Genomic DNA, 144179 nt, shown 5'->3' on the forward strand with positions numbered 1-144179 from the left:
TTACTCCTGAGATCTACTTTTAGCACATGCTCACCGAGTATCAACCATTACCAGTTTTTACTTGCTGGCAAAGCAGTCACAGCTGTAGCAGAGAGTGCTTTCAAGCTTTCGGGAATCATGTTCCCATTATGAAGGATGGATTTGCATCTGGATGTGACCAGCTGTCAATCACGTTCTGTTAAACTGGATTGGCCAGCCTCTGGAAAACGCCATCCCCTATGCAGCAGATTGCCTCCAGCAAACTTGATGATCTTAAAGGTCTTTTCCAACAAAAACAATTCCATGGAGCGTTTTTGTGCATTTATACAGTATTCTCTGAAAGCACAGGGAAAGGTTTTTATTCACGTACATGCAACACAGCCCATTATACGGTCTTCTTCAGATAAACAGGGCACTATGCCTTGGGGCCAGTAATGCCCTCAGACAACTGTAAAACACAATGTCTTAAACAGCTGAAATACTCATAATGGGCTGTCTGGAAGGAAAGGCCCTGCAGGAAGAACTTAATGTTCCTTCTTTACACAAAGTATTGAGACTCACAGTTCTGGTAAATGGACTTTTTAGAATTTCCTAGAATCCAGAGTAAAATGCTTAAAAAAGACACGAAACAGAATTTGGAAAAAAGTAGTATTATTTAACATGTTTTTGAATTAAATATTCCACATAACAAAAGTGTTATTTTCATGTCACCAGCTATATTACTTATATACATATGCCAAAGAGTTAGCAAAAGAATCAAGAGGTGCTCTATCAAAACCAACAGAGATTTCTTGCTTAAGCATTCTGAAATAACTAGTTTGTATCATAGACAAAGTATAGACAATATTTACAGAAAGGGATTTTTTGGATCTGAGAGCAATTATCTTTCAGAAGGTAAATTAAAATCCAGCTCTCTGTTATAATACAACAAATCCACCACTGATCTAGAAGTACTTGCAGCAAACCGAAAAGATGAACTTCCTGCGACTGGTATTTGTATTTACAAAATATACTGTTCAGCCACACAGAGGCTCATATAACTTTAAATATATATATATATATACACACATACAAGCACACATATATATATATCTATATATATGTAACATATAAATAAAATTCAAAAGAACAAGGTAAAAATAAGAGCTTCTGTCTTTGGAATGTCTAAAAGATGACTGTTTTTACTCCAGTGTTTCTTTGTTATGAATATACTTAAGAAGTGGCACCTTTCAAAGCATTACTTAGTCAATTAGGTAGCTTTGCTGAAACAGCGACTGAAGCAACAACAAAGAAAAGTAACATTTTTCCAAAATTCACAAAGAAAACAAAGAGGAATTTACAGATTTGCAATTATTGACTGTTTACAGCATCAGGAAATATTGTGTAATATAAGTGACCTAGTGTGCATCTAACTTTCTCATTGCTAACAAAATTTTAAGTTTACTTCCCAGATTTAGTATATGGCTGTGTTTTCCACAGATACTGAGGTATGTACCTGCTGATCCAACACTGCAAACATAAAAGAAATAAGAGGCTTTCACTGGAACCTCTTCTAGTTTGGATTCTTTCTAAATAATTATTGCTGAGTTTAAAACCTCAGACTTTTAATGCAAAAACTAACAACTGTCTCTGCGGTTGGAATGGAAAGGAACATGCTCCCTCTCAAGTGCTTAACCCCCAAAAAAGCTGTAAGTTCATGGCATTTTACTTTTTTCAACAAATTCTGAAAATACTAAAAAAGCTTAAAATGGAATTACAGCATTTACCTGTGGCTAGTAAAAAACAAAACTAAACCAATCCCAAAACTATTTTATACTGCATGCATCCACTCTGTAACATTTTTTCCAACCTCAATTATTTCTTTAAACAGGTAGAAAAGGAAGTTGACAGTTTCATAGTTTTCCCACAAAGTTATTTGTCAACTGCTTTAAAAATGGGAACCCTTCTGATACAAAGTTCCCGTTTATTTTTCAAATAGATAAACTGGCTGTGAATTAGAAGATGAAACTGTATACAGTATTACCTGAGTTCATTGATTCACAGATAACTTAGCACAGATTAAATGATGTTTTCCCAATACTCTTCTACAAGCTTAAAAAAAGAATGACACTTTTAGGTAATTTCTGTAAATAATCAAAAAAACTGTAATATATTATTCTATTGTTAATATTTTCAATGCTTGAAGCTTTACATGTAAAATTCATCTTTCATTTTTCTGAATACTTGTTCTGAGAAATTTGATTCCCAGACACATTTTTAGCTTTCAAATTTTGATGTGTCATCGAAAAACATTGCCAATACTTTGCCACTCATTTGAAGATTCTTGTACCACTTCTTCTAAATTCAGAGCACGACTAATATCTTCCCCTTCTTGTTCTTGATGACTAGCAGGCTCCTGAACAGGACCTACCAAAGTACAAGAGAAAAAGATGAATGAGTATGATGTGGTGTGTGGTGTAAAAAAAATGCAAATATACCACTTTGGAATAAAGGAATCATGGTGGGAAATGTGTTACACAACTACTTCAGATTCTGTAAATTCATTACAAGCTCTTTGAAAAATTAAAAAAAACCATCTAATATTATCATTTTCCTGTAATAGTTTTTGAACTTTCTATTTCTGCACTATAGAGCTCCACATAAAAACAAGAAACCATAATCAGTAACTAAACTCTGTTTCAACCTGCTTTTTGGGTTGCATGTGTAACTAGTAGCTCATCAACTCTGGTCTTAGTGCCCAATTCCTCAATGCTTTCCTAGCAAAGGATGTGTCTTTCTGCACTCAACCATTACTATCATTATGCTACATACCAGAGTAACCATGAGCCCGTTTCATATGCAGTTTCATATTGCTCTTCTGTGTGAATCCCATTGCACAGTAATCACATTTGTAAGGCCTCTCTCCTGTGTGCTTTTTCATGTGGACTTGAAGAGCGCTCTTCTGGTTAAAAGCCTTTTCACATAGTGTACACTGAAATGGCCGTTCCCCTTAGAAAAGAGAAAAACATATTTAATAATTTCTCATTTCAACATTAAAATAGAGTGCAGAATTCTGTAAAAATCATCGAGATTTCTCTATCCGACCTCCAATCTTTTCCTGCTATCGAGTCCTCAGCAACTGAATGAAATGTGAAAAGAGAGGCCAGGGCCAGGAACTGGGACTAACACCTCAAAGCTCAAACACTCAAATGCAAAGAAGGAGCAACAGCTCTTGAATTACTGGCTCCTACTTTAACAGTATATGAATCATGTGCTGAATCAGGCATCTGAAATGAGCCAAATTCAGTTTATCAGAATAAATAAAAAAACGCCACAGCAGGCTGCACAGGGTATGGGCCCGATCTAATTCATCCACAAACATTTGGAATCACAGAATAATTATTCTCCAATTCTTTTTTTTTTCCATAGTAAAACAAGTCTCAGACTATGTTAATTTCTTTGCAAACCTCATGATATACTATAAAAGCTAGTAAGAAAGCACAGATAGGAAAACTATGGCCTTGTTTTAACTAGTTATGTCTCAGTATGTGCCTAAGTGCAATGCTAAGTATGAACTAAGTATGAGCATTCATCACCTCACAATGACTTTTCTATACGGCCACTGCTAGGCAGGAAGTTAAAGCAGCTTCCTAGACTTAGGACTAGGCAACCTTAGCATGTTTTCAGCTTCATCTACTTTTTTTTTCCTCTTCCTTGGAAACCCTTTTATCATTTATTACTCATAACATCACAGTACACAGCCTTAGATTTAAGACTGAAGCTCTACCATATTAACTGTTTCATAAAAAAAAAAGGGCAGAGACAGACTCTACCTTTAACAACTTGTTACAAACATAATGTAGGAGAAAATAGATTAACAGATAGGCAAGTATGTAAGGACACAGTAAGATAATGCAAATTATCAATACTGGCAGTGGTTCCAAGAGATCAACAGCCTATTGCCTGTCATACAGACACAGAAAAATAACTCAAAGATACTACTGAATAAACATTTGGAACAGCATAGTAGAATGTGTGTGAGAGTGTGTGTGTGTTTATGTAAGATTTTGCTTGTCAAAGCCAGAGAAAATAAAGCTTTGATGCATTAAATGACAAGACACTTGGATATATACGCAAGTTTACACTTCAGAGATACCATACTAAAAACTGCAAGACTGAATACTGAAGGTGCAAAGTTAAGGTTCGTTGAAAGATGAAACTCAAATTACATGTCACAAGAAGGGCAAGTGATGCTAACCAAGGAAAAGTGACAGGGCTAACAAGATAACTTGAAGGAAGAGATCAGGAACTTTGCTTTAAATGTGTGAAAGGGAACCAAAAGCTAACTACCAGAAGTTGATACTGGGGAAAGAAAAAGCTCTCTGGCTGACTCACTGAAAAAGAGTTATCCTTTTGTGTAAGTCTTCTTATACTACAGCACATACAGTCAAATTGCTCAGTCCCCTCCAGCTTAGTAGCAACACAACCTTCCCCTGTCCTTTTTAACTCTAGAAGCCATGACAGCTCTTTATTGGTAATAGTGGTATGAGAGATTTTTCAGAGAACTGACTCCTGTGTTTAGAACTCATGTCCTTAAGAACACTGTTAAGATACAGAAGTTGAAGGGCAGCTAGGCTATCCTATATACAGCTTTTAATATGTAGAAGGGCAGAAGCTGCACCCGAAGAGCACTTTTATCAGAGAAAGTGCTCCACAGGAGAAGTCAGTATAGTCTTTTTAGAGTTAAAGTTGAAGAAAATTATTCAGCAGAAACAACACAACAAATTAAAAGCACTGGCATTAGAAATATATTAAGTAGTTCAATGACAATGAAGCATTGCTTACAGCAGTCAGTAGCAGCAGTCAAGTCTGTCCCTTTTAACTTCACTGAGCACACCCACTCATTTGCACATTCTCCTATACATTTGAACATCACATCCAGTGTCTTCACACAACTTTCAATGATGTTTTAAAACATGCTTTTATTAACCCACTTCAAAGACTGACAGACTTTCAGATACAAGCTCATGCATTCACATTACTGTTACAATACTGCCAGTCCCAAACTATGGAGAAGCTTAGTCACACCACTAAGCATGCTGTTCTGGCTTTAAACAAAAAATCAGAGTTTGAGATTTCAAGTCTGCTGTTTCTCATTTTAATTTCTAAACTCTTTAGGTTAGAAATTTCATTGTTTTTTTAAGCTTAAGCTGATATTCAAATGCAGTTACTGGAAACCATGAGCAAGGACTCTGAATATAACACCCATATGTTCATGACAAAATGTTGTGAGATAAAAGCAATTTCTAGTGTTACCTGTGTGAATGCGACTGTGTCTCTCCAGCTGGCTTGGCTTCGCGAAAGCTTTTTCACAAGTATCACACTTAAACACTCGAGGCTTCTGGGAACTCAGTGATGGTCCAGCCTGATGGGTTTGCATGTGTTCCTAAGGCAGGATAGGAAAAAATTACATTTCACACCATTTTAAAAAAAACTTCAGTGTTTAACACAGAAATACATTCACACTTTGAAGACAAAAGCAGAGGATCTTAGTCATCAGCAGACAAGCTGGAAGAAGGCTGCAGCCTGCATTTTTTTTCCTTTTAAATAAGGAATTGTTTTTGTATTGTATGCTGATGCATCAATATCTTTACATTTCTGAAAACCTCTGTCGGTAAGTACATTCATCGCTATTTTTGCATACTGTAGTCCCTTCACTAATTGTATGAAACAAAATAAAGTAAAACAGAGCTCGTGAAATGCTTTGTTCACTTACAGACATGGATTTTGGACAACTGTATGCTTTAAGTTTATATTGGATTCAGTATCCATTTCCCTTCCTTGCTGATACACAGGCATTCCTCCTACCCAGTACTTGTATAAGCATCACTGTAAAACTGTACAGGCCTCAAAAAAGGGACTATCAACAGAACACATGAACACGCATAATGTCAACATGCAAATGGCGCCACTTCACAATCAACTCTTAACAGAAAAATAAAAATCACTAAGGTCATCACAGGTAAGGAAGTAAAATGAGGGTGTGATGTTTTATCTTCACAAACATGCATTAGTAACAGTTCTAACTTCAATGTTTATAATTCACTGACACTGAGCCCCGAAGTTTTGCAAATTTAGAGGAGTATCTTATGTTATCTATAAACTTTTAAATTTAAATATCTTTATTAACACCAAGATACAGTTCAGATTGCAAAAGAAAACAAATACAAACATATTGGATTTAAAAATCTAACCAAGAACTGCATGTGAAACAGTAGGGTGAATACTTGTCCACCTGCCAAAATGTGTGTGGATATTCTTTTCTAGTCTATTAATTACAGATTAGATTATTACTTCATCTTCACTACACCTAAACAATACGCTTTCTTGATGTCATTGAAGTCCTGTTCCCCACTCCATGAACTGAAGAAAATTGTGTCTGCAGATTTTTTTTTCACTGAAAAATCAGTGAGACAGTTCCAGAGAATATTATCATCATAGTATTTACAATAATATAATATTACAGGGAAATAAAAAATGGTCTTCTCAAAAAGAAAATCTGGAAAAGCTCTCCTAAGAGCTACTTAGTATAAAGACATTGCCTTTGGCTCCAGAAATTTCCTTCTATAAACTCTGGGAAGCTGGAAAAAAAAAAAATCTGTGTAAGTCATATTATGTTTGCTTTTTTAGTAAAAAAAAAAACTTCTTCAAAACACTGCCTTTAAGTATCTTTCAGAGATAGGATACTGGCCTGGACTTGCCACTTGACTAGTAGTACAGCCCAGTATTCCTAACAGGAACATTCTATACCCTAATTAAAAACTTGAACACACCACCGATTTTTTTTTAAAGACTTGGAAATATCAGGTTGTTCATAATCTCGAGAAAACTACCTAGAAAATATCACCAGACAACAGGAATAATACAAGGGTATTTTAAAACAAGTGCTCCCTCAGCAGATGTCATTTTACTTACAAGACTGATCACCTGAAAATCAAATTCTGCAAAGCAGACAGCTCCCTATGATCCCAAAAGCTTAGCTGGAAATTGGGATTAGCAGTGACGACAAACATTAAGCGAATTAAGTAAAATCTTTTTCTGGTACTATTATTTTCATGACAGGCATCCATGTTTTTCATTCTGTAGCCAATATATGCATTAAAATCCTCTCCACGGTTCAGGAAAGACTGCTCTGTGTATACGTTATCACTTCGACTCCCTCTCTCAGATGCACACCCCTCACACCATAAAAGGAAAGATAAAGGCATAACAGGTACCTTTCATTATTATCACAAGGAGTCCAAAAGAATGAGTTAACAGAAGAAGAATTAACTGTTATTACCAAATACCTTGAGATGTGTTGCCCGCTTAAATGCTTTATTGCAGACATGGCAAACATGTATTCTCTCCTTGCCATGGACTTCTTTACTATGGTGCATCAACATGGTGGCTGAAGGAAAGGTCTGACTACACTCAAAACACTGGTGCACACGACTTTCTTTTTCTGCTTGACTGCTTTTAGTCACACTAGGAGAAACCTCTGTCACCTATAACAATTAACAAAAACACTGTCAAATAATTTTATAGGCACATTCACAACAGTGGTTTATTTTTCAAAATCCACTTTTGGAGAGTACTTGAAAATACATTTTATGTAAATATGAACTTATATCTCATTGCTCTTAAGAATGACAGATATATGTATTTTAAGAAAACAAGTATTATAAATAGAATGTGTTTGTATCAGTATTTTTCTATATTCAGTTATATATTCCTGAGCATTTCAGATGATTCTCACATTTCTCACTGAACGAAATCAAAGCCAAAAGTATTTCAGACAAAAAAGAAGTGTCTCTGATTTTACAGAGATTTTCTATTGTTTAATCTCTTCACTGGGGACTCTGTTTTCATATGGAAATAAAGCTGCGCTACCTAGAGCTACTTGTTTGAGCTACTTGTTCAGAAGTACTGAAATACGGTGACAAGCTAATAGAATTTGGATAGGGTCGTGCTGCATTTTTGGTTTGTTTTAATCAAATAATGAGTGTTTGGAAAAAAATAACTTTCTTAATAAAATAACACAATTTCTTCAACTTGTAGACACAAAATAATGAATGTTGAAAATAAATACACTCACCATGATTAAATAAAATACATGACATAACAAAGTATGAGGTAAAACTAGCATACCATTAGTGTTACATTTTCACTGTTATTAGAATAGTACTGCTCAAAGTCACACTTTACAAGTGACATTATGACCTTATGAAATGCAATCTAATTTATGAAGCACATATATTAAAAGACAAAAAATCTACTTCTAAATTCAGAAGAAAATATGTTCATGTTAAATTTTAAAACATCCATAAGCAGAGTATTTGAACATTAACATTGCTAGAAACAGACACATATAAGCATATGCAAATATAAAAATGACACTGACAAGATGTTATTAGAAACACAGAATAGTTCAAGTTGGAGGGGGTGCCTTGAGATCGTCTAGTCCAGTATCCCCAGAGCACACTCAGGGCCATGACTGGACATGTTCAGAGTGTCACCAAGGATGGAGACTCTGCAACCTCTCTGGACAACCTCTTCTAGGGTTCAACCACCTTCACAGTTAAACAGGGTTTCTTTGTGCTCAGATGGAATTATTTTGATCTGTGCCCATTGCCTCTTGACCTTTCACTGGGTATTGCTGAAAAGACTTTGGCTCCATCCGATTAACTCCCTCCCAATAATGGATTTATGCACATTGTTAAGAATCCCCCAGACAGAGCCTGGTCCCTCTTAAGCTGAATAGTCCCAGCTCCCTCAGCCTCTCCTTCAATGCCAAAAGTTTCAATCGCTTAATCATCTTTGTAGCCCTTCATGGGGCTCACACCTATATATCCATCTCTCTCTTGTACTGGGAAGCCCAGGACTGGATGCAGCACTCTAGATAATGTGTTTTCACTGGTACTGAGAAGAGGGGAGGATCAACCCCCTTGACCAGCTGGTAACACTCTTCTTAATGCATCCCAGGATGCTGCTGGCCTTCTTTGTTGCATTGCTCGCTCACAGACAACCACTTATGCACCAGTACTCCTGGTCCTTCTTTAAAAAGCTGCTTTCCTACTGCCCTCAGTGTGTACTAGTGCATGGGGTTACTCTTCTCCAGGGACAGGACACTGCACTTCCCTTTGATGATATTTGTGAGGCTCCTGTTGGCCCAGTTCTTCAGCCTGTTGAGAGCCCTCCACATGGTAGCACATCCATTCAGTTTGTCAGCCACTCCTTCCAGAGGTCTATCACCCATAAACTTGCTGATCGTGCACTCTATTCTATCATGCAGATCACTCACCAAGAGCATTAATGAACAGTACTAGCCCCAGTATTTGAACCGGGGGGGGGGTGTCACCAATAATGACAGGCCTTGAGATAGACTTTGTTCCACAGAGCATAACCCTTTCATGCCCAGCAGTTCTGTCAGTTTTCAGTCCACCTCACTGTTCCATTTATCTAGCTCATACTTCGTCAGCTTGCCTACAAAGGAGGTTATGGGAGACGGCATCAAAAGCCTTACTAAAGTCAAGATAAACCACATCCACTGCTCCCCTCATCCACCAAGCCAGTCATCTCACCACAGAAGGCTCTCAGGTCAGCTAGGCATGTTTTCCTTTCTGTAAATCTCTGCTGACAACTCCTTCTTGTCCTTCCTGTGTTTGTAAATGCTTTCTGGGATTATTTGCTCTTTCACCTTCCCAAGGACTGAGGTGAGAGTGACTGACCTTACTTCCCCAGATTCTCCAACCTGCCCTTCTTGAGGGCCAGAGTGACCTGTGCTTTGTCCCAGTCCTCAGGAACCTCTCCTGATTGCCACGATCTTTCAAAGGTAACAGACAGTGGTCTCATGACATCAGCCAGCTCCCTTAGCAGTCAGTACATCCCATCACCAATGGATTTGTATATAATTATCCACTACTCAGTGTAGAGGCTCTGCCTTTTCTCCCTGATCTTGATGATCTGGGATTGCACAAGACAAACCTTACCAGTAAAAATGAAGTGACAGTACACTGGTCTGTTTCAAATCTTCTGTCAACAGGTACTCTGCCCCAGTCAGCAGCAGGATATCTCATCTCCCTTTTCCTGTTGGTACACCTGTAAAAGTCCATCTTGTTACATTTTATGTCCCTTTCAGAGTCAACTCCAGGTGGATTTTGAGTTTCCTAAACTCATCCCTGCCTCCTTGAATGGCGTCTCTGTACTCCTTCAAGGTCACCCGATCCTGCTTCCACTTCTGCTTCTTTTTTAAATCTGAGTTCTGTCAGCAGCTCCTTGTTCCTCCATGCCGGCCTCCTGTTGCCTTTAGCTTCCTACACATTGGGACTGATGATTCTTGAGCTTGGAGGAGGACAATATTTAAAATCAACCAGTTGTTCTGGTCCTCATTCTCTCCAGGTTTCCTTACCATACAATTATTCCAAGCAGATCCCTGAAAAGATCAAAGCCTGCTCTCCTGATGCTCCAGGCTGCAATCATAGAACAACAGAATGGTTTGGGTTGGAAGAGACCTTAAAGTTCCATCTCCCTGCATGGGCATGGAACACCTCCCACCGGACCAGGTTGTTCCAAGTGCCACTCAATCTGACCTTGAGTACTTCGAGGGATGGGGCAGCCACAGCGTCACTGTGCACCTGTTCCCAGTGCCTTAGCACCCTTGCAGAAAATAATTTTATCCTAATATCTAATCTAAATTTACCCTCTTTCAGCTTGAAACCATTCCCCTTTGTCCTGTTCACTACTCATCCCTGCAATAAGTTCCTCCCCAGCTTTCCTGCAGCCCCCTCAGGTACTGGAAGGTGCTCTAAGGTCTCTGCAGAACCTTCTCTTCTCCAGGCTGAAGAACTCCAACTCTCTTAGCCTGCTACTTGCCTTATTTTCTTCCCTCAGGAAACTGAGCTCCACCATCCCATGGTCACTGCGACAAAGGATGCCCCTGACATTTATGTTCTTGATCAGTTCTTCCTTGTTAGCAATTATCAGGCCCAGAAGAACACCACTGCTGCTGCCTTCTCAGTCCTCTATATCAGGAAGTTATCATCAATGTACTCCAGAGATTTCGTAGATTCCTTGTTGCCCTTCCAGCAGATCTTACTAGACAGGCTGAAGTAAGCCATATAGACCAGGGAACGGAAATCACAGAATTGATTAGGTTGGAAAGCACCTCTTGAGTTCATCTAGTCCAACTCCTCTAACTCAAGAAGGGTCAGATAGGGCAGGTTGCCCAAGACGATGAAAGCCTCATCTGCTATTTCTTCTTGATCAGATGCAGCAGATGGCTAGTATTCACCCATGTTGGTCTGCCTGCCAGTCCTTACCCAGAAGATCTCAGCTCACTATCCAGGCAGAGCTCCATGCATTCCTGCTGCTGTCTTGCTGGTATGTCCTTCCTAAAGATCCTGAATCCAGCCATGGCAGTGCTTCAGTTGTGAGAGCTGTAGCACCTCCTCTCTGATTCCAATGAGACGGCAGCCCTGCAACTGCATGCAGACCTCTAATTCCTCCTGTTTGTTTCCCACGCTGCATGCATTGTGTACAGGCACTTCAGAGAGACATTCAGCTGTGACAATTTTTTCAAGAAGAGTGTGGAATTTTCCTCCATTATGTTGCAATCTCAGCACCTTTATTTATACACACACTCTTGAGGCAGCCCCCTCCCTTCAGCCCTTATTCTTTTTGAGGTTTCTCTTGCCTGTATCAGCCACAATTTGCCCACATCTTGTCTTCTGCTTGCCAATCTAGTCCACCACTTCTTCACTTGATTGTGGGTCACCATCTGCCTCTCCCATTTTTCCTGTTCTACCAGGTTGGTTAAAAACATTCATTTTGTCTTCAACAAGAGAAGTCTGAACTACTTTTCTGAATATTAACACTATAGTACATATGTAAAAGTTTCTATTGACATTCAAATACACAAAAACTCAAAAAGACTTTACATGAAGCAATTTTGTTACAAAAAGAGAATGCAAAGTCTATTTTCTAATTGCAAATGTACTTAAGATTTTTTTTGAGCAGTGTTGAGAGTATGGTTCTGCAATTTGTTGAAAGAAATATATTATTAACTGCAATTTGTTTTAATATGAAAAAGTGTTTTTAACTCAAAACTTAAAAAAGAAGCTGTGTGACTAAGAAGTCACAATGAACCTCTTCCCAATTCGGGAATAACACCATCCTTCCCACTTCAGGATATAAAGGAATCATGCCAGTATTTTGATTAAATAATGTACTTTACTGACAAAAGATAAAGAAATACATTGTGTCTACCTGATACGTTATCTCATCAGAGTTTGCAGATGCTGAGTGGGGTGTATGGCTCACCAGTATGACTTGCTGTGAGCCTGACCCACTTTGGCTGGTGAGACCAGAATCTGTGAGTATGGCAGGGAACTGCTGACCCTGTCAAAGAGGGGATAAAAGAAAAAAAAAAAAAAAAGGTACAATGGCCGTATTTAAACAGCTAATTGCAGTCATGTAAATTATTTTTATACTTCAAAACTACTTTTTTTCCCTTGAAAAAGTCCATTCCAGAATCCTATCTGAACAAATACTACTATTTTCTCCCCTTTTCTCTCTCCATTTTAAGTCTACCAATATAAGAGCAACAACAGCTGCAAGTCTGTAATAGTAGATATTCAGCTCTGATTAATTTTTCCTAGCCTTTCATCAATCGCTCAATGTCTCAGCCTTCCCTTGTCTTTGTCTCTTCAGCTGATACTTTAACATCCCTATTCTGCTTCCCTGCATAGTTTTCCCACATTTTCCTTTTAATCTCTTAATTAAACCTACCTCCAAAATACATTAAATCAAGGTAAACATTACTAATTAAGATATACACCTACTAATATCACAGTAGTATTTCTACATTACTGTTAAAGACTTTTCAACTTCCCCAGGAAATGCAGTACCTTTATGTATTACCTGTTTATCAAGATTCCTGCAACACAGACTGTGTTTGCATAATATTCAAAGTAATGTTTCATTTTTATTCATGCCTGCCTTAACATCCAGCATAGTGTCTTATGAATAAACATCAACACTGCCTAATGTAATTGCTTAAATTATTATGAAGTCTGAAGAGAAACCACGAGTTGTTTTGCTACTCTGCGGTGCCAGAAATAACAAATGTGTCATAAGAACTACTTAAGAAATCTTTTCTTCCCCTCCCTGGAGTATAGTTGCAGAGAGATTGCAGCACACAATCATCCTCACAGACTCTGCTTCATAAGGTTTAATCACACCATAGGTTAGACAAACGGTCTTTCCCTTATACTCATTTACACATTTCAATTTGAGTCAAAAAGTAAGTAAAAATCAGCTTAAATCTAGTTAAGTCCATAAAGTGGAAGCAAAAGCCCAAATCTTCAGATGTCACATCTCCACTGAAATGTCAATCACACAATGACCCTACATTTTCACTTTCTAGTATTTTAATATTATTTATTGATTGTTTTATTTTATTCTCTTCTCACTCTAGGCATTCTATTTGTCAACATGTCTTTGGATCCTGATGACACCACCAAAAAAATATTATGATAAAAACAAAAGTAATGCTAAAGCTGCTAGGGAGATGAGAGTCAATACAGCACTATTCTTAAAGAATGTCTTACAACCCCTACCAGTTCTTAAATACAGCCAATTTAATTTAGATTCTGTCCTGTTATTTGCTGCGAAATAATCTGTTGCAACTGCTCATCAACTCTCAAGTTTACAAAGAGGAAAATAAAAATTTACCATTTTAAACAACAAAAGGTTTAGGAATATGGAGTTGCATTACTCAATAGTGATGATGAAGCGTACAGTTTAGTTTATCACTAAAAGCTGATCTCAAACAATGTGTGAAACAGTAGAACCTATCCATTCATAAAAAAAAAAAAGCAGCAAAATGTATCTGTATTTCTGTTTAAATAGTTAATCAATTCTTGCCCGGTAAGACAGTAACATCTGTGAGTTTAGAAAAGCATTTCTTACCTGTGAAGTGATATTAAGGGTAACAGCATCAAGACCACCTGACAACATTCCCTGAGTGTCAGCAAGAGTCAAGGTGACACTACCATCTCCTCCAACTCCTGATGAAGACATTACCAAATTCTGGGCAGAAACTGTAGACTGAGATATGGGTGTTGTGGAAGGAAGGGTTGTTCCACCTGTTGTATTAAGTTCTGTAATATATGCCAAGTAGAAAAAAAAAAAAATAACCTGTTATATTCATAAACTCTTTATTGCAAACTCATTTTAACTGAACTTAATTTCTATTTCTTATTTGCTAGGACTTTCCTTTTTGGAAGGAAATAAATGAGTTAAACAGTTAATCACATATCAAAAACTGTCAGTATGATGATAATTAGAAAAATTACATCTAAATGTAGCTTGAGGAGCATCGTATTACAAACCAATAACCAGAAACTTTGTAACATGGGATCTCATTACTGAAAAAGCACCTGAAGAAGTTGCAGGTGACACACTCTTATAGTCTGACCACTTTCAGATATCTCAATGGAATGTACGGTGGCTCAGGCAGTAAAACCCAAATTCACTAACTCCCACCTTACCCTTGCAATGTGGTTGATAACCCATAATAGCAAAAAAGGCCAGTTTCTTATAACAGCTGTGTAATATTTTATTGCAGATTCTTCAAAATGTGACTACAGACCTCAGAACTCTCAGCTTATGTAAGTCTCAAAAATCTATGATACAGAAAGTGCAATACAGCTCTTTTTACTATTTCATTTACTAATTCATTAGACAAGAGCATGACTTAACCTTCACATCTTACAGGATACCCTGGGGCAGGCTTCCCCCAGTATGACTTTAAAGCAAATCTGCTGTACAGACATCTATGAGCCCTACTGGAAGCTATGAAAGGAGATGGGAAAAGGAAGACAGAAAATTTAAGTATGCATAGGAGTGAAGAAAATTATTCACATATCATTAATAAGTCTGTATCAGCGCAACCTGCTGAAGCCAATCGATGCACTGGTCTAAAGTATGAACAACTAAATACATTTGTATGTGTTTGTGCATACAAACAAACATAGGTAGAAATTCATATATATTTTTAAAATCTCAAAATTTGAACAGTACAGCAAATTTGATATAAAAGCTATTTTATCATCTGCAGCAAACATATCAGATTTTTTAATCCTCCAATTTATAGACATAGTCCTTCAGTATTCCTGGAACTGCCTCAAAGTACTAATTTTAGGTATTTCGTCTTGTTTTCATTTTCTTCTTACTATGCAGAGTAAAGTTCATTTACATTGGCATAACAAAACTACTGAGAAAAAAAACACAAACCCATGTAGCTCCTGAACTGTAAGAACACACAAAATTATACTATTTAAAATACAGTTACTTGGTGTAGTATTTATTTAAACAAAATCTTATTATTTTTAATTAGAAAAATGACTGTGTCCATACCTGGAGCATTTAGGGAAGTGCCCTGAGAAAGAAGCTGATCATTGCTTATAGTTAATGTAGCACCTGTAGTCTGACTGTTGATGGTTGGTGCTGTCAGCCTTAAGCCACTATTCAGATCATTGCTTCCAGAATTATGCTGAATAAGATCTTGGCCTGAATAGAAATCAGTCCTATTATAACTGGAAATGTCTCAATGTTATTCTGCTACTGTACTTAGAACTATAAAAAAGTGATCATAAAATGATAAAAGTAGAAAATACAACCAACACAAATTTCTACACGTGCAAATTCTTATGCAGAGGTTCAGTAAGTTTTTAACATAGATGTGATTATGCATATCTAGATATTAACACGAAGAGAAATACCTGAGATTATTAACATTTAGGCAAATATTGATTTTGCTTATCTAGATTCAAGGCATCAACTTCATTAAACTAAAGGCAAACTAAAGGTTAATGGTTAAAATGTCATTTTAAAAAAATATTAAAGAAATGTTATGATATAAAATGCAAATTTGCTTTGGCGGAAGTAAAAGGTATGTATAGTGTATATAGGATCAGTCTCAGAGGCAGTAAGACAGTGGTTGTATATTTATTCAGAAAGACCTGAAGTATTAACTACATATTATAAAGACTGAATAGTACACCTCAAAGAATGAACGTAACATCTACTCAAACATGGTTCCACAGATATTTAAAGAAAACTAGATTAAGTAAATTCATCCCCAATGCCTGCCGTGTTTGTTCCCATGCCACTACCCAGGAGTTGCACCATCCCTAGTGAGGCACAGCCAGGACATAAGAACTGGTTAACATGGGATTTGCCACTGAGATAAACACCTGCTGACTCAGGGCTATGGAAAAAACAGGGAACTAATCTAACATACATGCTCATAGCAAATGGATTTGGTTTTTGAAAGCAGATTTGAGGAATATCTTTTTAAAGCTGATGAACATAAAAAAAACAGACCATGAGAAAGCTCTGGACTGTGAAAATATCATCAAACACTACTGTATCACTACCTTATAAAATGGATATCTGGTACCATTACAATTCTTTAAAAATACCAACCAGATATTGTAAGAGTGATTTCTTGAGGACTTCCTGATGAGCTTGTAGTAGTAGAACCTGAAGCATGAGCCAGAACTTGACTCAAACTGGAATTATTTATGGTCAACGTTATCTCATGTTGTCCATTTGAGGATGATACCATACCCTGTGAAGTCATGACTTGAGAGATGTCCTGTGCACCTAAATATGAGTAGAAAAAAAAAAAAATCCATGAAGATTCTTTCTTTATAATAGACACAACTTTTTAAAGCAATTAATATTATCTTCTGCACTACTATAAAAGACATAGCCACGGTAAGATGCTAAAATCTGTACTACAATGAAAAAATTGTTGTAATACCCAATCTAGTCCTCTCCAGGTTAAGAGCTTTGGAACAAGGGTTTTGTGTTCTTCTAAAGACTTCCTCATACAGTTCACCTTCTGAAAAAATTATACTAAAAAAATAGTAACAAGTTGTAAAATTTGCTGAAGATGCTCATACAAGACCTGTATGTTTATTTTATTAAATAAGGTATTTGGAAGGGGATTGGGGTGGTGGGGATTTTCTCACTGTAGACAATACTGTAAGTAATACCAAGAAATTCAAAGCACAATAAAGCTACTGACACTGCTTACCACTAGTGTTGGTTGTCAGCACTGACTCTTGCTCAGATAAGGATCCTATTGTCATGTTAGCAGACGATGCTACTGTGGGCTGCAAGGACAGGCCTGATATGGGCTGAATCACCACATTAGCTGGCACTGCATTTTCTGTTGCCTGGAGGGAGGGATTCTGTGGAGCCATGCTGGGATCTCCAGTGAGCTGCTGCGCAAGTAAATTACTCTGCTGTAACGCCTGCTGTAGAATACTTGGATCGATCTGAAAAGCAAGTTTTCAATCTGATGTTAACAAATACGGGTGAAGTGAATATTCTTAATATAAATCCAGAATTAAACTTTATAAATAACCATTTTAAACTTAAAAGAATATTTTAAGTCTCTGTACATAGCCAGTCTCCAAAGTCTCTATGTAAACAGACCACTCATCTTCACCTCACTCACTTTCCTCAGCAAAATGTTTGGAAAATCATGATCATAATTCGATATGAGCATGCTGAGCACGAGGTACCTACACTGCTGGCATTCTGTACTGTCTCACTGATCAATGTAATGCTTATCACTGTCTTCAGGTCTTTGAAAGTGAAAAGACATGGAGCAGAGATAAGATTGCTATCAGGAATTACCTATTGTCTCAGCTCCTAGAGCTCATTAAGGTCCCAGCTCACAGTCAAGCAGCCATTCTTTTGAGTTAAAGATATATTTTACACTTCAGGTATGTATGGAGACTGCGGGGCAACCTCATCAATGTTTACAAATATGTTAAGGGCGAGTGTCAGGAGGATGGAGCCAGGCTTTTTACAGTGATGTCTAGTGATAAGACAAAGGGCACTGGGTACAAACTGGAACGTGGGAGGTTCCACGTAAACATCAGAAAAAAATTATTTCCTGTGAGTGACAGAGCACTGGAACAGGCTGCCCAGAGAGGTTGTGGAGTCTCCTTCACTGGAGACATTCAAAACCCACCTGGACAGGTTCCTGTGTGATGTGCTCTAGGTGACCCTGCTCTGGCAGGGGGGTTGGACTAGATGATCTTTCGAGGTCCCTTCTAACCCCTAAGATTCTGTGATTCTGTGATATGGGGATTGGGAAAAGCAAAAAATTATTTTCTTCATTTTATGCTAAAAACTTCTTGTTTAGAGAGACTCTAAGCAATGCAATGGAACTCTGAAGATGTTCCTTTCTTGACCTGGGGCTGGACCTGGTGACCTCCAGAGGTTTCCTCCAACCTCAATGATTCTGTGAAACCAACCAACCAAATTCATGAAAGTAATTCTTGTACATAATTTAAAATACAAATTTTTAGATGTAATCATCTCACCTTTTTCAGTCATTCATTTCACAAACTCAATGGGAATTTAAATTGTGAATCCAAATATTGGAAGCTTGCCAAATAACACAGGTGTCTTATATTAAGGAAAAGAACATTCTGTGCAATTATTTGGGTTTGTTCGTTTTTTGGGGGGGACACTTCTTTCTGGGTGTTGGCTGAGGAGCCTAGAATGATTTTGTAGTAAAAATACAAAATGCAATTAAAAGAAAAAAAATTGCAGATTTTAAAGCAATCTGCCAAAATCCCAGGTAAAAAAATCAAACCAGGAAAAAACCCCACTTGTACATCTATTTTGTAAGTCTTCTAACATGGTACAACTGATATAGCATGGTATTGCTGCATGCCCTCTCAACTCAAGGGAACTCCTCCAGAATTATGTACGCTCCTTAAACTTTCTTCAGCCCTCCATGCAACTAAAATCAAAAGCAAGAAACTATAAGGAACCTACCTGCAATGTTATGTTGTTAATACTGGTGGTATCTATTCCAGAAATTTGAACATTTTGTCCAACCAGATTAGCAGCAAGTTGTAGCTGTATTCCTTCAAGAGTGGCCAAGCTACCATCTGTCAAGGACACAGTTAAGTCACCTCCAGCTACCAAAGAAAACAGTTATATTATAATGTTTTTCTTTATTATTACTGACTGCCTCTTTTAGCTTGTTAATTTTTATAAATTAATTCAATACAAAAGATATACAAACAGACATTTGTTTATGCCAAGAAAAATAATTTGAAGTAGAAGATTGCCTATTTTAAAGCTTCATAAATTCCATGTGACTTAAGGACTGCTATTATTTAAGCAGTAGGTACCATCTTACAAAGCAAGAACCACTCTCCAGAGTAGCTTTGGAAACCTGGAGAAATTTGCTATAAATTTCCTGGGGAAGTGTGCTATGCCTAAACATGAGCAGCACTCACACATGATATGTACAATCTGACTCTGAACATACACATGGAAGTTGCTGCCAAAATTTTGCACAGCAGAAAAAATTGTTCAAGAAGGTATCAAAGTTGTACTCACATCGATGGAAATAAAGGTACATTAGCATTTGAAATTCATAATCTTTAGCACTTAGAAATTTCCGAATTTCAAAAGTTGAACAGACCATTTCTGCAAAAGGTCTTGAGAGAATATAAGGAAAAGCCTCCTTGTGGTTTGACACACCTGCTTCTCCAAATACCTTCAGTATGATCAACCAGTTTCCTTTGGTTGATGCTTCAGAAATATTTATCTACCTTTCCCTCTTCAAAATCATGTAGTATGATACACGTGCTTCACAATGCAGCCAAGAAATACCTGCTTTGGGCAAAACCCACATCACCAATCTCAACTTTAGAAGGTTCCTGCCTCTTTCTAGGACATCTGAACATGCTAAAGACTCCTTCTTATTGTGTTCACTCAAAAAAACAAACAAATATCAGACAGTTTTTAATCACAAATTTATGACTAATTGTGGCTGTCAAGTAACACTGATTTCTTCCAAACAACCACCATTTTATTGGTTTTGGACAACAGTTTAGGTCAAATCATATAAGCTGGAATGGCTACAATTAAATATGAGACTGACACATTTCTGTGAATTTGTGAGCATCCCTTCAAAATCATAAACATTTACTGAAAAAAGTGCCAAAGAAGCACAGAAAATCGGTCTCACTTTCAGAAGTGACAGATGGACAGTTCAAGACCCACGACTGCAGGAGTAAATTATCAGTACCAGGGAACAGTTCCAAACACCTGAACAGTATTCTGCTCTCAAAACCATCCCTGTCCAGACTTTCCTGAACCCAGTGAGCACTTACACAAAAAATTCCTGAAAGCAATTTAGAAGTTTGCAAGGATTATTCTCAAACAATTATTTTCTTGCAACATCAACCACATTGAGTGTCCTGTGCCAGAGTCAAAGAATAGTCTGCAGCACATTTAATAAGCTAATGTAGCTGTAGTTACTGTCAATTTAACATACACATCCACACAAGTATTTTTTTTGTAGCACTAAAGTGTTTTCTACTTTTGTTTTTCAGTTGGAATTTATTTGGGGTATGTGCTTTTTTTATTATTTTATTTTGGGCTATTAACCACACGTGCAGCAGAGCATGTGCACTTAAAACACTCTTCATTATTCATGTAAATAACTACTGTAGACACTCTTCTTTGCTCTATGATCTAATCTGTGAAAGGCAGCTGAGTATTACGAAAAAGAACACTAGCACTCCAGCTACTTGTTCTCTGTATTTTCTTCCTTTCTGCAGCGTACCCACAGCAGAACTGAAGAGACTTCTTTAGGTGAACTGCATTAATATTTTCCCTTTCATTTTCAAATAAATAAATTTCTATTTAGGTCACCAATGTGCATCAAACTCAGTACAACTCTTACCTGTTTGGAAACGGTGTTTGGCATAATTTTCTGAACCCTAACAGAAAGCGAAGTTCAGTACTTGATCTTAACACCACCACTAAAAAGTCACCCATTTTTACCTGACACTGAAGCAGGCAGGATAGCCTGGCCCACAAGTCCTTGTTGAAGTAAATTTTGATCAAATTGACAGTTATTCATGATGAAAACATTAGGGTCTGTTGAAGATGAATTAAGAAGACTGACAGGCTGTAGTCCCTCAGCTGAAGTACGGGCGACAGGCTTCCTAACCTTCTTTGTCTCTGGTTTATAATGACACTGAATGTGGGTTTTTCTGCGCCCTGAAGTACGAAACCGTAAATCACAGTGTGGACATTTGAAGGGCTTTGCTCCTGTATGGAGACGCATGTGGACTTTTAGACTCCCTTTTGTAGAAAAAGAATTACTGCATACATGACAACTGAAGAGCTTCTGGCCTGGAAAAGTTTCAAAACCAGAAAGATAAGTGATAAAACCTTTAAAACTCAATAGCACTGTACCAACAAATAAATAAATAAATAAATACAGATTCTAAACTAATTCAATCAGAATAATTTTGAATTAATCTGCTTTTTTCTTTGGAATTTTGGCTGCTTTTCAAATGAATTAAGGATTTCAATGATGGGTATCTTAATTCCTTGCCTATTTCAAAACTCAAAATGCTGTTAAAACTTTTGTGCAGAACTTTCTTTGGTCACCTTGATGTCTCTGTCCTCATCACCTCACCTTCCTGACTAATTGAGTTGTTTCAAATACGCAGCTCATAAAAAAGAATTAGAAGTTTCATCTCAACCTCTTCAGCATTTGGCTTCTTCCTTTCTTAGCCTCTCACTTCCTCTTCAATTGCTGCAGCTTTATTCTGCTGTTTCAGCCTTTACTTCAATACCAACTAGCATTAATAAACTGCAAGTAGGAAACTAATAAAACTTGTAACTGAGATGGTATTCTAAACAAAATACCAACCACCTCACAGTAATCTAGAAGTAGAGAAATCTGGTCTATACACATACAGCCCTCTTTGCATAACACCTGAAAAAAAAAATCCTGTCTCAAATGGGATTTTTAATATACTACAAATAACAATAGTTGACTACAGAGTGCCCTTCATCAACTGCACATTTGTAGAATTCATGAAAAGTATAATGAAAAATACCTGGCAGAAAACATGCCACAGAGGCAAAAAACCACTGTAAGTCCTGAAATTTCCAGACCTTCCAGCAAAATATTGATACCTAACTAAACAAGGGAAAGAAACAAACATATTTGGTATAGCTGCCTTACCAAAGGGTAAAGCTCAAGACTTCTATACAGCTGTGATGGGAATTAAAAAAAAGTAGTACGAAGTGTGACTAAGTAATCTTTTTTTACTTGGCAAACCATTAGAGATGAACCCTGAAACAAAGGCAACTCAGCTTTCAGATCAGAAGACACTATTGAGCCATTTACAGTTGGTAAGGAAGTCACAAAACTGATGTATGCCCATGATTCCTGCTATTGAGTTCTGGTTTCCATTTATGTAAAATAATCCCTCGTCAAATTCCTGAATTACAATTCAACCTACTTCAAATTACAGATTTAGATTGCAAAACCCTGATGTAATTTTTTCTTCAACAAAACTAAGTAAACCTCTGAAAACAATACAAATAATGGAGAAGAAAAGAGCCCAAGAATAACGTGAACCAGCAAGGTAATGGGGATATAGGCTGCAGCAAACCTGCCTACCACATTCAGAGCACTACAAAGAAAACCATCTAGGAGTCTTCCACACTAAAGAAAAAATATCCATCAGAAGGGGGGGAGGGAGAGAGAAGAAAATGAGACCTGAGAGTCAAAAGTTATCAAAACAAACCAAGAAAGCAGCAAGGAACAACCTGAACATCTGAAGTTCTGTTTAAACAGAACATTAAAATATTCAGTCAGATTATGACCTGACTCTTGGGCTTTCTGTAGAAAAACTAGGGCTCTGAAAAGAAAAAGATGCATAAATTAGAACACAAAACTACCTATGAACATAGAGTAAGTGGCCATAAGGGAAACTTGAAGATGATCACAAATTGGCATGAAAAGTCATGCAGGAATGGCAAACACCAAATTGCTTCCAAATATAGTAAAATTAAGTGCGTTTTATTGCCTCTCCAATTATCCTTACTACCGGGCAACCAAGTAAAATGTTAACAAGAGCCGTTACATACACAGGAAATCAGAAAAGCAATGAAGGCAGAAAAACAATAATGTGTGACTTCAGTTCCCCCACCATATGCTACATCAGGATAGAGGAATTCAGTGTTCAGTGATAGAACTGTATGTCTCTCAGAAAACCTTCCAGCCAGCCTGCTGATCAGAAAGGCAGTGATACAAGAGAAGCTACAGTAGATCCCCAAACTAATTACTTGCATTAAAGTTTATTACAGATGAAGTTAACTAGGTTCCTATCCAGGCACCTTTCTTTTAAAGGTCAGAAGCAGAGTAGCTTTTCAAAACTGAACTGTTGTTAGGGGAGATTCAGGCTATAACACTGTAAACTTTTGTTGTTCATTTAAGCAAGTCAGTATGGCTCAACATACAACCAATGAACTATTAGCTGTAGGTGTTGTCCACAGATGAAAATCGCCCTCTGAATTTCATGTTCATCCAAAACAAGCTGGCTCAATTACAAAAGAAAATAGAAAAGAAACCAATACAAAATGCAAGATCAAATTAATCATAATAGAGAAGAGCTGATATGGCTTTTGTAGTGAAAATTACACTTCACAAATTTAAAAGAGCTCTTTCAGGGAGACCAGAATTTTACTGACAAGACTACCTCTAGATTTTGAGTTTTACACTGGTTTTATATGAAAAAAATGCTGTCACAGGATGAAAGGACCAAATTCTTTAATGAATAAAAGAAAAAGTTAAAAGACTGAATACAAAAGGTAGGATTACATGGACAATTTTCCTATGGCTGGAAGTCAGCAAGGGAGTTCTCTCAGTAGCTCAGTGATCCAAGCTAGTAAAAATTGTTATATGCATAATGTAGAAAAGAGAATGAATGATAACTTATCTGCTAAGGATATTAAAATAATAACTTACAAAGCTCTGTTTTATATTATTCGAAACTGTGTAAAATAATGGAAAAATTAAAAAAAGAAAAACAGGAAACAACTTCTCATTATTTCTCAAACAAAAGAACTAGACATCAACTTAGACTATCAGGAAGAAGGGTAGTAAGTATGAGGACAGTAAGGTCCTGGAACAGGCTGCCTAGGGAGGTAGTGGAAGCCCCCTCCCTTAAGGTGTTCAAGGCCAGGTTCGATAAAGCTTTGTGCAGCTTGGTCTAGTGTGAGGCATCCCTGCTCACAGCAGAGAGGTTGGATCCTGGTGATCTTTAAGGTCTCTTCCAACCTTAACCATTCAATTCCTAGTGGGCTTAGGAACAAAACCATCAGAAGGCACACTGAAACCCAAATTTCAATCAAGGAACTTACTACTACTGGATATACTGGAGGCCACTAATTTTTAACCAGTTTTTCTAGGTTCAGAAAACAATTGAATAAAACTAATTTACAATATTCCAGTAAAGGTAGTGAGTAAAAAGATACACTAGAAATAGAATAATTATATATCACAGCATTAAAAGCTTTCTATCTTTTTTTTTTTTTTTGCATTTTTGAAAAATGCTTATAATGTACATTAGGAAAACTAGCCAGTTTTAGAAATTAATTAGTTTAGGATTGGGTTTTTTACAGAAGTTCAATGGTAAGAAGAAAACAAATATGAACGAATTAAAGAGGTTTTTATTTTTTTAAATTCATGCAAAATTTGGGTTGAAAAATATTATTAAAATCAGACCTCACAGGAATGCAATGGAACTACTGGAAAAAAATAAATATTACAGAAATTAGGTTTATATTCAAATTGCACAATCCAAATAGCTGAATGCTCAAGTTGTCTAGACTCTTATTTTCAATCTATTTCACATTAAAAACTGTAATGTTTATAATATTTTTTCTTCAACTTAATTTTATAAAATCCTCCTACTCTACCCCCTTAACCAGAAAAATTGTTCAGCATTAAAATGCTAAAGCAGATTTTAAATTAAGGTATTATAAATACATACACACATTTTTCCATAACCTAAGACTATGACTTCTTTACAAGCCTAGTAATAAGAAAGGCTGCAATACTATGGTTTATTCAAAGTATCATCATATAATCCATTTGATGATGCCCTAAGTACCAAACTTAGCGCTGCCATTCATCGTGCTCTTTCCCAGACAACAGTGAAACAAACTGTTCCTTGCAAAATCTTTAGTTAAAACAGCCTTTCAAGGAAGTGACTTGGTTTCTAAGCAAAGACATTTAAAATTTTACTGACCTGTGTGTGTTTTAACATGACAATCCAGAGTGGATTTTACAGTGAAACTCTTTCCACATTCTTCACACTTATATGGCTTCTCTCCAGTATGGATACGAACGTGCCTGAATAATTGCAGAACATGTGTATGAATTTCTACTTTTATGACAGTTCATAGAAAAAGTTACTTTTGTAATACTTACATTAACATTACATTAACCAAATCTTGTAAATAAGAAGATTATTTAAGCATTTACTTTTTTCAAAGTGATTTTTACATGCAAATCCTGTAGCAAGAAAAAATCAGTTTGTTCAAAAACTTCATGATAGTAATTTTAATACTGCAGGAAAAAAAAATATGGGAAGGCCAGCTTAGTCACATTCAGAATATATAACATTTTGATACTTTTTTAAACTGTTCTGAAAAATTACATAAATACAAGTCAAACTTCAGCTTAGGCATAAAAACTTACCGCTAAGATTCTGGTGAACAATTTAGAAAATGGAATACATGCAAAACTTTTCTGTTCCTTACCTGACTAAATCACTGGGTTTTTTAAAGCTTTTAGGGCAATAACTGCAGCAGTTGGCATATTTGGGCTCTGCTTCCAGTTCTGCTTGCTTATCTTTGATCTCACTAATTCTGTCTTTCTCTGCAGCAGACTGGACAAGAACTTTTTCTGAGACAGTGGCACTTTCTCTAGGCCTAATCTTTGCCAGTTCCGCTGTTTCTTCTTCTGTAAAAGTTATGACACCAGGCCTAGATTTCCTGGAAGTTCTTTCAAGGTTTTCATCATCATCTTCAGCACATGCAACTATTTAAAAAAAAAAAAATAAAAATAAGGCATGTCTGTTTATTTTAATCTGGTAGGTGAAATCACAAAAATAGAAGGGTTTATTATTAAACACGTAGCTAGTACATTGCATGCGTGGACTTTAGTCTCTTCCAGAGGTCAGCTACTCATGTCTATACTTTTATATAAAGCTGCATTTAAAATTCTTATGTTTTCGGTAATTAAATACACATGTAAGTAATTTGAAACAAAAAATGTTCTACTTCAGTGATACACTAAAATAACTTTGTAACATACAATACCTTGAATACACTGAACAGATTCCTGGAAAACTGATTTCTTTAAACAATGTAGATAAAAGAGCAATTTCAGTGGCTCTGGAAAGCTAATCTATAGCACTACTGTTACAGCACTCACCTAATCCCCTGAAACATCTGTATTTGTTACACAGTAAGGACTGTAAGAGTAAAAATGAAATAATTTACCTCCTCCTCCTGTTTCTGTAGCTGCTGCTACAGCTGAGGAGACTGCCTGATGTTTTTTCATATGTTTTTTGCAGTGAACAGTTGTTCGAAAGCTTTCATCACAGAATGGGCACTTGTAAGGCTTCATGCTCATGTGAGTTGCCATGTGCCTGGTAAGGCTGCCATTAGTTGTGAAGGAGGTATTGCAAATGCTACAGCTGAATGCTTTAACTCCTTAAAGTAACAGAAACAAATAAGTAGCATGCCATTTGTTTAAGTTCACTTATACAGGACATTTACAAAACCTAAAGGTGAGTCAAGCTAATACAGAGCTAATACTCTTACCTGTATGTGTCTTCTCATGTGACTTAAGAACTCCTGAGGAAACAAAGCCACGGCCACAGAGTTGGCATTTATAAGGTTTCTCACCGGTGTGTGACCGTACGTGTTGTTTCAAATGGCTGGATTTCTTAAAACCCTTGTTGCAATATTCACATCTATTAAAAAAAAATGGCTTACATTAGTTGCACATGATGACTAGCCCTAAAAGATTCAGGAAATTCTGTGACAGAACTTCAAAGTATAACAAACCTATATGAACGCCTGCTTTGATCTTCATTATCCTCAAGAAAATGAGGCCTTTGGGGGTGTAATTCTAGCTCTTCTTGTGATGACTGATCTTGTATCAAACGAGTAGTCTAGAAATCAAAGCCTCAAGTAAATTTCAGTAACAATACTGAAATAAAGTCACAAAAATAGGCAAGAAAATAATACAGGATTTACAGTCAACACAAGTAATTAAATTTATGCTTTTGTAAAATTTTCACAGAAATTAAGAGTGCAACGAATGATACCTCAATCTTTCACAGTGAGAAGGAAAGCAGGAAAATCTGCACCTGCTGAATTAAAAAGACAATGCTGTGCACTTACACCTCCCTGTTAGACCAGACCAAAACATGTCTTGAGTCTTGTAGGTTTTCTAGTATTTATAGGGTTAAATTTAACACTAAAGCAGACATTTTAAACAGTATGAGCCCCAAACTGAGTAGCAAAATGCACAGTGGTTGTCAAAGACTTCACTACAGGCTTTTTACTGCACAGGTTTTTCCTCTAAGCAAAATCTACCATGCAATAATACTTGAGAATGACAGCATATCTGAATAGGTGGAAATCACTCAAACTCTTCCAGATCCTAAAACCCACCTCAGTTCTGTGACTGACATTTGCCCTTTGCAAAAAAGCACGAAGGGACAATATTTCATTAAGGTTATGATGGTAAACACATTATCACAGATGACCTTAATGCTAGACACTGCTACCATCATAAAAAGTATATTTAAACAGTATTTTTAGCAATTCAGCTTGTTTACAGATTTAACCAGATGAGAACCAGGAAAGAACATCATACACTGCAATATGTAAGCTCCATGATTACTACACATTTGTAGAGCTACTTTTATCGCTTGACCATTGCTATATTAATATAAATTAAAGAATTAGGACAGAATATAGTGCAATAACATAACATTATTTTACAACCTTAGATCCTTTCCTGAAACTTACAATTCAACTTTATAGCAATCTATCTATGATACCCTTTTTAAGCCTAGAGAGTTAAAATGTACATCTCTTTCCTCCCCCTGTCAATGTTCCAGTTGTTAAACCTAAGCAACCTGGAAATGAAATTATTAACCTTTTCTGACTTCTCAGTTCACCTAATCACCAAGAAAATAGTTGAAAGAAACTCATCAGTGAACACAGAACTTCTGAACACAGAATTCTGCCTTCTAGCAGTACTTACGACATTAATAGTGTCTGTATTTGGAACCTGAAGAAGGGCTGGTGGATGGTAACTCGTTGAAAGAGCCTGAGATTCAAGTGTGCTCGAATCCTGCAACTGCTGTACAGCTGGGAATTGAGGCTGTTGATTGTAGCTATCATTCACTGGAAAACCTGCCAGAAATTGGACAGTCAGAAACCTGGAAATTACACTGTATTGGTGAATAACACCACACGTTCCTGAAGACTACCTTCAAAGAAATGAAGCAGTATTACCATATAGTAATACATGTTTTATACTCTTCACTGTTCAGTGTTGAAATACACAAACGTTTCTGGCATCTACGTAATATGCATAATAGGGTTACTTACCATTAGCTGGAATTCTATTGGAAAATCTCCTCCACAGAAAAACACTTTTTGAAGTTTCTTCAGGGTGTCACAATTACCTTAGAGCCACTGAAATTTTGAATTTCTTGTATGTAAGCATGCATGTGTCAAACAGGTTGACCCATCTCCCTTTATCCATGTTGATACCACGCTCCCTTAACTACACTGGAAGCCGATCACAAGGATGCAAAGCTCAGTGGGGAGGATGGCGGGTGAGTGGAGGAGATGACCAATAGGAGAACTCCAGTTTCTGATAAAGTAACCCCATTTTCTCCTACTTTGGATCTCCTCCACATATTCCCACTCTTTAGATAATAGTATAGTAGAGCCTCTCAAAGGCAAACTGCAAAGTAAAAATAGACATATTTTTATCCATATTTCCAGTATCAAGACCTGAATTTTTTTTCCTTCGGTTTTGTTCCTCTGAAATACCAGATCTTAGTAACCTCCTTTTCTAAATGAATGAATGAAATGATAGTATCAATGATTCAGAGCCAGGGTAGTACAGCTCAGCTTGCAGGGTTTTATTTTATCAGAGATGCTCTTTTATAAACTTCTCTAAGCCCTAATACTTCAAGTATTTAAAAAACAGTATTACGTGGAAAAAAATGAAACCAAAATTATCAGCAATTAAGGTAAGGGCAACAATTTTACTATTTCTGTGCAGTTTGCCTTCAGTAGACAAAAAGGATGAAGATTATGAAATCAGGGTAGAAACAAATCCACATCAGATGATCACAGCATCAAAGGCCAAAAAGCAAGGCTTAAAGACTATTTTGATTTACAGTACATAAAAAAACTGAGGTGTGTTAAGTTTAAGCACAAATTTTCCAAAAAGACACTCTTCACGGCAGAAAAATACTGTTATCAACACAGGAAAAAAAACCCTATTTGTATGCTATTGCTAATACCATAGAATGAAAACTAGCAAATGTAAATAAATCTTGAAAGCATTACTAGTCAGGCCATAACATCACCAAACCTAATGCTGCAACCTGTATATTATTTTCTCCTCTAGACCTACCAAGACTACAAGAAAAAAAGATTCAACAAGCTGAAACTTGCACCTCGGTTACTCTTAGTGAAATGACAAAATGAAAAAGTAGCCTGAAGAACAGAGATGCAAAGCTTTATGATGATAAGAGGGCCGTTAATTTCTATTTTCAAATACATTTTAAAAGGACCTTTATGGAAAAATGGCATTCCCACTACACTTGATGAAAACACCAAAAAAACAAGCCTTAAGAAACTGAAGCAAGTAATACTACTTCCATGCTCGCCATAAAAAAAAAAAAGGACATAATTATTAAATCTACACAGAAATTACTAGCTATAAAAATGACAACTTTTTTTTAAGTCAGCAAGTAATTTTACTAGCTTAGAAGTAAAAAAGATATTACTGCACCATGACCTGTTTCACTTCAGTGTTTTAATGAAAGCAATTATTGACATCCTGAAAAATTTCCTAAGATCATGCAACAAAATGCTCAGGAACAAAAGTTCTGAATTTCCAGGTCTTTTGGGACAAACTGAAGAAAGAAATACTACATCTGAAAGTAATTCTGGAATAAATATAAACCAACGCTGTAACAAGAATTTACATGAGGTGTCCTCATTTTGCTCAATATCTAGTATGAAGGTCAATTTCCCCTCCAAATTTTAAAAAGATCTGACAACTTTGAGCATGCTAAAGGCATTTGCTACCACCATACCATTTCTACAGAACAGCATTGAAAAAAAACCCAACACAATCAAAAAAACACCAGAAAACACACATTCAAACTGAGAACAAGACAAATAAATTTCAGATCCTTTCTTTTCTACTTGTTCTCATCATTATATACTGTTTTCCAGAAGTTTTTCCTTAATCTTTAAAGAACAGAGAGCATCTAAGCTCTTTATAATAAGGGGAGCCTCTCACTCCAAAGTTCTCTAAACTTGGAATTGGATTTTGTGTTATTTCAGTACATCTAATAATTTGTATTGCTTGTTCCTTCTTGGCCTTAAGGCATCACCCAACCTGTTCTCTTCTAGAATACTGTGGAAATAATTTTACTAGTGTAAAAATATGTCTTGCACATTAGAATGATGAAACAACAGTATGATAGTTCCCAGCAAATACAGTATTTCAAAGTAAACAAAACTTGAAGTCTTTACCAACAGATCGTTTGAATTCTAACATTAACAAGCTTATCTGCATGCACGTGTGCAGCTCAGTGGGGGTCATTGACTAGCAATTACATGTTCTGCAGGTTTGTTTCCTAGGCAACTTTTGGAACCAGTTGAACAGTACTAAGTGGAAAAAATGTTTAAACAGTTACTGAAAGAATCAAAATTCCAACTCCTGAGATTGCAGATCAGCTTCCTCAGAAAGCAAAACAGTCTGCTGCCAAGCATATATTTGTACAGGCTACAGAGTAACATTTTTTGGACTTCTTGTAGGTTTTAAAGACCCCTCTCCTGTCACCACTAACTGAATTATTAACATTCAAACATGCTTACAGGGAGACTTCTAAAGGAAGAAAAGGTGACATAATCTATATGAAACACATTTAATGATAGATGATATCCAATAACCTAAAGACATCTTCTGATAAAAAAATCCATTTAGTTGTTCTGACCTCACTAAAGTAAGTCTTCAAATGAAGATGCCTGAATACGCAAATTACAAGGAACACTGAAGTCTATTTTCCTAGTCTTTGAATCTAGCTCAAATGAATAATAGATTATATTTCAGCAGCACCCTCATACGATCTGCATTTATTTACAACTCTGAACATATCAAGAAAAATAAATAAATAAATAAATAGAATCTATCTGAACAAACCAAGAAGTCTGTAAAACTATTCCAAAAAAACTCTACAATAATAAACACATTTCTGCCAGGTCTATGCAGACATAGAGATCAGCCTCATCTGTCTGAAATACAAAGATTAATTTTTTTCCTTTAAAAAAAAAAAAAAAGGAAAAAGAAGAATCAAAAAACCTACTGAAGATTTTTAAAAACTCCTTATGTTGTTTTATTAATAAACACTGAATCAAAATATTTTAACAACAACATAGCCTAAAAATGTCAAGGATAAAAAAGACAGTGTTTTCAGCTTCAACACTTTGCCTAGCCAATAGGAAAAAGAAATCAGGAGCATGAAGCACAGATGCAGACATAGGGAGAGGGTCGACCAATTTAACGCATGCATCCGCGCAAATGCTTACCTACCTGAAATTCAAAAATTTTGAAGGGCTCCAGGATCTTCAAGGAAACTTCAAAGAGTTGGGAATCTGTGGATGAGATTCCAAGTAGAATAGGAGACATCTTATACAAATGAGACTTAAACAATACCACACCACCAATGTCTTGATTCTCTGCACCACTTTTGTAACGCACCGGTGATCAGCTTAGATTTCTCATGAAAAAAATGTGTGAGATCTAGAATTGTCTCCCCACTCCCCAAGAAATCACTCAGTATTCAGAATTTATTTAAATAAGATAAACATACACAGGAACTGAAGTCAAAATAAGATAACAAGACAAAGTTTATGTATTGGATTTTCAAATTCAAAGGGGCTGGAAAAATCCAAACAAAACCCACCACTACTCTTGAGAGAGAAAAATAACACTATTTTTCTGCAGTTTCTTTTTATTCATTTGGAAAAACTTAAGAGATAACTGAAGAAAATAATCCATATGGTTTTAACATGACCTGGTTCAGTCTTGTTTAATAAAGGCAGAGACTTTAAATTGTTTTTCTTGTTTACACACAAAGCAGCAGAACCTAGAGAATTAAAATTGGCAACAAATTATACTACTTCTTCAGTGTCATGCAAGTTAGCATAGTCAATTACAGGCACTATACAATTAAACAGGGAATGCAATTAAGAACAAAAAAACTTAAGCAGATGGAATACCAAGTACTGGTTACCAGTTACATAAATATGAAATTATTTCCTGGAGTCAGAAACAAGCAGGAAGAGTATCAGCTGGTCAGCCAATGAGGCATGCTTCCCAACCAAACCAAATTAAACCCCCTATCCTACCTCCCTCCCACAAAAATCCCAAAACAGAACTAAAAGCTTTGTATAAAGCAACAACTCAAGAAATCCAGCAGCGAAAAGCACAGGAACAGTGTCACCACTTCATCCTCCGCAGGCTACATAAACTTTAGACACATTCCTCAGTATTTTCTATGTTAAAAAACAGTTTCCAAATGTTTTCAATCTCTTACAAAATACAAAATGAAACTGCTGTAGTTACATTAAAGCATGACTTTTATGTAATTATATTTTGAACTGTCTTTTTCCATAATGAATCCCTACAACTATTCAGTCAAATCTCAGACCATGCTTCTGACCATCTCAGATTATGAGCACATGTATTTAGAAGGCAAGCTGTGTACACTGCCTACTGCCACAGCAATTTCAAACACAATCAAGGGAAGAATATTACATTGCCCGAATATAAACCCCATTCTGTAATGACTAAACATTAGCTCACAAAAGCAAAATCTGTTTAAGTATTCAAAATATTCTACCAAATATACTTTCGAAATAATAATTTAAGAAAAAGTTTTTGCAATGTCTCTGCATTGCAGTTCCTTGGACTGTAGATGTCCACTTTTAGACTACTTTATGATAGACATGTTGTAAAGCCAGACTTATAAAAAAATCACTTCAAAAACTTCTATTTATTACTAACCTTGTGATAAGCCCTGTTGATCAAATGGCTGCTGTGTTATAGCTTGTTGTTCAAATTGGGTGATGTTTTCCTGTAAAGCATGCTGGGATGTCACAAATCTATCTGAAATGGGGAAAGGAAGGAAAAGACGAAGGAATAAATATCAAGAAAAAAAGATGTAATTGGGTAATTCAGTTGTTGCCAAAACCTACATTTGATAGTAATCTGAATTTTTACTGCATTAAAAATAATTAAAATATATTAGCTGAATAGGCATTTATATCTTTGCTTACTGTAGGCTTTATTCATTTTCCTCTATAAAACTTCCTAACTCATTACACCATGAAAAAGAGCAAATAAGCAAAACCAAAATACTTTCTTCCACTATTAGTAACAGAATAATCACACAAAATATTTTGTATTCTCCCACCACAAAACACAGGTGTTACTTCCAAAGCAAACTACATAATGATGCTTTCTATGAATAATAAACGTGATGTTGTAAAGTTTTGTGCACACAGTATTGTTTTTCTGTATATTTGTTTAGCAGTTTTGTTTGATACAACCAAACGGGGCAAATCTTAACCAACCTTTTTATATATTTAACAGTAAACCTAAACACCAATGAAAGAAAAACTGTACTATATACTTCAAGTAGTTAGCTTTTACTCCATGTATTTTTCTGTTTGTTTACTTGCATGGTCTTGAAACCCAAATTTGTGAAGGAGACCTTGCAAACTTACCTCAATATAAACCTTATCATATTTCAAATACTCACCCTCATCTTGCTCTAAAGGCTGATCAGTCAATTGTTGTTCAAGTGCTGTTTCTTCTGTGCCTACTACAGGCTGCTGGTCTAACTCTAAAATAGCTTGCTGATCTGTTGCAACAGCTTCTGACTGCTGCAGCTCATCACTTTCAATCTCCACTTGCATCTGTGTAGAAACATGAATGCTCTGCTGATCTACTGTAGAATCATCTATTGAAGCAGACTGCTGATGCTGCTGAAGTTGCTGTGCAAGTTCATATCTGCAAAGAAAGGTAAGAAGTTCTTTTTAGGATTTCATCTAGATAGTCATCCTAACGACTTACACGAACAATTTTTAATTTTTTATTATATACCATAATTTACTATTCCTTCAGAACTACCCATAAGTAAACATCCTTATTCCATTATTAGCATTGGTCACAGAGCAGAGCTGCCTTTCCAACTATCTTTAAGGAAGGGCTACTGAAATACACTGAAGGATTCATTTAAAAATGGTAAACATACCTATGAGTCTTCATGTGTTTCTTACAGTTTAGCGATGTTTTGAACGTTTTTTGACAATATGGACACATATACGGCCGCAGGTCATTATGGATCCCCATATGTCGCCTGAGGCTACCACCAGTAGTGAAGGCCCCGTTGCATATAAGACACTTAAAAGCTTTCAATCCAGTGTGTGTTCTAATGTGTGCTTTCAGAACTCCAGCTGACACAAAACCTCTTCCACACTGAGAGCACTTAAATGGCTTTTCACCAGTATGTGACCTTTTTATGAGAAAGAAAAGGTTAAAGTAGATTAAACAGTTTGATTTACAAAGCTATTAAAAGACTAAATTCTAAAATGAGCAAACCAAACTAAGATGACTGCTGTATGGATGGTAGAGGCTTCAGTTAAGAAAATCCATAAATTAAAGCTTTAGCAAATTATAAACAACCTGCATGTCATCGCTGGCAGGGCTAGAAACAATACTAACAGTTTTCATTACAATCTCCAGTCCTTTTCTGATCATACTTTGCCTCATGTAAAACAGAGGGGTTGAATTTTTCCATGCCAGGTAATATACTAGTCTTTCAGACCACTATGTGAAAATAACACTGAAGTGGGCAAACTCTCTCACCTATGCCATCAGCATATGCCACCCACTATATCCTTCTTTCCAGAGTGCTAGAGGAGTTTTAAGACTGTATCAGGATATAAAACAGACTGAAGGACAGGTTAGGAAATGGAGCAGAGTGCAAGGAGAATTTTAAGGGTTATGACTGCATCCCAGGAGCAAGAGGTAGGAGGAAGGCCATTGTGAATGCTAGGAAATGAAAGGTAAAGAAAGCAGTATTTAATAAAATCAGGAAATTTCAGGGATGCCTTATGATTTCAGGAGCCTTAGAAGTCTATGACCACCCCATCAGATGCCAGATGTAGTGAAGTCACAGAATTGTGAAAATGTGTGACCGACTTCAAGTTTACTGTTTTGCTACGAATACAGAAATAAGCAGCAGGGTATCCTGATCTTTCCATGGTGTACCTTTGGGTGAATCTGGCACACTACTCAGTCATTGCTCCATTGAAATTATCCATACTACAAATTTCCCTTGGTTTCAGAGAAGGAAACAAGCTTTCTAAGCAATGATCAGCACCATTCCATGAAAACAGACTGACCACTCAAGTGTCAAATCTAGTAGCTTAGGTATAGCAATGCCAATTTGCAAAGAACAAACACGGAAAAAAAGAGAAAAGCTTCTAATGCCTCTACAAAACCCCTAACAAAGCCAAGCTAAGCTAAGGCTCACTCAGTACTCTGTTGCAAAGATCAATCAGAAAGAAGCACAGTGACAAGTGACTGGTATCCCCATTACATCTTTTTATTTTCAGTCTGGGAGCCGAAAAGCAAAGACAAACATAGTAAGTAACGAGGCTTTTAAACTTATTTTATCCTGAGCTAGAGTATGTGTATACCAAAAAACCAGAATCAATTCAAGCACAGGCATCTGAAGAACAGAATTTTCCAACATAAAATGTATTTGGACAAGAAAAATATAATTGTGAGTACTCAGTGCATGTAAACCAATTTTTAAGTAATAAGCTGTTCATGTTCTGTGTCATTAAAACACTTCCAGCTTTCAATTGAAAGAATCCTGAAAAACCTGTGTCAAAGTAAAATGAACTAATAAGTCAACCACATTTCTCTAATACAAATGAAAGATGAAAAATTATTAATTGAAACAAAACTGTAAACTACACATATGCTTCAGTAAAATATGCATAAATTCAGCTCCTATTTTAGCTACATAGGCCATCTGTAGGCAGATAAGGCCCTCTTTAGTGGCAGCTAACATTTTACTGGTAAGTAACCATTGATAGTTATACTCCCTTTAAGAAAACAAAAAGACAAGTGTTAGACAATTAAAATCAACTGTTTCAAAGAAGGGCAATGAAGGCGGCAATAATGCAAACCAGCAACACTTACTACTTTAAAATTATTTTGATTTAAATCAATCCAGCTTGATTGTGTCTACAAAAGACAGTGAGAAATCTTGGTTGGGTATTACAAAAGAGAAAGATGTGATACTGCAAGGCTTCCTCACTTCCTGTTAAGTCAGCATATAGAAACCAAGGAATGTTTCAAGCCAGTTTGAGAATCTACATATACAGAACTTGATCTGCAAGGAGAATATGAAGAACTCACCACAACTTAAAGTGGTAAAGAGCTTATAAAGCAGAAACAAGCAGATTACCACCTGCTTTTATGGAATCTTTCTCTATATCCTAGTAATTATCTTTGGTGGGGTTTTTTCGTATTTTCTCCTCCAGCTATTCATAGTTTATAAACCAGGGAATAATGTCTGGTAACTCAATTAAATGTCAAAGCTTACTGCCTGTACAATTGTAACTCGATCTCACTTTGAAGCTACCCTTTCTTTTGAAAACAGTTTTGGTTTAGTTACCTCCACTGGCTCTCCTGCAACCTAAATTTTTCTTTTTCCATACACAGCTTAGGAAAAAAGCAGTTTGAGTGCTAATAAGCTAAACTGCACACTAAACACAACTACTTGTACTGCTAGCACTGGAAATAGCTATAAATTAGTCCAAAGCCTCTTCCAGCTTTACCAGAAATATCAATTATGACTGATTTACTACTTGAGAGACAGTAACGCAAGAAGTCTTTTCAGTGAACACTACATACATTTAATGCTTTTCCAAAAAGTACACACATTTCCTTTCATCTTTGAATTTATTTTACCTGATGTGCTGTTTAAGATGACAAGATTTTTTATAGGCTCGATGGCAATAAAAACATTTGTATGGTCTGTCTGCATCATTCACAAAATTATTGTTAAAATAATTTTGGAAGAACTGGCTATTCCTTGGGATTGGCTGGATAAGACCTGCACGTGAACACACACACACACAAAAAAGGAAAAATTAATTAGTAAAGTTATTCCAAAGTTGCAGTCATCTGAAGAGCTAGGATTTCAAAAGAAGTGACTGAATTTCTAGCATGCAAGAATATAAAGAAAATGAGAATGTTTGAATTTATACATGCATCTATTTAGCATTATACCTATTCTATTGCACATAATATTTATATAGCTCTTCTTTTATCCATAGGTCTACCTCATTGCATTAAGCCTCACCTGTTCCAAAATAAACATTAACTTTAAAAAAAGTTGACACTTAAGAATTCAATGCTAATCAAAACATACTTCACTCTTTCAACCTCCACCTTAACTAAATTACATTTAATCAGTGTACCCCAGATATACTTTAGAACTTGACAAATATTTAACAAGCATTTTGTGAAAAGTACAAAGCACCTTGATACATATGTATGCCTTTACTTAAATGATTTAAAAAATCCACCAAAAATTGTTCTATTTGTACATCATCTACTTTGGCTTGCCAGTCTTCCTGGTTCTCTGGGTACCTCCAAAAATGTATTGGAGAAAAAACCACAACAACCCCAAAACCTAAAAAAACCCTTATTTGAACAAACACTCTTTATACAGTGGTCCCTGAAGTCAGTCAAGTGTTGTACTGGAAAACCAGTTAAAAGTTCCTATCATGAAATGTCCAACTGCTATTGCAAAAGTATGCTGTCTCAGAAGCAGACAACAGAAGGTCAAAATCACAAACATCTTGATAGAATGGGAACAGTAGCTGACTTCTCAAGTAAACAAATATCATCACTGGTTGGAGAATGGATTGGGAACAGCCCTGAGGAGAAGGACTTGGGGGTGCTCGTTGATGAGAACCTCAACATGGGCTGGCAATGTGCGCCTGCACTCCAGAAAGCCAACTGTATCCCAGGCTTCATCAAAAGAAGCGTGGCTAGCAGGTTGAGGGAGGTGATTCTCCCCCTCTACTCTGCTCTTGTGAAACCCCACCTGGAGTACTGTGTCCAGTTCTGGAGCCCTCAACATGATAAGGACACGGAGCTGTTGGATCAAGTCTAGAGGAGGGCCATGAAGACGATCAGAGGGCTGGAGCACCTCTCCTATGAAGACAGGCTGGGAGAGATAGGGCTGTTCAGCCTGAAGAAGGGAAGGCTCTAGGGAGACCTTAAAGTGACCTTCCAGTATCTGAAGGGGGCCTACAGGAAAGCCAGGGAGGGATTTTCGATAAGGGCATGTAGTGAGAGGACAAAAGGTAATGGATCAAAACTGGAAGACGGAAGATTCAAGGTTAGACATTAGAAAGAAATTCTTTCCTGTGAGGGTGGTGAGACACTGGAACAGGTTGCCCAGAGAAGCTGTGGAGGCCCCATCCCTAGAAGTGTTCAAGGCCAGGTTGGATGGGGCTTGGAGCAATCTGGTCTAGTGGGAGGTGTCCCTGACCATGCAGGAGGGTTGGATCCAGATGATCCTTAAGGTCCTTTCCAATACAAACCATTCTGTGATTCTATGACCTGTGAACTCAAACGTCCTCATAGCAATACTAATAAACAAGGCAAAGTTTTAACAAATATGCAAGAAATCCTTTTATGATCCTAAATATTCACCACAAAAGCATTCTATGCTGTCTTTTTCTTCTTCACTCCACTCCATCCAACATGATGTGTTTCATATTGAGAAAGGAAAGCCCTAAGGGCTTCTGCCAATTCCCAAGTGTAATAAAAAAGCGATGGCAGCAATGAAAAAAAAAAAAAAAAAAGAGTTCATCCATCTCAGACTTGAAATGTATATCATACATATATATATATAAAAAATAAATATATATATAAATATATATAAAAAAATCTATAAATATGTAGATGCCAGAACTTCCTTTACCTTTCCCAACTAACTCAGCTGCTCTAGTAAACCATTTTCTCTTAAAAAAAACAACCAAAACACAAACTGAAAATCTAAACCAAACAAATCCAAAAAAACAACCAAACCAAAACCACAGCCCTACTTTCCAAATTCCTTCTGGCATTCCATTGTGATAATCAGTAGTCATGTACAGGAGATAATACAAGTCAGAAGGAACTGCGTATGACAAATATCTACTTTCAGTGACTTTTGATGATATAAAAGCAAAACAATTCAGTTAACCTGTTAGAGTAAACGATAGCTGACTAACTTGTAAGCATCTATCAGGTTACAGTGGTTCATGTCTGCAGACAAACTGCAGAAATTCCTAGTGAGATACATATCAGAACAGAAATAACAGACTGATAATCAAACACCTCCAAACTATATACTCAACCTGTGCAACTGGGAAAAATGAAACTTTTCTCCAATGTTAGAATAGTGAAACATGGTTCTACACTTGACACAGCAAGTCAGCAAAATACTTCTGATTGGAAACGCTGTTATTTTTCCTCCCATCAGTTCCATGTTCCAATCCACAGTCCATACTGTTTCAATAATTTTTTTGTATTTCCTAGTAAATAAATGGCTTCAACTAATGCAATAAAATCAAACATTGTAACAGAGAACAATTTGCAGACTATTTAATAAGACTTCTAGAACAATTTAAACTTTTCAAAAGCAAAATATATAGAAATATTTTTCTTTTACCAAAGGTGCCACTCAAAGATTAACACTAGCACAGACCAACAATACTGGTTTCTTAACACTTGTAAAAGAAATAAGACTTTTTTTTTTCTGGGATCAGTGGAAATTTTGTCAGTGGGTTGAAAAAATTTGACACCCTCTAGACTAATGGTGGAACTTATTTTTACACTGAACATTGTAATATCAGCATAGTTCACGTTATCACTAGCTATAAGAAACAAGTTTTCTATTATTTCTTTTTTATTAATATTTATTTAATTTTACTGCACCAATCTTAATTGTTAAAGAAAAAAAGTGTTTTTTCTTTAGAAACAAGAGATAGGACTGCAACCCGTTTCCAGGGTTCACTAAAGAGAGAAATACTGTGTGATATGAATATCTGAAGCTGTTGGCCAAGTTCGGTTGCTACTCTGAAAATTTAAGTTTCTTATACCTCATACCAAAATAAGCACTTCTCTTGCACACTGCTCTTGGAAGCAGTGAATGCAAAATTATTTTTAAAGATTGATCAAAATTTTAGGCTAAATATGTTATCAGTATTATATTCTACTATATAAAGTTGACTACACAACAGACAAGGCAGAGCTTTGCAGGTTGATGAGTCAAACAACACTGAAGTTTAAATGCCTTGCTCACTACATTGACCTTTACTTAACGATATATAGCCTTGAAGGAGCTGTAGAACAACTTCCATTTTCCAAAAGTGGTTTTACATAATGCTGTAGCAATTATTTTACAACAGAGTAACTGTATGAATTCTCTATAGCATGTCCAAGAATTAACCTGCCTTTTTTTGAAATATTACCACTAATGATTACCACTAATTGAGGTCACAATTATACCAAATACACCAAAATCAGATAATACACCGTCTCACTAGTATTTGTAATTTTAATCAACATTATCATCTCAAGAAGAATCTAAATCATGAACTGTCTGCTATCTTTTCTACACCAATAGTCTAACCACAGATAAATTAAAATGCTCTCCTAATGTAATGTAAAAATGCACACACTTTTTTGTGGTAAGGCTTGATCTCTAAATAAAAAAAGACTTATTAATTTTATTGAAAGTGAACTATAAAACATGGCACTTTCCTGAAGCCTGATTATGTCTGATGACCTACTTCAAAAGCGTATCTTTCTGAGTAAGCACTGAATGTATTTGATTAAACTGTGACCTCTATTTTTTCAGTGAAAATCACATTTGAAGAGAGCACGGATTTACTCCCTCTTTACCTAAATCAGTTATGAGTATGGGCTCTTGCAAAGGAATGTCTGGTACTGGAACACTCGTCTTTCCTACTCGAACTTTTGCAGGTTTACGTTGATGTCTCAGCTTTCGTAGTTCAGTGTGTTTAAAATGTGACGCAATATGAGTTTTCCGGTGGCCTGATGTTCTAAACTTTTTGTCACAGTGAGGACAAGCAAAAGGTCTAACACCTGCAAAAGATTAAAAAAAACATTAGTTTGTGATTTTACTTCCGCTGCCCCAGAAATTTATCTTCGGAATGTAGTTTCTCTTTTCTGTATTTTCTTTTTTGTTTTCCATCACCTATTTGTCAAAAAGGTTCTCAAAACAGAACCATAAAATCCAATCAAATGTAAATATGAAGTTGCTGAACTACTAACTTGTTGTAACACATCACTTTAAGCAAGCTTGTTATCAGGAAATGCAATGATGCAGAAGTTACAGCAATTTTCAAAAGGTTCCAGAAGCTATCCCAGGAATTGCAGATAGCAGGTCAAATGTCACAAACTGTTAAAGAACCGTGAGAAAAAAATTATCAGCAAACACACAAATAAATTATTAGGATAAGACAGAGGAAAAGTGATTTGACAAAGTTTAAAGAAATTACAGGTCTCTAAAAATGTCAGTATTGTTTGATGGCAGTCAAAAAAAAGGACACCAACATGACTTATGAAACACTTCTGCAATGCAAAATTTGGCAGAAATCTCCCTTAGAAAGGATATTGGAGAACTTGGTAAGTTACAGACAGGCAAAGCTGCCAAACTTTCAGCTTTTGTTCAAGGGGAAATCTTGGTCTTTGAAGGCTAGTAAACATGACTGGGTATTATCAAGAAAGCTCTATAAAATCACAGGTAGAAAAAATGCACAAGAAATAAGAATGAGCCATTCTTCATGATATAGTAAACTGAAACATCATATGAAACTACTGAGCAAAGTATTTAAAGCAAAAAAGTACTTGCACTCATTGGAATTCATTATGTTAGATTGTTCTAATAGTAAGTTCACATGGGTTCAAAATCAATTAGCTAAGTTCCTTGGAAGAAAAATCAACAAAGGGCTGCTTAGTGCAGAGGTACAGCCTGCTTCCTAAAGCCCTAACCCAAAGATTAGTGGAAGTTGGTCGTATGCTGCTAAGAAGCACTACTGTAGGCTTTCCCTTTTCGACACATTGCTATCAGACAGCATAAGGGGCTAGGTGAACCTCTAACATGACCCAGCAAGCCTAACCTGCTACCTAGAAGAAGTAAACATCTCTGACAGGAAAACCAAGTGGGCTGAATGAAGGCTAACTACATGCTGGAGTTCCATGAACACTGGAACACATTTTCCAAGATACCTAGTGCTTCTGCCGCTTTGAATGAGCCTGACCTTTGTAAATAAAGTAAGGTTCACTATAAAGTAACAGACAAAATCCTGGTTTGTAAGTTTAAAAAAGAAGAGTTAAAAACTGCAGATTAATTCAACATCAATATTCCATGGATTAGAAGCATCTGACTATAAAAGATATTGAAAACCAAATGCATGTAGCCAATTATTCATATATATATATAAATACATATACATATATGTGAATAGGACTGAAAGGAAACAGCAGGACATTTATGAGCTCATGTTGCTGAAAGATTATTTACTGGGAATCATAAAAAAAGGTGGAAAACAACTAAGTAGTCCATGAAGTCTGGAAAATCCATTTTTCCCTATGCAGAGGACAGAAGCTAAGCCACAGAAAAACAGGTATTGAGGACATCATATATGATGTAAACAGGACCATATGAACAGAAGTTTTAACAGTGTATGCAGTGTACGACTCTGAAAACAGGTAAGCTGGTGAAAACACCAAGCAACACCTTATTGTTGAAGATACAAGAGGAAGTAACCTAATAGTCCTGAGTGATATAGTGAAATGATCAAAAAGTGTGGGGAAACAAAATGAAGAAAAGATGCAGAGTAGTATGAAAGATGACTGGGGATAAGTAAAAACAGAACTCAAATTCAAAGAGTACAACTCTTAGAAAGCACAATTAAATACACTGAGAATATCACTATTAAAAGGGAGCAACTACTGATTCATCATTAGAAAACTAAATGCCCACAGCTTCTCTAAGAGTCCAAAGGTGCAAAGTCATTAAAAACTAAAAAGTTATGACAAAATTTTAAGTTCATCGTGTAAGACACTGAAACCAGTTTCTTCTCTGATAGGTATCAATTACATGATTTATAATTTAAATACTTCACATTGTCTTTTCCATTCAAGGTCTCAACCACACCACAGAAAATACAAAAGCAACTTCAAGGCCTTACCTGTATGTAGACGAATATGAACTTTTAAACTCCCTGAGGTGGAAAAGCACTTCATACAAAATTGGCACTTGAAAGCTTTAATGCCTGTATGTGTTTTTATGTGTGCTGTGAGAGTACTCTTGACAGCAAAGGCGCGGAAACACTGGGGACACTTGAACGGCTTCTCATGGGTATGAATGCGAATGTGGCGCACCAGATCACTGGGCTTCTTAAATTCTTTAGAGCAATATGGACAAACATGCCACCTTATTCCATTTTCTTCACGTATAGAACCTAAAATAAGGAACATCATCAAAATGAACATGCTTGAAACATTTTAACAGTTCTTCAAAAACTCCCCTACGCTGACACTATGATACAAAGCAGTCAAAAACAAAAAGCATTTTGCCAAACAGATGCCATTACAGTACACTTTGCAGACCATTTACTTCTTTATCAGACCAATCCTACTTCAGAAAAACAGAGGAATGGAATCACAAAAATGAAATCTAAGAGAATCTTGTTGGAATTTAAACATTTTTATGCTACTGAAAGGGAGGGAGGTTAAAAAAAAAAGCTACAAAACTTAAGACTTCACAAAACAGAAATAATGCAGTTTACATGCCACTTAGAAATAGAGAATGTAGGTGTAATGCAATATAATAAACTAGTTAACTGTAAATACCACACCTGACATAAAATTATCCAACAGTGAATGTAATTCCTCAACCACAACCACACCAGATTATTTTAAGCTCTGAACACTTACCTAACTCACTGGATGAGATACTTTATATGGGTCTCTCTTACCCAAAATCAGACTTAAATTATAATTTATTAATTTTTTAAGCAAAAATTAAGTAAAAAGTCCTTCTGAAATATTTACAATTTAAATCTACTTTTTCACAAAAGTTGTTTTATGATGCAAGAACCCTAAACTCTGTCCTAAAGTGACAGCATACCTTTTCTCAACAAAAAAATGTCAAAATAAGCTTTTTTAGAGGTTTTATTTTCTTACATATTACTTAGTATCAGATATTCACTCATTTAAATCAGATAACATGGTGGTTTTTTCTATCAATACAACTGATGCTATGTTATTTCAACAAGGTATAAAGGCAGCTGTGCTTGCCTGTACAGCAGTGACCTTTTAATTTTATTTCCAATCAGCATTAAAGGGTTGTTACTGTTACACAGGAGGAACAAAACAGTCATTCATTGAGTGATCTGGTTGGGAAGGGACCTTAAAGATCATCTAGTTCCAACACCCCTGGCCATGGGCAGGGACACCTCCCACTAGATCAGATTGCTCAAAGCTCCCTCCAATCTGTCTCTGAACACTTCCAGGGATGGGCAATGACAGCTTCCCTGGGCAACCTGTTCCAGTGTCTCACTACCCTCACAGGAAAGAATTTTGTCCTAATATCTGACCTAAATCTATCCTCTTCCAGCTTATAACCATTACCCCTATTATTGCCAGAGAAAAAAAGCTAGTATTGATTTTAGCACTGTTATGTTGGACAAGATGAGTTTTCCACTTAGGAATTACTGCATCCCTTGCAAAGAAAAAAAGCAGCATCAACGTATCTATGAAAATACTACAGACTGAGCTCAGTAACTGCTTATTATAGAGTTGCCTCCACCAGACCAACCACTGAAGTATGATGGCTATACTTGTGATTTCAAACACAGATGACATGAAGTCTTACCCACAATGCCAACCTTCATCCTACCCTACATAGCCTAGATCAGTGAAGATCTGCATGGGGCAGCATCAATGCTCTTCTGCATGTATGAGGCCTCACTTACAAAGAGTAGTGGTTGCAAGAACTCTGTTCTGGGGCAGACCATGAAAACCCAGTCCTTCTCAGAGGAAGTCAATGGGAAAGAGGGAAAAAGATTAATGTTCTTTCTTTTTGTCCTCCTCCAAAAACTCTACTGATCTAAATCCAGAAGACTTAGAGTATAATTTAACTTCATGCCATTTCAACATCTTTTGCCATCAGTATAATGACAGTTAAAAATGCTACTGATCGTAACTTATATACATGCTGTGTTTTAGATAAGAGTAAATGAACTTGGTAACTGATGCAGAATATGTTTTGGGATCATCCCTTTATAAAGCCACCAACAAACCCACAAATACTATACTCCTTATAGCATAAAAATATCAAGCAGTGGCAACATTACCAGGTAAAAACGGTGATTTTTTCTTAATAACCTTTTTTTCTTTTTTATCCAGTTTATCCGTACTCTCTTGCTCCTTATCTTGTTCTGCATTATTAGAGTCAGTCTGATGATTTGAGAGAGTTGGGACATCTGGGTTCTGATCCTGGGCCCCAGGAGTCTTGGCCTGGTTGCAGTCAGTAGAATGTGCAGAAACAGGAATCGAAGACAAGCCACTGTTTTCTAAAGCTTGCTAAAAGAGAACAAAAAAACCTTCTAGATTAAGAAAGAAACATTCCACAGTTGGATCAACTTTTCTTAGAAGATACAATAAAAATATAATCAAGGAATTAAATGTCTCATCCACCCAGAATTTCAGCTGGATTTCAAATTTGTGAAAACATTCTTACACAATGCTGACTTCTGATTGTGAGATTTTAAGTTGGATTTTCTGTACTAATACAAGTGCCAGCGACTGCACTCAGAAGCTAATTGCTTCTACAGAACCAAGCATCTGACAGAAATACGTAGCTGTCTCTTATGCCTACTACATAAGAGAATAGATCCCCACAGAAGGTCAAATTTGAAGCCCATCAGCTAGCAGAGAAATCACAGATGACAAAAAGAAAAAGTAAAAATGCTAAACCACAGAAAGGCTCAGAAAAGGTCAAAAGCTGCTCTTAAACCACTGATAACCATCAAACCGAGGCAAGAGTAACACACATATTTTTATGTACACCTAGAAGGGACTAGAGTGTAGGCATCGTTATGGATACTACTGTGTCTGAAGAGGGTCTGGATGAAAGACTTCAAAGATACATTTGCGTAGAGTGTGCAGATACTTTATCACTTGAAAGACAGCTAAGTTTTATTTTTCTTTTGTACAACAATACGGCTAGTGATACTTACGCAGTAAGTTAAAGAACCAACCTTGAAGACCCTTTAAATTTATTTTTTTATAATAGCTATCACAACAATAGCTATATTTTGTGTTATAATTTGGTGCAACTACACATCATTGCTGACATTAGAAAACTCGTAACAGGTAATATGGTGAACCAGCACAAACCTATATGTAACATTTGGGTCTTCCAAAAAGAAATGTAAATGGTACTTAAAAGACTACCGATGAAAAAATAGCTTAAAAGTTAGCAGTCTGCCATCAATACTGAAGAAACATATTCTCTGTCCTGTTCCACTATGCAGTGGAGGCTGCAGAACAAGCACAGACAGCTGAATTACTGCCTGCATTTCTTCTGTTATGCAGCCTCTCCTACTGCCGGTATGAAGGACAGTATAATGGGTTAGACAAAACATTGGTCTGACCCAAGAAAGAATTTTCTTTGCACCAACAGGAAATACTCAAATAGCCCTGAAACTGGAACAGAATAAAGACCCTATATACATTCGCATTTTTTAACCAGATAAAAATATTTTCCCCCTCTTAAATGTCATCATGTTTTAAGTGTGGCATAACTTAAGGACATGCCACAAGCTGCTTCTAGGCAACAGGAAAAAAAAGGGGATCAGTAAAATGTCTATGTATGGGTGTGTATGTGTCAAGCTTTCTTCTAGGTCATATAATATTTAACCTTGTTTTTGTAGAACTATACAAAAGGCATCTTGGTGCATTCCATACTCATCCAGTACAACTTCACAATTCTTTCTTAACTGATAAATCATTTAGAAACACAGAAGGAATGCTATCTTTGAAAATACTGAGAACAAATTTCCCGAAAATAAAAACAAGAAAGTAAAACCACAGAAATGTAAAGCTGTTCTCACACACAGGTCTTACCTGCAAAATATCTCTGTTGATTCCCACTGCAATGTTGAGTTGCTGACCCGGTTGTTGAGGCTGGTTATTTTCTACAGGAACTGGTTCGGATAATTCAAGGAGCTGCTGGATGACATCAGTTACAGCCTGCTGACCCTGATGAGCAGTAGCTGAAGACATCTGGTTTTCTGTCTGTTGAAGAAGTGGAGACCGAAAATGTGTGGCCTGAAATAGACAGCAGTATGTATGTACAGGAAGATGAAAAACATGTATGAACTGATCTGTTCAGCTCCCTTATCTGAAATGTCTGTTATCTGTCCATTGCAATTATGTCTACTTGTCTATCTAGCACAAAACATAAGGATTATACAGGGCTTTCATTAAAGGTCTGCTCGCTCCACTAAAGAATTGATTCTGTGCATCCCTCTCACACAGTTCTTCCTAGGGTGCACAACTGTAAGCTTACTGCCTGAACTAACTGTATTGCAACTACTGAACCTTCAACCAATTTACAAAACATGGGGATCAATTACTGAATTCCACATGTAGAGGCCACATGAAAAGTAATTCCAAAACAAATAAATGCCACTAACATGGCTGTCTTTTTAAAGTTCACATTCAACTAAGGTAAGTCCTTTGGAAAAATAAACTTCTATTAGTTGAGATTTTTTTTGTATGAAATTATGTGTATTGTTGCATCACAATCTTTGAAGAGCCAACAAACTAACTTTTTTCCTTTCAGCTTTCAACCTTCTAGATCTCTTGAGATTAATCTCTTTATACTCTAAAAATTTGAAATACACAGAGCTGTGTCAAAATACTACCAAAAATTAGACTAAAACTCAAATTTCTTGGTCTTTGATTTGATAATTGTGTCTTAGGCTATCTTAGTAACAAATATGAAAAGGAAATTATAAAAAAGCCTTGGTGTTTCTTTTTAAAACCAGAAATAAAGATTCCTGCTTTTCTCCTTCACTCAAACTTCTTTTGAACAGAGTCTGTAAGTATACCATTACTGAAATAACTGCTGTCACTGAGACACCAAGCTGAAACTTACAGCTGATAAGTAACACACTTGGTAGCTGCAAGAAAACACAGCAATGCCTGCACTGTGACTGCCACATCAAGATCCCCCTTCCCTGTACTTCAGGAAAGCCAGTTCTGCAACGTCCTTTCCTCCACCACTTCATGGGCTCTTCCTGAGCTCCACAGCTCCCATGATGCCTCAATTCTAAACAACTCAACCAGAACCACAGCTCCTTCCCTCCCCACCCAAACTATGGTATCTCTGTGAAGTAAAGTCAGAAGGGCTGGATAACCTGGTATTTATGAGTCCTTACTCTCCTCTAGTATTTTTATATAGGAGGATATTTGCCTCAATTTTGAAGACGTAATGAACAGAATTATGTGCAAAATTATGACTGCATTGTGAGTGAGGGAATATAAGCCATTCAAGACCTGTTCCACTCCTAAATAACCAGCTGTATTCACCAACAAAGTTGCCTTCAGATATTAGCTAATCATATTAACACTAAGGGCTGTTGGATATCCTTTTTCATCAGCTCCACAAAAGCTTAGAAAATTCTGTAAAGTCTCTCCCACTTTTAGTTTTGACACAAGAATATGACAAAAAGTCTACACTTACATTCTTCCATTTACTATCAACAGGTTGCAAAAGATTAGCAGGTGATGTAGTTAAAGGCTGGGTGACAGAATCCTACAAAGAAATAAATAGAAAGTATTTTAAGCCTTTGTACAAAAAGAAGAAAAACATAGCTCATATCACACATAAAAGTGGCACAGTTCATTCTCCCACAGTATGGAAGCTAGGGCCAGAAAAAAATGAGACTATGGGACAGATACAAAAGTACACAGAATCACTACTATTGCTTCAGAATTTTTTTATATATATATATATATATATATCAAAGAAACACAAGTTACAGAAATCAATGCCTTAGCTGTAAGCACTGGTGGAGCAAAAGACAAACAAACAGCCTTAGAGTAAGCATATTTTACAAAATGTCCCTGTGTATCACAAAAGAATGCACTCACAGGTAGCACAGCAATTAAGAAGACTTCAATTTTAGGAACGTATACATGAAGGATGTAATCATTTTTCATCCCCAGGGATACCAGAGACTGATTGTATACTTCAGAACAGGGGAATTATTATACTGGAGATTTGTTGTTAAAGAACCTCTGGAAGTTGTGAGCAGTATAAAGAAGTCAGTTGTAATATAAAAATGCTAGTGCTAATCTCAGAATGTAACATCTATCAGTCATTATCTCTGAAGTTTCACACTGAAAGTATAACACTCTTAATATGCGATTGATGTGTCAATTATTATCTTTGTTCTTCCTCGTTAAACTTCTTGGCATCTTTTTTAAAGAGAAAAATTTTTCTCCCAATTTGCTTATACTACTTTATGGAGGTATTCTTTGTTTTTCCTCTCCTTCATGCAAGCACATTAGTATGATGCAGCAAAGATAATGACAACACATTTTTCTAATATCAGTGTCCAACGCAAATGTAAAATACTCAAGTAAACCAAAACAAGGAAAACACTGCTGGCCAGGGAAAGGAAACACAAAACAGTATTCTGCTTTAAGATTAGGCTTGTGAACTTAGACATGTACAAAAAGACACGGAGATCATACATACTTGCAAACAAATAGGACTCATTAGTCTTTTTTTTCTTTTAATTAACCTGAAGAGGCATATAGCATCTGCCATGATTTATGAAATCTAAAAATGAAAAATGGTTCTCCAAACAACACTAGTAGACATTTGTTTTCAACAAGATACATCTGATAATGAAATGGAGACTTAAAATTTTAACCGTCCCCTTCAAAGTCTGATATTACTTGTTATCCATGGACCTTTAAAGCAAAAAATCTGGAAATGATGTGAAACAGAGTGGAATAAAGGTAGAAAAGTTTAGTTTAGTCAAAGAAAAAACAACTATGATACATTAAATGTGCACTGGCTCAAAAAAAATTAAAGTCTTATGAAACCATGAGCATTTTCTGAAATTTAATTTCTTGTATCTTGGTAAATAAAGAGAAAAAAAACCAAACTAGCACTCAGTGCTTCCAATAAACCTAAGATTTTTCTTTTATGATCTGTCAAATAAAAATCTAACATTTGAAACAAGTTAGTAGAAATACTAAGAAGAATCCACTATGTCATTATGTGGAATAGAATCATATAAACAGTTTCTGAAAGTAAGTTAAAATTTATATATAATTTGAATAGTTCTAGATTTCATTGTTTCAACAAAACTTTACAATTAATTTTATGTTCTGTGATGAGGAAACCTTTCCTCCACACACAAGCTGTAAGCACCAGAATTATATTTTACTTATGGATAAATGTTCTATTTTCATCTAAATCCTCAAATTGTAAATCCTTTTTTGCATATACTTGGCCTATTTACATTCTGCCAATATTTAGTTATGCAAATCAATTCCAGGAATGACACAAAACTTTAAAAAGACCAAAAGAAGCTACAGTCTTTTAGCTACCTATTTGAAGAATTACTGAAATTAAGATATAGATTAAATTAAACTTTTAAAGGCATTTTCAGAATATACCAAGCAAAGCTTACCGCTGTGACATGAGATACATCTGTTGAAGAGCTTGCAGAATTCTGTGGACCACCCATGTGCATCTTGCTGATATGTGTATTTAAACTGCCCAGGCTTTTGAAGACACAGCTACATTCTGTACAGTTGTATGTAGGGCCATTCTTCACCTTGAATAAAACAAACAAAAAAATTGAGTACATTTTCCCTAAATCTATCAAATTTTGTATTTTTCATTAGTTATCCAGATAACAAATACACTATGGGGTTATGAGAGCTCAAATGGTTTCTTTTTTCCAAGTTACTGATATCCAGTTGTTATCTGGTATCTCACACTTATCTGGTCAACTGGAATCTACGTGCGTGACTGTCATCTCCTATTACCACTTCTCCATGTTGGGAAGCACCAGAGAGTAAAACAAACATCATCTGGCAAATGAGGCCTCATACTTTTCCCTCCTTACAATTTCCTACCACTACACGCTTAGAAACAAAACCAAAATGCAACTTTATCAACTGAGATGTGTCTGAAGATGTAACATGATACAAAATACAAATGCAAGTTTGGAAATATGAAGAGAAAAAATGCAGATAATTTATCTTCAAATTTTGGGTATCTTCTGCTTACTTTTGCAAACATACCTTTTATAAATTTCCAAGAAAAATATAATCCATTGTATGGGTCAAACCAGAATGAAAGCAAGATGGATTGGGCCATAGGGACTGCATGAGAGAAGCAAACAAGAAACCCACCAAAAACAGGACACTGTCAAGGGCAAGGAAGTTTAGTATATAGTTTGAACTGAATTTAAACACAGAGGATGAGAAAGTGATCAGCAGCAACTTGCTTGGAACTTTCAGACCAAGGGGTTAAGGTAATTAAAGCAGGTAAATTTGCAGATTCCCACCATCCTCACTTCCCCCTTTCTCCTTCGTCTATCACACAGCAGTAAGAACCAGTGCAGTACTTTTCATTATCAAACAACAAAATCTTCCAAAGAAAACATGCTGCCCTGCTTTTAATATAGTATGGAATTTTGAATTTTCTGGTATTAGCTTAAACTGGTGACAAGACCTTCAGAAAGAAGTACCAACAGATAAAATACTCTTATAACTAAACAGCGATACACGAAGTAAAAATCAACCTATTTTATTACTGCCTGTAACATTTTCTAACTGTCTCAGGATAAAATAAAGAACAGGGCTCTGTATGCAGCTTTGAAGTAAACACAACAACAGCAAGCAAGAAAAAAGAAAAATCAACAAATTATTGAAAGGAATAACTAAACCATATACTCAAGATCACTAAACACAGGAAAAGACGTGATCAAGAGGCATCACTTAGTCCCTTATCTCAAAACTTTTTTTTCTTACAGAAAAATAGAGTATCAGAGAAAAAAGTGAAAATTATTTTTGGCTTGATACCCAACAATCTTGTAATATTGAAAAAAATCAAGGTAAATGATGAAATTAATGCTAGTGTGTTCTTTTTATGTAGCAAAAGGTATCACAGAGGGAGCTGTGAACAGTGAGGAAGACTAGTCATACAAAATCATGTGAAATGTAAATATACGATTTCATATAATTAATTGTAATACAAAACACTAAGACATATTCTACAAAGGACTATATCCTAAAAGTAAGAACCTCTAAGACATTAAAAGGATCCTTAGTAAAAACATCCAAAAAATAACGTCTATTGTAACACAAATGTGGAAAACAAGAAAGCAAATCTCAGAGTTAGGGGAAAGAGTGAGAGCAGAGATGACATTCTGCATGCAGGAAAAATAATAAGAAAAAAAAGCTGCCTCTATCAACTTTATACCTTTGAAATCAAAACTAGGTCTTGTTCTATAGGTATTTCCAAGCACAAATTACTCAAGTCAACAAGAAATTTACGAACAAAGTTGCATAGCCAATACTGCTCAGAAGATTACACTGCGCTACCACAGCAGTACCTTTTGAATCTCAAAAATAGTCTGTCACAACGGAAAAATAACACAACAAAACAACAGTATAAAAAGGTCCAAAACAACGTTTTAAATCTTATTTTGTAATTTTCTTCTACATCTAACTGAAAAACTTCTGAAAAGGCTTTAAGATACATACTTCGAAGACAAATTGCAAATATGCTCTGTGATGGCATCGGTGGGTTGCTATTTGGCCTGGAAATTTTTCACCATTTTCTGCTTTGCTGATTTTGATTTACTTTCATCTGATTCTAGCCCTAGCTCTCCCAAGACTGACATACATACATTTTCATACACCTAAACCCACTAGTAATTAATTAATCTATCAACGTGCTGAAAATGCAATGGTAAATAAAGGCTTTGCTGATTATTCTAAGTAAACGTTTATTCAGATTAAGCTATTTTAGGAAAGCTGAATTTACAGGTAAAACAAAAAACTACCATCTATACCACAGTGGTAAATTTATACTGACTGCAGAAAGCACTAGAGAGCATAGGAATAGCAAAGAGGACAAGTTACATACTGAAAATTAAATAAGCAGTATATTAGCACCAACTACTTTATGAGTAATTGTATTTACCTCTGAATGAACTCTCTGTATGTGTGACTGAAGATTGCCTTTCTGAGAAAAGGCTGCAGGACAAAAGGCACAAGCGTGGGGTTTTTCACCAGTGTGCTTGATCATATGGGTCTGCAATGCCCCCTTCTGGTTAAAGGCTTTTCCACATTCACTGCATTTAAAAGGTCTTTCACCTGAAAGCAACAGAATCATTGCATCACAGAATCATTAAGGTTGGAGAAGACCTACATGATTATCAATTTCAACAACCAGCTCAACATCCCTGTGACTACTAAACCATCTCCCGAAGTGCCATGTCTACCCATTTTTTTAACACCTCCAGGGACCCTGCCTCCACTACCTCCCTGGGCAGCCTGTTCCAATGCCTCACTGCTGTTTCTGTGAAGAAATTTTTCCTAATATCCAATATGCACCTCCCCTGTCGCAACTTGACTCCATTTCCTCTTGCCCTGCTGCTAGTCACTAGGGAGAAGAGGCCAACACCCACATCACCACAACCTCCTTTCAAGTAGTTGTGGAGAGCAATGAGGTCTCCCCTCAGCCTCTTCTCCAGACCGAACATCCCCACCTCCCTCAGCCTCTCCTCATAAGACCTGTTCTCCAGACTTCAAATCAGCCTAGTTGCCCTTCTCTGCACCCTCTCCAGCACCTTGATGGCCTTCCTATACTGCAGTGCCCCAAACTGCACACAGTGCTCAAGGTGCAGCCTCACCAAGGCCAAGTACATTGGCAGGATCATCTCCCTGGTCCTACTGGTCACACTATTCCTGATGCAGCCAGGATGCTGTTGGCCTTCTGGGCCACCTGGGCACACTGCTGGCTTATGTTCAGCCAGCTGTCAATCAGCACCCCCAGGTCCCTCTCTGCTGGGCAGCTCTCCTGCCACTTCTCCCCAAGCCTGTAGCACTGTTGGGATTTATCGTGGTCGAAGTGCAGGACCCAACACTGGGCCTTACTGAAACTCATACCATAGGTTGGCCCATCGATCAAGCCTGTCCAGATTCCTCTGCAGAGCGTCCCTGCCCTGAAGCAGATTGACGCTCCCACCCAATTTAGTGTCATCTGCAAACCTACTGAGGGTACACTCTATCCCCTCATCCAAGTCATCAATAAAGATGTTAAACTTTAAATTAACATTAGTAGTTTCCTGTATCTAACTGTAAATTGTACCAGCTAAAATAAAATACTGCATGTATGTATCTGTACATACACACATAAACACAGAAATAAACTTTATTAGGTGTTTTGACAATTAAATTGTTTACCTTGACCATTAATCTCAGCACCTACTCCAATGAAAAAGTTATATGGCCTAGCTGATGATTATCAGTTAAAATGGGTAAAATAAATGAAACCTGCATGAAAGAATTATTTAGAACAGCTTCCTTGATCTTGGGGTTTGCAAAATTCTCAGAAGCTGCTATGCTAAACCACTGGAGGAAAAGAAAAAGGGGAAAAGTAAAACCAAAACACATACACCACTCATTTACACAAAATCCTATGGAATGCATATACCTGCAAAGACACAAAGGGGGGAGCAGAGGACAGAATGCACAGTAATAAATTACCAACAATCAAAAATTTAACCTTTCTTTAGTGTAAAATGAAAAAGTCTTATTTTTCTGCAAACTTTCATAACACTACCAAGTTGGCCTATACCTCCTGCTCCCTAATACTAATATTAAAGCCATTCATTCTTTACAACAACTTATTGAAAATATTTTTTAATTATATAAGATATCGTACAGCTCTGCTCAAAAAATAATTTTAAAATCTTGAATGTTTATATTACAATATTCTTAATTTAATTCATATAGCTTGAAATAAAAGCAGCTATTTTCTGAAACAGATTACAAGTAATTCACATAAACTCTGCAGGAGTGTTTATTTTCTGTTCTGCTGCTTATGGGTTTTGAAAATTCTTCATGGTCAGTAGGTTTTAACTGTATATTTTTTAATATATTAAAATACAGAACACTGATTCAAACCTTGAAATATGGTGACAAAATTCCTATTGGGCTTTCATAAGTAAAAGGCTTAGCTTCCACTAGTAGCTGCTGATGGACATAAAGAAGTATTGCTTCAGGTTAAGTTTGCCTATTTAAGTAAATCTCTTATAAAAACTGAATCTTAATTCTAGTGTGGAAATGTGGAATTTCTGTATTCCTCGAGTATAACTTAATAAAATACAGATTTGGGAAGGGGGATGGGGAGTTCATTACTTAGTTATTAATATTGGAATTGCAATCCCTGAGACTTAATTTTTTTTCTTCCCAAAGGGTGTAAGTGCTTGAAATTAATAACTATAAAGAGAAAAAGCATTAGAATTAAGACACTAAATGTAATGCTGTACATGCTGTTTTAACAAGTGAAGACTAAAGTATTCTAAATTCTTTAAAGCAGAGTTCTTCTTTCCTATATATTTTTACAGTACCCCAAGCAACTGGATGCCAGACAGAGCATCTGAAAGTTTAGACTAATAGCCTATTTCACAAATTAAATGAGTATTCATTACCTACTTGGAACATAAAATGACCCACTGTCATGTGGAGATTGGGACTACATTTTCTGTCGCTTCCCAGTAGACAAATGGATTTTTATCCTTCAAAACCTTTTAAACTTTTTGAAGCTTTACAAAAAGTGTCCTCAATCAACTATAACCTTGTTTCTTTAATTTTTACTAAAATAAGCTGAAATAATGTCTCTAATAGAGACAAGACTCTAAGCTAAGGAAGGTAATTTTCAATTACTTTTTTTTATATTACTTTGAGGAAACTTTAAAACAGGTACAAGGGTGACCTCTTGTGACTCTATGACTAGATCTGTAAAACTTAAAAAAATCCTAAGACAGTCATGCAATGGAATTTTTATTTTTTCCCCTTGGTAAACAAAAGTAATTCTTGTAAATGGCAACTCATCACATCACTCTGAACAGACTGCTAATACAAATAACATGGCACACTTACATAATCAACTGCCTGAATTAGCTAAAAACTAGACAAACAGCAACTTATTCACAAGATGGAAAGCACACACAAAGTGCACATCACTGGAGCACCTCCACTGAATCGAAAGTAACAAAACTGGTGCTCTGTAACAAATGAAACCTATAAATTAGTTAAATTTTTCTTAAATTGTTTCTAATTATATACATCTGGAAATTTTAAAAGCATGGAAATTTCCTAAGCAAAGGAATTACTTCAAGGTTGATTTAAAGCAACAGGTAACAGCATCTAATGTGACAAATGGAAGAAAAATATTTAGCATTTCATAGGTTAACTGAATTTTGTAAAATAAATACAAACTAAAATAATTACTTTCACAGTCTCACCTGTGTGTATTCTAACATGTCGTGTTAACTGACTTGGCTTCTGGAACGTCTTTCCACAGTGAGGACAGGAATAGGTAAACCCACTTCTGTCAATGTTTCTGTTATAAGATCTGGTATTTGATACCCTGTCATTTAAAAATAAAGTTATCTTAATATGAAACATGATTTTGAAGAAGCCTATTCTACCCCACACAGTCTAAATTTGATGACAATATATAGTATCAGCTGCAACAATTAAAAAACAAACTCTTTAATGATACTTAAAGAACAATGTAAACAGCACTTTTCTAAGCACCTACATTTACCAAGAATTTTAGTTATTTCTGTAGTAAAATCAATACATCTTAGAGGCTCTCTAGAGACATTTTCATTGTAAATTCTACCAGAAGTACAGTGTGACTTCACAACTACTATTTTGGTGGGAACTTTCAAGTCCATTTCTTTTGCCTGTACGTAGGCAAGACTGCCATCCTTAACTAGAACACGAAGATCTCATGAACTAGAGTACAAATACCGTTGCTGAAGTTAACACAAACAGGTTAGGACTTTAACAACCCAAATATTCACCACTGGCCCTCAAAGACAAACCACAACCTCCACAGATACATAGTGCCAAAAGTCATTTATCTATAAATCAAACTGATTCGTTTAAATGACTGCTGAAAAAACATCAACAGTAATGTTGAAAAATAACAACTGATTTTATGCTGGAAAAAAGGATCACAACTCAGATAAAACAAGCAGACACCAGAAGGCAGGGGGCAAACCATTATCATACCTAGAGCATTCCACATCTTCTATAATGCCTATCTACACCTATGCAATAATCCACCTTGTCAGTACTGCTCAAAGCTAACTGCAATTCCACAAATGTAAATACCTGGTGTTTTTTTTGAACAACTCAAGGAATTAGCTAATGTGGAGCAGATATGCAAAACACACCACCATGCTGAAACACAAGCTGGTATAACAATGTAATAAACAGCAGGGAAATAACAGTCTGTGCATAACACAGGAAATCATTAAACTTCTGCTCAAATGCTGCATATTTCTGCTCCCAAGAGAACATAGATATTAATTGTATATTTAAAGGGAAACTTATTCTCCATTCCAATTACTTCAAAGAAATAGTAAACGCATTTTTAAACTCTTCTTACATTCTTGCAGAGAAAGCACAGTGCGGGTAATGTATTTTACTTTACATATTAATTATCTACTACAATTTACTGAAGTATCCAGAGTAAGGTCGACTGCAGATTGGAGAAGAGGAGAGGAAACAGCGAAGATGTTACAACCTCTTATTTTCATCTCAGGACAGATCTAGACCAGCCTGTTGGACTACACTCTTGATGAGCAATGTCATCTGCTTCAATTATAGCTGCAGTATTTTAATAGAAGAAGTAACATCCAATTTGGAGGCAATTGTAGCAACAACCCTTATAGATCAGATCATCTTACAGTATTTAATCATTTAGAGTTATAATGACAATTTTCTTTATAGCAGAAGGTAGATACCAAATTTAAATTTTAACTTTATAATAATTTTCCATTTAAATAGTTTAGAGACAAAACAAAATACATTTTTGGGAAGGGAAAGTGCAACCACTCTGAAAAAAATTTAAGGAAACAAGGCTCTTCATAATTTTTTTAAATCCTAAAAGATTTCTGAAGCTTATTTCACACTGAAAAGCAGGAATCAAATTGATTTATGTCTTTGAACTTGAATATACTCTAAACAGTCTAATGAGTTAGACCAAACATTAACTTTTCATAATTCATCAATTCATCTCTTCATATTCAATAATACAAGAAGATTGTGTCAAATAAAAACCCAACTTTGCACTTTTATCCTTTCAAAATAACGTCTACTGAATAACAGAAGGTCTGAGCTAGATTAGCTTTGTGATGATGTGGAGCAGGAACACTTACGCAGTTCATTAACCCGACTCACATCTATTTCACTGTTAAATCTTGTGAAAGGGCAGCAAAGCACCATTATGGACAGTAGTTCACTGAATACAAATGCAACATGTTTCTAAATCCGAACTGATAAATATGGTGAATCTCATTTAAGGAAGCTCTGAAACTAGAAATAATCCATGTTTAGGGAAAAAAAAAATAGGTGCCAACCAGCCACTGAACGAACTCAACTCCCCTCAATTGGACAGGGGAAAGAAAATACATCAAAAGGCTCATGGGTCAAGACAAGGGCCAGGAGGCATCACTCACCAATTACCATCACAAGCAGAACAGATTTAACTTGGGGAAATTGGTTTCATTTATCACCAATTAAATCAGAGAGGGGCAATGAGAAATAAAACCAACTCTTAAAACACCTTCCCTTTACCTTCCTAAAAGTAAGGTTAAACTACATAGGTGAGAGAAAAGACAAAACAAATATTCACCGAAAATAAAAATAGCATGTATTATGCCTCTTTTTTTCCCTTCATTTTGTGCTTTGTCAGATTTACAAGAAACTTGTGGCAGGTTGTGATGAGAACCACTTGCAAAATACAAATAAACTGCAAGGAACAACTTCTGTCTTTGCAGAAGGTAACAATTAGGACTTTTGCAATTACAATAAATGCTATGTGAAATTAATAAAAATTTGCTTCAATATACTGCCATTAGCCTTTAAAATAAATAAATAAACACACTTCAAAAATCCCTTTGTATCAGAAAAACTTAACCTGTCTTTACAAATAGTTAGCAGAGAGAACTGCTTAGTATGGGTGCCTAAATACGAAAACAGGTGGGGAAAAAAATGGTCTCCAAAAATAACCACCTACTTCAGAAATGTTTTTTAAATGTTTTAAAACCTTTAAAAAATGTTTTATGATTTTCATAACAGCATGCCAAAGAAAATAGATTATCTGTATAGATCATGGTACTTTGTTGACTGGAAAAGCTACTCCTGCTTTTCCCAGCTACCACCATAGAAGGAACATCTGCTCATTTTGTTACAATCCTGTGACCGTCACCTTATTTTATAGTGCGTTTTCATATGCTCCTTTAGCTGTGAGGAAGTTTCAAATTCTTTTTTGCAAGACTTGCAGCTGTGGATCCTACTGCCTGCCAATTCTTGACGATGTTCTTCCATGTGTATAGACAGCTGACTCTGTAAAGTAAATTCATCTCCACACTCTGAACAGATAAGATTCTGAAAGAGATAATAAGAGACTGATTTCTCTAAATATTCCCAAACAGCAGTACACATGCACAAGCTTTGCTCAAGTAGTTGAATGCATCCTTCTACGGACCTTGGCAACTGCAAGTTAGCAGCAATGAAAAGAATACGAGCGAGAAAGGTTTATGAGCTCCATAATCATGGAATCATGAATAATAATCACTGCAAGTTTATGGTAATATTTGTATTTCAAGAAACTCCACTGAAGCTGAATTCTGAAAAACTTCATACAGTAGCAGAAACAAGCAGTTCAGCACCATCCTCACCACTTTTCCTTACTTCCTTGATCCACACAACAGAAATTTACCTAAGTACCATTACACTATGGTCTACACAGACATTTGCAAAAAATACATATATATATTATTTTTTAATCAAAACTCTCCTAACAGTAAGTTCAGGAATTTTACACTTTTACTGGTTAAATTTATTCAGATTGTCATCTATTTTTTAACAGTAATCCCACCTCAGCTGCTACTGACTTTTCCTCAGCTAAGTTCACAGAGAAGATGACAGAAATAAATAGGGACACAATTCTTTTGACAGGTATCTCGTCAACGCCTTAATTTTAACACTGTTAAACATATCCCTTTCCAAACATATTTGTATTCCATATCATTTAAAATGGAAATGATACTTGTAATGTTCACTGCAAAAGCATTGCCATTTCTCTGAAATTCAGAGGCAGATTCAAAGACAAATATTATTCCAAGGAAAACTAAAAACTCCTCATTTATTTGACTTCCTTTTCGCTTTTCAAAACGATTAGTTTTATTTCTCAGTGTATCTTTAGTTCACAAAATAAATTTTACAAAATCTAAGCAGACACACCCTTCTAACAGCAGAGGTAAGAATAGCAAACAGAAGGGAGAATGTGCACAACTGATAACGTAGCTTCTTACGCTGCACATTATAAAAACTCCTGAATGACAGCTAGTGTCATTGTCAAGACCCTCTGTTTCAAGTTAAAATTCCAGCTCTCTTACAGGCCTCTGTGCATAACTACCAGGAAAGTAATTCCTGCAACTCTCCACGAATTATGTTCATCTGCTTAATCACATAATTGTAAGTCATTATAAAAATACATTAATCATATTAATGGTGGTCATATTTTTAAAAATTCAATTTTCAAGCTGCAAACTGAATTTTAAATTGGAAGACATCACACAACCCATTCTTCTGACATCTGCACCAAGAATCAAAATCAGAGCTGAAGTGCACAAAATAGCACTTAGAGAGAGAAATTAATACTAAAATCAGCCTTATGCATCTTTCTTGATGCTCAGCTTCCTTAGTCTCATGTTTTTAGCAATTCATAAATCAAATTTCCTCAATAAATACCCATCAGGCTATGTATCATTACAGATATATTAACATGCAACAAAATTGTACTCAAGGACTCTCATCTTAACTTGGCTGTGTACATGATAAAACATGAACTGATACCAAGATTAAAAAAGGCTGATGGCATTCCCTGCCCCATTTAGGGAAAAATGTAAACAGGCCTATCATCCCAAACCTACTGGTCAAAGCTGCTGTAAACTGTCTGCAGTTGGTATGGAGAAACATACAATTATGTTTATGATTAGAAGCCTGATTATAAAAGGGCATTCCTGACTCAACTCCAATTCTGCAATACACACTGCAGTTAAAAAAAAAACAAACATCTGCAGAAGGAAGAGGTAACTACATGATTGAAAACTTGGTATTCTGGGCAGTACACTCAACTCTAGCAAGTGCAATAATGACTACTAAGTGTGCAAAATACTACTGTGCATTAACTGTTTGCTAAGAATTTAACCAATGCATTATAAAAATGGACAATGAGGGGGAAAGGAACAAGAACTCCCCTCTAGTGAAACAACCACTCAAAAAAGTAGTGGTACTTCTAGACAAGGAGCAGTTTCATGATGCAAGAAATAGATGGTGAGTGTCTCACCATGACATGTGCCATCAAAATTGATCACCCAGACTATCACATGTGGGCTTATCATTCAATGTACATAAAGTCACAGAAATTCCTTACAAATAGAAGTATTTGTAAATAACTAACCAGTTAATGTTCACTGATACGATATCTATCAAATACGCACAAAATCTTTGTTAGCAAAGACAGGAGGGAAACGCTTATACCCAGTACATCAATTTCTGCTTCTATTACTAAAACAAACTTCTCACTACAGGTTTTATATTTCTTCTGAATGAGACCATTTATTAAATCTTCCACTCTAAAGCATATATATAAGGGATTAAGTACAACCATTATTACATGTCTTTTTAAAGTTTAAATTATGATAATTAACAAATTACCTCTTCTTTCTCATGTAGCATTATATGAGCTTTCAGACTGGCTACTCTGGAGAATTTCTTGTTGCACACAGGACACGTAGGATCTTCACCATTGTGAGTACATTTATGAAGTGTCAAGTTGAATTCAACATTAAATGACATCGGACACTGGTCACATCTGTGAGGCTGTTTGTTTAAACCACAAAAATAAAGACAAAATTCAGTCTTCGCAGAAGTTATATATACCCTAGGTGACACATACAACCATCAAAATCAAAATGTTTAAAATAAAAGAGCAATTCAGGTTATCTACATATGACAATGATCCTTATTAATAACAGTCTTAATTATTTTCTCTTTTTTCATCTCACTACTGGAAATGCAAATACAGCATTTCAAAAGCATATGGGGGAAGAAGGCTGTATGAGGACAGTGAAGTTAACAGGAGATAAGAATGAGCAAGAGACAAAAATAAATTTTCCTACTTTAACTGAGATTGTGAACTCTCCTTAAGCAAAATGAAAAATGAAAACAGCAAAGAGCTTAGTTTACACCAGGGTTGAATGCTCTTCAGCTGGCATCTGCACAGTCAGTTTTTATTCCTTAAGAGCACTTACACAAGTATGCAATAGCATGGTTTTAACAACATTAATTTAAATTTTTTAGGTACCTACTTTACAACATTGAAACTTCTGTAAATAGTTCTTTGTATACATATGAATTATCATCTCAAAGTCCTACATTTTGTAAAAATTTATCTGTATCTACAGCTACCTCAAACAGTGATATAACTATTTATGCATCACATGTAAAGTAGTTTTAGCTTTGTGAAATATAAAGCAAGGAAGAGAAATTAAATGCTTGATTACAGATGAAACCTGCTGCAAAAACCCCCATTTAAAAAGGCATTCCAGTCTTAATCACATGCCTGTATTTTTCTCATTCTTTCCAAAATTTGATTTGTAAATGATGACAATAACCTACTGACTAATACATACATACTGTATTAGGTTGTCTGACATTGCTGCGAACAGCTACTAGAGACTAGCAGGGACCAGTTAATCAATATAAGCATTAGTTTCTTTTTATTGCTAATGTGTATAATCAGTTTGCAAATTCAATTAAAATATACCCATATATTTTCTCATCTACCTAAATATTTTATAAATCAAATAAAATTGAAAATTATGGAACTGGAAACAACACTAACTAAATTTCATCAAAGTAAGCTCCCGTCTCAAAGGAAGTATGAGGAAGTACAAAATACAATCTTCATAGAACTCTGAGGTCCTCAAGCAGTGGGGCATGTGATTAGTAATGTGATTAGAACAAACTGGAAAGTGATGCCTTGTGCTAGCTTTACTTGTCAGTATATTAAAACATCAAAATACACTGGTATCTTCTAAATTTTTATCTACTAAAATTCATACCTTGTCATTTTGCTCATGATCCCTCATGTGGCGCTGGAACTGAGTCTCTTTTGGAAAAGACAGCAAACAGATCTCACACTTATGGAAGTCGGGTACTTGGTGGGGAAAATTACTGTTCTCTGTATTCAGTGTCATAACATCATCTACAAAGCAAACATTGAAACATTTATATGAACTCACATTTCATGTACTTATAATTTATTGTAAAAAAAGAACTCTGAAGTAGAAACTATTCATACCCCTCCAAGATTTTGACTCGCACAACATTCTAATTTCACAGGATCTTGAAGATCTTGGACATAAACATTACTGTTTCCATTGACACAGATCAACAGAACACATGCATCCCTCGAACTGCCAGTCACTAAGGGAAGAAATAATCACCTTTTACTAGTAATTTGAAATAAAGTATTTCTGTGCTTAATAAACACCTATCAAGTTTGCAACAAAAACAAATGCTGCCAAATACACTAGTAGGAGCAAGATGCTGCCAGGGGTTACTTTTAAACATTAGATCATCTGTTTCTAAAAAAAAAAAAAAAATCACCATTTTAATATGGCATAGCCAGCAGTTCTCACGACAAAGGTTTTGTGCCCTCCTCCACTTTTTTTTTTTTCCTTTAAGGAAAATTTAGGCATCTTTTCTTCTAGTTCTGGCAATGTAAAACCTTTATTAGTTACTTTTACAGTTGTAAAGCCAACATCAACATTTTAAATAGCTGAGATAAATGCAATAAACTGCAAGTCAAAATGTGTACACATTAATTCAATGGAGAAAAAGATTTTTCTTTAAATAAACCCAGTTTAAGCCCTACATTTTTCTTGTTTTGAACTCCCACAGACACACAATTTCTGATACATTAAGTTGCAAGCTTCTATATACCCCTACTTAGATGGCTAAAATCAGTCCTATAAGTATTTAAGATACAAAGAAAATATTAAGCCAAGTAAGTTAAACATATTTTACACTTAAGGAATACACTTGGTATCTTCCTTACTAAGGAAGTCACCTTTATTTAAGAAACAATTTAAGACAAGCAACTGGCAGGAAGGGTTAAAATACCTAGGCTCATTCAAAGCAGTATTAAGCAAATGAAAATAAAAATTGATTGACTCATGCTGCAGATAAGGACACTAAAGAGAAAAGAAAAACACAAAGAACTGTGTTTCAAACACTTCCACAACTCAACAAAGTTTATCAACAACAGAATGCAAAAAAAGGGAATGTTGATTTTATTACCTAGATGCAAGGCCTGATGTTTCCCTTTAAGAAAGTCAGTGCTTCTCACCATGTAAGAATGAGACATAGGAAGTAACACAACTAGAAGTTTATTACGTCCTGTTTACATTTCCTTAAGAGGATAATGAGATTACAATTCATATAGTGATAGCTCAGTACTGCACCTACATCAAAGTCCTGTTTCATTTAACACACTATTTAGAAAAAAAAAGATAGCAAAAAAAAGAATTGGTACCTTATATCCAGACTTTCTTTTTTCCTGCTAAAATTCTCATCAACAAACTTAAAAAGCTTGTAGTGGAGAAAGCTCTAGGAAACACTTCACCACCAGATATTCTGGGGGAGAAATCAGAACTAAAAACAACATCCTGGGGACTCACCCTTCACTTTTCTGGACTAAATTGACCAATTAACTTTTGCTTTGCAAAGTTTACTTATACATTTTTCTGTTGAGAGAGAAATACTTTGCGTAAGTATCACAAACCTTTAATATGTATAAGCTTAAACTTTCTGCATCCTTTAAAGGACTCTCAGCTGTAAATTGATAGTATATGCAGACACTATCAGTAACATCCCTGAAATGGCCACAATTCTTCACAAGTTGAAAAGCACAGCTTTAATTACAAGACACTGTCCTTAGAGCATCCTTGTGACAAACATGCCTAAGGAAAACAAAGGGAACAAGTCAGTTTCAGTAAATACTGGCATGACAAGAAAAAGACGGTGAAAGAAAAATCTACTCCAATACTTGGAGTGTATGAAAATGTACTGCTAGAAGCTTTCCTTTTCCTTAGACAAGGGAGTAGTTCTTCAACCCCATGAAGGCCTGACCTCTCACTTTAAACTGACAACTGAAAAATGATCCACTCCATTACTTTAGAAAAGGCTTTAAGCCTTCTCCATGAACCAGAGATTATCTTTAAATATTCACTCTTGAGATCAAAGACACGAGACAACATACAAAAACAATGCCTGAGCAACTGAAATAGCAGAAGTGTAACCGAAATAATTAAAGATCCTAATTTCTCTAAAATTTGAAACACAGAAAAAGCAACATACTCACTAATGTGTGAATAATATTACCAAATAACTTACTTTTTAGGTCAATAACATATATATAAACATGTACCATATCTGTATCAACCACAATATTGATTAATCCACAGGCTATGGATTCTGGAATTAATTCTTCTGGAATTAAAAATTGACTTGAAATTAGCTATAGGTTGATGAAAAATTAAATATTCTTGTGATGTTTCAACAGAATTTCTTACTGTAAGTGTATGAAATCATATCACCTGATGCAAAAATATACAGGAAGAAGCTATTTCAGCTTTTCTTTAAAAATCAGAAAATGGTCACCATTAAAATAAACATAAAGGGGTAACAAGAGCATAATCTTAAATATTTCATTGGAAAGAACAGAAATACAGCATAAATTTTGGGAAATGAGAAGCTGAACACATCTCACTCACACCTTGTGTCAGTGTCAGGAGTTTCTCAAAACTGGCTCATGTGTGACCATAAACCCTGGGCTCCCTTGCAAGCCTTCCCACCTTCCGTAAGGCACTCAGACCACAAGGCAGAAGAATTAGAAGGCACACATTTACAAAATTCATTGCCTATGACTGTAACATCTTAAACTTTACTTGTTCAAATAAAATTTGAACTCTTTCCAAAGCCAAATCTTACAGTTTTTTGGTTTTATCTATCATACTGGTGAAGAACAAAAGAATGACTTGGGAGTTAGGACTGTACCCCAGAATCAGCAACTGGACTGTATGGTCCAGACTGACTTGGCAGAGGACACTTACTGCAGAAATTCTTAAGTAAAAGGCACAGCAAATCAATTTAAGTTATATTCCAGAAATCTTCAAAGGCTCAACTACTGGAAGATCAGGCTGAAGACTATTCTAAGTAGTTACAGCCAGTAGGAATAGAAAAAAAATCTAGTTTGGATTTAAAAAAACTCTGAAAGTTCAACTGTTTCACTTAAAGAGCAAGACTGAGATTTAAGGCAGATTAAAATACAAATTAATTTCATTAAGACTATGTCTGAAGTAGCTTAAGGAAAAGATTATACTAGAATAACCTTTTTCCACTTATATTCTCACTAAAATAGTCTGGTCCTCTATTACCAGCCAAATACTGAGAGTTGCACAGCTCTCTTTTATTAAGGATGCAGGAAGTAACTTTTTATTTTATTCTTCCAGTAACAAGGAGAGTATTCAGAATAATATTCCTGCTGAAATCAAGCAACTGGCTAACAGCGAGGACAAACTGTTGTGTTAAGAACTGCCAAGACAGAAGAAGGGGAAAAAATACTGTCAATTAAAAAGTTCTCAAGCAAGTGAGCTGTATTTTGACTTTTCAGGCAGATGTCACAGACTCGTAAAGTATGACTTTTATTGTCAAATGAAAGTTTGACAGACTTAACCAGTCAAAGACACTATTTACACTGATACCTCTATACCATAGCAGATCAAAATAATAACCTACATTACAACATTTCAAGGAAATCAGCAATAAAACCCAAATGTGAAATCATCTTTCCTTATATCAAGAGAAAAATAGTTTTAGGCACATCAGCTTGGATCATGAAACAAGCCAAACTCTTCAAAATACTGAATCTATCTTAAAGGCCAGGATTTTTGAAAACCCAAACCCACACATATGATGCCAATTCAAAAACCTGTACTTTTAAATACGCCAATATATTTGTTAATTGAAAAACCAAACCAAACAAAATCCCAAACAACTAACTCTAAACTTTCCCTGTGTACCAAATGGAAACAAAATAAAAAAACTGACATAAGTGACAGCACTTGATGGTCACAATCATTTCTCAGATTAGCAACCTATCATGAATAGCTAATATGGTGCCTATGCTCCCAGAAAAAAAATAGTAGGTACACAGACTCAGCAACATATTTATTGTTGGAAATACTTGGTCCAGATGAAAACACAAATCTGTTGTCTGTTAACGAACTAACAGAATGCCATTCAAGTCAACACAGAACTAAAAGTTTGAGGTTTTAGTTAGAGAAGACATTAACTGACTAAGCATACAATGTCAACAAAATCACATTAAAGACTTGCATGCTCCTACTAGAGAGAAGCTACTGACTGACATCCATAAACAAACACAGGTAAAAAGAAAACACAAAATTTGTATCAGATTAACAAATCCCCTGAAAGATTTGAGGTCTACACAACAAATTATAAACCACAGCGAACAGCTGCAAAGTTTAAAACACTGCATTTATTAACATTAAATCAATGGAAACAATGCAAAAGCTACTTGTATTTGTTGTTACGATCTGCATGTTTGTTTAGTTGCCACATAAATCAACCCTATTCCATCGTAGTCAAGTACCAATACAACTAAACAGGGAGCATTACGCATCATTATGCACTTGCAAACATATTTTGTCTGTATTCTTACAGTTTGTTCAAAGTGCTCAAAACCACCAGAATCAGATTTGCAAAGCACCTATCAACACCAACAAGCTTTCCGTTTAAAGACGGACTTAATGAAATACTCTCAATGTTATAACCTTCACGGTCTTTTCAAATTAATTGTCCCTCCCTGCTCAGCAGCAATCAACCTTCAGGTCAACTCAGCTACAGATTTCTGCGATACAGCCTTCATGCACACTTGACCTCGGGAGCTGAGTCAACAAGCAGGTGCTCCCTGCTATAAGCCACTGATGACAACTCAATGTGGAAGGAGGACAGAATTAGAGCACTCCCAACCATTCCTTCCTTATGTAAGCAGCACTGTGCCTCGCGGCAGCCTGCAATCCTCCCTGCAAGGCACAGATGGACTCAGTCAGCTGTAAAGGCAGCACAGCCTTATTAGACCCCGAACAGCCTACTGGCCGCTGACTGACAGGACAGTACAAATACAACACACAAGCTGGTGGAATTCATGGATGAAAACTTGTCACTTAAGTTAAAAGGCAGCTGGCAAGTTTAGGGACAAAAGGGTCTGACCCTATCAAAACCTGTTAACTAATTTATGAGTGGAAAGAAAAGTGGTAGGACAAGAGAACAAAGCAGGGATGGTGATAATTGATGTTTCCTCATATTAGAATGAAGTAATAGGACACAAATTAATCATTACAACATTTTGCAATCATAAAAGAATCGGCTTAGCTTAAACCTAGCTCAGTACTCTTAAAGAAAAGCAATAAGCACTCATTCCTCAGGACTTCTAACAGGAGGAGCAAGGGAAAGACAGCTCTCAGTTCACACATCAGACCAAAACCTGGAAGTCAATCAAGATTTGCTCATATAAGAAAAGGTATTTTACTATGGTTTGGTCAATAATCAATTTGGAATTTCAAGTAGTACAAATCCAGACACTCAGCTTCCAGGAGCACACTGCTGAGATGGATGTCCAGGTGCCAATTTGCCAACACAAAGCAGTGGCACTCCTTCCTGGACCGCAGATGACTCCAGACGTTGCACAGCCACGCAGACGCACTGCAGGCAGCAGAGAAGCCTGGCAGGACACACAATTAACAGCTCCATTGTAGCTGGTTAGATGCTGAATAGACTGTACTGGGTCTGCTGGGATAGAGTTAACTTTCTTCACAGCAGCCCATAGGATGCGGTTTTAAATCTGTGACTAAAACAATGCTGTTTTAGCTACTGGTGAACAGTGCTCGTACAGCACGAAGGCCTTCTCTGTTTCTCACTCTGCCCCCAACATGAGTAGCCTGAGGGTGGGCAAGAGACTAGAGGGCACAGCTGACACAAAGGAACCGAGGGATATTCCATGCCATGCAATAGCATGCTCAGCAATGCAAACTCAGAGCTAGTCCTTCCAAGGTAGTCTTTGCTTAGAGCCCAACTAAGCACTTGTCTGCTTGTGGGAGGTGGTGAATGTTTGCTTTTGCATCACTTGTTTGGATTTTTAAACATTTTTTTTTCTCATTTATTAAAATATCCTCATCTCAACCCACAAGCTTCTTCTTGCTTTTGCTATTCCAATTCTCTCTGCCACTCTAATGCAGGAGGAAGTAAGCTGGTGGGTGCTTGATTGCCAGCCACCATCATTGCTGGTCAACCATCCACATCATCCTAATCTACACAAATAAAGGAAAATTGACATTTCCATAACCAACTTGGATAGCTTAATTTGGCATTCAGGTAATTTATTGCTAAATATTGCAGAATGTGTTACACTTTATTGACAGCTGCACACAAATGTACCAAGCTGGCATTCTTCAGCTGTTAGTTTCTATATGATTTGGATGTCTCATGCTTGAGGCCCTGACCCTTTCCTGTGCCTTCCCTACACTGTTAATAGAAATCTGAGAATTACTCAAATGATTCGCTAGATGATCTTCCCTCCCTGAAAGCGAACAAAATCCAACCACAGCAGAAAAACTTAAAAGGCACAAGAGGTCTCAAATAGTTATTCATATATGGAAGCAACACAAAGGATTAAATGACGTATGAAGGTATGAGCACAACTGCAATAGGGAACAAAATAATGAACACCTGCAACTGGCAGAAATCTATGGAGAAGGGACAGAACACGACTGAAGTTATTACACTGCCAGAACTTAAACACAGGTTATTTAATTGTATAGGTTACTGGGGAGAAAATGCAGACATATTTCAAGGAGGAACTAATGTGGAATTAAGAACACCAGTGTAATCTATATTCTTGCTTAGAATCAACATACCCTTCCTTTCATAAACTTGTTACTATAGAATTTTGTTAATATAGATTTTGTAATTTAGAACACTGAAAAGTACTATTATAGCCTAAGGAGTCTCTTTTCTAAGGAAAAAGTTTCAGCTGTTGGCCCTCCTGTGTGTTTAAAAAAAAAAAATTACCTGTATCCATTGTATTGAAAAGACTTAGCCCACATCACAGAAGCAGTACCACAACCTCTTCATTCTTGCCTGCACAACATCACTCATCTGTTCTTTTACTTGACAGTCAGAGATGACCACGTAAGATCCTAGTATACAACCGCTAAAATAATCCACGTCAGTCTTCCCATAATTTATATTAACTGATGAGTTCAAATTGCATTTTTCTTCAATAATACACAATTTGAACGTAAAGACTCAGAACTCAGTTTCCCCTAATTCAGCATATCCACAACCCTAACATAGTAGAGAACTGAGAGGCAGCAAATAAGACAGTTAGTACAATATATGGACTTGAAGCTATATTGCTTTCTCCGTGTTTCTTATCTAGTTATAATAAATATTTACTACACATCATATGTGAATCTGTTAAAATTAATGTCCTCTGAAGGCACAAAATACTCTGTTTTAACTGCACTCCTAAAGGAATTCAATTTTAACTTGTGTAAAAGCAGCCTTTGGGTTTAAATATAGTACATACACTCTGGCCTTAAAAACTGCTTCAGTACACCCTGCAAATACTTCAGTTTGCTGATCAAGGAATTCCTTTCCTGCTAATGACCAGACAACCCTGAAACTAAAAAAATAGTATTTTCATGTTGCTGCTACTCAAACAGTGACAAGCAGTACTGTACCAAACAGGAAGGGCCTTCACTATGGGGGGAGAAAACTTAGGGCAAGAAAAAACAACTGCAAGTGCAAGAACAGTATCAGAGTCTTTAAAATCCTCCACATACATTTGAAATAACAGGAACAGCAGACCAGTGACTACCAACTCATGGTCACAACTACACATTTATTGGGACAAAATGGAAACTCTCACAAATTAGCAGAAAGACCCAGTGGCAAAGTCTCAAGTTTTCACAGGTCTTAGAGAAAACTCATGTCCACTACAGTAGCTAATAAAAGTAGCCACAAGCATCCAAAATATTCTTCTGGATCTATAACAAATACATCTTCAAACACTGTACTTCTTTGACTATGTAATTGAACAGTAAAAGCCTGATACTTGTATCAATTCCAGCTCAGCTGCAACTGTTCTTTGCTAAATTCTAATTAAGACAAAAAGTTGAGTAAGATGTTTTAAAGCAACATCTTTACAATAGATCTACCATACTTGTAAAAGCTTCTCTCAAAGCAAAATCATATTGCACCTTCCAAAGGTGTGTTTCAAAGCTCTTTCTTTTCAGTTTTCAGGCACTTTTCCCAAGCTCCCCAAATTATTTAAAATGAGCACCTTCTATTACACTATTGTCTTCAAGAGTGAATCCAGAACATATTTTATGCAGTCATATAGTAAAGCAAAAGTAAAGGTAACAGTTTGCCAGATTATTACTAAGGAAGTATTGCTAAAATAGTAGGCAAGCTTAAATCTGGAAGTATATTCATAAAAGGGTGTCAGAGAACATATATCAATACAAACTGAACACAATACATGCTTTCCTGTATGTTTTCTTTGTGCTACCTGCATTGCACAATAGCAGTAGAAGTCACTTTCTAGTGTCTTACAGAGACTCCTAAGGGAACAGAGTAAACAGAACTGCTGCTCAGCCAGTGGTTCTCCACTGTAATGCAGTTGAAATACTGTAATGCATGTTACTTAGAACCACATCAGCCACACTGGAAACTGAGGCCACACACAAGAATAATTCTTTTTTAAATTATTTCTCAGCTTAGAGAAGCTGTATAAATGTTGTTTTAGTGTATTAACAACAATTATGTGTCAAAAGTTGCTTGTCCTTTATTTAAAAACACCTGCACGGAGAAGTATTTTTTCTAATGCATTCTTCTAGCTTCCTATACGTTCAAGATCTCATCCTAAAATGTTCAGACAGGCAAGAGCCAAGGACTCACTGCACTTCTCTAAAAGGTTTTGCTATACAACCACAGGTAAGCAAAGCAAGAAGCAAGGAGCAGTAAAACCCCAAACTACGTATGATTATCTCTTTAAACTTTCTTGAGAATCAATCACCCTGTGTAGTTCATCCACCTGAAAGGAATCACCAAATGGTTAAGGTTGGATGGAACCTCTGGAGGTTATCTTATCCAAGCTCTCTGCTCAAACAGGACCACCTAAAGCCCAGGATTGCACACAGATGGTTTTTCACTATCTCTATGGAAGAAGACTCCACAACTTCCCTGTGTAACCACAGGCAGTGCTCAGTCACCCTCACAGTAAAAAAGCAACTCCTTATATTCAGATAGAACCTTCCGTGTTTCAGTTTGTGCCCACCAGAGAGGTCAATCTGAACAGTTCAATTAAGTTTACAAAAACCAAACAAACACAACTGCAAGACAGTTTTGGGAAAACACTACCAATGCAAAAAGAAAAAAAAGCTCTTAGAATAGCAGCCATTGAGGTCAAGATATTGTTTTGACTATTGCTGCTCAGAGTTCAGTTTTCTGTCTAACATACTTAATTTTCCTAGAACAAAGAACATGTTATAATACTTGACAACCATGGTGGTTAAAGTCTAAGGAATCTGCACAGCAAAACGTAGCTGCTTCACCTTCATTTTCTTCCAAACAAAGCTTTATTACCATATACATACAGACTGTGTAGCCACAGAGAGCAACACTTCTGTGAAAGACACTACTGTACCAGAGTTGTAAGAACTCTGGGGACCACGCTAAAAAGGAACAAAACCTAAAACCGTGTAATTTCCTAAGCAAAATATATTAAGATTATTTTTGTAAACAGCTATTTTCTAAATAAAATTCCTCCTGCTAAAAGTTATGCCTACGGAATTCACAACCAGTTTTAAAAGTCTGTTAGCCTGTATGTGAACGGGCCAAATGTCCTGAGAACATGAAGGCCCCAGATTCAAAGTGTCCCGATCAGCCTGAACTTAAATCATTCATTACCTTCTTTTAGCCACATGTAAGAGAAGAAAAAAAGCATGACACTTGCCAACAGACACTGTTGTTTTCCCAAACTGATGAAACCTCCAGAAACCGACAATATTTGTCTCTACTGGGCAGAGTCCTGGCAATTGCAGACTGCAGAAGTCTCTGAATCCCTATAGCAGCCCTAGACCCTGTCATTCCTAATTGCTGTCTGTAATCAAGTTACCTCTGTGAAATAATTTAATCCATAAATTAGCAAATTTCTTTATAAAAACATGAAAAATTCAAAACACCATCAAGCTGATTGTAACTCCTGTCAGCCATACCCCTTACCATAAGGAGGATCTAAGATCAAGGTCCGACTAAAAGCAAAAGGGATACAGCTACTAGGAGCTTTTTCTGGACAGCATGTCTCAGTCCGGGATCTTCTTCTCATTCATACACAGTGGCATTATTACAGGAGCTTACACATGCATGATAGATGCGTACCTTTGTGAGAACTAGTACAGAATTAAGATGACATTTTAGTTCAAATAAACTCTTAAAAATCCCTCAGCTTCCAAAACTGGTAAGACCCAGAACTCTTTGAGGCCTTCTTTGTAATACCTATTATTTAGTGTTCATAAGCTGAGATCAGCAGCTCCAACAACAACAACAAAAAAATGAGATAATAAAACTTCTGGTAGAAACCTGTGGCCCATTTGGCTTTCCATACCGGAGAAAACGTTTTGCCCAGCTTCGCAACACTCACGTAACAGTACGGTACTATTTTGTTTTGTGTGCCAGCACATTTCAAGTATTTTACAGAAGTCTCACCTGCACATTCCTCTGGAAGAGCCAGAGCTCGTCTGTAAGCATTTATAGAAAACCAGACATTTTAAATATATATATACATATATATATATAAACTGCATTACTTCTAATGACTGAAATAACCATGGCATTTGAATGTTTTATGAAATCTCTTCCTCATTCGATGTGGTAAAAAAAATTTTAAAAATCTACTGCTACATGCTTGAGCTGAAAGAGAAGCTCCTGATGAGGGGCTGAGGTCTACCAGAAACACAGTATTTTCGCAGTCTGTGAGCTTTCTTCAGATCCCACTCACAGATCCCTAGTAACATCAGCAGGAATGAACTACACAAAAGAGCCATGAAACTCACTAGCTACAAGCTGCTGTCAAAAAAACCCAAGCCCATCAAACCAGCCCTGCTCTGACATACTCTCTAGTCACCAACGACACTGAAATGCGAGCAAAAAATTCGCAGCCAGAGTGTGAGACAGACTAACACACGTTTGGGAAAGCAAGCCAGTCCTTTTGTATACGTGCACTCACAAAGAGAACGGCTTCAAGCCTGCTTTTTAAAGCCTAAAACAAACAAAAAAATGCCCTCCTTGCAATCAGAGATGGAAGAGCTGCATCTTATTTTCGCCCGTTTCTCGTCTTTTATTGGGAGATCTCGTTACTTCGGGCCGGGGGGAGGGGGACGGTGCGCGGACAAGGCGGGGAGCGGCGGAAGGAACCGGGAGCCTTCCCGTCCTGCCCGTCGCGGGCCCGTCAGGGCTCTTCCTCCGGCCCCGCCAGCTCCAGCCAGCTCGGCGCCGGGACCGGCGGCCACCGCACCCGCACCACGGCCGCAGCGGGGGCGGGGGGGGGGCGGGGGGGGGAGAGCACAGCCAGGCCGCTGGGCCTGGGCCGGGAAAGCCCCACGACGAGGCGGCAGGCGGGAGCAACAGCCGCAGCGCCGCCAGGCCCCCCGCACCCGGCGTGGGCGAGGGGCCGCGGGCGCCGTGCGGGGCGGCGGGAGCCGCCGCCTGGTATCATTCCGCAGGGCCGGGCCAGGCTCCCTCCCCTCCGCCCTCCCGCCCATACAGGCGCTCGCACAATAGACCCGGCCTTCCTCCCCCATATCCGGGGACTATATGCGGCGCCCGCGGAGGCTTTTTCCCTCCCTCCGCCGCAGCCCGCGCTCTCCAGCCCCCCCCCCGGGCGCGGGTCGCGCCGGCCCGGCCGCGCCGTTTACCTGCCTCGAAGCCGGCCCTGCCAGTCGCCCTGCCGGGTTTGGGAGGCCGCCCCCTCGGCATGGCTGCCCCCTCCCACCCCCCCGCCCCAGGCTCCCCCCGCTCCCCCCCCCCCCCAGCCCGCGCACACACACACACACACACACACACACACTTGGCAACGGCGGAGGAAGCGGTGGTTGGTGAAGGGGGGGGACGAGGGGCGGGGGCGAGCGGGCGGGCCCGGCCCCGCAGACGGGCCGGCGGGGACGGGGCGGGGCGGGGCGGGGCGCGGGGCTGGCGCAGGCGCGCACGGGCGCGCCGTGAGGGGGCGGGGCTGCCGGGGCGGGGCGGGGCTGCCCGGGAGGGGCGGGGCTGCCCGGGCGGGGCGGGGCGGCGCAGGCGCACGTGGGGGGGGGGGGGGGCGGCGGAGCCGGGCTCGGGGCGCATGCGCAGGCAGCCGCGGAGCGGCCCTTCGTCCGCCCGGGGCGGGTCTGCCGGGTGAGGGGCTGCGGCTGGAGCGTCCCTTCCAGTGCCCAGGAGCAGGCGGGGTGTCCTCGGGCCGGGCCGGGGTGATCGTTCCCCTCCTTGCCCTCCTGCTCGGGCGGGCGTCCCTGGCGGGGCTGCCGGGCCGTGCTGCGTGAGGCCTTGTGCTGCGTGAGGCCTTGTGCTGCGTGAGGCCTTGTGCTGCGTGAGGCCTTGTGCTGCGTGAGGCCTTGTGCTGCGTGAGGCCTTGTGCTGCGTGAGGCCGTCCTGGCGGGACAGGGGGTCGTGGCAGATCGCGAGGTCGTTTAGTGGCAAGGTTTGGTTTTCATAAGCCGCAGCGTCTGTCGTCTGCGACTTGCGTGTAGCGGGAGCGCACCCTCTGGACAGGCATCCCTGGAGGTGTTTTTATGGGTCGCTTGTTCCAGCGCTTCTGCATGCTGTCTTTGAATTCACAGGGCTTCGGCTTCCGAAGTGAGATGATTGTCATGTCTCTTTCTTGCTCAATAAAGCTTTTAATACAAAACACTTGATTTTGGCGAGTGCCTTGATTAGTCTCTTTTTCTGTTTCCATTATCTCCAGTAGTTTAGATTCTAAAGCTTTCTCTCTGTTACACTTCCTTTCTGCACCTCTGAATTTTTAAATACCCTTTTGAAAAGGGTGTGTTTCTGTACAAGGGCGTCTGCCGACAGTGATAAAACTTGCCCTTTTTTTTTTTTTGGCTACTCGGTTTTTCACCCAAAGAGTGATCCCAAATTGTCTTTCTGCTGAGCCAGGTTGCTGCTGCTTAGCTGCCTGTCCACTGTTAAAATGCTTAAGTTCTCACGGCTTTCCAAGATACCCCTTTTTTTTCCTCCCCCAATCCCATATGGCCAGCACCTGGCGGGTTTATTTCACATACAGTGTTTCAGTAACCGATGTTGAAACACATTTAGTATGATGTAGGCTTAGTTAAGCAAGCTGGATGATCCGGTCCTCATTTATTACTTTTAATGTCACTTTCTCTCATCTCTGCAAATAGAATTAAGCAGGTACTTCAGAACACTGATAAAAAAAATAGGTCAGGTTGTGTACTGATAACTACAACCTATAGTAACAAAGCATTGCTTAGTAGTTTTTTATAGTTTACTGCTAATTATCACTGTTAATTAATTTATCTTGTTATGTTGGAAATGTATGAAGCCATTCTTTTTCATCAGTTCTAAGTTAAATGTCTTTCAGATACCCAACCAAATGACATCTAAACACTTGCCTTTAGCTATGTCCTCGTTTGAGCCAGGACAAGCTACCAAATTTAATCCTGTCAAAGAATGAAAGCAGGTTTTTGGAATGCAGGGTTCCATATCTTCCTGAAGGCTAAGGCTGGGTAGGCACCACTTCAGTGTGTGTTTTTTTCTCTATCCGCTAGTAAAAAGTGTACTGTGTTTCATTTTCTGTGCAGAAGTGCAGTACTGATAAATACGGAAAGGTGAACTATGGCCCTCGCCTGGAGCTCCTTTTCAGCTGCCTACTTGCTACAGCCCAGCTCCAGGCAGGGAGAAGGCAAAGAACAGCAGTGGCCTCTGGTGGTTATAGGCTGGTTCTGTGCTGAAAATTAAGATTGCCGGTCGTTTCAGCGGTGAACTACAACCTACAAGTAAATGACACAAGGTGACAGCTGTTCACAAGCTTTCAATTCGACCCTAGGCACAGGACTCAAAATTAAGAGCCCTCACTGAATCAGTATTTGGAAAAACTATGCAGAAGTTCACTGTTTTAACTACTTCTCCTGATACTAACTTTGTATTCAGTATTCTCTTTTTGTTGTTGTTTTTGAGGTGTTCTGTATTAAGGTTAAGAACTTTAAATCTTGATTTTGTTTCTGCTTTGAAATGAGCTGATGTACACTTCACTGGAATTGAAGTGGGACTGTATGTGCAGGCAGCTTCTGTCTGTAGTTAAGAAAATTATACCTAATTTTCAAGTCTAATGTGAACGACCACTTTAATTTCTCTTTTCTTTTCAACATTATTGTTTCCTGCGTGTCTTTCAGTGTCCAGCAGCAGTACATACAATCATGGTTAATTTTGTACTGCAAAAGTCGGTGCATGATCTGTTCTAAGTTTATGGAGTACATTTGTCGTAGCCTGTCAGTCTTCTAGCATTTCTGCAGCACTTCCATTCAAAACGAGCTCTGCATAGAAGTAGAAAAGACATCAGCTTTTACTTCACATCCTCGAGAAGCCTTTGGTACTGGGAGACAACTGTTTCCGAAGAGTATATGGAGTAGGAGTTGAAGAGCATATGAAAATAACTTTGTTAATAAAGGAAATCCAGTGGTAAACCATATCCTGAAAGTACTGTCTTTAACTTCACAGCCATTTTCTATCTATTGGAGCTGTTTAATCTCTGTCTTTCCCTTCTTTTTCTGTGTGATTGACATATTTCACCTGCAGTTTGCAACTCCTGGAAGAAAGGCTCTGCATGCACAGCTGAAACTGTCAATCTGTTGTCTACACTTGCAGAGATGATGATACTTCAAAATATTTAAAATGTGGTGTATTTTGTAAACAACAAAATAACCTATTATAGTCTACAGCCCAGCAGACCATTACTCATGCTCTGCTGTCCATTTAAAGGAAACAGGGGTCTGTTTCCCAGATGGAATCTGTAATGTAATACAGAGAGTGCTAGATGGTTGGCCTTTAACTCTTCCTACCATTAATTTTATCTTCTATTACTATTTTCTAGGAAGAGAAGCAGCTAAAGTGTCAGCCCTTAGAATATGTAGTATTAGAAGTTATGCTTTTTTTTAATGTACAGACAAAGAATATAGCGACAGAGTAAGGTTAACACAAGGCCACAGAACACACTGAATTCTAGCTTTTGCTACCAACTAGTAGAACTAAATGTGCCACTAGATTTTAAGGCAATCTGGTGAACCATCTCAGGAAAGCTACTTACTCGGTAGGGTACTATTTACTGTTACAGTTGTCAGACTCTTACTCTTGTAAGATATTATTTTCAGTTGCTTATGGCTTTGCCACACTTGAACCGCTTGGACTAAAATGGTCGTGCCAGCTGTATAACTTCAGTTTGGGTTTGGCTGATTTAAACAGACTGCTTCTATTTGTCAGATTATGTTTCAACTTTTAATTTTTTTCCTTTTTTTTTTCTTTCCATTTAAGAGGGCACATAAAATTATTTGCTGCACTCACCATTGAAATTGGTGTTTGAAAATTTTGACTCTTACATGAATTTTAAGTCAGGATGAGTCCATTACTCTCTCTCGAATAAAACTTCAAAACTGTTGATCACAACCCTCTGGGCTCTATTGTTTAGCCAGTTCTCGATCCATCTCACTTTCTGCTCTTCTAATTCACACTTCCTGAGTTTATCCACAAGGATATTACAGGAGACAGTGTCAAAAGCCTTACTGAAGCTGAGGAAGACAGCGTCCACTGTTCTCCCTGCATCTGCCCATTCTGTCTCATCATCATAGAATGCTATCAGACTAGTCAGACATGATTTCCCCTTGGTGAATCCACGCTGCCTACTTCTAATATACTTCTTTTCTTCCATGTGCTTAGAGATGACCCCCAGAATGAGCTGCTCCATCTTCTTTCCAGGGATGGAGGTGAGGCTGACAGGTCTGTAGTTACCCAGGTCCTGTTTCTTGCCCTTCTTGAAGACTGGAGTCATATTAGCTATCCTCCAGTCCTCAGGCACCTCTCCTGTTTTCCAGGACTTTTCAAAGATGACGGAGAGTGGTCTAGCGATGACTTCTGCCAGCTCCCTCAGCACACATGGGTGCATCCCATCAGGGCCCATGGAGTTGAAGATATTCAGTTTCCTTAACAGATCTTTAACCCAATCGTCTTCAATCAAGACTTCAGTCTTCCTCACTCCTGACTTCTTCTGTGGTTTGGAAGGTTTGGGAATCCTGAGAGTCAACCTTAGCAGTAAAGAAGGCATTAAGTAACTCCACCTTCTCCATGTCCTCTGTTACCAGGGCACCCGCTTCATTCAGCTGTGGGCCCGCATTTCCTCTGGTCTTCCTTTTACCTCCAATGTACTTGAAGAAGCCTTTCTTGTTGTCCTTGACTTCCCTTGCCAGTTTTAATTCTAAGGAGACGCTTGTTGCATCCCTACACTCTCTGACCCCATTCTTGTATTCTTCCTAAGTGGTCAACCCCTTCTTCCATGATCTATATATTACTTTCTTCCACTTAAGTTTGTTCAGAAATTCCCTGCTCAAACATGCAGGTCTCCTGGCTCTTTTACTTGATTTCCTGCTCTTTGGGGCACTTCGATCTTGAGCTTGGATGAGCTCAGGATGTCCCAGTTTGGCTCTGGCTTGGCAGTCAAACCAATAACAGTAATGCTCCTGATCCCCCCTCACCAACCAAGGTAGAGAAAGAGGGCAAAAAAAAAAGAGAGAGACTTTCTGGGTTGAAAAGTGAAACAAATTAATTTTAATTATTAGTGATAAAGGAATATATATATATAAAAGGGATGTACAAAACCCGATCCCCTCCCCCAGTGACTCTCACAGCAGCTCCTCTTTCTGGTGACTCCTGGCTGAAGGGAGGAGCATCCGGATGCATGGGTGGGGTCCTCAGGTGTCAGCTATGAAGAAAAATTGAGAAAAAAATTGAGTTAAAGGGAGGGCAGTGGAAGTGACACTAAGCAGAAAAAGAGAGAGAAAGGGAACCAAGGGCTTGACTTCTGTAATGTCTTAACCTATACCAAAAGCCAAATAGAGAAAATATTATGAGAAGGGAATATTCTGATTTGTTGATCCTGCCTTCAGTCTAATCTGCTCCCCATGGGGGGTGGCAAGCTGCAGACATGAGCTTCTCTGCTCCTTCAGAAGTGTCCTTGGTTGTTATCAGTCCACTGGCACTGCTAAAAAAAAGTTCACTGAAGGAAAAAAATCAGCAAAGAGAAAATTGCTTCATCCTGGCTCAAACCAGGACAGTGGTGCTTAAACATTAAGCATAAACATCAAACAAGCTCTCTTGGGCCCCCTTTCCTACTAGTACTCTATCCCGTTGGATTTCTCCAAGCAGTTTCTTGGAAAGGCTAAAATTTGTTCCTCTGAAATCCAGGGGTTTGACGCTGCTATAGATGCTTGGTACCTGCTGCACATGATTCTTAACTATAGCATCTCACGGTCACCATGCATGGTATAATTTTAATCTTTTTTTGGTTGCAATTTTGCTCTCTGTTCTCAAGTAATAGTATAGGAGTATATTCATAGTCTACTAGGTTTACTGATGCCTCACTGTGTGCTTGGCATTTAATTTCCTGTTCATGTGCTCCCTTGACTTGATGTCTTATGATAGGCTGAGGTTTATGTTTTCTGTTGCCCTTTTTTTCCCTTCTTCCTCCACTTTCCTTTTTCATTTTACCTTGTCTTCAAGTTTTGACATGACAGTTTCTTCAGTTACAAGTCTATGACCCCAGACCGAAGGTCCATCCATCATCTTATTTTCCTTCATAGTACAACATAAGGAATTTTATGTGATCTTGTAATTTGCTTCTCTTCTCTGCTTCCTATTGCTCTTTTGATGGTTTTTAGTGTTGGGGGTAGGTTCTTGGGCTGGCCTTGTGCTGTGTTTCTGTGCTTTTCATATGTTACATGCCAAGTTATGTCTGAGACTGCTCTGTTGGAGAGTTGCTGTCCATATTGCATTTGTCTGTATCTCTTCATATAATGAGCTATTGCATATTTTCAGTTTTCTGCACCTTCACTCCTATTTCTAATTTATGAGGATTTTAATCCAACAATTATGAATTCAGCTATCTTGCATAATTCAGAAATGTACTGGTGTGTTGCTTCCCAGGTTCTTGACTGCAGTTACTCTTAAAAAAAAAAACCAACAAAATTCTTGTAAGAGTTCTTGAGAGAATGTAAAATCCTAGAACGCCCCTAAAACATGAAGTTCCCTGGTCTTCTCTTGGTATATTCAGATGCTGTTGGAATATGCAGTAGTCTTTACAAGTAATGACCAAGACATGTCTTTTCAAATGCATTCCTACATCTATTTCATTATAGAGAACACACAGTTGCTAAACATACTATCTTTGTGTCTACAATGAGTACATGATTTCACATATATGCTATAATAAACTAGTTTCTGACACGTACAAGTTTCAAATGTTGAAAGACAAGAGTACAGCCTCAGGGAGCTGGGAGAAAAGGAGGCTGAAGGCAGACCTTATTACTCTCTACAACTGCCTTAAAGGAGGTTGTAAAGAGTTGGGGATCAGTCTCTTCCATAAAGTTACAAGTGATAGAATGAGAGGAAATGTCCTCAAGTCACACCAGGGGAGGTTTAGATTGGATGTCAGGAAGAATTTATTCACCAAAAGGGTCATCATGCATTGAAACAGACTGCCTAGGGAAGTGGTGGAGTCACCATCCCTGCAAGTATTTAAGAGTCCTATAGACGTAGTGCTTAGGGATATGGTTTAGTTAAGGACTTGTCAGTGATAGGTTGGACTCAATGATCTTGAATGTCTTTTCCAACCAAGATAGTTGTGATCCTGTGATCTCATTCTGCGATCTCATTCTGCCCTCCACGAAAAAAGACCTCTCCTGCAAAACAGTTCCTGAAACAAGGCTTTTTGTTCATAGAAATAACCTTTGACATTTATTTTTTTTCTTCACTATGAAGACTGTGTTTGGAAAATTGGTCTTTTCATGTGAAGGATGTTTTTTATAGGAAAAAATCCACAACATCGTTGCATTCGGACACACTACTTGTTTTTGTCCAAATATATTGTATTTGCTTGTATTTGGACGCACTACTGAGCTCTGGTATCTGGATTCTGCAGCGACTGTAGAAGCTGATGACTCAAGTGCACAGGAATTGTTTCTCCCCAGAATCTCAATGGAAACAAACTTACAGATTTAGAGCTAGACTATGCGCAGGAGTTACCCTGAAACAGAAATTTAGGTTCAATGTTTTCACCCTGAGGAAGGAAAAAAAAAAAAAAAAAGATTTCCAGCTTTATTAATGAAGACAGGAGATCTGCTGAAACCAAATAGTGCTCATCCATACTTGATTTAGCTAGGTAGGTAAGGGATTTTTATAATTTCACAAGCATCTGTTTTTCCTACTTGTTGATAAGAGTCTGTCATGCTGTATCACACACAGAGGTATTTATTATTATAAATGAGGCCACAGTGAGAAAGCACAAAAAGAAGTGAGTCTATGCTTACAGGTAAGGTGAGACATATTAAGCAATTATATTCCCCTGAACAGCAGAAATAAGAAAAAATTAGAAAAGTCTTTTAACTATGTCCATTTTAAACTTAAGCCTGACATTTTCTAAGCAAATATATTTACCTGAATGCTCATGTTCACGGTGTAGTAGTTTCAAAAACTTGTATGATAACAATACAATGTAAATAATTGTTTTGTGGTTTTATAGTGTTAATTCATGCGAAGGAACATTACTGTATACAGAGTCCTTCTGGGTATGTAGCTGCATGTTGTGAAATATTTGGTGGCTGTTCTCACTCGAAAATTCCCTCCCTACCACGCTCTCATTGATTTATCCTCTCCCTACTGCTTGTCACCCTGGGCTATGCTGGCATGATTGTTGGTGGACATCCCCCCACCCTAGTTAAAATAGATCATGGAACTGACCCCATTTTAAAGCATGTATATTACTGTGCTTTTGGTAAGCACAATAATACTGGTGCAAAAGCCCACAAATATCATCTCCTCAGCCAGATAGGCCTGAGGAGTGGGCCTGTGCAAAACCACAGGTCCCAGGGGAGATTTAGATTGGATATTAGGACAAATTTCTTCACCAAAAGGGTTTTCAGGCACTGAAACGGGCTGCACAAGGAAGTTGTGGAGTCATCATCCTTGGAGGTATTAAAAGAAGGGTAGCTGTGGCATTTAGGGACATGGTTTAGTGGTGGCTGTGGCAGTGCTAGATTAAAAGTTGGACTTGATGATCTTAAAGGTATTTTCCAACTGAAACGATTCTATGATTCTAAAAGAAGCACCATGTTCAGCTAAGATAATTAAATCCTCTTAGTTCACCTGGATTTTATTGGGAGCATAGGGCCAACACACCCTACTTATGACGAGAAGTGTGGGGAAAGGCAAAAGAAAGCCCACATAGCTAAGGAGCAAGTGACATGCATCATGAAAGCAAGGAGACAAAAAATTCATGTCCATATTAAAAAAGCAGAAAGGATTGTAAATTTTGTCAGGTAACATGTAAAAGCACAGCAAGACTAGACAAAATAATTTTGAGGAGCATCCAGCAGAAGGATTCACAAGTAGCAATAAATCTTCAAATGTAAGAAAAGCAGGAAGCAAGCCAGAGTTGGAAGGACCAGAGTGATAATCATGGTGTAAAGAGAACACTGAGGGAAGGGCTAGGCCATTGCAGAGGAGCTAAATTCATTAAATTCTTTTGCATCAGTGCTGGCTTCACATGAAACTGGGCAGGTTCTGATCTAAAGTCTTCTCTGTGACACAGTCCTTAGAGGACCCATATGGAGAGCAAGTGACTACAGAAGACAACATACGGAGCAAATAGTGCACACAAAGACAAGCACACCACCAGGATAAGGTGATGCTCACAGGAGCGTACAAAAGAAAATTCAAGTCTAGAATACTGGAATGGCTCCTCAGATGTGACACTGGGTAACTTCCTGCACAAAGCTGCCTTGGCATCCAAGGACAGCTGAAAATCTGAAGGCAAATTTTTAAAAATTTTGAGAAGAGACCTGAGGAAATATAAAGCTTTTAAGCATTCCATCTCTACCATGCAGATTAGCTAGCAGGAAGAGAGTTATTGAGTATTTTGATAAAATTTTCTTTTTGCAAAAAACCATGTTGGCTTTTCTTAAGTCTTATCAACAGTTATGTGGATAACTGTGATGTGGTTGACATAGCATACCTGGTTTTGCGAAGTGTCTTATTAGAGCCTTTAGGAAAACTTAGCACCACATCATGAGAGGGAAGATCCATGTATGATTAAATGTCTAGAAGACAGGAATAAATGGTTACTTTTTGCAGTGGAAAGTGGTGACAGATGAGGTTCCCTAAGATCTATGCTAGGGCCTTCGCTGTTCAACATGCACATAAATAATTAAAAAGCATGTTAGCAGTGAGGTAATCAAGTCTGATGATATTAATTTATTCAGGGTAGTAAAGCTTAGTGACTGAGCAATAAACTGACAGCTGAAATTCAGTGAGGATAAATGTACAGTGAGGTACATAAGGGGAAGAAATCCCAGTTTCACTTACATGAGCTCTGAGCTGACTGGAGTGAGAGTTGGGAGCTATGATAGATGGCCATTCAGAAGCATCACTCAGTTCGCAGTAGTGATCAAAAGAGTAAATCAAATGTTAAGAGCCATTAGGAGAAGAACGAAGAACAAAAGAGAGAATGTCACTCTGCCATTATGTAAATCTCTGGTTTCACCGTATCTGTAATATGTTGTGCAGTTTTGACCTTGTCCTTCTCTACCACCTCAAAAAAATACAAGGGACTGGAGAAGATTTAGTCAAGGTCAGCAAGGATTATTAGAGATATAGAATAACTTCTATATGTGAAATTACTTAAGGTACAACTGTTTAGGCCAAAAGGAGAGATGTTTTCGATTACAAGGGGCAAGTTACAGATAAAGGAACTAGAAGAAATGAAATTATCATAAGGGACAACAAAAAATAATAATGATAATTATAATAATTATATTAATAACAATAACAGGGGTTTCGTGTTGTTGTTTTTTTAAAAGAGTCAAAGGAAAAGTCAAAGGTTATTACTAAGCAGAATACCTCTTAATAGCATCCATTGGTCCCTGAGGGCATCCAAAGTCTTGATGAATGCTGCCCAGCAGTTCTGTGCACAGAGGCATTGCAAGATATATGACCACAACTAAATGCAAAATACTGGTCTGGGTAAAATTTTTTAGTCAAATACAATTATTTTGATACTCATTTACGTTTTTTCAGTTATTGTATGCTTCTTCTGCTCTTTTAATTACTTTTTTGAAATACAAATTATAAACACATACCTTTTAACATATTTCAGAGTCCAACTCCACATGAAGCTTTTGAATGACCTTCTAGGCCTTTAAGCTAATTCAAATTTTTAATACGAATTTAAACTGAACTAATTAAACTCATAAGTTTCAATTGACACCAGTAGGACAGCTGTTTGAATGATTTTTTTGTCTATAATCTGTGTCAGTATTTGAAGAATATACCAGCCCAAAATTACTTCATTCAGCATCACAACAAATCTTTATTTTAATATTCTTCCTTATTTAAATAATCTATTTTCTATCTTAAAACCTCATAGAACTGAGACAATCAGATAATTTCCAACCAGTTTATGATGACTAGTGTAATGTAGACCATTAGTGGCTAAATTACTGTGGGGTGTGGTTAAAATCACTGCAGGTGTTCTCCTTAACAAAATGTTAGTTAGGCTGGGGTTGCTTGAGTCATTAGTACAGGAGAAGGAGAGTATAAAGGAGAGTATAAATCATAGACTGGTTTGGGTTGGAAGGGGCCTTAAAGATCACCTAGTTCCAGCCCCCATGTCAGGGCCAGGGATATCTCCCACAAATGTGAATCTGTGTTACATCAAAGACAGACTTTGAGGATTGCCCTTTGCTGATGTGAGTTTAGTCCTTGCTACATTAGCATCTGCTTACCTGGGCCAAGTTGTAGTTGCCAATGTGTATGTGGGAAGGTCTGTAAGTTGCTGGTAGATCACATACACTCGGATCTTTTTATAGACAATGTATGTGGCAAAGGCCACATTTTCAAAAGTTTCAAAAGTCATACAGAAAACTAGGGGCGAACTCAGGGTTAGAAACCCAAAATTCCTGATTCCAAATTATCTGAGAGGGGACGGGGAGGTGAAGAAAGTGTAAAAACATCCTAATTAAAAAACAAACATCAATTTCACATGTAGGTCTTGGCAGATGAGCACCTGACAATAACAATTTTAGGGATGCCAGTAATTTAAAACATCATACCTTTCACAAAGAGTGTTTCAGAATTCTTGCCTTAATTTACCCTCTGTAACATGTATTGGGTAACAACATTTTTATGAGAAGAACAAATAATATTGTAATAGCATGTATCTGGATTCAGTTTCCATGTGTGCAGTCAACTGCACAGAAACCAATGTTCACTTATCTTGGGGGAGGTTAAAACAACTGCATGCTCATCTTCCATGTGAATTATCTGCTCAGGCTCTGTACGTCATCAGCACAGAAGTTCATCATTATTTTATTACCAGAGAGGTAACAAAAAATATTTTTATTAGACACATTAATGGAAAGAGATGGAAAACCATGACAGTTTCCTGCATAATTATTTACTAAAGAGCAGAGAATTGTCAAGACTTTGGAGTCATGATTTAAATACTTCATCATTTAAACGCTTGTTGGCCCAGCAGTATTTTCTATTTTTTTTTCTTGTTAATATTTGTTCTTTTTTCAGTGCTCACTGGCATTGCATGCCTTACTGAGCTTGTCTGCTCTTCTGGTTCACTCACCCCATTGCTACATCTCTGTTTGCATCATCCTACTTTCTTTGCCTGTGTTTTCCTTCCTCAGCCATCTTTTTTCACTTCTGGCAGTATGTCAGAGGTAAAAACAAATGGAGTCTTCAAAGATGTTGTAAAAACATAAAATTGTAATACCTTTCTGCTTATGTCACTGATTTTTCTGGGGCTTGTAGCTTGACCAAATATGGAGCATTTCTAGGGAACTTCAGTAAGTGACATTCTGCTGATTTTCAAGTTTTTGTTTCAAGGGATGTAGATAATGGATTTTTAAAAATGAAGTCACAGAGAGAGTCCATCTGAAGTGAGCTCTTATCTCCCCTTTTATTCTAGAAAATCACAAAAACATTTCATCTGAAACATTGGCTCTGTCTTTTTTAGTTTGATTTGAATCAGAACATGACACTCATCCCAGAAGAGATCCGCCCACACAGTTAATTTGACAATGAAATTGAAAATGGTCTTATAATGGGAAAAGTTAGGCAATCTAAACAGCAGGTGTCAGTATGAACTCTGCCTGTATAATTTAGGGTGAAAACAATCTGATTAAGAAGTTTCAGCACCATCACGTGATAACCTGAGTTGTGGATCTTAAAAGCTTCTTTATTATTCAAAAATACTTTCCAAATAATGTCATTTGACATTTCTGATATATATAAAATAGCTACAATATCATAATCAGGCTATTTTTCCATCTTGTAAGCAGGTTTCACTAGCAGCAGCACTGTAATGAAAAAATTGAAATCACAGCTCTGAAAGCAGCAAACATATACGTAGATATTTGATGTTATATATTAAAATATATTATGTATGCCTTATAGATGAACATGCTAAATAAGACAGAAGGTTGATTGAAAAGACAGACTGCACTCTGAAAAGACAGAAAAGAAAAAGGCAATTCTAAAGAGATTTAAATAACTGTATAGACAGTGGAAAAAATCTAGTGTAGAAAGTCACTGAAGCATGTAGTAATAAAAATCAATTGTCTGCAGAGCTGGCTGAACAAGTTGTAAGAAGTTAATGAAATGAATTAAATTAGAAACACCTGGTAACTAGTAAAGTCAGAGTTTTATTATGGTGGAAGAATGAACACTTTTATCTTGAAATCCATGCAGGTATTCCCCTTCCCTTCTGCTTTTAGCCAATACCTTCACCCCTATATTTCTGTGCTAGGTGTGAAAAGACATTTTCTGTTCTTTCAAATCTTTGGAGTGCCTACTTGAATATCCTCTCCAGTACAGGCATTCCAGCCTGTACACTTTTGGGATAGTTAGTCTTCATTTTTTCAGAGAAGAAAGGCATAGAATTTTTTGTCAACATGATTGCTTAAAAATCTGGTTTATGTGAAAGCTGAGGGTAATCGCAGATGAGTCAGCTGCAGGCTTATTCTATACTAGACTACATTTGAGATAAAAATCTTCTAGTCAAACTAGAAGACATACAAAGATAATTATTCCTTTAAAAATTCTGCTATGCATAGATACATATATATGTATGTACGCAGAGGAGCAAGGCTGGAAGGCAGCCAGGTTCTCCCAGCTGAGAATTCCCCTGGCACTGAGGGACTCAGCTGGCATTCCGCCTGCTTCTCCAGCTCCTGCCCCACTCTGCTCCTGTGCTGCAGAGCTGCAAGTCCCTTGCCCTTCAGCTATACTCAGCTGGTGTACATCAAGAAGCTTTCACCATAATTTAGGACAGGGTGAGTCTGTCCTCAGAATCACTGATCCGTAACTGCCTCCATCATCCAGCCCCCCTCTGCTCCACCAAAGATATTTAATCTCTTTTGGCTGCATGTTTTATATGGCTCCCATGGTGTATTGCCTGAGTGTCTCCAAGTGTGGAATGTGTTATCTTCCCAATCCCCATAAGGTAGAAAAGTTCTGCTGCTCCCCATATTATACATGGGGAATTAAGGCAGTGCTTTGTTTCTACCTACTTTGAAATCTGTGTTTGAATTCAAAGAGCCAAATGGCTTGAGCTATGTCTATATGGCCCGGAGGAGCAGGAGCTCAGGTACAAGCCAGTCCTACTCCCCACCTCAGATTTCTCTTTTTGGAGACGCACTTGATTTTCCAGATGAGAATTAAAGTGATAGTCAACATGCAAGCTGTCCCCAGGGTACTTTGACCCTGACTGCAAGTAACAAGACAGTTGTAAATACAGCAGAGATCTGAAAGCTGAAGCTATTATAGAGATTGTGTCCATAATTTCAGCACAGCACACGTGTATTTTATGAGATTAGGACTCAAGAGGGGAATCCAAAGCCAAGAATTTGGGAACTAGGCCAAGTTAGGATAACCCCCAAAAAGTCATGTTCTGAGAAGCCACTTAAAATGATCCCATAGGTACTGTTAGTACGTAGATTTGTCTGAAAACTCACTCTGCTTAGGACTTACATATCCGTATGAAGACTGAAAGGTAAGAATCTAGATTTCCTTTGAGAATAAATACTGAAAAGTAGGGAGGGAACAAGTAGACTTTGGTTGTACTGTACCTTTTATATGATATCCTAATGACTAGAGCACTCAGCCTGCAAAATGGGAGATACTGGCCCTTCCATTTTGTATCTCTTCAGCTGGAAGAGTTTTAAACCTGCACCACTCTGGGGCTGCCTTAGCCATTATGATACTTGTTGGTCTGCTTTGGGGCATCGTCTTATTGTAGGTTTAAATAGGTTGCACTGAAGACAGAGGAGAAGTATAATCCTGTGACATTATATATTGGTCTGTAAACAATTTGCCCAAAACCAAGATAGAAACTCTGTGCTTGGTTTCTTGGATTCCAGGACAGTGCTTGAGGTGGCAGGCACTTAGAATACTGGATATTGACAAATTATGTCTTAAAATGTAACTCCAGCCTAACATGCTGAGTGGGATTAATCAAGAAAAAACAAGCTGCACCTCAAACTTTTTCTGACTGGTGCTGCATCACCTTTGTTGCAGTGGGAATAAAATAACAGGGGAAAGTGGTTTGTCAAGAAAATGAACAAACCTCCATCCTTACGGATTTGACTATCAAAAGTGATTCTAGCTGAGTGACACTTCACTGATTTGGTCTTTACTTTCCTGAAGCCTCCTACTTGTCCTCAGCACTAGTGGGAAAGAGATAGGATTATGTCTATAGTAGGAAATAAAACCATTCAAAAAAATATTCCCAGGCATGGAAGCCAACTGGCGTGGACTGACTCAGAAGTACAGCAGTAAACAAACACAGCCAACCTCCAGAACAGGGTGTCTGGATGCAAATCCTTTGGTAGTAATGAATGGTCTGAGGGATGTTCTAACTCCCAAGCCATGCCTGGGAATTTCTTGGGAGACTGCTAGTTGGTACAGGCCAAAAGCATGCCAGGAACTGCTCTAAAAATTTCAGAGCAGTCATATTCCGGTGTCTGGGAGTTTTCACAAGCATTATTTAATTCACTACCATAGACATAGCCCTAGGTTGACCAGTGTATTCCACAAAATCTTTTCAGCAGTGCAAAGATTATAAAGACTTGTGATTATTGGTGAGGTAATATTTTAAATTAAATCCTGTCTCAAATACCTGTGTTAGCAAACTTTTTCATTCTTCAAATATATATATTTATAGTTTGTCTTCTGTGCAAAGTCTTCTCTCTCCAACACCTATTATTGTCTTTGATTCCAGTTACTTACTCTGAAGATGATATAACTTTAAAACTGGATAGCATATTATCTATAGTTGTCATTTATGTCTGTAGGTAAAAAGTGTGATTTGGTTATATTATGATAATAGGCTGGCAGAGAATCCCAGAAAAATAGTTTTGAAAGACTTCCAGGTTTTGCAAAACATTGCTTAATTTTCTTGTGCAATTAACTGCACTTGTTATATAGGAATTGAATGAAAAGATAATGGTGTTCCATATCAATACAGAAACAGTGGGGCAATGATTGGGTGTGAACAGTTTGCCTATTTGAATTATCTTAATTTGTTAATTACCACAGTTTTAAATCTTGTTATTCCTACTTCCTGCTGCTTACTAAATTTGTTTGTTGTGCCCTGTGATAAATTAGCTGAAAAGGAACATTCAGTCCCCCATACATTTTAAAATCTTAAGTACCTAATGCATGAAGTATAACTGACTTGCCTTTACCTTTAATTTCACTTATTTTTCTGATTCTTACAGTCGTTTGCAAATCTTTTATAAGAGAAAAAAGGTGGGGTTTTTACTCTGTCAGATATTCTTTTCTCTTGGAAAATAAAATCACTCAGCATAAAGGACGCATAAAGAATTCAGCTTTAACCTGAATAAAATCATTCCCTTTTCCTCCAAGTTATTTATTCATTCAAGTATCTTCATCTGAATTACTCTTTACTTACAGAAGTAATTTAAATCCCCTGATCCCACAAAAGGTCAGACAAAAGCTTCTGTGACAGCCCTAACGCCCTCATTGTATTTTTATGTAAGTTTTTTTAAATCAGGATGATAAAGGCCCAAGGTCCTAAGAGGATCACTCTGAGGATCAGTATATTATAGGATATGGTTGTATCTTTTTGTGATGAAATTATGTTTGCATATTTCAGAGACTTCAGATTTACAGAAAATTAGCACATAAAACTGTGGTAAGGCAACATAAATAAGTCAGAACAGGAAGAAAATGTCAGCTTTTATTACAGCATATCCTTAACAAGCCTTTTAGTATCCAGCTAGTAGAGAAGATCTTCAGCATTAGATCAGATGGTGTCACTGCTTGTGCAGGGCTGCATTTAATGATACACAAAAAGGATGGAGTAAAAATGAATTAACACAATCATTTAAAAAATCCAAGGGAATTGATTTTAGAAAATAAATATGAAGCTAAATATGCTATATATGCTATATAAATATGTAGTTTTGATATATTCTACCAGCAACTGAAAAAATGTTTCTAAAACTCTTCCTTCCACTCTGTTCAGCATCACTAATTCATTTAAATCCTTCCTCCTTCTACAAGTAACAGTCTCCACATTGTGACATGGTGTTCTAGTGCTATTCCAAAATATTTGAGATTATTCATATAAAGGTTGTAAAAGGAGACATAAAATTGTGCAGCAAAAAAAAAAAATAGGAATGATGGTTAGAACATTCAGTTTATAGATTTTTTTTTTCATCTAGATCTGAATTATCTCCAAGCCACCTATTCAAAATATCAGAGTCCATCAATGCAGGTTGGGACAATGTGATGCATGAATGTTTTGTATTATATTTTATTTTATTGTGATGAACATTCTGTGCATAAATCAAATATTATGATTACCAGTTTAATAAATGGATCTTTAGGACTGGGATGTGTTTAAAGTACACCACAAGCAGAAGACTGCAGTAAGTGTCCTCAATGTGCAAAATCTGTGAAGCCTGGTGTTTTCTTGTAGTTTTATGACTCTAGGAACTGTCATATTAAAGAAAAACACCAAAATACCATGAGAATCATGACATGCCAACAAATTTGCAGCACTAGAAATTTGCATTACTTACTCATGTGCTGTCACACCTCAAAACAGCAATACCAGTTCTAGCTACCTGGTCACATTAAAACTCCACAATTTAGGGAACTTCAACTAATACCAGAAGTTGTGGTGTGCTCTCTCCGTTTCCCACTTAATTTCCAATCAAGGACAAGGTTTCAAGGGTTGATGGTAGTTGGCTTGGTTAGAGTCTGTGGGATCTGTGGTCTGCTGCAGTTTGTAGTTTATGGTTTTCTCCAGGGGAGCTGAGTAACACAGACAGCATGCAGCTGAGGCAGCTGAGGCAGCTGAGGCTTTCTGCTTTTAATCACAGCTGATGGACAGTTTACTGCTGAGACTGAGCAATGGAAGTAACCAGTGTTGAGGAGAGTCCAGGGACTATAAAAGTGAAGAAATAAAGAGCATTTAAAAAAATATTTTTATAGGGTGAGATGAAGGAAATACAATTTTCTCCTTAAATGTAGGAAAATTTGATCTGAATTGATCTTTTACTCACAGAACTAATTTAAACACCACATGTCTTTAAAAAGTCAGGCAAAATCATCTTTCACAAACTCGATAGACTTAATAAGTTACTATACCTTTTCATGCCTGCACAGATTGTTGTTGACTCAATATGACACATGCAGAAAAACCTCCACAGTCTATTAAAAACAGACAAGGGACAGTTTCTTTAATGCATAAAATCTGACTAAAAATGGAACAGGCATGAAAAGGACTTGATGCAGAAGCTGCAGGATAATTTCTAATCTTGAATAGGGACCTGATGGAAGTTACCTTCTGATGAAGTGTTGCCAGACAGAAGATCTGAGGATCAGTGGTGCAGCTGGAGGATTGGTGAGTGATATGAAAATAGAGGGCAAAGGAAGGGAGAGAGGAGGCAGTGCAGGCGCTTGAAATTTGTAGATACCTATTAAATGAGATGACGTAGAGAAGAGATGCTTGAATGAGTTGCATGACCCAAAAAAACATGTCAACAGGTCTAAAGGGAAGAAGAGATCTCCCATGGAGGAGAAGCAGAACTGAAAACTGTTTAAATCACTGAAACGCCCAGGAAAAGAAGAGACAGAAATAGCTGACTAGTTTTCTGGAAAGAACAGAAGTTACCACTCTATAAAACAGGGGAAATGAAGCTAGGCAGGGAGCACAGCAGGAGAGATAATAAATAGTATAATATAGAATGATAGAATGGTTTGGGTTGGAAGGAACCTTAAGATAATCTAGTTCCAACCCCCCTGCGTGGGCAGAGACACCTCACACTAGACCAGGTTGCTCAAATCCCCATCTGATCTCACCTTGAACTCTTCCAGGGAGGCACATCCACGAATTCCCTGGACAACCTGTTCCAGTGGAGGAGGCTGTGAATTACAGAAATATAAATGTTTTGGTTGGAGAGACCTCTGAAAATCTCCCAGTCGACCTGCCTAATTGAAGGAGGACTTTTCAACAGCTGATCAGGTCAGTATTCGCTTTATCTATCTGAGTCTTTAAAAGTTCCAAGGATGGAGTCAGTCTCGCTCTCTCAGTGCTGCACCACACTCTTACCAAAGGTGGTTTTTGTAATGTCCAGCTGGAATTTCTCACACTGCACATGGTTGCTATTGCCCCTTGCAAAACTATCTGCAGCTACCCCACAATGTTTCTCATCTTGGCATTTCCCTTTCAAATAGTGGTGAGCCACTATTTGCTCACACCTTATTTTCTTCTTCACCAAAACAGTTTTCTCCCCAGTGAAGCAGGACACTTAAGTTCCAGCTATGGCCTTACTAACACGAGCTAAAGGGTGATAACAACTTGCCTTTATCTTCTAGCCACTCAGCTGCTAATACAGCCCTGTATGCTGACTGTTCTATTTGTGATGAGAGCATACTCTTGTCTATTCTGCGGAAGTAACCTGGCATCCTCTGCCACCCTCAAATGGCAGCTTACAGTGTGACCTAGGATCGGAAGAAAAAGGCTGAAGGTTAATGCTAACACCACAGAGAAGGGCAGTTGAAATGAGAAAAGTTACCTTTTTAACTCACAAGACTCACAAGACTAGGCCTGGAAACAAACCAGCCATTCCACAAGAGGAAAGATGTAAGATGCTAGCAGTAACAATCTCTTCATCTTATTTTAGAACAAATAACACCAGTAGACTCTTTCATACTTTTACAAAGGATCAAAAAGGCAAGGTAAAATTGCAAACTCAGATTGTGCTAGAACCAAAGTCTATTTTGAATTGGAGGTAACTTCTGGTCTGAACTCTGCTCAAAGCAGGGCTGACTTTGAAGTTTTATCTAACTTGGAAGTTAGGCCAGATTTCTCAGGTTCTTGTCCAGACAAGTTTTGAATAGCTTCAAATATGGAGGTTCCACAACCTGTTTCAATGTTTCACCCACCAATTCTCCCAGTGAAAGTATTTTTTCTACCATGCGATCAAAGTTTCTATTGTTACCACTTGGGACCATTGCCTCTCACTCTTTCACTGTGTACCAAGAAGAAACTGTCCCTGTCATCTTATGCTAGCAGAAGAGCCTGCATTTAACTTCCCTTGTCCAGGCTGCACAAACAGGGCTCCATCACCTCTTTGTGTGCAATGTGTTCCAGCCACATGGTCATCTTGGTGTCCCTCCATGGGGTTCACTCTAGTATGTCCATGTCCTTATTTTACTGGGAAGCCCTAAACTGAACACAGTACCTCAGATGTGGTCTCCTAAGTACAACATTAATGAGAAACAACTCTTCATTTGACTTGCTGGCTACACTTTTCCCAGTACAGCACAAGCTGTGGTTAGCCTTCATCACCACAAGGACAGAAGCAAATCTCTGATCCTTTGAGAGGAAAGGCAGTGGTGTGTGAAACCAACAAATGTAAAACAGACTCTAAAGGCTGGTTTTGGAGGAAAGTTTTGGTTACAAGGGTTCAGTCACAGTCACTTAGAATTTTTTATGAGAAGAGGAATCTCTGAAAGTGGACTCCACTAAACCTCTCGAGTGCTGTTCTTCTGCCCAACTACGAGGAGTTTTAAAATAAACACTCTGAACTGTTCTCACCTTTACAGTGCTGTTTAAAATGTAGTGTACACGTACATGAATTGCTTCACATCTTGGAAGCAGCCTGGATGCAGCAGTGTGGAGCACAAGATACGCAGTTCAACCTGATGTTTTGAAATTGCTTGCACAGCAGGGGAACACTGACATGGAGATTCATGTTAATTTCCACACTTGGCAAAAGTACAGGGGAAGAAGAAAATTAGTAAAATAAAAACACTGTAGTGGTTAGAAGAACTAGGATGAAATCACAACATCTTCATCCAATATCCTTCCATTCAATTTTCAGAAGATTTAAAGTATATAATGCTTTACAGTAATACTGTAATTGCATGGGGAATTAGAAAATAAAGCACAGACTGAGGTTAAAAATGCCTTCTTCATTACCTTGTCTCCCAGTCCTTCTCTGCACTCCTTTCAGATTTGAAGCATTTGAGCACCACTCTGTGATGGCAGAGAGAGTATCTCTGCAGTGCTTTCCCCAGTGTGTTTTGGATTCCCTTTGCCTATTGCTTCATGTATGAACAAAATGTGCAAAACTCATTTCCAGCCACAAGTACAAAGAGCAAAAGTTCTCAGAGCAAAAGTTTCTGCTGTTAGTCTTTAAGTACAGCATCTTGCATTTTAAGCTGTTGCTTTTTGTTGGGTATTTTTCCACTGCTTAAAGTTGTACATCTATGTGATATTCCAGTCCTGGTTTGCATTTTTGATGCTTCCCAAATCCATGACATCAACATATTTCATGCTGCTTGTGTCATGACCATTTAAGAAAAATAATAACTAATACTGATCAGAAGTACAGACACTGATAGATTCTACCCCAATATTGTTTTTTTTCCCTACCATGGTAGCCACTGTGGACATAAATGCATAAAAGGGAGAGAAAACCAAAAGGGCGATAAAAGAGCTGTTCAGCTAAGGGACAATACTGGCAGAAAAACAAATAGCTGTGAAGTGACCATAATTAGATTTAAGCTGTGAATTTAGAATCAGGCTTCTGACTGTTGGAGGAGTGTTATTTTGGAACTGCATCTCAGAGAAAGTAATGGAGGGGGCAAAAAAGACAACTTCTTTTCAAATGACAGAATTCTGTTCAGGTAATAGCACTCTGGACTTATTGTAACACAAAAGACACTTGAAACTGAAGCTTTTTGGCATCTCTGCATCCACTTTAATTGAGATAAATGTACATACGAATATAAACATAAATATCACACTACCTCCTTGAAACTGTTTTCATCTTAAAACAGTAATAAGAGAGCAAACCAAGATTTCCTGTTTAGTTTTAGTCCTGAGAGAGGGTAGGCAAGGTGGGCTTTCAGACAACCTTTTTTACTCTGGAAAGAGGGTGAGTACTTTCCCTTGTCTGTGTCAGATACAGCATGGTTGTCACTTTCCAAAGAAAATAATTTGGGTGAAAATTTAACCAGATTATCCATCATTTATCAGACAGGGTAAACAATTTTGAGTGAAATGAGATATCCAGACTAAGGCCAAATTTTTCTGAAAGTAGTTAGCATGACACTTTTTAAAAAGGCATAGGATTAAATTGCTACTAAAGGAGGTCATCATATCACAGTGGAAACTGATAATATATGGTCATATTTTCATGATCTTTTATCACTTTACCAGGGTAGTTGTGTCATTGATTTTTAAACAGTACCCTGGATAAACTGAATCATAGTTCATTTTCTAATAAAACTCAAGCAGTGAACCTTCAGAGTTTAACATCTCCATATAAATCTCGTGTGTCACATCACTGTTTTGTACTTAATGACAAAAGAACTGGTTTATTGTGCTGTAAAATATGCAAATATTACTGTGATCATCGTTCTATAAAAGCTTGAAATTGCTCATTTTTGCATGTAAAGAAGAGATTCATTGCCGTTGGTAGGAGTGGTTAGCCAATATTTAGAGCCTCTCTGCATTAGGAAGAGAAAAGGGGAACAGCTCAATAGTGACAGGCCAGGTAATTTACAAGAATGTATGGAGCATCATGTTTTCTAGGATATACTAAAAATAATTACTGTGAGACAGCTTATTTCTTTGAAAATCAAAATCTGCCTGACTTTCCAGAAATTTTGCTCCAAATAACACTGCATGGCTTGCTCACATAGGTATGCCCTTGACAACTCTTGCTTTCTTTTGGGTTTCTACTCCTCTCATATGTATGCATCCTTCAGTCTCCCAGCACCCTAGGGACCTTCTCCATCTCTCTCATCTTCTTGAATTGCAACCTATTTAGTTAGTTACTTAGTTACCACTCCCCAAAGGGGTCCTTACTTGCTCCTTCCAGTTAGTCTGTTGAAAAGCTACTTCCTATTGCCGTTTTGATTTTGCTTGTCTATAAAATGAGAGAAAGCATCTATTCTTAGCATCCAATGCATTAAAATTCTGTACTTTAAAAAACTAATCTGTGACCTATTGGTTATTGCTTTCATATTTGCATTGGAGTAACTGTTAGCCCAGTCCTAAGTGCTGGAGCAGAATGAGAGAGGACTGTTCTGGTTTGGTTTGGTGTTTTTTTTGGTAGTGGGGGAAGGGCCCCAGGAGCGGCTCCGGTAAAAAGCTGAGAAGCTCCCCCTGCTCCAAACCCAGCCAAGGAGCCATTAGAGGAACCATAGATGCGCCTCTGCCATTAACATACGAAAGAACTGAGATAAGACCTGAGCAGGGAAGGATTTAAGGGGGAAAAAAAAGCCGTGCTGGAGAGAGAAACCAGAGCTGGTGGTTGTTGAGGAAGATTAGTGTGAAATTAAATTATTTTTCCCCAAGTTGAGTGTGTTTTGCCCGGGACCTTAATCCGTGAAGAACCCTCCTTGTCCTTTATCTCGACCCAGGAGCTTTGTCCTCCTCATCCCAGAGTGTGTGTGTGTCGGGGGGGGGGGGGGGAGTTGAGTGAGCGGCCATGGGGCTGTTCCTCTGTGGTCCTGTTGGGCCCAGACCATGACAAGCACCCATCCACTCCTCATTTCTGTGGTTTCAATCCAACTAAATTACTGGGATTGCATGGTAAACGTGCCAGCTTTACAGCTGCTGAGCTTTCTTCATCAGCTGTAACAATAAATTAATAGTTGGCAGGTAGGATGAGGGCTTTAAATAAAAGGGACTGGACAAACTGAAGAAGTATAGGGCCATTGCAATTTGAAATACAGTAGCCTCAAAGAAGACTCAGATGCAACATCCCCCTGGAAATATGTGAGGATATTTCTGTGAAAGATTGCTCTAGACTTGATCTGTTTCTGATTCAGTCTCCCTAAGCAACAATTTTGACCTGTTACAGAGCTAGACAGATTTTTGATCTGCCTGATTATGGTAATTTTGGTACTTATATAGGAGCAGGAAAAGAGGATGGATTGTACCTGGAAGATAATACCAGAAGCACTCAAAGTACAAGTTAAGTGAACTAACCTTTCAAATAGCTTACGAAGAAATGATATTATTCTTAATCCCCTGCAGTTTTGAAGTCCAATGCAGCAAAATATGTATGCTTTTAATGGACAATCAATGATATGTTAGGAAGTGTTTCCAATTAATTGTCTTTAAATGGTGTGCTTTATGGTGGGATGTGTAATCTAGATCCAGAATTTGTTGAGATCACTCTGGAAATTACCGAGTGAAACTTCCTGGCTAGTGCTCTGTAGGATATTATACTATGTAAACCTAGTAGAACCTTTGCATTTGAACTCTTAAGGATAAGTAGGAAATATGTACAGATTATTGGGAAATAGCAAAGTGCCACATTGAATTCCATGTGTGCATTCTCTTACTGCGAGTAAAAGTGAAGTAGCCTTCACAGAGAGGAAAACTGCCTATGATTATATTGCATTTTCAGGAGAGGAAGAATGTGTATGTGAACAGTTACCTCAGAGGAGGTGACACATAGCAATTCATTAACTCATGGTACCTTCTGGTATATGAAAGCCTTATAAATTCAAACTGATAATTTGTTACATTTTACTCATTATTTCTCTGCATTGAGTGGACCATATATTCATTTCTTGAAGTCACTGAGAGAGCCAAACATAAAATTAAAATCTCTTGAGATTTTGACTGCTGGAAGAATTATGAGTGTTTGTAATGATTTAGTTTATGATGAAAGTTGCAGCAAAACTGACCTCTATGTTCTGTGACAGGGCATAGTTTCTGTAAAGCTTGTATCTACCAGTGCTAGCATGCATTTACCTCTGTATTTAGCTGCATTTAATTTTTGTGCAGCATTTCTTTTTGCCTGGAACATTTTTGAATTTTTATCAGCAACCTGCAAATCTGATGCATGAAATTAGTCAGGGTCACAGTAAGTCCAGGCTTTGAAACCTTTTGAAATAAAACTTCATGCTGCTGAGTATAAATACTCGTAATAAAAGCTTCAAGGCATAAGGTGCCATAAATATGCTATCATGCCAAAGCCATGATTATTTTATAACAGATCAAAGTACCACTCACATCTAAGAAGTTCCTGATTAAACAGAAGTTCACACACCCTCGCCACTCATATCCTACTGTATTGTCAAGTTATTATTGCCATAAACAACACTCTTGGCAAACAATTTCATATTAATATTGCTTTATGCTTACATTCAGTATGAGAATGAAGGCAATCAATTATTATTAATCAGTGTCAGAAGGGATGACTGAGCACTCAGCACTGAAGTACACGATATTGAATAGTAAACTTTAGCCTTTAAGTATTGTTCAAATTTCTAAGACAATAATCAAGAAAATAATCAAGAGAGAAGAAAAAAACAATCTACAAACCAAACTGGAAGCTCAAAAGATACCTCAGCAGAAGAAAACATGCAGCAAGCACAAAATTAGTTATATAGATGGATCAGCAAGTGTTAGACCAGAAAAAGGACTGTCCAACAGGCTTGACACAAGGACTCGACTGGATGTCATTGCAAGGCCTCTCTCAATAATCTTGGAAAGGTCATGACAACTGGGAGTGGTTCCTTAAGGACTGGAAGAAAGCAAATGTCACTCTTGTATTCAAGAAGGGCAAGTTGGACGATCCAAGGAGATACAGGCAAGTCAGCTTTACGTCAGTCACTGGGAAGGTGATGGAGCAAATAATCCTGGGAAGCATCTCTGAGCACATGAAGGACAAAAAGATTATTTGGAGAAATCAGCAGGGTTTTATGAAAAGGAAATTATGCTTAACTGAGCTGAGAGACTTCCATGATGAAATGACTGGCTTAGTGGATGAGGGGAGCAGTGGATGTGGTTTGTCTTGACTTTAGTAAGCCTTTTGATGTTTTCTCCCATAACTTCCTTGTAGGCAAGCTAACGAAGTATGAGCTAGATAAATGGAACAGTGAGGTGGATTGAATATTGACTGAACTGCTGGCATGAAAGCATTGTGATCTGTGGAATAAAGTCCATTTCAAGGCCTGTCATTAGTGTGTGGTGTACCCCTGGGTTTATTACTGAGGCCAATCTGTTCATTAATGTTCTTCATTAATGACCTGCATGACTGAATAGAGTGCATGTTCAGCAAGTTGGCAGATGATACAAAAGTGAGGGGAATGGCTGATACACCAAGGGGACCTAGACAGGCTGCAGAACTGGGACAACAGGATGAAGTTCAGGAAAGGGAAATACAAAGTCCTGTCCCTGGGGAAGAATAGCCCCATGCACTAGTACATGCTGGGGGCCAACTGTCTGAAAAGCAACTTTTCAGAGAAGGACCTGGGGATGCTGGTGGACAAATTGACCATGAGTCAGCCAAAGCGCTCCTGCAGCAAAGAAGACCAGCAGTGTCCTGTGATGCATTAAGAGCATTGTCAGAAGGTCAGAAGGGCTGGTTCCCCTCTACTGAACACCAGTGAGAACACATCTGATGTGCTGTGTCCAGTCCCAGGCTCCCCAGTACAGAGCCACGGACATACAGGAGTGAGTGCAGTGGGGGGCTACAAAGATGATTAAGGGGTTGGAACATCCTATATAGAAGGAGAGGCTGAGACAGCTGGGATTCTTTAGCCTGGAGAAGACAAGCCTCAGGGGGATCATATAAATGTGCAGAAATAGCTGGTGAATGGTAGTAAAGAATATGGAGCCAGAGTCTTCTCAGTAGTGCCTAGTGAAAGGACAAGAGGCAATGGGACAAGATTAAATATGGGAAACTTCCTTTGAAGATAAGGGAATCTTTTTTACTCTTAGGGTAGTTGAACCTTGGAAGAGGTTTTCCAGAGAGACTGGGGAGTTGTCATATTTCAGGATACTAAAAGCCAACTGAATGGTCTGAAATAACCTGTTATAATTACCCTTGCTTTGACAGGGGTCAGGAGGGTTGGACAAGGCGAGATCCCTTCCTATCTCAACTGTTCTGAAATTCTGTGACTTAGCAACATCATGAAGTTTCTGAAGAAGGTCTCCATTATGGAATGAGTACAATGGGCACAGTTCTCATAACTATAAAATTGATATCCTAACTGGAGAAGTAAACCAAAACACTCAGAGCAAAGAACTTATGAATAATAGTATAGATGGAGGCATAGAAGGTGCTTGAGAGAAATAATCTGGAAGACAATATATGCTTTAAAAGGATTCTGAGGCTACATTGAAGATACCAATTAAATTGTAGCCCTAATCACAGATTTTAAAAATAGTTTTGATTAACATATATTTGCTAAAAAGACAGATTTAGGGAACACAGGGTTAATTGTATTATCCTGTTAAAAGTTTCTGACATGTTAAATAATTAGAAGGACCACCATGTATCCTGTTCTGTGAAATGCAACTCATAATATGTATGTTGGGTTTATATGCCTTCTTAGAAGGCCAATGCAAGAGAAGAAATGTAGAGAATAAGTAACTGTAAATTAAAGAATAAATCCTAAGGAAATAAATAACTGTGACATATGAAGGCCAAAATAAACATGAATGGAGAACATGCAAAATGGGGAGCATGAGCTTTTTGTGTTTAATTCAGTGTTTGTTGAGAATATAATGCAATTGTAAATGTTAAGTCAAAATATGTTAAAACATGAGAATATCTTCACATTGAGTTAATGTTCAGCATGTTGAGTAGGGAATTCTTAAATGTGCTTTACTCTAAGGATCTTGACAGAGACAGCTGAGGACTCTGATTTTGTAAAATAAATACTATAAATGCTATTGGCATGTTTGATGCAATTACAGGGGAAAACATTAATAGCAATGAAATATATGGTTTGATTAAAAATATAACACAGAGAGAGGGACCACAAATTAACCTAAATCCATTAAAATTGAAATAGGCATATGAAAGTAAAATACTGTTGCAGTTGGAGAGCCCAAACATAGTTCCTTTTAAATGTAGAGGGGTAAATATTTACTCTAAAGTTGTGGGAAAGGTGAATCTTGTTTGAAAGAGAAACCTCATTTGTTGAATGCAGAAAGAGACAGATTCCTGTTAGAAATCTGTTCGGTTTACTGCTGACTTAAGGAGTAATGATCCCAGCATACACACAAAAGCATTTCAATTAAATTGAGAGCCAAACATTGAATGTGGGCTCCAGGTGAATTTCACAAGATTTTGCACTGAGTTTCTTGTATCACCACCCAGCAGCTGGCCACTAAAGCAGTCTTTCTGGACACCTTGGTTTGATGGTGTCCCATAAGAGTAGGGTGCCATGGACTGCCCTGTGTCTTAAAGAATGGAGCTGTCATTGTCTTGTCGTACATGCAAAGGAACTTCGGAAGTTAAACTGCCACTGTCTCTAGATACCAGTGGAGGGAGAGCATGAGAATTCCACTATTTGCAAATTAGGGGCATTTGCCTACAGAAATTCTGGGAATTCTTTACATTTTTCAGGAAAGAAAGGGTATGAAGTATATATTTAGGGTGCATAATGAAGCACATAAGGGTCTTCTTCAAGCGACCTATGAACCTGAAGCACTTGAGACATAGACTTAATGATGGAGATAGTGAGTAAATGTGGGTTGAATATAGATAATGGACTAAAATAATGCCCATAGACGCTGTATGCAATCTAATATGTCACAACTGTACACACACAACTTCTGAAACTCTCCAAACTGGGTAAAATAAAGGCAAATCAAAAGTGTGGCCCGAGGCAAGCTGCTTTGTTGTGTCTGCATTAGGAATGTCCCATTAAAGGAGACTGTAGGAAGAGAGATAAAGCAACCACGCACCCTAAATCTTTGCCTTATTTACATCTGATTAAGTTATGTCTCATTGATGATTTTTTTACTACTCTTGTAATTTTTTTTCCTAGACAGTTGAGGAAAACTATTTCAAGGATAAATCTAAACACTATGTACACATAGTTGTAATGAAGGAAGCAATATAGGGCAAAGAGGAAAATACACGGAAGTTCAGAAGAGTATCTCGTGTTCAGAAGAGTATCTCGTATTGAGAGCTCATATAACAAAGGTAACAGTTTTGAAAAGACAGGGATTGTATCAGAGCTGAGTTTGGTCCTCTGAGGTTACATGAAGACAAACATCTTGGTAGATAGTTGTGGAATGGACAAAATATTATTTCCCCTGTTGAAGAAGCTTGTATTAAATACACACACAGATGGAAATCCACAGATACTTAATTTATAATCACCATTCCAGCTTGTACAAATGAATACTTAATTACTTGTTTATATATTTTGTATATCACTACTCAATAATATTTTATGCTCTTCTTCCAAACCAAATACCCAAGTAGAATGTGAATAAGGGGGGTTTATCATTTGGATGGGTAATATATGTGTCATATGGACATCTAAATCCCATCACCTTGTAATGAAATGTTGAAGGAAATCAAAATATGCTCTTTTTTTCTTCTTGTTTGTTCTTTCCAGTTTCTTTCATTGAAGCTTTGCTAATGCTTAGTCAAAACCTTCCCGTATGGCATCTTTGGTACTTCCCTACTCATACATTTCAGTAAATGTTATAGGCTTTAGTCCAAATTTTTATTCCTTTCCCTTTTGTTGTTCAAAACACTTGATATCAAACTGAAACACGAAAGAGGTTGTAGAAAAGGTTGCCTTACATGAAGAACCACTGTAGTATTTTACATTTTCTACATGAATCCAATTATTGTTCGTCTCTTACTCATACACTGTATTCTGTGTTTGGATTTTGACAGGTAGTTACACTACCTGAGCTGGCTAATGCTTTGCCCAATACCAAGCAGCACTGTAATCTTCGTTATTGTTCCACTAGACACTTCCCCTCCCCCATACGCTGCTTAAATTCTTTTTAAGACCAGTTTTCTGGAATCCATCTGGCATTCTCAGACCCCTGTTACAACCGTGTTTTTCCGCTGCAGTGCTGGGGTAGCCTGTGAGGGGCTGTGCCTTCTTAAGTACATGCAACAACAGAAGTGCTTTGCTTTGTGTTTATACTCCTCCACATGTTATCTATAATCTAATCTCAAACATGTTAATACTAAAACAAGACTTCCAACTACTACTTCTATTTATACACTTAAAGCTATCTCAATCCTAGCTTTATTGGCTAAAGACAGTTATAAATAACTTACTTCAGGCAAAATTCTCTAATGCTTCATTTAAGGCACATTAGTAACTGTGGTCTGTGGAAATTAACTGAAATAAATGGCTGCTTTTCTAATATAGCCTCTTTCTATCCAATTTAGGTATCAAAGACTGAAACACTGGTAATATGACTGAAGCATCTGAAGATGAAATAAGTAACAACCATTAAAAATGAGGTTGAGTTTACATTGTTTTAAGCCTGATTTATCCAGACTAATACCCTTAAACCCAAAGTTCTTAGTATGCAAGGATGGGGGAGCCAGTGCAATTGGTCCCTTTATCTTACTTAGTTCCCATTTGTATAAACAGCCAAACATTCCCTGGTCTGCATCTTCTGACTCTTGCTCAATTCCCCTAAGCATCACTCATCCGGCTGCCTAAAGTGTGTGTCTTGCTCCACCACCTTGTTTTTCTGGCTTCATTTTGTGCAGCTTACTCAAATGTTCACTCACATCAGAACAGGTCTCATGTGCCGTTTGAAGCACATGGAGTCAAACTCAAGCTCACGTTCTGGATGAGGGCTCTGAGCTACTGCTTAAAAGTCAACAGTTTCTGCTCTGACAGTTTAATGAACCTAGTAATTTATTTTGATGCTGAACTGAAAAATTTGTTCTCAGCAAATCGAACTAGCAGTCAAAATGTAAAATGGTACCAAAATCATTAACACTGTCTTTAATGAAGGACAGGAGTTCAAACATACAAAGGAAGGTAAAGTGTTAGATTTAGTGAATGCTATCTTGGAAACTGCTTTTGTAAATCTGGTGGTATTTTCCACATACAGTTTGAAATTAGTCATCAACATCTTCCCTAGCTCAGGGAATCTAGCATTCAGGACAGTTTGTTCATCGTCAGTTTACAAGTGTCCCATGAGACCTAGGGCAAACTAAATAGTTTAGCCAAATCCTCAGTTCCGTTTAATGAAAAAGAATAGCCTTTGTGGGCAGTTGGTTTCAGTGGTGATGAAGTACTGTGATTCTGTGGCAAGTATCTAGATAGTCTCCTTTTGCTAAATAGCAGCAAAATTCAGAGCTTTGGAGTTAAGTTTTTTGGTATGAAACAGAAATTAATGACAAGTCAGTTATATAATTAATGTAATTTGTGCATTGAAAAATTATGCAGAAGTACCTGTTCTTTAAATAGAAATAGGAACAAAGAAGCAGGAGGGTAATTTCATTAGACACTTCTGTCCTGCAACCATCACTCAAATAACGTTAATTTTTCCACAGTCTCTTTCTCTTTTCTTGAGAGAGAGATGAGTGATTCCATGCTAGAGTCAGAAATATCTATCATGATCAGAAATGTTTGTGTTTCACCACCTTGCTTTCATGATTACTTCCTCCTCAGCTGAAACAGATTAATCAAGTCTGGTAAATCACTACCTTGAACATTTCAGGATAAAGCCAGCTGGGCTGCCTTAAATACTAGCTGATGATAGTTCATGGCATCCAGGTGACTTGGCACAGAACAAAATGAGGAGAGTGCACAAATTGTTTCACTAAATCAGCCGCATGGCAAATAGTTTCCTATTGAAGAGTCATTAAAATATCTGGAGACAGAGAAAGAGGAGGAGGGGCTACAGTTATTTCTCCAATTGTTTTCTTCACAACTGGGAAACTCCAGCCAAAAGCTGCATACTGCTCATTTAGAAAAGGCAGATGAGACTGAGCACCCACCTTCCTTTCTGTGTTTCCTTTCTCTTCACTGTTGTTTCTACTGGAGCTGTGTAATATAAGGGAACTTCAAGGCTTCAAATGCCATCCAGAAAGAAAAAATAACTTTTTGGTCATAGCTAATTACTGTTAGGCATAATGATTTCCAAAGGGTTTTTTTGCTTATTTACATGTCTTTAACCTTCAGTGTACCTACAGTTCTTCTATAATAGCTTTAATTTCAAATGCATTTTACCAATTTCAGGTTTTTCAGTCCACAATATTTATTTTCATAATCTTTTTAATTACTACGCCAATATATTGCACTTCATAGTACTAAAAAGTTAATTATAGAATATGCAGCATCTATTTTGCTGTTTAAGTTCTCTTGTAGAATCAAATTACTGACCTTTTCTCATTTCATTCTGTTTTTAGTGCTCTCTTACAGTATTTGACAGAGAAACTTAGGAACTATTTAAGAGCCAGATAAATTGTTTTCCTGGTCTTTTTCACTGTAGGTTCTTACCTTTAGGAAACAAAATCCAATTAAATCAAAATGATCTGAAACCAAAATCAAGAGTGACTGGGTTTATAGGCCCATTTTCCCACATTACTTCAGATGTTATCTGTTATGTTCATACCACAAATAATTAGGAGGAAAACACTTGGAGGGTCACATAGGTCAGTAAACATCTGGCTTATGAAGTGTTGCCCTACTGCCTGTATTATGTTGATAAAATTACTTTAGTCAGGAGAAAAGAAATATAAGGTACAAAATACAACTGCTAGATATTTTCCCATCTTGACGTATGGATGTGTAGTTTATGTCAGCATAAATATCTGTTTATCAGAACAAAATTCTATCCAAAAATCTGAAAGAAACGTGGTGTGCGTGTGTTTTGGTAGCGTATCTTCGTTTGAGTGTGGGTGTAGGGTCCTCTGCGCATTGAGAAGGGACCATTCAAGAGCACTTTATACTTCTTCAAGCAAAGCATATGAAGGCACTGTATTTTCCTGCTACAGAAAGAATTTTAACCTGCTCTCAGTGCAGATCAGCAGAAAAACCCCGCAGCTATATGTATTCTCATAGTCATGCTCTTCCCCAAATTCTTTGTGTTATCTGTAGAGCTTTTGCACATATTTGAAATTCATGTAGAAAACCATCTTCACCTGCACCCACTAGCAGATCCACCAAAAGAATATTTAATGGGAAAGTACTGTTGCCTATATTATTGGGAATGCCATGCTTAGCTTCACTTAATTCATGTGGCAGATAACTGCCTTTGTGATAAGGTGAGTTCTCTTATTTTTACAGTTGTTCTTTGCAACATAATTTTACTAAGTATTTTGCTTGAGTAAAGACTGGGCTAGTCATTGGATTTTCTGAAACTTTCTCTATTAAAAAAACAAAATTGCTTTGGGCTAGGTTTCCCCCCCTTTTTTTTAATGTATTCTTTTGTTTTGTTTTGTGTTGTTTTTTTGTTGTTGTTTTTGGTTTTTTGTGGTTTTTTGTTTCCCAAGGAAATTCATATTTACTTCAAATAAGAGCTTCGGGGGTTAACTGTTCAAGGAAAATGATGGTAGGATCACAGGAAGAGATTTCTGACATTCCTTGACTAGATACACTCATCCCATAGTTGAATGGAGTGCTGCCTAAAATGGATCCAGAAAAACAGGTATTAGTTTATGAACTCCAGTTATTGTACAACCAAAGGGCAATAATATTGTCCAATATGTGTAGGTGGACTTTTGTCCATAGGAGAGAAACAAAAAATTAGTAGACATGATACAAACTGAAAGGATAGTTCTACATTACCTGAATTAATTTTGTTGCAGTCACAAAATTAATCACAAGGCAGCTGCCATAGACATCTAATTCTAGGGGTTGGCTCCAAGATGTTAGGTTGGTTGGTTGGTTTTTTTTTACATCATGACAGCTGGATCATTTTTCAAACAACTTTAATGGTCAACCTGAAATGAATATTTCTAGACACTTGCTACCCAAACCATAGGCAATGAAGTATCACCAGCACGATGTTATGGTCTGTGATCATCCCATGTATCCTCCCAAAGAGAAAAAAACTCCACTGATCTTTTAGTGTAGGTCTTGGACAAATAGACAGTAGATATTTACCATGAGAGGCAATAATATTCTCAAGAATTCCTCATCTGGTGCTTGTTAGGTAGGTTAGCTTCCAGTGTAGCCAGTTCCTGTCTGATCTGATCACCTCTCATCCTACATTCCAAATAACTCACCTCATCCGTACTTATCTGGCCACTTTCTCAGTTTTCACACAGTCAGACAAGCTCATAAAACTGTCCTAAACACCTCTTTCACATCCTTCAACTATTCCAAACAGGTGTGGTGATATATCAGAATTTCATCACGGTTGGCCATGCTGGATTTGCTCTGTAATTCCTAGAGTAGTTCAATTTTTTTGCCATTCCTTGGAATGCCACAGGTGTGTGCTATGTGCCAGCAGCCAGCAGAGACTCTGTCTGTGGAGAAGAAAGACAAAAAGAGCCTTCTGCTCTCAACTTTTTCCAGCTGTCAGGACTGCATGGACTCAGGTGGATGCCTGTCTTTGGTCCATGTGAAGGAGTGACATGCAATGGGAGCAAGTTCAGCCCTTTGAAGCTGCCCATCAGGGCATGTGCGTGGCTATGGGGTTTGGTTGAATCAGTTGAATCAATATCTCCAAATGGTTCTCAGTGCCATTATTTACACCCTGCAAGTGACTGGTCTTGGACATGACTCCCATAAGGTATGTTTGGGAAACTTAAGTTGTCCTCTTCAGCATGCTTGCTCTTACAATAATGTTCACAGCTACAAATGCTCAGGTTTGTGTTTTTTTCTTTTATTTCTTGTGTGTCAAAAGTTGTGATCAGACTTGAAAAGAAGGAAGCTTTGAGGACGAAATGGAGAGATGGCCACTTTATATTGTGTTTGGAGGTCACTTCTCTGTATGTTCAAGGCTGTTGCAGCCATGTTCACATGTCCTTGCAGATCTCTCAAGCCCTGTGAGTCCCAAAGGTGATTCTGCACACTGTGCCATGTGTCCACAATGCATATATCAACAGCACCAACATCACTGGCCCACTGATAAGCCAGCATTGCTGGAACCAGTTGGAACTAATTTAAGCCTTATTTCTGACCCCTGTGTTACTGAAGAGCTGCACCTGCCCTAGTGCTTTCAAAAAAGTGTTTTGTGATGAACGGATGGCATGGACAGAATTACTGTGGCACACCTGAAGGCACACCGGCATCCTGACTGACGTTATGACATGTGATCCACTTCAGACTAAATTTCTACAGTTCCTAACAACATCAAAAGGCTTTGGGTATATTTCTAGGCTTAGATCTTGCTCAGTGTATGAATTTTGTGCTATACAAATGTAAAATTAAAACATTACAATATATGTCACTACTCCAAGTTAAACTCTGAAATCTACCTTTAGACACTTAAATACATGGACAGGTTTTTAGATAATTAAACACTTGCAGCTCCCATTAAGTCAAATAACAGGGATTCAGCAAGGATCAGGAAGCAACTTCAAGATAGAAAACATAAAGAAAATAAAATTTTAACCAGTATTGTGTCAACCTAAGGCACATGCAAAAGAAGATGTAGAAAATGAACTCTTAACATGAATTCTGCTAATTAAGGGGCTCAGTGTTCATCTGTCCACTAGTTGGCAGGCGTAGCAACACAACCAGCTATCTTGTGAATGCAAGCTGCTGCTGCTGCTCAATCTCTGCTGAGACGTCCTAGCAACTGCGTGCCAGCCCTGCACGGTGCAAATAAATGCATGAGCATTAAGAGGATCAATCAAACCTGCAGGGGAGTTTCCCAGCGGCTGCTGTATAAAGCGTTTCACTGGAAGAAAGTGAAACAACTGGCAGACTGGGACACCAAGGTTAAGTGTGACAGTATTTGCAAGACTTATATTTTTAAAAAGCAAAAACAAACAAACAAACAAACCCCTAGAGATCACATCATCAAATACGTACCAGAGGTTTTTCCCTTCCCTTCAAGATCCTGTTCCTGAGGATTATGCAACTGTACAAGTGCCTGCAGCAGATGCTCAGAATACTCTCACTCTTCTGATGGATTAATTGGGTCACTTCAAATTTAGGCACAATAGAGCCTTACAGATCAAGTTCACAGTATATTAGTAGTCCTGTTTTGATGGTGACCAATCCAAAATGTCAAAAGGGATTGAACTAGCTTTAATGTAAAAACATACACTTCCCCCCACCACCCCCCAGATACTATGTTTTTGGAAAAAGTCATTGCCTATCAGGAATTTCAGTTGACTTAAAAGACAAGGTGGATTTTTCCAGTTTTTCCTTTTGCTTTCTCCCTTTGCCTACTCTGTCTAACAACCCCGTAACATTTATCTTGGAGCAAACTTGCTGTTCAGTCAGAAAAACAAGAAATGAGTCACCCAGCTCCCATTTTGCATAAACCGCTAATTCTATGTATATACAGATTCACAATTTCATTTTCTGTCTCGTGTGCATTACCTGATATATTAACATGCTTTCCAAGTCTTCTCCTACTCTTTCACTTTTCTGTAGCTGCTGGAGAGACTTTTGTTGGAGCTTTCTTTGTACTGAAGCAAAACCCTGTCAACAGAACGCAAAAGCATGTTTAATGGCCTCTAGCTGGCTGCAGATGCCCACATTTCTGAATAGTACTCAACATCAGAAAACTGAACCTACTATTAATTAAAGCTTTCTTTTCAAATGATGCCAAAATAGAATATTTTCTAGAAAGACTGCACTTTTCCTCCAACATGAAGTAAGATGAAAGACATTTACTCTGTGATTTCATTTGCATTCTCTGAAGTGACTCTGTGAAATGTCCTTTGGTAATGAAGAAAGTACTTGTTACTGAAAACCTAAAACAAAGTATTACTTGTCAGTCTCTATACAGTGTGTCTGCAACTGTGAGTCTCGCATGCGAAAAATTAGTGGTGGTGTGAAATAGGACATGTAAGGTCACCCTTACTGGTTAGGAGATCCTAAAAGGGAAACTTTTTCCAAACACAATAAATCATACACACCAAATCTCTGTTTTAAGATTATCATACAATAATACATTAGGATTTATATTTGGCATGTGAAAGAGTTGTAGACAGTGCTGAATAGAGCTAAAGTGACAGAATTACTTTCTTCAGGATTAAAAAAAAAACAACACACTGTTTTGAGTTTTCCAAGGTAGCACTGAGTTTTACAGTACTTCATTTTGTGCCTCCACATCCCTGTAATGCTGCATTAAGATTCTTTTTACATTTTTAGTTCCTTTTAGACATATATATATGGATTTCAATGAGAAAAGGAAAATAGTGTTTTAATAAAGTGTAAATGGTTGCTGCAATATATAGGCATTGCTTATTGTCAGAATGAGCAAGTGTTAAGTTTAGGGTGACATAAGTAATCCTAAATGGTGTGGCAGGTTTGCTTGTCCCAGTTAGCCGATGTGGGAAACAAGCTGTTAAGTGCCTTTCCCCACACTTCCAGGCCACATACCGTGCTTTCATTTCCACAAACATAAAGCTGAAAGGAGAATAGAAAATGTGTCTCAGGCTACACAAAGTTGGGATGTGACTGCAGCATAAGCTTGGCCCTGCCAGCTGGGGAGACCACGTAATCACCATGTAGCACCAAGGGCTCCAGAAGCAGCTCAGGGCAAGGAGAAAAGTACTGTTGTGCTCCACTTGGAAAACCCCTTCCCTGCAGACCAGAAAAAGGGTAAACACATATATGCAAAACCCCCAAAGATACACTGGCTGGCATTCTGGCAAAGCTTTCTCCAGTCTTAATCTCTAAGTGCCTGCTCCTGCCTGCCTGCATGAAGAGAATACGTAATGAGTCAGTGGGATCTGTGTCTCCTCTTGTACTGTGTTGTGTAGAGTGCTGAGGAACATACGGATACCTGCTACCCCTCTTTCCTCATTAAACTGCTAGGTATGAGCACTTCCAGGGTTCTAGGGGAATTATTTTCTGTCCAGTATTCTGACATGTCTTATTTTAAATTATTAAATCCTATTGCTCTTGCTCAAGGACTTCTATAAGCTGTAAGAGAATGCTGCTGCTAATCTTTAAAATCCTTAAAAAAATAGGTTTTTCTTGGAGCAATCAAATTAATGAATCTTGATTTGTGAAGGGTCATACAACTCCATCATCATAGATCTAACAGATTCTGAGCTTTTGCCATGGCAGGGTTATTCATAATGGAACTCTTCTATTCCTGCTGTAGATTTTTTAATGCTTAAGAGGTTCATATTCAACTTTTGCCATACCGGAAAAATATTTCCACAGGGATGATGGTGAAACACTGGAGCAGGTTTCCTAGAGAAGCTGTGGAGTGTCAGTCTGCAGAGATGTTGCAGTCAGGACTGGAGCAAGCATAGCTGACCCATTTTGAGAAACAGGTTCAACAAGGTGATCTCCAGGGGTCTTTTCTGGCCTCCATAATATGTTCTACGGAAACAATGGAGCCTTGTATATACACTTGCATCTATTTCTGTTGCACCTCTGTGCCATTGAATTGGGTTGAAATGGGCAAAAGGAAATAAAATTTTATAAGAAGACAACACACATAATTATCACATAACCCTTATTTTCTTGCAAAGCTAGACTGCATATGAAAAGACAGAAAAGCAGTTTTGTCTGAATAACAGGTTCAAAAATTGTTGAGGTGCAAAATGTTACTTACAGATACATTTAGAAAAAATGTATTACTTAATATCAGGCATTTAATGAATTTTGGTTTCTATACAGATTTTAATTACTAGATTAATTAATCTAGCATCCGTATGATTATATTAGTCTATACTAATTCTTAGAGTGACAAAAAATCAAATTCTCAGGCAAATTCTGACCCCTGCAACACTAAAGTAAATTTCTGAAGTAATATCAAACAATATAAGATTAGAATTTATCCCACTTTTTCAAATAAGGTATTCTGATTGTTACTGTGCTTAACTATTTCTATACAGATTTATAAGAAAATTGTATCTTAAGAAATTAACGATATGCAGTGAAGATAGCTGAGCCTAGGAAGCCAGAAGAGAAACCATAGCAGTTTTTCTTCATATAGCCAGATAATTATTTGTGTTATTTTGTAGGCACTAGAATTGTATTCTGTTACTTGCTGGTTTTTAGAATTTCATTAATGAGATACATGATACACAAAATTAGTTAAGACTTTGGGGCACATTAAGTTTTATTCATTTGATGAACATCATTGATGTAATGAACCAGAGGAATGAAGACTGAGGAAACTTGGGAGATAAAATGTGTTCAGCCTGCAAAAAAGATCCCAGGTGGAACAGTGTGTTACTTGTTTATAAATCTAAAAACCCTAAAAAATTGCATGAGTTCAGGTCTTCTAAATTAGTGAGACTTGTGATAATGCAGAGAGTGAGAACACGTCTTTAACTCCAGAAATTAATTTAGTTGTAGAGCAGCCCTTTCCTTGGAAATATCTGAATTCTTTCTAGAAAATAAACAGCAGGACACATGTCTGTACTGGCATGGTGAATGCTGCATTGTTGTCATCTGGTGGATATCTGACATGGCATCCATGCTAAATAAAGCAGGAACCAGCCCAAAACTGTATTTTGGGAAGAGAAGCATTACACCCTATTCTGTACCATGATCTTCATCCTTACAAAGGAAGCACTAGAAATAAAGTGTTTCTAAATCAAGCCCCTAAGATCCCTTTCCAGACTATTCTAAAGATCCTAGATTTGTGATTCTGTTGAGACATACTGGAATGCCTCTCTCACCAGATTAAATGAGTACAAGCATTCATTGTTTTATAACTTTATGCATCAAAGAAAAGCAAAAAATGGAAAAAGTTTTTCAATTGGTGTAAACTAGTTTGCGTCCTTTGATCACTGAGTTTATACCCAGTAATATGGTCCATGGCTTTAGCACTATTGAATGGTCCAATTGGAAACAACAGGATTACTATAGAATATAACACTGTGGTACACTCTGAAGGTGTCAGTATCTGGCCTAAGTATCCAAAGTGTAGACAATCTATAGCTATGACAAAATAAAGGTGTCTTCTGGGCCTAAAGCATGGACCTAGCTTGTCTGTGCTTACTGCAGCTCCCTATGAATAGAAGCAGATGTACTTTTGTTTGTAGAAACCCAGCTTTGGGGAAAGTTGGTGCACTTGCTGCTTGTGATTGCTCTGCTTGAATTGTTAATAGTATCCAATAAGATACTTGTCTCCCAGCCAGCAACTGCACGGTGGATTATAAGGATGCAGAGAAACCATAGTTTGGCTAGTTAACCACCTTTAATGTTGCTTTTGCTCTACTTCTGGCTCAGAGGTTCCGAATTGATGGCCAGGCTCCAAATCCTTCTAGCCCAAATGAAGAACACTGCAAACAAATAAAATATTTATATAGTGTCTTCTAGCATTGCTCAAGGTAACTCAGATTACCATAAGATACTATTGTTGTTCATTTTCACGGTGTTTCTGTGCCCGTGCTAGATGACAGCCCTCCCCCTCTTTTGGCAGTTTGCATTATTTTCATGCTCAGATGCCAGCCTGTCGCAGTTTGGGCACAACACGACCACAGAGGAGCAGCCCCATGGCTGCTCACGCAACTCCCACACACACACACTGTGGGATGAGGAGGACAAAGCTCCTGGGCTGAGACAAAGGACAAGGAGGGTTCTTCACCAATTAAGGTCCTGGGCAAAACAGACTCAACTTGGGGAAAAATAATAATTTAATTTCACACTAATCAGACACACACAGGACACAGACAACACAAGAGCAGTGCTTCCATAGGTTAACCCACTCCTTCCTTCTTCCCGGGCCCAAATCACTTTGTTCCCGGTTTCTCTCCCTCCTTCCCCCCAGTGGCACAGGGGGACAGGGGATGGGGTTTAGAGTCACTTCCCAGGCTGGTGGTTCCTGCTGCTCCTTCCTCCTGAGGAAGAAGGATTCCTTACAGTCCTTTTCCCCACGGGGTCCCTCCCATGGGAGAGAGTCCTCCACCAACCTCTCCTTCATGAGTCCTTCCCACGAGGTCCGGAGCTGCTCCAGCCTGGGCTTCCCACAGAGTCAGGGGCTCCTTCGGGAACAGCCACCTCCCCTGGCACCGGGGTCTTCCAAAGCTGCGTAATCAGAGTCCACTGGCAGCAAATCCACTGGCCACAAAATCCAAGTCCACTGGCCAAGTTCACCCCTCCTGGAACCTTCAGGGAATGTTCCACCATGTTCCTCCATGAGTGCAGGGGGACAGCTGCCATCTCGCCATGGGTTGCAGGGAAACTTCTGCTTGGGCACCTTCTTCCTCACTAACCACCAGCACCGCTCTGCCTCCCTAGCACAGCTCTTCCCCCCCTCCTTCTCTGCTCAGGTGCTATATCAGTTCTTTTGTATGTTAATCTATTGTCCCTCTAATGGCTCCTTGGCTGAGTTTGGAGCAGGGAGATCTCAGCTTCTTACCAGAGCCACTTCTGGGGCCCTTCCCCTGCTACCAAAAAACTCACCAAACCAAATAAGAACACAGCCTCATGTACATAATATAGAATAATCTGCTTCCACTAAAACAAGCAAAACTTGTCCAGCATTTATGGTGGTAAGTAGGTGTTGGGTTTTATTTCTAGCTTTGCCTCTGTGTTTGGGAAAATCAAGTCACTGCTATACAGCTATTAAGCTCTTACATAGCTCTAAATTTCTGGAGTGTCTTCTGGTTACCACAAACTAGGTAGGAAGGATGGGAAGGGAAAGTACTCAGTCACAGTTGACTAAGTTGGTTGGAAAATACAGTAATTTTTTAAATAAGACAGATGGATTAGTATGATACTATGACTGGAAGACGTGCCCTTAAAAGAGTTCCTTTCCAAATCAAAATTACCAGGACACTTGCTCCCTGTTCACTGTACAACACACTGCTGCAGTGTCATTCAGCTCCAGGTACAGCTCATTAGAGGGTCTCTGCCTGGCTGCCTATGATGTCCCAGGATGAACATGTGGGAGGCAAGAGGCTAGTGAGTGAGTCTCATACCCAAAGTGTAAGACTTCCTATCTCAAAAGGCCAAACAGTAGTACGGTGTAAAAACTTTCATGAGTAATTGCAGAGGTTCCACCCATATGGATGAGGAATGCAACTCTGTCTTCTGTCTCTAGCCAGAGAGGGAGTTTTATAGCTCTGTGAAAATCCCCATTGTTGTAGCTAAACCGACTGCCTGCAGCTGCCTTGGGTGGTTAGAAAAAAACATAGGTAACTCTACTTTGTACTGTACAGAGCAGGCTACCCTAAGTCTTCCCTTTTGTAAAGAAAAAACAGTAACATCCCCGTTTCTTCACAGCATGTCTAAAATCTGTAGGAACAAATATTAAAAGTACTTTGGAGCTTGTATAATGCCTAGCTGGTCCATGATTGAGGCACTCTGTGATGACACAAACCATGATGGTAATTGTGTTTTCTTCTTTACTTAAGGATTCATACTAATAGGTGCTATGATTGACCAAAATATCTGATGGATAATTGTCACCGTTTGACTCAGGTCCGACAACAATGCTCTCGATCCCCTCCCCCTCCCACCCAGGTAGGGAAGGAGAGAGGGAAAAAGAGAGAGACTTGGCTGGATTGAAAACTAAACTACACAGCTTTAATTAAACACTAACGATATAAGAAAATATATACAATTATATACAGATATGTTCAGGTATGGCTCAAACCAGGACAATAATAAAGGAAATGTGTTGCCTGTCAGCTTTAGAATAAATTTGCTAGCAAATAAACATGCTATAAGAAAACATGCAAATCTTCTCCACTTATCTTCCTCCATGCTTGAAAACCTTATCCTTGATCTACTGCTCTTTCCTGCATCAAAAAAACCTCAAACCACAAAACAAATCGAAAACCAGAGCCACAGAACAAAAAACCCATTAGTTAAACATGTTGAAAATGGAAGCCCAATGTAGGTCAAATTTAACCAGCTGACTCAACTTCTAAGGTCAGGGAAAGCTTCAGTCATAGTTTTTGTTCCTTTGCTAAGGAAATTATTACACAGTAATGTCTTGGGGCTGTGTGTTTGCTGGTGCTGCCAAGACAAGTCCTTTCTGTGTGTGCTGGGAGCTGCATTCCTTCTCTATCATATGACTACGAGATGGACGTAGTGTGTCGCAGTGAACAGCACTGACTCACCCGTAGTTTACGCCAACACTTAATGTAATTCATGCTTAATAAAACTGTAGGGTTCTGCCTTTCCACCCACTTTTTGTTATTTATCTGGAAACCTACCACAGCACAAGGAAAGTCATGGCAGCTTGATAAAAAATGTTTTTATATTCTTTCTTTTTTTTTTTTTTAATGCATTACCAGTATACCTGAGAAAAAGTTCTCTAAACAATGACATGTAAATGGCCAGCATATATCTGAATGATTGTGGCATGCTTTTCAGAGAACTAAGAATCTTCTGATATTCTGACTGTCTTTCGGAAATCACAGACTCCCACAAGCCAAAATCTTCCACAAAAATCCTCCAGCTCAGATCAGCAAACTGACCCACTTCTGGTCTCCTCAGCTCAGACCCACCTTTAAATTTTATACATTAGCTGCCACGCTCCCTTTTAATGACTGATGTGAAGAGAATCTGTTAAATATTGCAGGTACAAACCTTATTAAAAAAATATTAAATCAAACGTGTTTTCCTGTAATGCTGGAAGCCCAAACACGACAGCAGCAGTGTGGCGGCTAATGAGAAACTCAAAGATGATGCACCTCAATCCCAGCTCCGAGATGTGCTGGGAGAAAACAAATGCCACCTCTTAATGCCACCTCCTAATGTCACGTCTTAATGCCACGTTACACCTTGCCCTGTACACATGTCCGGAAGGATTTTACTCAATTGCCATTTTGAGGAATGAGCAGCTGTAATTCCAGCTCTCTCCCTTCTAAGTAAATGCAGTGAGGAAAATGAATGGGCCTGAGGATGGCACAGCTCACAGGACCGTGAGGCTTGGGGGCGAGCTGCAATGGCTTTCCTCATGCTGTGCTGCCAACATGCCTCAATCTCCACAGGGAGCCCAGTGTTAAAACCCTGAGAATTGTAGCAGGGGATGCAATTCTCATGAACCATGTTACTCATGTAAGAATATAATATCTAGTGAAATTAGAGCTTGGTTCTGCATTTGGGCTTTGCTACAGAAAAAGAACGGAGGGAAAAAAAAAATTGATTTTGCTCCTGTTTTCAACTCCTGAAGTCTCCTGTCCCAGCAAGGGTGTTAGAAATACCTGAAAATTGGTGCTCACTACTTCCTTCCAAATGGAGCAAAATTATCATTCAGGAATTTCTGTAGCAGTTCCAGGAATAAATAGGCTCTCTTATTGATTTAGCAATACCAAGGCAGTAGAAAATTCTCAGTTATATATAGAGGGAATTGTCCCAGTTTTTATTTTAGCAATGGAACAACTGAAATAGGCAGTTCCAGTAGAGTGTTATTTTACTAAAAACACTTTCATTTTACTTTATCTGTGTTCTATTCCTTCTCCTTTTTCCAGCCAAGTAAGTCACATATTCGGTAGTATAGTTATTCCAATAAAATTAGTAAACTGGCTTCTCTGTGTAGCATCGGTTTGATTAGGAGCTGCTGTGCTCAAATGCATGACCTTCTCCTTGCTCAGGGAGCCTTTTAGGGAAAGTACAGAGTGTGAATACAAATGTGACAGTGAGTGGGGGAGTCACACCTTTGTGGCTGGTTTTACCTCAATAATACTTTTTTTCTTTGTTCAATAAAAACCCTGAAAAACTTTAAACAACTAAGGATTTTTCATTGCTAGCTTTTAAGATGTACAGAGGATTCTGCCAGTATATGTGATTGTTACAGAATATTCCCACAAGAAACAGGACAATGTTGCTCTAAGGCCTTCTATGTTTAATTATTTGTTTTGGGCTCTTCTGTGAAGTATATCAGAAGAAAAAGAAGAGACAGTAAGCATGTAATATGTAGTTTGATAAGTCAAACACAGTGAAAAATGATAGCTGCTCTCTGTGGAAAGAAGCACATTTTCATCTAAAAGAAACCTGTCTTCAGTTTTTTGTTTGATGAAGAGAAGGAGAGCTGTTCTGATTAGGACAAAGTAGCAGAAATCAGCAAAGATACCCTTCATGTCTCTAACAGGCACTTCTCTGCCTGAATTGGTCACTAAACACTTATGTCCTTCAGTTTTAATACTTCTAAAACAAGTCTTACTTGTTTCAGTAGGATATACTGAGACTAAATAAACTAGTTTTTGAAAAAGTGCATTCAGATCCCCAGTAAAAATACTGTGAATACAGGACACATTGTCTGCTTAGACAAATAATTTCAAGAAAAGAGGGGTTTTAAAGGGAGCTTTTAGACCTTTGTAGGCTCTTTCTACTTGTTCCTGGCTTAGCTTTAACAGTGAAGTCTGGTAATAAAAACCAAAGCAAAGTATTGCAGTAGGAAGGAATGACACACACTGTTTCCTTCCCCCTTCCCCGTACAGTTGGCATTGCTGACAGGTACCTTGGGGTTTTGGGACAGAAATTACACAGAACTCCCAATATTGCACCGGGACCATACTTGGCATTTGCTGTTCTGCTGTTCCCGTGCAACAGAACCTTCTCCCAATGTCATTTGAAGACTCACAGTCAGCAACAGGGTGTGCAGTCCATGTTCAGCTTATGTCCTGTCATTGCTAACAAGGACAGAGGAGAGAGCAGAAAGGAGAAGTCCTAGAGCTTTTCTACAAGGATGCAAATGCCTCAGGCAGTGAGTGCTGTTTTATGTCTGAGACATAAACTGTCTTGGAGACATCTGAGGCCCATGGTTTCGATTCAGATGGCCTACAGTGTAGGTTGTTTGGCTTCTCTTGACTAAATGGCATCTGAGCTAAATAATTTAGTTTTTTGCCTTAGGCTTCATGTCCTGACTATTACTGTGAGTGTATTTAAAGGATGCCCATCCCCTTTCCAGTTATCACATAAGGCAGCAGACATGCATATCTGCTGTATATACCCATCCAGATTTATTTTCAAGTCTCCCATTTCAAGGCTTTGTTTTCATTCAGACTTCTTCAACTCGATTGGCACTCAATGTGAGTCATCCGTGTTGCTTTCAGCTCATTACCCTCGGGGCCAAATGAGAGATGGCACTAGGCATACAGAAGAAAAGAACTGTGTGCAAAGAAGTCACCATACTGAAAAGAAGCACTTGAAATCAAATGGTTGAATTATGTCCCCGTGGGCTGATGCTCTAGATACATTCACAGGCAAGATAAAACCTTGTCCTACCTCAACCTTGTTGGGATCAGACTAAGATTAGTCAGATGAGTAACCACTTACCCATGTGAGCAAAAGCATCATGGCTTGGTAAAATGCTAAAATAGAAGTTTCCTATTTGCCACCATAGAATTAGCAGAATATAGAGTTGCAATGTGAGCAACATCAGTGTATTCACAGATAATCTGAGCCAGTTTATGCTACTAAATATCTCCTAAGTATTTTATGTCTAAAATGATAGATACCACTACTTCCAGTATTCAGTATATCTGCATACCTAAAATTTTATAGATGCACACACACTGTTCCACTGCAATGTGGGAGGAACAGTCCGTAATTCCCCCTGGGATCTGCTCAGCAATTACTAGATTTTGGTAACATATTCAGTGTAACAGAGGCCAAACTACCTCATCCAATAATTTATGCATCAAGCACCTAATGTGTGTTTGAGTTGGTATGGGTTTTTAAGGAAGACCCAGTTCTGACTTTAGCTCTCCCTATACAAGTAATTTTAGCAATTAATTAACCTCCACAGTCATAATTTGTTTTGTATTTCTAGTGAGCATTTGTTTAATGTCTGTTTACATACACTGGAGCTCATGCCATTTGGTTTGCTGTTTATTTGGGCTTTTTTTCCTAAATTAGTAACTACCTTCAATAAAAAAACCCTTTACAGCACAGAAGCTGTTAAACTATGCAATTCACTGCACAACCTTCTTAATGGCTTGCTACCAAAGCATGAATAATTGTCGGTTCCTTTCTCTGTGCAAACCTGAAGGAAAGCAGACAGACCTGGGGTGTGAAGGACTGCCTTCAGCTGAAGCAATGGGAACCTGCTGCCAGGCAAGACCCTAGAGATGCCATTCACCAAACACCTGGGGCTCCCTCCAGCCCAGACACATGAGTTTTACACCAAAAACCAAAACAGGACAGTCTGAGGCAACCCATTGCCTCACCACAGTATGGGGTCCATACCTTGCCAAGAGGCATACCTGGGCTTAGAAGTTCAGGAACACTACAGTGGTTTTGAAGTACTCTTGACTGCTCAGATACATTTTATTTTGGGAAGAGATATTGCCCTGCATTGCACTGGATTCACTCAGCTAGTGCTCAGGGCAGTGCAAATGGCCATACTACGTCTTCCCTCTCTACTCTGCTCTCATGAGACCCCACCTGGAGTACTATGTCCAGTTCTGGAGCCCTCAACACAAGGAGGATGTGTAGCTCCCGGAGTGAGTCCAGAGGAGGACCATGAGGATGATCAGAGGGTTGGAGCACCTCTGCTGTGAAGACAGGCTGATAGAGTTGGGGTTGTTCAGCCTGGACAAGAGAAGATTCCGAGGAGGCCTTATACTGGCCTTCCAGTACCCGAAGGGGCGACAGAAAAGCTGGTGAGGGGCTTTTTACAAGGGCATGTAGACATAGGACAAGAGATAAAAGCTTTAAACTGGAAAAGGGTAGATTCAGAGGGAGATTCCTGTGAGGGTGGTGAACCGCCGGAACATGTAGCCCAGAGAAGCTGTGGATGCCCCATCCCTCAAAGTATTCAAGGCCAGGCTGGATGAGGCTTTGAGCACCCTAGTTGAGTGGGAGGTGTCCCTGGCCATGCAGGGGGCTTGGAACCAGGTAATCTTTAAGGTCCCTTCCAACCCAAACAAATCTGTGATTCTGTAATTTTATGATGATTCCTCTGCAAGTTGTGCAGTAGGACTAGGAATTACTCTTTTTCTTTGGCCACATATGAGCAAAAGTGTGGAAATTACAACTTTCTGTATATTTTTAATGTTTCTAAATAACTTCTCACCTACTATGTATGTGCTCCATTTATATATAAATAGAATAGTTGTGATAGCAGGGCACAACCCAAGGTTTATTTGAGGGCAAGGTTTAGGAAAGCATGCCTATTTTTCCCCAGGTAAGGAGGAATGCTGTAATCATCAAGTGTTACCAGAGACAAAGCACCTTATCTCATTTACCTAGAGCCTAATTTTGTCTGTTCTTTTAAAGTCTGGAAGACAAAATACACTATATTGCGGGCAAATTCCATAGCTTGTATATCATGTGTTTCCTACATTTTTTGTAGCTCAGATTTAGTTTTCAATGGAAAAAAAGCCTTTTAAAACTGCCTTTCTCTATCTCTAGGTAAGTCGTGGGGAATCCTTTAAGCTACATTGTAATCTAGATAATTTTGATAATGGGAAGGAGCGTACCTGCACTACTTGCAGAAGTTGTGATTAGAGAACTAAAAGTGCAGTGCAATTAGAGAGATATTAAGACACACTATGCAATAGATGAAGAGTTCTGACCATAACGTAGAGGCATCCTTAGCCCTCCTATTTTTTTTTTCAGTGACAGATTTTATGTAAGTGTGGAAATCAGACATACGTATCAGAAAACTATTAGCCAAATCTTGGTATCAGTTGAGTCATTGCAAATTTGTGGTCCAAAGACATTGGTTGGGTTGCTTATAAGTGTTTCTCCTCAACTTATTCTGCACAGTACTCCTCTGAACAGTATTAAAGATCTACTTTCAAGTCAAGTGGAACACTCCTCAGCTCACAAGACTTTTTCCTTCTTGAGAAAAAAATTTAATAATGAAGAAAAAGGATAATCTTCTGATGTTTGGTTTGTTTGTTATCTTTCAGAGTCTGGAAAAGCCAATTAAATTAAAAAAAAAAAAAAGAAAGAAAGAAAATAAAAAGAACTGTGGGAACTTAAGGATGTCATACAAAAATAATTTAGTATTTTATTGCATATTCAGAGTTGCAAATGACCACTGACGAGTCATCCATGTGTTGGTGTTGCAGCAAATTTGATTTAATCTTTCTGAAGCTATCCCTGATAAGAAGACATCTGCTTCTCTTCACCCCTCTGACATTTTGTCTTGAATATATCCATTCATGGTAGACATTTACAATTTCATTTCACTGTAATAGGCACTGGGAATTCAAAGGAATGCCCTTGCTTACCAAAAGGCAAGATTTAGTAAAGAGCTACAATTAACCATTCACTATAGCCCTTTGACTTCAGTGAGCTGAATTCAAAGAGTATACAGATTAATCTTCTTAGTTTCCTTCTACTTATGCCGTATTAGAACCCCCAAATTTTTAAACCATGTTGAAACAAAAGCAGAGGACGCCATATAAACGTTGAACAAAGAGATGCAGATGTAGAGGGGAAAAGTGAGCCTAAGTACAGTGAAAGAGTAATAACCCTCAGAAGGGTGCACATCCAGGGGTGTAGCTCTTCCCTCATCACACAGGTGACATCTCCTGACAAAACACACCTAGGAGACAAGAAGCCTTAAGAAAGAGAGGTAGCTGAGCATTAGCAGCTCAATAAATTGACAAAAAAATACTGAGATTTACAGGAATCTGCATTAACTTCAAATAATCAAAATGTATGAGGTAGATCTTTAATAAATAGATTGGAAGAAGAGGTCTTGTAGGATAAGAAGATAACTATCACAGCATTACATAGAATATTCAGGACATTGAGTTACTAGCCTTTTTACTGAATGGGGAATAGAAAAAGGACTCTTCTTATGCTGATGTTTTTAATCATCTTGCTCATAGAATATCTTGAAGAATAGCTCAACTTGAATGGCCTGCCCTTGAATGATAGAGTTTGGTATATAGTGAACTTAAAAAGATAACTTTTCTTCTAGTTAAAAAATAATGTGTGGTCAATTGGTGGCCATCCACTCTGTGCCTTGTACCTGATAATTGGTAGCAGTGATGTCCTGCTGCTTTTTTTTCTGATGGTAAAACCCTAGACAGGAAATCACTACCAGCATTAAAAAAATGATTGCACTGGGCTACTATCAGTATGATTCTGAGCAGCAGCACCATCTGTCACTGCTTTTTGCTTCTGCCATATCCAAATCTCGACTTGAAACCAACTGAAAGGACTATAAGAAAGAGGATATAAAAAAATAATATAAATTTAAAAAACCCACAAAAATAACAAAAAACAGCGCCTTATCCTGACCAAAAATATAATTCAATGGCATTTTGGACTTGAGGTTCAAGCTGAGGGGGAGACCACTTCCTTTGCTATAAATGAAGGTAGCTAGAATCCAATCTTGCTTCCACTGAAGTCACTGGCTTCATCATACAAAACAGGGAAGAAATTATCTTTGTTTAATAGTTGTCATTTCAGTTCTTTATGTTTCTCTTTCCTTAGAGACTTGTGTGTCTGTAGAGAGGCACACATTTTCTGATAAATACATCTCATTGTACTTTCTTTGCTTTTACAGGTTGAGGTTTAAAAAGTGTTTATGAGTTCCTTCATATTTTTTTTTCTCATATGTGCTAACAGAAACAGGAGGATTGCTCTGATACCATATGCAGGATAGAAACAACAAGACTCTGACTAGGGATGTTCCTCACTAGTTACCTTGCCTAAATAAATGTATTGACAATAATTATAAAAGATCAAAACAATGGCAGGGGTAAACAAAATGCACTGTGTACACTCAACAAATATTGATCTCGCTGTTACAAGTATTATTGCACTGTGTTCTTTTCCTCCATTTCCATATCCATGCCAATTCATATCCCTCAGATATGGCCAAAAAAACCATGGTACCTCTACTACTTCTTATGTGCTATGGTAAGATAACAAGGTTGATATCCTTGGTTTGGTAGGTCATGTTGAAAATGTGCAAGATTGTCTTTCTAGCATGTCTATATGAACCTATTATTAGGCCATCTCAAAATCTTCAATGAAACCTCACAGAACCTCTGTGAAATAGGAAATGGCTATGCTTACTATTTTGAGTTTTTGGAAAATCAGCATCACAAAGAGTAAGATTATTAAAGCTATTAAAGTATTCCTGCACTCAGGAGCACAGAATATGTCACTGGTTTAGATGCCTAAATCTTCTTGAAGTCACAGACCCCATAACTGCAGCACCCATCCGAATCAAAGCAGAGATTGAGCTGCCAGCAAAACCAGGAATGATTCATAGTTACCAAACTACTGAATCTCAAGTCCATCCTTCTATGTCTGCTTTTTACTGGAAAATATAAACCTGAAGAGTCTGTTCAGTCAAAACTTTTCCAAAGAAGAAAATGTTGCTATCCTTCTGGGAAACTTTTCGGATATAATGAATCTGTTTGAAATTAGTTTTGTCTAATAATTCCCAATGAGCTCTTGCTCTACAGCATGTCAAGTACATTATTGCAGGATAGTAGGAATTTGCACTTGCTCAGAAAGCTGAATTGTTTAGAATTGGGTATTTCTTTACAACTGTTTTTTCTTTAATGAACCCCAGAGGATCATACAGTGAAATTTCACTCTGGTGTCCTGTTTACATTCAGTAGCAGCCTCAGAATAAAGTGCTTGTTTAAAAAGGTTGCAGAATAGGAAAATAAATCATCACTGGTGTGAGTTTGTTTTATTTCAATAGTGGTCACCATGGAAACAAAGTCACTGACCTATTTCTTTTCATACATACAAGTAAACATGAGGGTTTCTGATTTTCATACATACTATTTTTTTTACTGAAAATTTACCTTATAGAATGTCCATAATGTACTACCTGACTGGAACTTACATCTTTTTTTTCTGAAAGGGCTAATTTAATTTGTGGGTTTGTTTGTTTTGCCAGTTTCCTTCACCAGAGACACGACAACTCAGTACTGTCATTACAATAACAGACCATTTCTATTTTCACTAACCTAACCATGCACATAGATGCAGTGACTGTAAACCAGCAATCTAGCAGCAGTACGATTAGATGTGCTTCAAAAGCCAGTTCTGATTAATCAGATTGATTTCAGATTATTTAATTCTGCACATTTTAAAAAATATTGGTCAGTGCTACTACGTAGGAACAACACCTTCCTAATGACAATCTAGCTGCCATTGAGTAGACACCTCCTACTTCCAGTGGAGGAAGCCTTTTTTCTTACCTCCCCAAAAACACACTCTTTAAACAATTTATTACCACTGACCTGGCTTGTCTCATACTGTTCAGAACCTATGGATAAATTATTTGCTTTTTGCATTTATATTATTCCCCTTGATTCATATGCACTTGGATAACTTGTATGTGTCATGAACCCACATATAGTGTTAACCACCTGACACCAAACCCAAGTGCACAAATATAAGCACAGTAAGGGCATACTTGCAGGAAGAAGAAGATAGTGGAGTTTGCAAGAAATACTGCAAAAATATCACGTTGGACTGCCATTTGTCCTTTTAATATCTAGCACACAGTAACACCTTCTCCCTCACCCTCTTAAGCATTGTCTGTGTATGTTGTGTGCATGCAATGTACTGTGGCCTCAAGGAAAACCACCCACATGTGTGGGAAGAGAAACAACTCATGTATGCAAATGCTGAAAAGTAAAATATAATATTTGCTATCCTATGGCCTCTGAGACCTTGTCCTGTGCTGCTCTCACCTCAGTAACAGTTAAACCATCTAGCACATTAGCTGCATGTTCTGGGCCAAATGCACTGCTAGAGTAACTCTACTGATGTAACACACATATTTTCCTCTCCTTTAAGCAATGTAATCCATATAATACCATTGAGTTTGATGGCATTACTCCAAGACTAAATAGATATAACTATGAAGAGAATCTTCTGACTGACTCAAGCTGTTCAAAAAGAAATCAAAGACACACCAGAGAGAATGGACCTTTCATTTAATTGCTCTGTGACAAGTCTGACTGCTGCATCTTTCACAGGCATTTTAGATCTAAGCTAAAGGCTTATGAAAATAGTTGTTTTAAGTCAAGTAACTCATCTACATTACTGATCATAGCAGTCAATATGTGCATTTTCACTGATCTGGGAATTGGGTATTGTCCATGTCACTTTGTACAGAGGTTTGTGGCTTGTTTTTTGGTGGGTTTTATTGTTTGTGGTTGGTTTTTGGTTTTTGCTTGTTGGTTGTGGGTTTTTTTCAGAAAGGATTATGCCTAAACTTTGGCTGCTGTTATTATTTCTGCAATCTACTAGGCAAATGTGGTTACAATTTCAGAACTCCCATTGCCCAAATTTACTTAAACTGCTTCATAAACATAATTTAAACATGCTTTAGCTAGAGCTTGTGATAGATTAAACTTTTCCTTTAATACATTTCCAAAACCTCTGTTCCAGCTGCGGGCACTGACCTTCCAAATAAATAAAACATGTTTTGTTTCCGTGCTTTGTATCTATCTCAATAGCCTGCAATCTTTCAAACTTTCCTTCCCCCTCCTTCTCTTGGGTTCTGCTGCCGTTTCCCACTGATGATACCGATACTCAAGCTTCCTTATTGGGTAATGTTGGGCAAGATTTCTGTAATGATGCCTGCCAGTTTTTACAACAGCAGCCTGGGGAGCCTGAACTCTTCAGTCAACAGCTTGTGGAATTAAACAGGAAGAGGAAAAATCATTATTAAAAATAAAAACCCCAACAAACCACCACCAACTACTTCAGCATTAATACACTCTGGTGATTGTTATGTCAAATCACTGGGATACAAAGTCAGAGGGTTTTCTCCTCATTTTCTACCTCTTAATATTTCACTGTTTAGTCCAGTCCAGTCACTTTGGTCTTATTTTTCAACTTCAAAACATTTTTTAAGGTTATTTGATATTTGTATCTTCCAATTGGTCAGGGATACAGTATGGGAGAATTTGTGTGGAGACATAAATAATGATGACTCTTCAGTGCAAAGCAGGGCTCACCTGTAGTATGTTGGCTTCATAGTTTTCCTGCATAGAGTAAAAATCCATTGAGGATACAGACTAAAAACAGAACCTTTTTACTTCATAGAATAACATTTTAATATATGTAGGGTTATCTTCATTTATTTCAATTAAAAAAATTCATATGTACTACATTAGGATCGCACAGTCCACTAATAAGCCCAGATTGATGGGACCAGTGGTAGTAGTTGTGCAATAAGTTTCTGAAGTAAAACCACCCTAAAAAGTGCTTTGTGTTCCAGGCAGCTACATGGGGAACACAGAACATTCTACATCCTGCCTCAAAACAAAGAGATTAGTCAGATTTTAGCTGTAGGAGTTTGCTTCAGAAAGAGTTTTTATTTCGTTGTCAAGTGGAGTTTGCAAATGGGAAGGTAAACTAAATTATAACAGGATAAAATAAAATAGTCTTTCTTTAATCACTCTGCTGAATTTGATACATCAACCACCCACATAAACACAGAATCTTAATTTTAAAGATTTAGAATTCTAAATATGGGCATTGTTGAGAGAAGCAACTTCAGAGAGAGTGAAAGAAAAGTCCAAGTCAGTGATGGAATATGCATAGCAATAATATCTCTTTAGAAATATACTCTCCCTCTGGTTTTGGCCACCCTCCAAAATTCTGCTCCTGAGACATCCCAAACAATGGAGACGTTATAACGAGAACTTGTGGAATAGTGTCCTCCATTGCACTGATGGTTTGTAAAAGAGTGGTTTGTCTCAGCTAACTGTTCCACGTATATAAAATTAATGGTCTCAAAAGACAAGTAACTGCTTACAGCACATAGCAAACACATTGCAGAAATCCACTTAGATGGTACTAACTTTCCATTAATCTTCACTGCATCTTGCCAGAATAAGCAGGCAGCCAGCGGGGTGCTCCCGTGTATAAGCCCAGACCTTGAAAATGTCAGTTCCTAAAGTCAGATTCCTCACACTATACTTATGGAGTGTAAATGAAAATGATCAGGTTTTCAAAATTGGGAAGCACACAGTTGCCATGGACATCCAGGAGACTGTCAGCTTCTAGGCAAGTCAGATACCTTCTCTTCGGGCACCTAACTATGGTGTAGCTCTGGCTGCTCAAACTTTAAAATCTTGGTGTAAGTTGGGATCTACAGAATTTTGACCTGCTTAAAGTTTTTTTACTTGATTAGCAATTTTTTATTAGAATTATTGAGATGACATATTCCTAAATTAAAGAGTTTCATGCCTCATGCAAATACTTCTTTCTCTCTTACTCCCTGATAATTGAAGCCATGCTCATGTGAGTACTTTAAACCTCCATCCCTGCAAGTGTTCCAAAGGGATTTCATGGAGCTGGGGGTTCAGCTGTAGAAGCTTGTGCTGGTGGGCTGAGGGGTGACACAGGGGTTGAGCTGCACCAGCTCTGCTTTGGGGGACACAGATCTCTTTCACTAGATGGTGAAATGTCTTCCCAGGGCAGTGACTTGCACGAAGGCTGTGAAATAAGTGTAACTTATTTGTGGTTTGGAGTTTCAGAATTTACTTTATTAATCAATCAGCTGGACAAAATTAAAGAGCATGGTCTATTAAAACCTCTGTGTAGGTGGACAGTGAGCCACCTAAGGAAAAGCCCACTCCTTTTAGCAAGGGATCTCCAGCATGCTGTCTGCAATGAACCTCCTCCTGCCTTCTCCCACCCTTCCCCTTGCTCTTCCCCCTCCCCAGATGGCAGCTGGAGGCAGTCAGCAGATCTCAGGAAATCAAACCAGGGAGGGAAGTTCCTATGAAGCTGGAAATTTGGTGGCAAGGGCTGGAGTAGTCTGACCCTTCAGAGAGTTAAGAGATGATCTCTCAGCTGCTAAACAACATGGCTGGCTCACACAGTCATCTCTTGTTTCTTGGTCACTACTGGTTTCTCTTCTCTGGCCTTTTAATTTCAAACTGAAGACTGTGTTTCATGAGCATTGGCTTTCCTTAACAGAGGATGTGTACACAAAGGTGCATGTGCATTACTGAATCAACCAAAAGAAGTTACACACCTGGGACACTGGCTTACAGAATGAGAGAAGACTCTTGTACCAGCAATTTTATTAAGTTTTGCCAATCTCCATCTCCCACTGAAACTTGGTGTCTCCCAGGATTCTGAAAGGATGAACAATGGCATTACTTTACAACCTACATCATGATAAATTTTGTTTGAAGACTGTTTACTTACTTGTTTATGCCATTACATTTTATGCTTTATATTAAGTTACTGGTATTGCCAGATTGCATATTTCGCATAAAAAGGACCATCTCAGTTCTTGTCCAAAGTCCCTCAGGTCTCTGGAAGAAACAGACAGTGATAAAAACAATCAAGATTTTTAAGTGATAAAAAGTAATAATAGGATTAAGATTATTTAAGTGTATACCAAATAAAAGCAAATTTAATGTGCATATTGTGTCATCCCAAATTATTTAAAAGTAGATATTATTCTACCTTCATGAAAACTAAGTTATTTTGATTATTTTTGCAAGTATATTAAGTAGACATAACTCAGAAAACCATTTTATGCATGAATCCACGCTTACCTACATTATTTCAAGAACCTGTCCACTTGAAATAACTAGCTTGTTTTAAGGACCAGTTCAAAGAAAAAGGATTCATGCACCTTTACATCTGTTAATTAAAAATGAAAAAAATACATTTATTTCTATCTATGGATATTATTCACTGTACTGTTTTTTTAACAGGGGAAAGCTTAATGGTGTATTATAAGGCTGACGTGGAGACAGGCGTCTGGTCTGACACGTGCAAGTTGCAGTTGAGGAGTTAAGAGAAACTTATTTTCTCTTGTGCTGAAAGAATCGTCATGTTTTACAGATGATTTCACTGACTTTTTTCTTCTGTCTCTTTCACTAGTCTTGTAGGACAAAATAGATGCATCAGAGCAACGCTGTGGGCTGCATTTCAGCACTTATTCCTTCGTGCTAAAACATGGCATCAGCGTACAGTAAGTTCCACTGCCACTTTTTAACTGATTAGTATCACGTATTGACGAATCTTACCTTGTACTAGTTTGCATACATCCAAATCTTTCGATACACAAAATAAATTATTAAATTTTCAATGCAAATTGTGTTTTGCTGAAGTAAAATGTAGAAAGTTCAACACATTTAGAAATGAAGGATAGTCCAAGCTATGCAGAAGTTATTCTGCTGGTTTGTATAATGTCCTCCAAGCAGAGGAAAATATAATTTACAGGGGAGTTCCACACAATGGGCTTGCAGTTTCTACGGTTCCCAGGAGATGGCATACATCTTTTGGAAAAAAATGTCTGCTACTTCCTAAAGGAGCAGTGAGGTGTAAGAGGAAATATTTCAATGCGCCATTCAGTCCTGCGATTTCCACTTGAAAAATTGAAAGTCAGTTGGCAAACCCCTTGGGATTTAGGAGAGATGGAATGGGGATCACCCTCCAAGAGGAGAGATTGTATGAATAGCTCAGCAGGAGGAGAGTGAAGAATCCCCACCCAGCAACCACGTTTTCTTTGTGGCATAATATATGTAAGACTATAATACAATGCCCTCCTACTTTCATCTTTCTATATTGCCACTCATCAGCATTACAAAGAATGTAGCTATTAAAAGAACTGCCTCTTGGCACCCAAAAGCCATAGCACTGTATTTTCTACAACAAAAAAACTTGAGCCTCTATTATTTGTTTTGCTACATTTGCAGCAGTCTCCCCATTAAGCTTGCTTCTCACAGCTCCCTGATCTCATTCCCTGTTGGATCTAGATCAGACACACAAGAGGTCAGGCTGACTTTCAAACTGTCTTGCAGGCTGGCAGGCATAGAAAAGTGTAACAGTAATAAGGATTAAAAAGTTCTCAGATGGGCCTACCAATGTGGAAAGCCCCTCCCTTCCCCAGGCTTGCCACCCTCTGAAACCCTTGGCGTAAACACCAGAGCCAGATTTATCAAAAGAGCTTGTATTAACCCCTAGTTATTCAGGCCAGCACTTGCAAGCACAGGAGCCTGTCCTGGAGCTCCTACAAATACGGTCTTAAGCACTTCAGCGAGGTTTTCAAAGGTCCTGCCACTGCTGCTAGTGGAGGAAAATTGCCACCTATTTCTTGTGGTAATCCCAAATCTGGGAAACGTAATCAGAGGCAGTGAAGGGACATTGGACATTGCTCTCATTACTGGCACACCAGTCTGTAGGTGTTTGTAGTAAATGGGAACTGCTGTGTCATGGTTTGTGACACATGGCCTACATGGTCCAAGTTCCATGAAAAAAACCAATAAAATCCCCTTGCTGTAAGGGAAGCAATGTGACCAGCAGCAATGGCTACAGAACCAAACCTAACCTAGCAGCAGTTGCCTCCCTAGCTGCTGACAGCCAAGACTAAGGGAGCTGCAGTGGAGAAAGCAGTGTAACTGTGTCAGTGGCTGAAGGAAGCTGCAGCCAGAAGGAAAAATAGAAATATTCAAGAATTGGTTGCCCAGCTACTGCAGCAACCAGCATTTTCACCATAGGTACCAGTCAAGGGATTAGTTTGACCGCAAGCAGGGTCAGGTCTAAATTTCATCACGGGGAATGCATGAAGTTACAGAGCAACACCTTGGGCACAGGATTTCTGATTCATCAAGGCCAGACCACTACACTGCAGGCAACTTGGGCACTGATTTGTGGGAGTATAGGGAGGGAGGTGCAAATCAGAGGGGGCTATAACCCTCAGCAGTCACTGCAGGGCTTGAATGTGCTTTGGTTATGGGATGAGTTATGGGATGAGCCCCAGAGCTGAAGCCATTCTCCCAGCCACTACATAAAAGCCTTGGAAGAGGATGCTTAGCTCCTCATCTCCCTATTTTGTTACTGCTGCCCTTTATGGGGAACAACTTTTGGTAGAGGCCTTGCTGTTCAGAGCAAGGCTCGCTTGTGTCACTCAGCTGATCACTCAGCCTGATCACCCAGCTTTTACAGGTCTTCCTTCAACTGCAATCAGTGACCCTGGAGACTGAATTTAAATGCACTAAGACTGCAACAGGCAACCTGTCTTAATTTCCCTGTGGCAGCAAACCCCGTAAGTGGAGCCCCCAGTGCCTGTGCCAGTGTGCTGTTGGGACATCCATTTTGTGTACCTAACTTGCTTAGAGAACGTCCCTTACTAGGTGGGCACTCTGATAATGGTTGGTGTGCTCAGGTGCCTTACCACCAGTTGTCAGAGACAACGTGACCCCCCAAAGACACACTGGGAAATCTTAAAGCAACTTGTCAGCAGGCTCCTCTCAGCCTGCTGTTTTCCCCTGTGTCCACCACAACCGAGGTGGGGCTGGTTTCAGGGTTTAGGGATCACAAAGGATTGAGCAGAGCCTATGCCAGCTCCAGTAAAATAAAAGTAAGTGGAACAGCTAGTAGCAGGTAAGGGGTATATTTCAAAGTTCCTGGGGGATGTTTGAAATGCACTTATCTTGATGTTAGCTGATAGTTTTCAAAGAGCTCCCTGGATTTGCTGTACCCAGCTGTTTGCTTATTCTACCAAATAAATACAAGACACTACTCTTCAAGAAAAGAAAGGTTAAATTTGGACACCATCCACAGGAAATGGGAGTATAAGGTTGAGCATGTACTTTGAAATACAGATGTTACAATTCCCATTCTAGCTTGCAAAACAAACCCCAAGCCCATACCATGTCACTTTAATGATTTATAAGTGCATCTTAAAAAAAAAAAAATCACTTATTCAGTTCCTCATGATGGCTCTCTGGTCCACATGAGGCTCAGCAGCCTGCTTGTTTCTCATGCTGCAGAGATTATTGCTTTTACTGGTGGCCAGACTGTGGCTGCCCAGGAGCAGGTGTGCGAGTGAGGGGAGGTGGGGAAGCTCAAAGCTTTTGTCTTCTCAGGCATCTGTTCAACAACCAGCAATCACAGTCTTGCTTCTTGCTGTCTCCAGTTCAACAAGAGCAGGTGAACCACAGCACCACTTGTATCTGTACAATTCAAATGGGGTGAATGCATTTCCCTCCATCGCTGCCCACTGATCTGGTTTGGAGATGTTCGTGCTGCACCTTGGGAAGTGTCAGTGAGTCGTAGCTGCTCCAAGCACTGGGGTAGTGTTCAGCAAAGAAAATCAGACAGGTCCTAGGACTTTCTGTCTCTCTTCATTTATTCACAGAAAGATAAAATCTGCATTTCTGTTACTGATGCTGGAACAGGTTGCCCAGGGAGGTTGTGGATGCCCCCTCCCTGGAGGCCTTCAAGGCCAGGTTGCATGGGATCTTGATCAACCTGATCTAGCAGGAGGTGTCCCTGCCCATGGAGAGGGGTTGGAACTAGATGATCTTTAAGGTCCCTTCCAACCCTAGCCATTCTATGATTCTATGATACTTTGAAAGGGCTGGGTCTTTCAGGAGTACCTATACAGTCTGCCCCATTACTCAGGCCCTCTGACACCTGGAGCTTCATTTCAGAAGGGCCGAACACCCAGGACTGCAACAGGGGCTGCCAGGTCTTTGCCTCTCAGAAGTACAGGGAAGTGCAGCTGGAGGAGTTTTGCCATCTAGTTAGGGAGAACAGGAGCAGATTTAAATATAGACTTGCACGTGCAGAAGTGTGAGTGGAAGAAAAAGTACAAATGAGATCAAGGACATACAGATATAGAATTATTAAAGCCTCAAATTACGATTTAGGATTTACTCTGAACTGTACAAAAATGAAACAAACCAAAGGAAGGCGTTTCTCAGTTTTGACTAATGCAAAATCTAAACATACTTAATATATCATCAGGTTTCAAAAATAAACTTATCTGACAGCATGTTGTCTATTTTTTCTGTGAGATTTACTGTTCTTTAGAGCTGAAATATGCAAAGGGGGACCTTTAGTTGGTTATGATAAATGGCATTTCTCTGTTGACTTCTTTGAAGCTGTGGTATATGGGTCTATTTTTTTTATATCTAACCTAAAGGGCTAGAAAAAAACATTGAGGAGATCAGCCCTAAAACCTACTTCTAAATGCAGGTGTTGCAACAAGTTTACTAAGGACTACAAAAAATATTCAAGTATATAAATATGAAGCCTGCAAAATGATGAGGATCTTTCCAAAGACACAGACAGAATATGTTTTATCCCCCCGAACTGAAACTCTTCTCATTGAAATACATGTATATTTCTCATTACTTATACCAGTTCCTTTTTTAAAGGAAGAAGTTACTCAGCTTAGATGCTAAATGCTGATCTTTTCTTTAACATTCTCCGCAGAATCATGTTACAGAGAATTAGAAACTTTCAGAGTCTTTGGAAAGGGCCTCAGCCCTCTCAGGATTGAATTGACAATGATTATTATCATTTCAATGATTGCCACTTTACCTATCTCACAGATACCCTAAAGGTTTTTTTTCCATCATATAGCCACAGCTGAACACTAAAAATGCTTTCCACTGTAGGAAGAACTATCTGAAGATCATTTTCATTTCTCCTTTTCATGTGCAACTGTTTACTCCATTCTCAGAGAAATGCTAAAAAAAATAGTGTTAAAAGCAGAAATGAAAGAAGTTGCAAAAAAAAGAGCAGCTCTTTGAATTTGGTTAAAATTGAGACTTTTAGCGTTAATCCTGACTATGGAAAACAGCAGCAGCCAATCTGAGAGCAAACAAGAGGGTGCACTGTGCTTGTCACCAGGAGAGGTAGTGGCTTCTGTTCAGAGGGAACATCTGCCAAAGCTTGAGATGATCAGGGTAGAGTTAGCCTGATATTAAAACTATTCTGTTAATTCTGTTAAGGATCAGGCAGTTAAATGTTACAGTTTGGTCTTGGAGTAGTCACTGTACTATGAAACTTCCTTGAGAATTGTTTTCTATTTCTTCTTCAATCTAAATGTTTTGATTACCGAGGCAGTGTTTTCCCATGAGACGTATCTTTAAGAGATGTGGTGCCAGGACCAAGTGGGATGAGATGATAAAATATAAGAAGCTGGAACGTGAGAAGTTTGAAACTCAGCTGTGAAAATGTTTATTGGATAAATGTTTACTCTGCTGCATGCTCATATTTATTTTTCTTTTGAACCTTTGAGTCTCCTTACTGCTTCACTGAGACAATTAATTCTCTTTGGAAAACATGACATGGTTAATTAAACAGGTGAGAGAAACTAGTTTCTCAACTGTCTGGAGATTCAAAGATCCAATTGCAATTTACAAAGAATATATTACAGTTGTCAACATCATGTGAACCCTGGATTGTCTGACAATGATAAACACACGAACACTGTAGAAAATACTCTTTAGAAATCTGAGATCTTACTCATCAAGGCCAGTCCTTTGCCCTTTCTAAAGTCTGGCTGCTCTGAAACCTCACTATATTGATGGTTGAGAAACAGATTCTAAATCCCCTGGCTATTTTGTAGCTATTTCTTCTAGTGCCAAAATTTTTCTTAGCTTCAGCACCCCATCTTCATCCCTAATGTTAGTCTCCATGATAGATTTATTAAGATGTATTTATGTTCTCTTAAGTCTTCACCTTCCTAGCCTGAACAGCTCAAGCCTACGGGCACATCTTCATGTGGGAAAACTGTGAGCTGGCTTTGTGCATGTGAGCCAGCCCTGCTTGGACCATGTAGCATGGCCACTGCAACATCTCACCATATCCTAGCCAAACTCTGGTCGTACTCATGCTTCCTACCCACTAGCAGGCATCCAAAGAGGCTTGACGAGGTTCTGAAGAAAGCATCTGAATCCAAGCCCTCATGAAAATGGATTTAAAAAGTAGCATTTTGGTGATCAATGTGGCCTGTGTTATATAGAAGATAAATCTAGAAAATGGTACAGAAGTTGCCTGATGAGGCAATATGAATGAGTCTAAACTCCTTGAGGCAGAGATCGCTACTTCCCCCATTTTTGCCTTATACCTAGTATGACATGGCCTTGATCAGTGCTACTGTGATTGAAACCTTAAGTATTAATAGCTTCAAGCAGCACAGAGTTCTTAACCACGCTGTGCTATCTGTTGTACTAAGGAAGACTTGTGCCCTTAACCTTATTTACGGTGGGAGGGACCCAAACATGACAAAAAAAGGCACTGTTCTGAGTAGGGAACTAGATGAGGGTACTCTGTCAGTGAACTAATTTTGCTACTCCAAGTGGTAAGATGTGCTCCTCTCTGCCTCTCATTAATGATTGCAGACTTTCTTTCGCTGTTTTCCACACAGAGAGACTGAGGCAACTGTGTTTAGATTCTTTACATTTGACTATTGTTCAATGTGTGTTTTATTTTACTGTTTTAAATGTATTATCTGTAAACAAGCACTACTGTTTGGCCAACTGTTATGCTTTATTTAAGGTTACTTAAGTCCCAGTTATTTGTGGAATGCTCCTATTATCCTTTCAGCAGTCAGTGCATAATTCACAATTATCTAATTATTTTTTTTGGGAAAAAAAAAATCTCAAATCACTTTTATGCATCTTCTGTGTGCCTGTTAAATATTATCAGACAGACATACTCACTTCAACCCCACCACATCTGCAATTGTGGTTGAAAGTAAGAGCTTCTCTCTATAGCAACCAGTGCATGTTCAGTTTTTTTTGTTTGTTTTAAAATACTGAGAGACAGATTTTGCTCTCAGATCCTCAGTAGTTTTGCATTTCTGATTATGATTTTTTTCTTGAGAATGAATGAAGTCCTGATGTTTTTTCTACTACATGTGTCTCAGGATTAATCTGATTTTGGCAATTTTCTGAAGAAACAGTTTGCTGATTTTCCTCTCAATCCAAAATGTAATAATGGATCTTCAGTGGGGGTTTACTTTGAATGGATCTGGACAAAATTAATGACGATGAAATGTCTACTGCAGTAGATTCTTTCTTTGGAGCCTTTAGAACTAATTGCAAATGCATACAGGACTGTGAACTTCTAATTAGATAATTCTTGCCTGTTGACTTTCCTCCAGCTTTATCCAGTAAGGCAATGTGTGTCAAGATTTCAGAGCCACTTGCATATCTGTGTATCCCTATTTTTCATCTGTACATGTAAACAACTACTTGCCCATGCAAAATGCGTCCTTAGATGTGCAAATACTTGATCCTGCATAAATATTTTTTTGCAAGCAGATCTGTTTACAAGAATGACTATACAAAACAGATATGTTTGAAATGAAATTAAATACAACTAAGTACAGATCTGTTTACATGAAAGACTACATACACAAAAAGAGGGCCCTTTAACTCTGAGACTGGGGACTTCTGTCTCATAATCTCTTAAATTTATTAAATTGCTTTCTTTAATGGAACTCTCTAATAAAGTAGTTTTAGCAGTGAACCTAGCAGATATACCAACAAAACATCTAAGCATGTGCTTAACTTTAGTAGAGCTTAAGACCCAAGCAAGGTTAAGTACATGCTTCAGGGCCTTTCTGAATTAGACCCACATTCAGATCCAGTGCTATACATTTTTCAGGCTTCCCAATTTCCTATACTGCAAGAGAACAAGATTTCAATGGAAAGTTTATAGAGGATGCAGCATTAGGTGTTGTCAGATATATTTTATAGCCAGATTCCTTTTGTAGTCAAAGCTGGTCTGAGTAAGGGCTGAGAAATTCAAACTCATGCTGTGCACTGTATCTAGCAGTTCCATAGTTTTAAAGGAAATGGTAATCCTCTTGATCTGCACATTACCTTGCAGTTCTCAAAAAATTAAGTCTGTGACTTTTACCTCTCCAGAAAAAGTTATGCATCGGCCTTTGAATGTTATTTGACAGCACAAATATTTATGTTTATTTTAACTGGCCATCCTATTAAGTGGGAATCACATTATTCAGAAATAATCAATGTTCAGCTGGTGGGTCAGGGTGGTAAGAGCTATTTCTGAAGAACATTACATTTGTCCTCATTTCAAACTGGGAGAGTTATCATAGAGCAATATCGCAGGTGATTAGTTATGCAGTATTGTCTTGTTAATGGCCTAGCCCTGAGCAGGGCCTACAAGAAACTGCGTTTCCCTGGCGTTGGCATGTGAGAGGGGAACATTCAGTCCTTGACAAATGTTCTTTCCCGTAGGTTATTAGTGCGCATGACAGTTGCTCTCTCTCAGAAGTCTTTAGGGAAATAGAGAATGCCTGCAGTACGAGGCTGGGAGAGTCCCCGAGTCCTTCTGACTTCTTCAGTTGGCTTTCAGGTTTGGTATACAGAGGGGTAGGGCAAAACTCTGTTGTCTGTCATCCTATTCTCAATTCTCCCTTGTGTTATCATTACAAGATGAAAAGGGAAATCCAAGACCTTGGCCCTGGGAGCTGGAATTTCTTGGCTGTGCTGAACCAGGCAGGGCTGAAGATATTTCATAAACTTAGAAAGAACCAAGAACACTTGATAGGCTTTATATTTTGGACAGTGACTTTAATGGCACTTAAAATTAGAAGTCAGTCTCATAACACTGCTCTGTAAGACAAACAAAAAGCTTCTGGTTAGAAATAGTTTGATTTTCCATTTCCATGACAAGATGGTAGCTGCTTTTATACCAAGTATTTCTGCACCTTTGCCCCCCTTATTTTTCTGCTGCTTAATACTAGAGATTGCTTTATTTGTACCACAGATATAGTTTTCAACTGCATGATAAAATATATGCAGTAGGCTCAGTTTTTAAAAGTATAACTCTCTGTAAGACTTTAATTAGATTTAGTCTTTTTTGCAAATATTTTATTTCAATTTTGTTCAAGTTTGGTCCTGACTATGCAAAACATTCAGACATTTGGACCGCTGTTTTATACATGTGCAAAATTTTCTGTCCTAAGTGGTTTAATTCCCTGTGCACTTCCAAAATGCCACTTAGTGGAAACCAACCACAAAGGCAAACCCTGTCATTTAGCAGTCACGTTTAAGACAGCAAAGATCAGCTTCCATGTGGACAGGGCCTTTGGATCAAACAGAAGGAACGGGCTAAGAGACTGTATGACTGCAAACAGATGAAATCATGTGACAGGCTTTATTGCTGGTGAAATCTGTTTCCACTTGCTGCCACCCACTAATTTGACAATAGATTGCATCATGTGGTTGCAGCAACTGAGATGACTAGCAACCATTTTAAACTGCTTTCCTTAAAGGGGAAAACACCCCATAAAAGCAGTGAAATAGAGAGGCAGTGTTGTGAACATATTTTAAATTTTAGATCAATGCAGTAATGTATGCTGCAGTGTATCAAATTTAACATAGTCCAAGGATGCAGTGAGAAGCTAAAGTATTAGCCAAAATTTGTGTATTAAGAGATCATGCTTAATGGCCAAAGACAGCTAGGAGGTTTGTTCAGACTAATTTTTCTCATACTAGAATTGCAATTACCACCTAAGTGCTCTATGGGAAATGCACAACATTTTTCAAAGCACAAAAATAAATAATAATGAACCCTTAGCTTAAAAATGCAATTCTCTGCATGTTCTTTTCTTGTAAAGAAAAATCTACATTTCAAAGGCATATTTTCTTACATATGGAAATGCTTATTTTCTAGCTACTGAAGATCTGCCAGAAAATATTAGAGAATATCATGTTCAGAGTTTTAGAAGGCAAATTGCTTCTGCATACACTGTACCTAGCAGACAGCTTGATGGTGCTTTTTACCTGTCTGTCACAACATCAGTTTTTCCAAAGTGCCTGAAGCCTTTGAAAGTTCAGAATTGTAGCAGTATACCTTCATATGACACATGTATTTAGCAATGCTAAGCTGATGAGCAAGTAAATATAAACAACAGGTTTATGTGCTTTAAACCCAATTATTAAATGTTCCTTGATGGAGGGAAAAAACAACTTTGAAATTAAAAACTTGCATCATCATAAGAAATAGCTTTTTAAAGAGCACTTATCAAGGCACATGTAACATGGCTGCGGAACTTTAAAAATTAGTTTCAGATGTACTTTATTGTCTTAATTTATATCCATCCCAGGGAAGCAGGGAGAGCCACCTTAGCTGTGGAAGATTTGGCTTTTTAAATATAAACACTGACTTTAAAACTTCTCAGCAGCATTTTCAGATTGTCACTGTGAGCAGAAACATCCATGTTGTTAGCCAGATGGGAAATTTCATATGCATTTCTTAAACTGGTTAATTTTCTTCGTCAGTGCAGAGGAGCCAAGAGCTAATGCTGAGGTCTGGGTCATACTTTCAAATGCTTTTGGTGTCAAATTTGTGCACCCAGAAAGCCTTACTCTTTTATTTGTTTGCTTGTTTTGGATTTTGAGTGTTTGTTGTTATTATTAATATCATTATTTCAGAAAGAAAACAGTACATTTCTGGCAGTTTATTCTCCATTTGGCTTAAACCATTCTGGAATTCTGACAGAATAAAAAATATTTGAAACTGCCAGGATTATTTGAAAAAATTATTTCAGAGATAAAAACTAAGATCTCCATAAATTTCACATTGAGACAACTTTTAACTGATTAAGAACTGTAGAAATGCCCCATGGTCATACCTTTGAGGAAGTTTTCATCACCGGTGTATTTACTACTGACTTGATCCCCCCCTTTATTTTAACAAATCTCAAAAGAACATAGCTCTCATACCTCTATCTGTTTGCCATTTGGTTTCTTTCGTTCCAGGTACATTTCTCTACTTGCTTTTGATTGACTCCAAATTACAGAGTCAAGCTCAGTTTTAGTTATTGGGTCAGCGTAAAGCAAAATGAATGGCTGCTGCTGTTGGTTCCTGCTTCAGGCCAGCAAGGGGCGTGCTGAATTGCAGCCATCCTCGGGTGAGCTCCTGAAGGGCAGCACTGCTGGCCCAAGACTGCTTTTCACGGGAGGAGGAAAACGAATTAAAACCCAAAGCTGTCTGAGGAGTTGGTTCTTGCAAGGCAGACAGAGCAGGGTGAGGAGTAAAGAGAAGCACCAGGTGGGAGCTGAAAATGAAGAGCGTCGAATCCCTGTTCCTTGGGACTGCAACCGTTGTGAGGCTCACGGTGCTCGCGTTTAAATCTTAAAATCTTTTAGCAAAGTTCAGAACACCAAAGTTTCTTGATGCTCAGTAGCTGTGAAAAAACATTTTTTGGAAAATGATGTATGAGGAAGATTCTCTCTGGTGTGGAAACCAGAATTTTGATAAATCCTTTAAAACCCCTAAGCTTTTATTTTTAATCAGTAATGCCAGAAATCCTGTCTGGAAAACGCCCACAGATTTTGCAGGTTAACAGAAAAAAAAATTAAAAAAGCAAACCAACCAAACAAAAAACTAACACTTCCCAACTGTTGTTTCTACATGAAGAGTTTTTAAGCCAGTGAAATATAATCGGAAGCAGAAAAACTGGGATTTCCTACTCCATGTGAAATTAGAGGAATTGTGGCCATCTTACAGACATGCCACCACACCAAATGCCTTTAAGCAATGATTGGCAGCTCGGTGATATCTTTACCTGCAGTATATTTGTCACTTTGTGTGGTTCCACAGTGCTACCAGGTTTGATGGTAATGATTAGTACACACGTAATTCAAAGCAATACCAGCATTAACTGTGCTCAGCTTGGGATTCAGGCAAAGGAAGAAAACAAGGTGCAGTTTTCAATCTGGTAAAAGACCCGTAAAAAATTGGAGAACAAAATGACAGAGTAACTTCCCTTTAACAAATAGAGTGTTTAAATGACTGCTTAAGAAAGAAAGATTTTGCATATTCTATCATCAGCTCACTGTGCACCAGGTTAGATGGCACAGCTGATGAAGAGATGACTATGACCCAGTTTTAT

General features: G+C 38.0%; 1 protein-coding gene across 13 annotated transcripts; it reads right to left on the minus strand.

Annotated features, from left to right (window-relative positions):
• Positions 1-613: 613 nt before the first annotated feature.
• On the minus strand, positions 614-76028 carry ZNF236 (zinc finger protein 236). 13 transcript variants are annotated; one of them, XM_051611915.1, is made up of 34 exons: positions 65589-65757; positions 64104-64228; positions 63865-64007; positions 62456-62620; positions 59940-60118; positions 56959-57083; positions 53628-53800; positions 51100-51246; positions 49134-49205; positions 47510-47680; positions 45736-45964; positions 43567-43839; positions 41252-41455; positions 37256-37400; positions 34521-34781; positions 34026-34276; positions 33269-33370; positions 28208-28359; positions 26998-27104; positions 26752-26903; positions 26428-26640; positions 25684-25963; positions 25170-25273; positions 20896-21249; positions 18868-19013; positions 17105-17348; positions 16489-16668; positions 15418-15570; positions 13969-14159; positions 12265-12396; positions 7308-7505; positions 5275-5404; positions 2791-2967; positions 614-2385 (listed from the first exon to the last, which is right to left on the minus strand). In XM_051611915.1, exons 2-34 carry the CDS (start codon positions 64129-64131, stop codon positions 2258-2260), a joined length of 5709 nt encoding a protein of 1902 aa, XP_051467875.1. In that variant the 5' UTR covers positions 64132-64228; positions 65589-65757; the 3' UTR covers positions 614-2257. The 13 variants fall into 13 exon arrangements, 12 of the variants coding, with proteins under 12 accessions (XP_051467875.1, XP_051467874.1, XP_051467873.1 ...); XM_051611914.1 differs by having other exon boundaries at positions 18868-18983; positions 47510-47713; XM_051611913.1 differs by having other exon boundaries at positions 47510-47713.
• Between the last annotated feature and the right edge of the window lie 68151 nt (positions 76029-144179).

Source organism: Apus apus, chromosome 2 (genome assembly GCF_020740795.1).
Source record: "Apus apus isolate bApuApu2 chromosome 2, bApuApu2.pri.cur, whole genome shotgun sequence".
Taxonomy (NCBI): Eukaryota; Metazoa; Chordata; class Aves; order Apodiformes; family Apodidae; genus Apus; species Apus apus.

Coding starts and splice junctions, on each gene's coding strand:
- ZNF236 (XM_051611913.1), bottom strand. CDS start 64,131: ATGTTGTGCGAGTCAAAATCTTGGAGGG. Junction 28,360..33,268: donor TCAACAGGGCTTATCACAAG/GTTAGTAATAAA, acceptor AATTTCTGGCAG/GTTTTCCAGTGAATGATAGC. Junction 25,274..25,683: donor AAACCCAGTGATTTAGTCAG/GTAAGGAACAGA, acceptor GCAATTATTCAG/GCACGTTCGTATCCATACTG.